Source organism: Gymnodraco acuticeps, unplaced genomic scaffold, assembly GCF_902827175.1.
Source record: "Gymnodraco acuticeps unplaced genomic scaffold, fGymAcu1.1, whole genome shotgun sequence".
Classification (NCBI taxonomy): domain Eukaryota; kingdom Metazoa; phylum Chordata; class Actinopteri; order Perciformes; family Bathydraconidae; genus Gymnodraco; species Gymnodraco acuticeps.
This window is the reverse complement of record NW_022990505.1, coordinates 120,612-264,790: the sequence shown is the minus strand read 5'-3', so window position 1 is coordinate 264,790 and position 144,179 is coordinate 120,612. Positions and strand designations below refer to the sequence as shown.

Below are 144,179 nucleotides of genomic sequence, written 5' to 3'. Positions count from 1 at the left end.
GACATCACATCATCAATCAGATCATCGATCATATAATATCACAATATTTCCTTATCAGTCAGCTTCTCGAGCCGTATCTGGCCGTGCAACACTTACATTGTCACACATACTGTATGCAGACTGTATTTTTATGTATACTGTATTTTAAGCAACACATTAGCTTTGACGAAACACTCAACTCAAATGTAATAAAGTCAGATCCCCTCGTGTTTTAGATGGGGCAGTATCATAAAACTGTTGTACTCTTTCAAACACTCGGTAGTTTATTTATTTTTTAACACGTTGTTCTGTATTCTCCTTGCAGGTGCAACTATGTGGCTTGTATCCTGGATTATATGTTTAAGTCATCATGGATGTTTAAAGTTCATATTTGTCTAATATTAGTTTACTTTTCATTAATGAAGTATGATGCTGCGCTGTCAGTACACTTGTCCCTGTTTGTGATTGGTCAAATGTTGCTAACCCCGCCCCTTTCACATGAATTGATTGATTGATTGAAAAGTGTATTAACAGCTTGTATATTGGGTACAGTACAGTACAGCTCAAAACATACAATTGTTAAGGGGATGCAGACCAGAGAAAGACTTTCGTCTTGTTTACATCAGGGTCCCCCATTTCCAATTCATCATGTCATTTAAGACATATAAGACATATTTGACATACAGATGGCAGATTTACAATTTTCATACAGGTGGTTTTTTACATACAGATTGCTTGTTTACAATTTTCATTTTAGATTTCGTTCTAATACATCCTAACCGGACATTTAAGACATACCAAGTCTACAGATATACAGTTAGTAACAGAGTCTAAAATGCGAGTATATACATAGATGGGGGGGGGGGGGAAGCTGTCCATTGAACGACAGGTTGAGATTTGTACCATTACCGGGGCCAGTTTTGCAATGCTCTCCCCCGAAGGTGCTCTTTAAGAGAGGTTTTGAAGGTAAGTATAGTTTTACTTTCCTTTACAGTTGTGGGAAGAGCGTTCCACCTTGATGTGGCATCATTGCGAAACGTGTATTCCCCCTTTTTTGTGCCAAATCTGGGTTTCACATGATTTGTGGAGCTCCCTCTGGTGTTATGATCATGGTATTCCTTGACCTTTGGGAAGAGTTTTGACATGTACATGGCAGGGTTTCCGCTAGGATTTTTTCTCGCCGGTCAAATGTCCGGGCAGAATTAATTTTATCGGACAAATTTGAAACTTACCGGTCATATTTCACTAATAATAATAAGAGTTGTGTAGCAGAGTTTCCGTTAGCAGGTAATTACCGGACTATGTGCGGATATGCTGATGTTTAAAACTCAGTTAATGGGGCTCGTTTTTATATTGCTTCAGTTTATAATCGTAACGGATCGAAAAATTCAGATTCATTTTTCAATAAATGATTCCACCAACAACAAACAACATAATTATTACATTCAAACAAACTACTTGTAGTAGATGAAGTACATTATTCAAAAGTTTACATTAACTTTGAATAATCACACGGGAGAAACGGAGCCTCTCTTTTCCCCTCTCCCTCTCCCTCTCTCTCCTGACAGCCCGTCAGTTTCTCATGCAGCTAAACAGAGGCGGGGCTTCAGGTGATCATGCAGAGCTGCATGTCTCTGTCTGACTCAGCAGCTGATCTGATCTCTCTCTCGCGTCCGGTTATACTTCACTCGCGTTTATGTCCATATCGATCAGATCCAGCTCTCCTGATCGTTCTTTATAGAGAGCACCGATCAAACTATTAAGAGTGAATATCGGCCGATAATGATCGGCGGCCGATCTATCGGAGCATCCCTAATTATTACCAGACATTTTGACCGGCAGGTTTTGAATTTACCGGTTTTTAATAAATGTTACCAGCTAAAAACCGGTAATTACCGGCTAACGGAAACCCTGGTACATGGGTACCATAGGGGTGTAGTGGATCTTGTAGACCAGGCCCATTGCAAGTAGCTGTACTCTGTCGTCTACTCTAAGCCATCCTAGGTTGTCAAAGTGGGCAGAGGTGAGGTGGGTTCTAGATGAAAGGTCAAGCAGTAGTCTGACCAGTTTATTTTGCGATGTTTTAAGTTTTATTTTTAGCGCCTTGGAGGTGCTATGGTACCATGACGTGCAAGCATAGTCATAGTACCCTTGAATGAGTGCTCCTGCCAGAGTTTTCAGGGTGTTCTTGTTTACCAGAGAGGAGAGCCGGTATAGGAATCTAGTTCTTTGATTGACTTTTTTTATTACATTGGATGCCATTTTGTCACAGGAGAGGTTTGCCTCAAGAATAGATCCTAGGTATGTAATTTCCTTCTTACTTGTGACAATAATGTCGCCCACTGCAACTGAGAAGTCGTCGGATTTGCTGAGATTATGTTTCGAACCGAAGAGAATGGACTCTGTTTTACCCAGGTGTAATGATAATTTATTATCGGCGAGCCAGGTGCAGATTCTGCCGAGCTCGGAGCTGAGGGTTTTTTCAACCTGCAACCTGTTCCTGTCAGAGACCAGCAGGGCTGAGTCGTCCGCGAACAGGAACAAGTTGCAGTCACATGCTGATGACATGTCATTTACATAAATTAGGAACAGTAACAGACCTAATATGCTTCCTTGTGGAACACCCAGTGGCGTTTCTAGGTGTACAAAACTGGGGGGGCAGAAAGAGGTCGGGGGAGAGAGAGAGAGAGAGAGGGGGGGACAGAGAGAGAGAGAGAGAGAGAGGGGGGGGGGGGAGAGAGAGAGAGGGAGGAGAGAGAGAGGGGGGGAGGGAGAGAGGGGGGAGGAGGAGAGAGAGAGGGGGAGTGTCAAATTACATACTGAAGACCACAGGAGCAACACTGTGAGCGCATACATTTATGTACACAGCGTGGGGATGTCATAGTAATGCACCTTCATACATGGAGTAAAGGTCACCATCACAAAGTAATTATTAACAATAACAACAACCGTAATGCTTTAGCATTAAAACACCATAGACTGTAAATATAAGGAAAACACAGACACTCATCATCGAGGTCACAATATCAATCGATCCAGCAGAGGCAAAACACAGAAGATCAACAAAATATATGACATAAATGAACTTACCAAAGCTGAAGGCTCACTTGAAAAGAAAAAGCGGCACGGCGGGTCCTTCCTCTGACAGAATGTTGTCTATCACTTTGGGGATGAAGTCCTGTAGTTGCTGGATCAACTGGCTTTCAATTGAAAGCATGGCCAATGCGTTAAGTCGCGGCTGTCCCATGGTGTTGCGAGTGAAAGTCTTTATCCTTTTGAGGGTGGAAAAGTTCCTCTCTGACTCGGATGTCGTCATCGGAGTTGTCACTATTATTTTGACCAAAATAACAGTCTCAGCAAACGTTTCCTCCAAGTTGTTCTCGTGAATGGATTTCAACAGAGACAGGGCAGTGTTTCCAGTGTGAAGCTCACTGTGGCGGTAGAGCGTGGTCAGCTCAGACTTCAACTTCTCCTTGTTTCCCAACGCAGGCCAGTTTCACGGCGCAGTCAAGCTCAGGTGTAGGAAATGACAGGACATGCTGTGGGAAGAATGAGCTGTCAACAAGCTTTGCAGCGATCAAATGGTCACTCTGTGAGAATCTCTGTTCCACCTGTGAGATGACTGTGTCACAAGCCTCCTTCATCACCGGCGCTGTGCTGCTGACTCGTCGGCCTGGCTCGTCTGTTCCATCATGAGCAGTGGCGGCCAATGCATCAGTTTTCTGCCTCATTTTCTGAACATGTTCCTTGAAACGGCAGAGCGCGCTGTTGATCCCAGGTGCATCGATGCTTCGTTTTTGCAGAGTGTTGTATAGAACATCCACTTCTGGCATAAGCAACGAAAAAAACTCCAGGAGCTGCATAAATGCTCGGTCTCGCAGTTTCTTTGACAGGCCGTATGCCTCACTTATGGTGACCGCATCCCATCCTGGTTGTGCGCGTATATGCTTCATACACTGAAGTAGTGCATCTCGGGTCTCCCAAACCGCGTTCACAGTTCTGCTTTTAAAGTTCCATCTCACAGCCGGTGGCCGTGGGATGCGTCTCTGTGTTGCCTCTGCAAGAGCTGCAACACGTTTTGGAGCACCGGAGAAAAAAGTGGAAAAAGCAGTTAGATCTGCAAAAACCACCTTCAGGATGCTCATCCTTGCTGAACACAGTTGCTGCAGGGTCAGGTTCAGTTGGTGGGCGTAGCAGTGAACAAACTGAGCGTTTGGGTACGTCTCCTTCATCACCGTCTGTACCCCGCGCACGTTACCGCTCATGACGGCCGCCCCGTCATAGGTCTGAGCGATTAGCTTTTCTTTCAGCTTCAGGGGTTCCAGAACAGCCTTGATGCTGTTAGAGAGACCTACACCAGTTTTGTCCTTTACTTCCACAAACTCCAAAAAACACTCTGTAACTGTGAGGTCAGGCATAATGTATCGCAGCACAATCACCATTTGCGATTTACAGGAGACATCGGTTGTCTCGTCGGCCTGAACGGCAACAAATGATGTGTTGTCCACTTGCTTGGCTATTTCCTCCCTGTACACATCATACATGCAGTCCAAGAGTTCATTCTGTATGGTGCTTGATGTCCCTTTGAAAACAAGCTGAGCTTCGTAGTGCCGTTGAAGCCTGGAATCGCCCTCACACATTGTCTCGAAAATTGACCTGAATATCCCTGGATTCAGAGAGTCCGCCGACTCGTTGTGGCCCCGCAGTGCTGTCTCACATTTCCCACACAGTTTAATACAGGTGATGATCCGACCAAGCACGTACCTGTTTTCTTCCACCTTCCTATTATGAGAATCAATGCCGCGTCTGTAGGCGCTGTCAATCTGAGCTGCAACATTCACCCTTCCAAGTAATCCCAATTTTACGGCATTTTCCAAATGACTGTTGCTGCTCTCATGCTTCATTGTCCTCTCCGAAAGATGCTTTAAGTCCTTGTAACCTGTCCTCGACCAAGTACCTTGATCTTCACCAAAAAGCAGGCAAGGAAAGCAAAAGAGGGAATTCTTCTGGATGCTCGCCGTTAGCCATTTCTTTTTAGCAAACCACTCAGCGTTAAACCCACGTTTAACTTTGCCCGCAGTCTGGACCATTTGGAAATCCGGTGGATGGTGGGCACCGAGGCGCTTTACCTCCAGTTTCTCTCCGAGACTAAGTGTCTCAAATGTGTGCTCCAGTAAATGGTCAACTTCATTCATTTTCTTTCAGTTTTTTTACTTCTTTTAATCGCTGGTGATGTTAGCTATATGCTGCTCTCTCGTCTCCTCTTCAAACTACACGTGACGTTTCGCAGCACTGCACACGTGAGTACTTACAGCCAATCAATTCTGAATTATGTGAGATCACGTATGGTGGGGATGGGAGCACTATGCCCCTACGGTCATTATTTTTTTGCCACACACATTAAATAGAAAAATACTCTGAGCATGCGCAGTGTAGTTTTTACAATCACCGTTCACTTAGACTGTGAGAGGGAGGGGCAGGATCGGGTTTTGTCCCACATGGCTCTAAACAGCTCAAAACGGCACTCTAGACACTAATTAGAAGAACACAGACTAAAACAGAAATGTACAGACGAATCAGATTATTAAACATGACCTTAAAATATATTTTATATGTTTTTTTATTTATTTTTTTGTATTTTTTTGTAATCATTATTTGTAATACTTTCTTCTGACACTAGGTGGGGCTGTGCCCCACCTGCCCCTAATGACCCGCCGCCACTGTGAACACCACAGCTCACTGGGAGGGGGGGGGGGGGACAGAGTACCGTTTACCTCCACCATCTGTGCTCTCCCCTCCAGGTAGGATTGCATCCAGCTCACCGATAGTTTATCAAAACGCGTTCTCAGCGTTCTCAGCTGTAGAGAGAAACCCTGGCTTGATTTACCGAGTTGATAACCAGCGCCGTAGGACCGTTTAGCGAGATCTCGTTTGTTAGGGTTAGTTAAGATAACTCAAGCATATCCAGGGTCTGTGGAACTGGCTTCGTGGTACAGGGCACAGGTGGCTGTATAGCAGCGCTAATGTCAAAGACACACACATTATACTTTATATTTTTATTTTACCAGGATGCAGTGACACAAATATTTGGGAAGGCTTAGCCTTCCCTAGCCTACAGCACCCGCCGCCCCTGCAGGCAAATCAGTACATAGGCAAAAATAGTCTTGAGGCACGATAAAATATAACTAAAAAACTAAGATAGAGAAAAGGGAAGGCAAAACATAGCAAACTAATCCTAAAATAAATGGAGAAAGGAGATTAGTAATTGTATAAACACTTCTATGAATGTCCTTCAATGTACATACAATTAATCTCGTACCTCTCGCCCCTATCCCTGATGCAAACACATGCACTCAAATATCACCTCACTGGACACCTCCGCAGCGGTGACTCTTGACACGTTTACAGGCCACATGTTAACATTTGAGTGGTACCAGACCAGTCCTACCAGCAGCTTCACATACCTCGTATAGGGGGAATAAACGCCTATCAGCCAGACAACGATGACCGGAACAAGAACACACTCGTAATAGTCACAGCTGATTTGGGTGAGGTGTCAGTGGGCAGTTAAAGTGCAGCGGGAGATGCTGAACTACGTACAGCTGTGGCGTTTTCCGAAGGGCCAGCTGACTAAAGAAGGGGGGTGTGTCGTAAAGGGGCAGTGGCTTCCCACTTCCCAGCCACCTACAAAAATGATCTGACAGCGAATTCATAAAACAGTAGCGCCAGCTACAATGACATTAAAACCTTTGAATCTTGAAATGTAAAAAGTGAAAAGGATGCGTTGGCCGGGAATCGAACCCGGGTCAACTGCTTGGAAGGCAGCTATGCTCACCACTATACCACCAACGCTGAGGGTCTCCTAAGGTTTGGTCGTTTTTCACAATTTTTACACGTATTTTTTCGGGTTATATTTCTAACACTTTTAATATTTGTTTTGGATATATTTCTGAAACTTTTCCCAAATAACATCTTTGTAGAAAATGTTACACACATTCCAGATATTTAGCAGATCTCTTTCATGTTTGGTTCATTCTATGGGATTAGTTTTGTTTCATAAAGAGAAACACTTTCTCAGAATCAAGCAAAAGTGATGCAAAGAAAAAGAAAGAAAAGAGTTTAAGAGAAAACAAATAAATGTAATTTAAATAATAACAATTCATTTGTGTAATCATGTAGTAGACTAAGTCTTTTTTCTTCGTTTTAAACTCTTTGTGTTTGCAGTTCTCTTCTTTCTCAATGACCAGACTCTTGCTCTCGCTGCAGGGTCCATTTGACACGTTATTCAAAACCGACAGCCTGTGTGTTGTTTGCAAAACACTGCCCCTGCCCCCACAATGCACATGTTCAAATGAGATCACTTAGAAACCTGAGCTTGAACAGCAATGGAGGCCACTTTTGGAGAGAGAGTTAGAGGAAGAGGTAAATGCAATATACTGTATTATGTCTTCAGTGCCATACAGTAACTTTATGTTCATGTCATCTTCACTCTCAGTAAAGTCATTGTGTCTGATACTGTTCTGAGTATTGAGAATAAACCTATGTGTGTGTTTCCACATTGCATGTGTTCATTCATAGTCCATATTTACAGCTACAAATGAAAATGCCTAAAACTTTGACTTGAATGTCTTGTTTATTCATCAGCTAATGGACAGTGTTTCAGTTCAGTTCATGTAAGCCTTACACACACGTTCCTCTTCAGAGCGTCTAGTGATTATGGCCTGCATGTCTTTCTGTTCTAACTCAGCTGTCAGCATGACGTTGTTCAATGGTTGTCACACAGCGACAAGCTGGACACTGGATTTGCCGACACAGTACAAACCGGAAGTCAGCGAAATAAAGTTATGCACAGAGCTTGCATACTTGTATTCATCTCTATAAACACATATCTGCATGTGAACGCAGAAATAAACGTATCCTCGTCAGCATGGGCGCCGGAAGCAGGGGGGCCAAGGGTCGTCAGACTTCTGGGTCTTTTACAGCATTGTCATTATATCCTCGTCTTTTATTTTGAAATATGTTCTTTAACTTCCGGTCCACTGCTTTTCTTCATTCTTCAAAACAAAACGGAAAATTGAATGAAGTTGTTATCAAAAACTAAAACCGGACCGTTTTTTTATTTAGGTCTTCTCGTTATCCGTCTTTGGATTCAGACGAGATGATGAGAGTAACAAATGCGTCACTTCCGGGCAAAAATAACGGCTCCACCCACTTTTGGGTGAAAACAAAGCTGTCAGTTGAACGGCGGTCAATACTAATTCTGAAGTTTTTGCCAATCCTATCAGAAATTTAAGAAAACCGGAGATTTTTGGATCTTCAAAGAGCCCGATTCCAATGGCCAGACAGGCAAACAACTGCATTAAGCCATTACTGGGTATCTGCAGGAATCCTGAAGTCAAATGTAATACTTTTGAAGACCTTTTTTCAGACCCTTTCCATACATTTTAAGACCTCATCGCCACTTGGAGTTTTAACCGGTTACATTGGCGACACACTTTACCTCACATTGACTACAGTATTGATCCTTGATTGGTCCTTCCTCCTTATCTTCCAACCATTTGGACGCAGACTTGCATTTCCTCATAACGATGTTGTTTAACAACCGGCGCTATCAAGCAGTGAGCGCGCGATGTCCTGTTCAGATGACGTCACATCCAACGGGATGCCATCAATAAACTCCACAGAATCACACTACACACCTACGCAATGATTACATTCAGGCAGACTGTAGAATACAACCTCTTTGGACCATTTATATACTTATTGAAAACAAGCTACAACATTTAATACCTTGGAAAATGCCCTTTAATACTTTTTAATAGCCAACATTTTCGCTAAATTGATTTATCAACTTTTAATACTTTTTAAGACCCCGCGGACCCCCTGCATTAGAAATCGACGATCGGACTCGATATAGCAGTAAGCTATCGATTTTCATAGATGAGAGTAACATCTATGTGACTTTACGGCCCGCCCACTTTTGGGGGAAACAACGCTGTCATTTGAATGGCGATTGAGCCTGAAGCCACAGAGCTCTTCTTTTCCCTTCCCAAACCGCCCCCTACACCCTACCCCTCCGTTTGCGCGTTCACGCGGAGGGTCCGCCATATTGAGGGCTGTTCCAAAGCAACGAGTGTGGAGCGGTGTGGAGGGGGAGTGGGCTATCAAGCCCTCTGTCACTACACTACCCGATCTGTACAGCGCATGTGCGAGATGGTCCGCCATATTGGACAACTCTGTACGGCAACCCAAGATGGACATTTGACACAGTGGCTTTTGGCAAAGCTCAAAAGGAAAACTGGAGAGAGATGAGTTATTGTTGTTACAACGTGACTTCACTATTATTTAACAACTCTTTTTATTGGGTTCTTTTATTTGGGGTTAAGTACATTGTCAGAATAAGTGAGGAATGAATTTAACTTCAGTTAGACAGCTATATGCCATACATGTTTGCATACATTCACAGTCAATATGTATTCAGTATGATGGCTGTCTAACAGAAGTTAAATCCATTGCACATGTTTGCTATAATTCATTATCATACTACATGGGCTGTATGATTACATCTTGTACCGTAAATGTTGTATTAAATAAAGTTAATATTACTTATTATTATAAGTATATATATATATATATATATATATATATATATATATATATATTAATGCTGTCAAAATTATTGCGTTAACGGCGGTAATTAATTTTTTGAATTAATTGCGTTAAAATATTTAACGCATTTAACGCATGTGCAGAATGGCTGTTAACGTCGGTCTGTACAACGGAATTGTGCCACAACTACGCCAACCGGCTGCGGAGGGAGACTCCCCCCCTTCACTGGAGAACTGCGCTAAAACAGCTGATCACAACGTTCACACTCTGTGGTCACGAAGTACTCCACTAGCCCCCCCCCGACTTTCCTGAAGTACTCCCCCGTTGATAGAAATCAACACGTAATGAATTAAGACCCCACGGTTTGATGATTGATAGGTGTAACACCAGCCAAGGTTTCCTTTTGCCACTATAGAGCGGGGTTGACGACACGCAATCCAAAGCAATAAGCAGCCGAAGGTTTTCAGTAAAAAAATGTAATTTATTAACAAAAAAGTATTGACTTAAATAGTCTCAAAATAACAAATCTAAATCAATATTTTGGCGATATGCTTTCCTATATAAACTATACTTTGCAGTCCAATTTGCAACACTAATCTCTGTTTACAATTTGCGGTCGAAAAACTGTTCCGCTCCCCGTCTCATCAGGTCTTCGAGCACGCCGGCTGTCCTCAATTACCTCACTTAAATACACACCGGAAGGTACAAGGAAACAGATCATATTTACGATATAAAATTAACAATCATTTCATCAAAACATATTCACCATGGCAACACAAATAATTTTCCATCATTAAATCATTTATCAAATTATGAATCGAATTAATAACTTTGTGGCTCTAACAATAGGTGTGTGGACTGTCTTTCATTTTGACACACAGAAAAATGTTATAATTCATACATACTGTATGTTAAATGGATATATCCGCCTTCTTTCATTTATCTTTCCATTCCCACAACAATATAAAGAAATGGCATATTTTGGAAATAGTTCGAATGGTGATTAATCATGATTAATAAATTTTTAAGCTGTGATTAATCTGATTAAATTGTAATCGTTTGACAGCCCTAATATATATATATATATATATATATATAAATTAGGGCTGTCAGTCGATTAAAATAGTTAATCGCGATTAATCGCAAATTAATCGCACATTTTTGATCTGTTCTAAATGTACCTTAGAGGAATATTTTTCAAGTTTTTAATACTCTTATCAACATATGAGTGGACAAATATGCTTTATGCTAATGTTTGTTTCATTTGAACAATGACAAATATTCTCATGAATATTAAACACAACAACCTGGAACCTCTCATACAATAATACAATACAAATGGTGTGTGTGTGTGTGTGTGTGTGTGTGTGTGTGTGTGTGTGTGTGTGTGATGGATCGTTGGAGCAATGTGCAACTCAAGGCATATGCTCGAATGGGAGCTGCCTGGACGCTGTGATCATGTTGCGCACTATCCGTGCTGAGTGTGCTGACTTCTCGTACAATGTCCCACTGTCTGGCTTCCTGCATAAAGTCAAGTGCTCGGCGCAGTTGTGGCGAAATGTCGCTCCTCTGTTTTCATTTAAACAGCTCCATATCCGTTAGCGCAGCTAGCTAGCACCAGATGCTAACAACAACAATGCACGTAAGGTCTCTCTCTCGCTCGCTCGGGCCTCCAGATGGCCAGTCGGTGCCTGCCGGTGAGCGTGGAAGTGTGGTCTGCCACAAGCGGGCGGCAGGAGCGGGGCTGTCAGCATCAGCTTGTAGATGGTATTTTAAACTCGATGCGCTCTGAAACTACGGGGCGGCCGAGGAAAAAAAATACACATGCGTTAATCGCGTTAAAATAATTAGTGGCGTTAATTTTTGTTTGCGTTAACGCATTATTAACGCGTTGATAGCCCTAATATATATATATATATATATATATACAGTGCAATCATTCTTTCATGCTAAATGAAGCTCTGTTGGATATCACTAGATCCTGTTACAGCGTAATATAAGTACATAACGATTGATGTGCAGCTAGCAGCTAGCAGCTAGCAGCTAGCTGAAATGGTGGAAATCCAAACACCGTGACGACCTCCTAACCTATCAGGCTCTCCTCTCCTCTTTCTCTGCTTCGATCTCTCAGGCAAAAATCACTTTCTTTCAAGATAAGATCCAATCTTCCTATTCCAATCCTGAAAAAACTATTTTCCATCTTCTCCTCCCTCTTGGACCCTCCAAAAGCTCCTCCCCCCTCCTCACTTCTGTCAAGCGACTTTGTTACCCACTTTGAAAAAAAGGTTGATGATATTCGCTCTTCTTTTTCTGACTCACCTATACTCACCGCTGGGTCACCAGACCCTCCTTCCACCAACACACTAACCTCCTTTTCCCCTCTCTCTCCAAGTGAGGTTCTTACCCTCATTACCTCTGCCCGCCCTACCACCTGTCCTCTGGACCCTATCCCTTCAAACCTCCTTCAGACTATCGCTCCTGATATTCTACCGTTTCTCTCCCATTTCATCAACACTTCTCTAACTTCTGGTCACTTTCCAAACAGTCTCAAGGAGGCAAGAGTAAACCCTCTCCTAAAGAAACCCACTCTCAACCCGTCTGATGTTATAAACTACAGGCCTGTCTCTCTCCTCCCGTTCCTGTCTAAATCACTTGAACGCGCTGTCTTTAAACAACTCTCCTGTTATCTCAATCAGAACAACCTTCTGGATCCGCACCAGTCTGGTTTCAAGGCAGGTCACTCCACAGAAACTGCTCTCATTGCTGTCACGGAGGAACTGCACACTGCCAAAACTGCATCCCTCTCCTCTGTCATCATCCTGTTGGACCTGTCTGCTGCATTCGACACGGTGAATCATCAGATCCTCCTTCGCACTCTCCAAAAACTTGGAGTTTCAGGCTCTGCACTTTCCCTCCTCACCTCATACCTGAAAGACCGTACCTACAGGGTGACTTGGAGAGGGTCTGAGTCCGACCCTTGTCAATTAACTACAGGGGTACCTCAGGGCTCTGTTCTTGGTCCCCTCCTCTTCTCCCTGTACACAAACTCGCTCGGATCAGTCATTAGCCCGCATGGTTTTTCTTACCACTGCTACGCTGACGACACCCAATTAATTCTGTCCTTTCCCCGCTCAGAGACCCAGGTCGTCGCACGCATCTCTGCTTGTCTAGCTGACATCTCTCAGTGGATGTCTGCTCACCACCTCAAGCTCAACCTTGACAAGACTGAGCTGCTCTTCCTCCCGGGAAAAGATTGTCCCACTCTTGACCTAACAATCAACATCGGCACCTCAGTTGTTTCCCCGACTCAGACTGCAAGGAATCTGGGTGTGACCCTAGATAACAACCTGTCCTTCACTGCAAACATCGCTGCTACAACCCGCTGCTGCAGATACACGCTTTACAACATCAGGAGGATACGTCCCCAGCTGACTCAGAAAGCGACTCAGGTTCTGGTCCAGGCTCTCGTCATCTCACGCCTAGACTACTGCAACTCCCTCCTGGCTGGTCTACCTGCATGTGCCATCCGACTTCTGCAGCTCACCCAGAATGCAGCGGCTCGTCTGGTCTTCAACCTTCCTAAATGTTCCCACACCACTCCGCTCCTCCGCTCCCTTCACTGGCTTCCGGTAACTGCTAGAATCCACTTCAAGACACTGGTACTTGCGTACCATGCTGCGAATGGATCTGGCCCTTCCTACATCCAGGACATGGTTAAACCGTACACCCCAGCGCGTGCACTACGCTCTGCATCAGCCAAACGACTCGTTGCGCCCTCGCTGCGAGGGGGACCCAAGTTCCCATCGGCGAAAACACGTGGGTTTGCTGTCCTGGCTCCAAGATGGTGGAATGAGCTCCCCATTGACATCAGGACGGCAGATAGCTTACACACCTTCCAGACTGAAAACTCATCTCTTTCGACTCCACTTCGAGCGATAGAACTATTAACAAAGCACTTTTATACTAATAAAGGACTGGCTTATCTTAAGCCAGTTGAGTAGCACTTGAAATGTTTGGCTCTATGAAACCTGATGTACTTTATGATTCTGTTTTCTTCAAGGTTGTATGTTGTTGGTCGAACGCACTTATTGTAAGTCGCTTTGGATAAAAGCGTCAGCTAAATGCAATGTAATGTAATGTAATGTGTGTGTGTGCTCCTGTGTGTGTGTGAGTGTGTGGGTGTGAGTGTGTGTGCTTGTGTGTGTGTGTGTGTGTGTGTGAGTGTGCTCCTGTGTGTGTGTGTGTGTGTGTGCTCCTGTGTGTGTGTGCTCCTGTGTGTGTGTGTGTGTGTGTGTGTGTGAGTGCTCCTGTGTGTGTGTGTGTGTGCTCCTGTGTGTGTGTGAGTGTGTGTGTGTGTGTGCTCCTGTGTGTGTAAGTGTGCTCCTGTGTGCTCCTGTGTGTGTGTGTGTGTGTGTGAGTGCGTGTGTGAGTGAGTGTGTGAGTGCGTGTGTGTGTGTGAGTGTGAGTGCGTGTGTGAGTGAGTGTGTGAGTGTGTGTGCTCCTGTGTGTGCTCCTGTGTGCTCCTGTGTGTGTGTGCTCCTGTGTGAGTGTGAGTGTGTGTGTGAGTGTGAGTGTGTGTGTGAGTGTGTGAGTGTGTGTGTGTGTGTGTGTGAGTGTGAGTGTGTGTGTGAGTGAGTGTGTGTGTGTGTGAGTGTGTGTGTGTGAGTGAGTGTGTGTGTGTGAGTGTGAGTGTGTGTGTGTGTGAGTGAGTGAGTGAGTGAGTGTGTGTGAGTGAGTGTGAGTGTGTGTGTGAGTGAGTGAGTGAGTGTGTGTGTGTGTGTGTGTGAGTGTGTGTGTGAGTGTGTGTGTGAGTATGTGTGTGAGTGAGTATGTGAGTGTGTGTGTGTCATGGCTCTCAGCCACAACAAACGCGCGACAGAACACGAGGGCGTGAATAGGAAACAAGAGTTTATTCACTGCTGCTGAAGGACACAAACAGGCGAAACAAACGACGAAACAAGAGGTCAGCTGGTCGTGGCTGCTCTTCGCGCTGCGTCCTGCCAGAGAGAGAGCGAGATCCGGCCCGGTCCTTTATCCGGCTAGCTCCAGCCGCCAGGTGTCCTCAATCCCAGCTGATAGACCAAAGGGAAAACCTTAAAGGAACATACACACACCAGAGATAACAAGGCTGGGGTCGTCACACCCCCCCCCCCTTAAAGTCGGTGTCCCCAGGACCACCGGCACACCAACCCTGACAAAACAAAAAAAACACCAGTAATGAACAACAAAACTACCAGACATACGGCACCCCACTTCCAACAAAACCAACAATTGCAACATACAACCCTCACACTGCCAGCCGCTCCTCCCACACCCAGCCACATCTTTAGCAACACAGGTAAGCAACCTGAGAAGCACACTTTAAAAAGGATGGGCAGAGCGAGAACGATTTATTAAACAGTACGACAGACAATACATTACCGTCACGGCCCATGCTTCCTCAGTTGTAGCAGTTAGTTTCACTGGCTTTACTGCAATGCACCGCCACGTGGCCAATGTCGCCACACCTGTAACATTTCACCCTACTGCAACGTCTCTGGATGTGACCAAGCCCACCGCAGGAATAGCACTTCCGGTCGTTGGCATGCCCACAGTCACGAGCCATGTGTCCTTGGTCTCCACACCGATAGCAGGACATTTCCTTGCCTCTTCCTCGACCCCTATTGCCGCCGCCACGACCACCATCAACACTGCCGCCACCACGACCACCATCAACGCCACCGCCGCCACGACCACTTTGACTAGTGGGACAATGCTTGGTCTTCTGTTTTCTAAACATGTTTTTGTCAATAGCACGAGTGATCACACCAGAGGGCGTGACGTCTGCCAACACTGTAGAGCTCTCCTCAGACCTTGACTCAATCGGACCGCCAGTCACTAAAAGCACAGGGGGAACATCAGTCCAGACTCTGCTACCTGCCAAACCGTTGCCCAGGATGAACTGTATCCCCTCGATTGGCAAAGCTGGACGTACACCAACAGCCACCTCACCCTTAACAAGACCACAGTCAATATACATCCTATGAACAGGAATAGGAAGAACTTTTAATCCCAGTCCCCAACTCAGAAGGGTGTCACCAGTGTCACTTTCATAAGACAGAGGCAAAACAGAGTCAACAATATAGGAGTCAAAAGCCCCTGTGTCTCGCAAGATTTTGATTGGAACTCTGACATTACTACCTACCAATGACACCAAGCCGTCTCGTATAAATGGAGCATAAGATGCCAAAACCTCAGATCCACCTAAGTGGGATGTAAGCACATCGGCAACACCGCTGCTTTCCACAGGAGCAGCCAACGCAACAGGCCCAACAAAATATCTTCCTCCCTCAGATTTTGCTCTAAGCGCAGGACAGTCTGCCTTCCAATGGCCTTTTTCGCGACAGTAGTGGCAAATATCATTATTATCCCCCCCAGATTTGACCAAACCCAAGTTCCTTGGCTCCATCCCAAATGAACCAACCTTTCTACTTCCCTCCAAAACAGCCAGGGCCCCAGAGCGCCCTCCGAACCTGCTCTTATGAAGCAACACAAACTCATCAGCTGCCACAGCAGCTTCAGCCGCAGAAGTGACCCTGTGTTCTGTTATGTAAGTAGCAATCTTGTCTGGAAGAATATTTTTGAACTGTTCCAAAGTCATGAGCTCACACAAATCGTCAAAAGTAGTGACGTCAAGAGCAGTTAACCAACGCTTAAAATGAACAGACAAATCCCTCGCCATCTCCACATATGTTTGATCTTGTTTTTGCTCAAAGGACCTAAAACGCTGTCGATAGGCCTCTGGCACCAGTTCATATGCTCTAAGCACCGCCGATTTTATTTTACTATAGCTAGAGCTATCCTCAAGACATAAGGAGGAATATGCTGACTGCGCTCTCCCTGTGAGCACACACTGAAGCATCAGAGCGCAGTCCGCATCAGGCCAATCTCTAGCCCTAGCGACACGATCAAAAAGCAAAAAAAAAGTGTCAGGATCACTTTCATTAAATTGCGGTAACAAGCGCAAGTTGTTAGCATCGAACCGATGAGGAGACCTGGGCACCTGTTCACCGTGCCGCTCACCCAACACCGCACCATCTCTGACCATAGAAAGACGTTGTCCTTCCATATCCAGTTTGGCTCTCTCAGTCTCCTGCCGCATCCGCTCCACTGCAATTTCAGTGAGCTAGCCTGAAAAAGAGGTTTTAACAAAACCCCCTCTTCCTTTGCAGCAAACACTCCTGTCTCACTTAATGTCGACACTATAGAGTCTTTTATGTTGTCTTTCACCCTTCCATCACCGACAATAGACACAGAGAAATGCTCAGCAATTAAGAGCAGCTGCTCTCTTGAGAAAGTGGCAAGAGACTCCTGAGACGGAGCTTCAATAAATGCCTCTACGTCAGCCATCTTAATTTACACCGAGCCCTCACCGGAACACAACACCGGACCTTTAAACCGAAAGAAGAGAACAAAAACAAAAACCAACCGGACAGATACCACCACGTTTATTATGCGTCCAAAGTGGAACACTAATTTTTTGATTGGAGTTTCCCCACTAACTCACCATCCCACTGACTAATCTCCTCCCTAGTCTTCATGCAGTTACTTGTGGTGGGTATTTATGCACTGGAGACCGCTAATCCAGCAAAGCGACTAGCAAGCTAGCAACACTACTGAGACCACGGCCATGCTCCCAAGCCAAGGCTTCAACCACTTTCTCCGCAACACTACACACCCCGCTCAACGATCCCAAGGGAACCGCCGCTTAACCTGCCAGGGGAAACTCCGCACCGTTCCGCACTGCTCCACATGCAACGCACCAACCAACCCACACAAAGCTCACCTATCCGTTGCTGTATCACAGATAAAAAGAAGTGGACGAGCCCCCAGCTGTCATGGCTTGGCTCTCAGCCACAACAAACGCGCGACAGAACACGAGGGCGTGAATAGGAAACAAGAGTTTATTCACTGCTGCTGAAGGACACAAACAGGCGAAACAAACGACGAAACAAGAGGTCAGCTGGTCGTGGCTGCTCTTCGCGCTGCGTCCTGCCAGAGAGAGAGCGAGATCCGGCCCGGTCCTTTATCCGGCTAGCTCCAGCCGCCAGGTGTCCTCAATCCCAGCTGATAGACAAAAGGGAAAACCTTAAAGGAACATACACACACCAGAGATAACAAGGCAGGGGTCGTCACAGTGTGTGTGAGTGAGTGTGTGTGTGTGTGAGTGTGTGTGTGTGTGTGAGTGTGAGTGTGTGTGTGAGTGTGAGAGTGTGTGAGTGTGAGAGTGTGTGAGTGTGTGTGTGCTCCTGTGTGTGTGTGTGCTCCTGTGTGTGTGTGAGTGAGTGTGAGTGAGAGTGTGTGTGTGTGTGTGTGAGTGTGTGTGTGTGTGTGAGTGTGTGAGTGTGTGTGTGTGTGTGTGTGTGTGTGTGTGTGTGTGAGTGTGTGTGTGTGTGTGAGTGAGTGTGTGTGAGTGAGTGTGTGTGTGTGTGAGTGTGAGTGAGTGTGAGTGAGTGTGAGTGTGTCAGTGTGAGTGAGTGAGAGTGTGTGTGAGTGAGTGAGTGTGAGTCTCTGTGTGTGTGTGTGTGTGTGTGTGTGAGTGTGTGTGTGTGAGTGTGTGAGTGGATGTAGAGATGAAGCTCTGATCCCAGAGGCCGAGGAGGAATCAGAACGAGTCACTAAAGAACAACAGATCGGACACAGCGGGTGAAAAAAGAGAAAATAAAGTTTATTGAGACTCCTGTGTGATGTCATCAGATCACATGACACGGACCGACCACTCCCGTCGTCCTGGGCTACAACAACAACAACAATAATAAAAAGGCGGGGCTTGTTGGGGTTGTTGGGTCAGTACTGGAAGCTCCTCTTGGTCTGAATGTCGTCCAGAATCTGCTGCAGCTCCTCGTCCTCAAACCGGCCCTCCAGACTGGAGACACAGGAGAGGGTCAGAGTGTGTGAGTGTGTGTGTCTGTGTGAGTGAGAGTGTGTGTGTGTCTGTGTGAGTGAGAGTGTGTGTGTGTGTGTCTCTCTGTGTGTGTGTGTCTCTGTGTGTCTCTGTATGTGTGTGTCTGTGTTGTGTCTCTGTGTGTGTGTGTCTCTCTGTGTGTGTGTGTCTCTGTGTGTGTGTGTCTCTCTGTGTGTGTGTCTCTCTGTGTGTGTGTGTGTGTGTGTGTCTCACCTGGGGATCAGGGCCTTCCCCTCCTCTGCAGCTTCAGGGCAGAGATTAGCTAAACTGGCCAACTCGAACTTGTGCAGCTTCTTCTGCAGCAGGAGGCTGGAACAGAGACGCATGACATCATTACATATAATACAACTTCCACACACAACGCTCTGCCGACCCGCACCTCAGCAGCCCCTCAGCAGCCGCCCCGCCCCTCAGCAGCCGCCCTGCCCCTCAGCAGCCGCCCCGCCCCCTCAGCAGCCGACCCGCCCCTCAGCAGCCCCTCAGCAGCCGACCCGCCCCCTCAGCAGCCCCTCAGCAGCCGCCCCGCCCCTCAGCAGCCCCTCAGCAGCCGCCCCGCCCCTCAGCAGCCGCCCCGCCCCTCAGCAGCCGCCCCGCCCCTCAGCAGCCCCTCAGCAGCCGACCCGCCCCCTCAGCAGCCCCTCAGCAGCCGCCCCGCCACTCAGCAGCCGCCCTGCCCCTCAGCAGCCGCCCCCGCCCCTCAGCAGCCGACCCGCCCCTCAGCAGCCGACCCGCCCCTCAGCAGCCCCTCAGCAGCCGACCCGCCCCTCAGCAGCCCCTCAGCAGCCGACCCGCCCCTCGGCAGCCGCCCCGCCCCTCGGCAGCCGCCCCGCCCCTCAGCAGCCGCCCCGCCCCTCAGCAACCCCTCAGCAGCCGACCCGCTCCTCAGCAGCCCCTCAGCAGCCGACCAGCCCCTCAGCAGCCGACCCCCCCCCTCAGCAGCCGCCCCGCCCCTCAGCAGCCCCTCAGCAGCCGACCCGCCCCCTCAGCAGCCCCTCAGCAGCCGCCCCGCCCCTCGGCAGCCGCCCCGCCCCTCGGCAGCCGCCCCGCCCCTCGGCAGCCGCCCCGCCCCTCAGCAGCCCCTCAGCAGCCGCCCCGCCCCTCGGCAGCCGACCCGCCCCTCAGCAGCCCCTCAGCAGCCGACCAGCCCCTCAGCAGCCGACCCCCCACTCAGCAGCCGCCCTCGCCCCTCAGCAGCACCCTCAGCAGCCGCCCCGCACATCAGCAGCCCCTCAGCAGCCGACCCGCCCCTCAGCAGCCCCTCAGCAGCCGACCCGCCCCTCAGCAGGCCCCTCAGCAGCCGACCCGCCCCCTCAGCAGCCCCTCAGCAGCCGCCCCGCCACTCAGCAGCCGCCCTGCCCCTCAGCAGCCGCCCCGCCCCTCAGCAGCCGACCCGCCCTCAGCAGCCGCCCCGCCCCTCAGCAGCCCCTCAGCAGCCGCCCCGCCCCTCGGCAGCCGACCCGCCCCTCAGCAGCCGCCCCTCGGCAGCCGACCCGCCCCTCAGCAGCCCCTCAGCAGCCGACCAGCCCCCTCAGCAGCCGACCCCCCCCCTCAGCAGCCGCCCCGCCCCTCAGCAGCCCCTCAGCAGCCGCCCCCGCCACTCAGCAGCCGCCCCCCCCCTCAGCAGCCGCCCCGCCCCTCAGCAGCCCCTCAGCAGCCGCCCGCCCCTCAGCAGCCCCTCAGCAGCCGACCCCTCAGCAGCCGCCTCCCGCCCCCTCAGCAGGCCCCCTCAGCAGCCGACCCGCCCCTCAGCAGCCCCTCAGCAGCCGACCCCGCCCCTCAGCAGCCTGCCCCGCCCCTCCAGCAGCACCCTCAGCAGCTGCCCCTCAGCAGCCGCCCCCGCCCCTCGGCAGCCGACCCGCCCCTCGCAGCCGACCCGCCCCTCGGCAGGCCGCCCCGCCACTCAGCAAGCCGCCCTGCCCCTCAGCAGCCGCCCCGCCCCTCAGCAGCCGCCCAGCAGCGCCCCGCCCTCAGCAGCCCCTCAGCAGCCGCCCCGCCCCCCTCAGCAGCCCCTCAGCAGCCGCCCCGCCCCTCAGCAGCCCCTCAGCAGCCGCCCCCCCGCCCCTCGGCAGCCGCCCCGCCCCTCAGCAGCCCCTCAGCAGCCGCCCCGCCCTCGGCAGCCGACCCGCCCCTCAGCAGCCCCTCAGCAGCCGACCAGCCCCTCAGCAGCCGACCCCCCCCCCTCAGCAGCCGCCCCTCAGCAGCCCCTCAGCAGCCGCCCCGCCCCTCAGCAGCCCCTCAGCAGCCGCCCCTCAGCAGCCGCCCCGCCACTCAGCAGCCGCCCTGCCCCTCAGCAGCCGCCCCGCCCCTCAGCAGCCGACCCGCCCCTCAGCAGCCCCTCAGCAGCCGACCCGCCCCCTCAGCAGCCCCTCAGCAGCCGCCCCGCCCCTCGGCAGCCGCCCCGCCCCTCGGCAGCCGACCCGCCCCTCGGCAGCCGCCCCGCCCCTCGGCAGCCGCCCCGCCCCTCAGCAACCCCTCAGCAGCCGACCAGCCCCTCAGCAGCCGCCCCGCCCCTCAGCAGCCCCTCAGCAGCCGCCCCGCCCCTCAGCAGCCGACCCGCCCCTCAGCAGCCCCTCAGCAGCCGCCCCGCCCCTCGGCAGCCGCCCCGCCCCTCGGCAGCCGCCCCGCCCCTCAGCAGCCGCCCCGCCCCTCGGCAGCCGACCCGCCCCTCAGCAGCCCCTCAGCAGCCGACCAGCCCCTCAGCAGCCGACCCCCCACTCAGCAGCCGCCCCGCCCCTCAGCAGCCCCTCAGCAGCCGCCCCGCCCCTCAGCAGCCGACCCGCCCCTCAGCAGCCCCTCAGCAGCCGACCCGCCCCTCAGCAGCCCCTCAGCAGCCGACCCGCCCCCCTCAGCAGCCCCTCAGCAGCCGACCCGCCCCTCAGCAGCCGCCCTGCCCCTCAGCAGCCGCCCCGCCCCTCAGCAGCCGCCCCGCCCCTCAGCAGCCTCTGTGTCTGTGTGTCTCTGTGTGTGTGTGCGTGTGTGTGTGTGTGTGTGTGTGTGTGTTACCTGCGCACAGCAGTGATGGTCTCTCTGTTCTTGAACCGGCTGAATCTAGCCGTGTAGTTCAGAGTCTTCATGAACACTTCAGAGAGCTCCTGCTCGTCCTCCGCGCTCTCGTTCTGCTGCTTCCTGTGTTCCAGCAGCATGTGCACCTCCGAGTTCAGGAGCGTCTCCGAGCTCTCAAACTCTGAGGACACATCACCATCATCATCATCACCACCACCATCATCATCATCATCATCATCATCATCAAACACACACTGATAGCTCCGAGTTCAGGAGCGTCTCCGAGCTCCGATGGCCCGGGGCCATCTAGTATTTAGCTCGGGCAATGAAGCCTCACCTGCTGGTTGCCCGACCGGGCAATCTATTATGCCAGTATCATGCAGCTCTCGGATCAGTAATGAGTGAGCCGACAGTAAAACTAAACATATCTATAACTAGTTACGGTAGTTTGAGAGGTCATTAAAATAGCTACGTGTGATATTCTAACCTGAAGTGTGTTTTGTCCGCTCACCACTGCATGTGATCATGCAGAGCTGCGTGTCGACTCGTCAGCTGATCTCTCTCTCCCGTCAGATTAGACTCGCGTTTATGTCCATATCGATCAGATCCAGCTAGTTCTAGCTAATGATATGACTACCTGCTTATTAAAAGACACCTAAACAATAAGCGTTGATATGCAACTGGGTGAGGCCACAAAGTATAGCGCAGCATTATGCATTTGTTTACATGCCCACCGGAACCCTGAGGCATTACCAACAGATCAACGCACAATCAACCCATCCAGGACATCTCTTTCTCCACATTAAGTGTTAGACATTATAATTGACTCTTCTTGTCTGTCACATACTCTTCTTGTCTGTCACATAAGTGGCGCAACTGAAGCGGTATTGCGCTAAAGGGAAATTATTTTGACCGAAGAGATTTAGATTTGCCGGCTAACGGAACTCTGACGTCGCCATTTTGTGTGGTTCGCGGATGCGCTCGGCTCCTCTCGACTGCTGCTCGGGTCTGCTCGGTCAGCTTCCGGATGAGGAGGCATTCGTTCGACCAACTCACAGTAGATAACATTACGAACATTTTTAACAGGGGGCATAATAGTGTAAATAATGTTTGTTTTGGCAGTTATAACTGAATGTAATGTTTTCTACTTGTTTCCATCTGGAAGGCATTTGCCTTCCAGATGGAAAGTGTCTTGACCAACAACTTAAGTGTTTCTTAAAGCTATGCAGGGCATGCAAGCGAGCAAACACAAACAAGAACAAACAAACAAGTGAAATTAAAAATAAAATTGAAATTGTACAATATAATATTGTTCATCTTATAATTCAGTCTAGAGAATGCACCAGACAGCATCTAAGACCTGCACAAATCTAAATGTTCTAGGGGGACGGAGGCCCCCCAAACCATTCGTGCGTCATTTTGTCCACGCGCATTTTTCAGGGCAATCTCTATTGGGCTCAGGGCCATCTGTAAATTAGCTTAGATGGCCCTGTTAGCTTAGATGGGCCACAGGCCCATCTAAGCTAACAGGGCCATCTAAGCTAATTTACAGATGGCCCTGTTAGCTTAGATGGCCCTGTTAGCTTAGATGGCCCACAGGCCCATCTAAGCTAACAGGGCCATCTAAGCTAACAGGGCCATCTAAGCTATCAGGGCCATCTAAGCTAACAGGGCCATCTAAGCTAACAGGGCCATCTAGCTACAGGCATCTAAGCTAACAGGGCCATCTAAGCTAACAGGGTTCTCAAGGCTCTCAAACTCTGAGGACACATCATCATCATCATCACCATCATCATCACCATCACCATCATATACTCATTTAAAACATATAGTCTTATACTCAGTTCAATTGCATTGTTAGTCCTGAATGTGTTCAGAGACATGTGTACTAATACTACACTGTACTAATACTACACTGTACTAATACTACACTGTAGGAATACTACACTGTAGGAATACTACACAGTACTAATACTACACTGTAGGAATACTACACAGTACTAATACTGCACAGTAGGAATACTACACAGTACTAATGTGACTAACATCTCAGGAAAGGTGCTCCGACAGTGCAGTACAAGTACTAATACTGCACTGTAGGAATACTGCACTGTAGGAATACTACACAGTAGGAATACTACACAGTAGGAATACTGCACTGTAGGAATACTGCACTGTAGGAATACTACACAGTAGGAATACTACACAGTAGGAATACTACACAGTAGGAATACTGCACTATAGGAATACTACACTGTAGGAATACTACACTGTAGGAATACTACACTGTAGGAATACTGCACTGTAGGAATACTACACTGTAGGAATACTACACAGTAGGAATACTGCACTGTAGGAATACTACACTGTAGGAATACTACACTGTAGGAATACTGCACTGTAGGAATACTACACGGTAGGAATACTACACGGTAGGAATACTGCACGGTAGGAATACTGCACGGTAGGAATACTACACGGTAGGAATACTGCACGGTAGGAATACTGCACGGTAGGAATACTGCACGGTAGGAATACTGCACGGTAGGAATACTACACGGTAGGAATACTACACGGTAGGAGTACTACACGGTAGGAGTACTACACGGTAGGAATACTACACTGTAGGAATACTACACTGTAGGAATACTACACGGTAGGAATACTACACAGTAGGAATACTGCACAGTAGGAATACTACACAGTAGGAATACTACACAGTAGGAATACTGCACTGTAGGAATACTACACTGTAGGAATACTGCACTGTAGGAATACTACACTGTAGGAATACTACACAGTAGGAATACTACACAGTAGGAATACTGCACTGTAGGAATACTGCACTGTAGGAATACTGCACTGTAGGAATACTACACAGTAGGAATACTGCACTGTAGGAATATTACACAGTAGGAATACTACACAGTAGGAATACTGCACTGTAGGAATACTACACTGTAGGAATACTGCACTGTAGGAATACTACACTGTAGGAATACTACACAGTAGGAATACTGCACTGTAGGAATACTACACTGTAGGAATACTACACTGTAGGAATACTGCACTGTAGGAATACTACACGGTAGGAATACTACACGGTAGGAATACTGCACGGTAGGAATACTGCACGGTAGGAATACTGCACGGTAGGAATACTGCACGGTAGGAATACTGCACGGTAGGAATACTGCACGGTAGGAATACTACACGGTAGGAATACTACACGGTAGGAGTACTACACAGTAGGAGTACTACACAGTAGGAATACTACACAGTAGGAATACTGCACAGTAGGAATACTACACAGTAGGAATACTACACAGTAGGAATACTGCACAGTAGGAATACTACACAGTAGGAATACTACACGGTAGGAATACTACACAGTAGGAGTACTACACGGTAGGAATACTACACGGTAGGAATATTACACTGTAGGAATACTACACGGTAGGAATACTGCACGACAGTAGGAATACTACACTGTAGGAATACTACACAGTAGGAATACTACACGGTAGGAATACTACACGACAGTAGGAATACTACACAGTAGGAATACTACACAGTAGGAATACTACACGGTAGGAATACTACACAGTAGGAGTACTACACAGTAGGAATACTACACAGTAGGAATACTACACGGTAGGAATACTACACAGTAGGAGTACTGCACAGTAGGAATACTACACGGTAGGAATACTACACAGTAGGAGTACTGCACAGTAGGAGTACTACACAGTAGGAGTACTACACAGTAGGAATACTACACGGTAGGAATACTACACAGTAGGAATACTACACAGTAGGAATACTACACAGTAGGAGTACTGCACGGTAGGAGTACTACACGGTAGGAATACTACACAGTAGGAGTACTACACAGTAGGAATACTACACAGTAGGAATACTGCACAGTAGGAATACTACACGGTAGGAATACTGCACGGTAGGAGTACTACACGGTAGGAGTACTACACAGTAGGAGTACTACACAGTAGGAATACTACACAGTAGGAATACTGCACAGTAGGAATACTACACAGTAGGAATACTACACAGTAGGAATACTGCACAGTAGGAATACTACACGGTAGGAATACTACACAGTAGGAGTACTACACGGTAGGAATACTACACGGTAGGAATATTACACTGTAGGAATACTACACGGTAGGAATACTACACGGTAGGAATACTACACGACAGTAGGAATACTACACAGTAGGAATACTGCACAGTAGGAGTACTACACAGTAGGAATACTACACGGTAGGAATACTACACAGTAGGAGTACTACACGGTAGGAATACTACACGGTAGGAATACTACACAGTAGGAATACTACACAGTAGGAATACTACACAGTAGGAGTACTACACGGTAGGAATACTACACGGTAGGAATACTGCACGGTAGGAGTACTACACGGTAGGAATACTACACGGTAGGAATACTACACAGTAGGAGTACTACACGGTAGGAATACTACACGGTAGGAATACTGCACGGTAGGAGTACTACACGGTAGGAATACTACACGGTAGGAATACTGCACGGTAGGAGTACTACACGGTAGGAATACTACACGGTAGGAATACTACACGGTAGGAATACTACACAGTAGGAGTACTACACAGTAGGAATACTACACGGTAGGAATACTACACTGTAGGAATACTACACAGTAGGAGTACTACACAGTAGGAATACTACACAGTAGGAGTACTACACGGTAGGAATACTACACGGTAGGAATACTACACGGTAGGAATACTGCACGGTAGGAGTACTACACGGTAGGAATACTACACGGTAGGAATACTGCACAGTAGGAATACTACACTGTAGGAATACTACACAGTAGGAGTACTACACAGTAGGAATACTACACAGTAGGAGTACTACACAGTAGGAATACTACACGGTAGGAATACTACACGGTAGGAATACTGCACGGTAGGAGTACTACACGGTAGGAATACTACACGGTAGGAATACTACACGGTAGGAGTACTACACGGTAGGAATACTACACGGTAGGAATACTACACGGTAGGAATACTACACAGTAGGAATACTACACAGTAGGAATACTACACAGTAGGAGTACTACACAGTAGGAATACTACACTGTAGGAATACTACACAGTAGGAATACTACACAGTAGGAGTACTACACAGTAGGAATACTACACAGTAGGAATACTACACAGTAGGAGTACTACACAGTAGGAATACTACACAGTAGGAGTACTACACAGTAGGAATACTACACGGTAGGAATATCCCGAATGGAACACAGAACGCTTCGAACCCGGGCTCACATATGAAGATGTTGGCTTTAGTGAACACACCTTTAGCTGGTATTAATATATACATTAATATGATTATAAAGATGAACAAACCTTTGGGAAACAGCAGCTGTGACGCGTCTTCTTCAACATCTCCAACACTAGTGTTAGTGGAGCAGGCTCCAGCCGCCATCACAACAACAAACAAACAACAAATAAACAACAACAACACGTGCTAACGGCTAGCGCTGCTCCCGCATCAGAGCTTCACAGAGTTAGATAAGAGCTAAGCTAACAGCTAACAGCTGACTGAGGTCGTTGGGGTCTTTGGATCTATATTCAGGTAAATATGAGGTACAGACAAATCTGATCTGATTCTCGGCGCGTTTTAGCCTCACAAACACAACACGATCACTTCCGCTGGTGACACAAATCACTTCCGGTCCGTAGTTTCCTTTTCCTTCAAAATAAGAGCTCGGTGCTGATATAATATTTGCATCGCTATTGTGAGCATTGGGGTGAGAGTTCATGTGTTGTGAGCATGCGCAGTCTGTCCTGAAGTTGTGAAAAGAGTGTGGTTGCCAGTAGAGGTTTCTCAATACTCAAATTTCCCCTCCTCGACTCCCCTCCTCGAGACTTGGGCCCTTTCTCATTTCATCAAATCCCCCTCCTCGACTCCTCGACTCCTCGGTCCTCCGGTAGTGACCCGGAAATGAATTTCAGCGCGCCATGTTGAAGGACATCTCATTTCTCTAAATCTCTGGAGGAGCTATTGATTGATTGATTGAAAAGTGTATTAACAGCTTGTATATTGGGTACAGTACAGTACAGCTCAAAACATACAATTGTTAAGGGGATGCAGACCAGAGAAAGACTTTCGTCTTGTTTACATCAGGGTCCCCCATTTCCAATTCATCATGTCATTTAAGACATATAAGACATATTTGACATACAGATGGCTTATTTACAATTTACATTTTAGATTTGGTTCTAATACATCCTAACCGGACATTTAAGACATACCAAGTCTACAGATATACAGTTAGTAATAGAGTCTAAAATGCGAGTATATACATAGATGGGGGGGGGGGGGGGGGAAGCTGTTCATTGAACGACAGGTTGAGCTCTAACCGAGGATACACTGATGGGTCCTCCACGGTCCTCCACGGCTCCTTCGCGGATGCATTTCCGGGAACAGAGATGTTTCAAAGAGTATCTCAGCCAATGACAGCTCTGCATGCATCCCCTGGATATTATTTTAGTAACTGCTCTCATGGTGACGCGATGTTTCCAGAGAGAACAGCTGAGAGGTCCGTGCAGAAAGCAGAGCAGTGTGTATCATAGATATCACTCAGTAGAACAGGCCGACTCTCTTTGCTTTAGTTTAGTAGATATCTACAAACAAAGAGTCCAGATGTTTCTAAGAGCATTTAGTGCTTCACAAAATAAAATACACAACGGCTGCAGCCTGAGGATGCTTTAGGAGCTGCAGGTGTGTGTGTGTGTGTGTGTGTGTGTGGTACAGTGTGTGTGTGTGTGTGTGGTACAGTGTGTAGGTGTCTGTGTGATACAGTGTGTTGGTGTGTGTGTGGTACAGTGTGTGTGTGTGGTACAGTGTGTAGGTGTGAATGGTGGAGGCGTGACGCACGGCCGGACTGATCTCAGCCAATCACAGCTCTGCATGCATCCCCTGGATATTATTGTAGTAACTGCTCTCATGGTGACGGATGTTTCCAGAGAGAACAGCTGAGAGGTCCGTGCAGAAAGCAGAGCAGTATGTATCATAGATATCACTCAGTAGAACAGCTGAGAGGTCCGTGCAGAAAGCAGAGCAGTGTGTATCATAGATATCACTCAGTAGAACAGCTGAGAGGTCCGTGCAGAAAGCAGAGCAGTGTGTATCATAGATATCACTCAGTAGAACAGGCCGACTCTCTTTGCTTTAGTTTAGTAGATATCTACAAACAAAGAGTCCAGATGTTTCTAAGAGCATTTAGTGCTTCACAATAAAATACACAACGGCTGCAGCCTGATGATATGCTTTAGGAACTGTATGTGCGTGTGTGTGATACAGTGTGTAGGTGTGTTTGTGGTCAACCCAGTCTCACGGCATTTAGTGTTCACCAACACGATTTTTAATCTATTGATTCGTGTTGCACAGCACAATTTTAAAAGCAATGTATTTCTACTGCCTGCAGCACGTCTTTTTCTCCGGTCGGGTCGAGGGAGACCGGAAGCTGTGTGGTTCATAAAAACATGTTCTTACTCAATATCAAGCCAGAGTTATTGCTTTTATTTTAAATCGTATAATGTCGGGCTTGTTTTGCCGTCTGTGAGGAAAATAAATGGCTCAGAGCCTCAGGATACTGAAATCTGTATTTTAAAAATATTTTTTTCCTTCTAATTTGTTATTCTTTTCTAAATAACACACCGTTATTTACTCACCAATAACACACAACTATCCTTGCTTTTATTTATTGGTTTAATTCCATAATCTCGGGCTTTTTTGGCGTCCGTCAGGAACTGAATTTCAAAATAAAAATAACCGGAAACAGACGTAGGCCTATAAGGGACATTTCGAGCATCATTGCGATTGTCAACATTTCTGAGTTTAGGATGGCCGAAGACACTACACTACCCATAATCCCCAGCTATCGTTTAGGACTACAGTCCCCGTAAGGTTACGCAGAGCGTCAAACAGCTGTGTGAAATGGAACGAAACCACGCCAGACTATCCAAAACTGAAATCGAACGCCCCCCCAGAACTACACATGCTGGCTATTGTGTTTCGCAAAATGTTCTATGGGACGTCTCTACTGAACGTTTTTCCCACAATAAGAAGTTGCCAGTATTAAACACATTGGTGTTATCAAATGTAAAACATGTAATTAATAAATGGGTGAAAATCGCTTGTGTCCATAATGCGCAGCATTAATACCCACATGACAGCTCATTGTTAGTTTGTAATTCTACTCCACTACAATTCAGAGGTTAACCCGGTATTTTTACTTATGTGAAAATATAAACAACCCTTAAATCAGACTTTAGTTACACCTGAGTAAAATTCAGGTAAGGTGATTGTCAAGTGCCAACAATCAGGAGAGATATTTGATAGTTGGTGCTTGAGAAGACTAAACATGTATCTGCAATTGACATGAATGGAAACGAGTAATAAAGTATATTCATTACTCGTTATTCTCTACTAATAGTTCATTAAAGACTGTATATTATGGCTATTTTGCACATCCCTTTCAAGATTTTCAAAGGTTTATTGACATATCATATACACAACTACGGTGTAGTTATGCAATGAATGAAACACTTGGGTCACAGGTTCCTCAACAGTGCATTACAAGACATCTATCAATATGTGTGTACCTCCACCATTAAACTGTCATATTCTGCACATTTCTTATTCTATCTACATAAGAGTATAATTCATATGTATAATATCAGTTAAAATAAGTGCTTCAACATAGTTAACATTGCAGGAAAGCAATATATTAGACGTTAAGTACTTTGTCAGGCTTAATATTTATCTGTAGATAGATACCCCCAAAGCTTTTTTCTTATTTAAAAGAAGACCTTAATCTGTTATTTAATGTTTAAATAAAGGTTAATTCGTTTTTCTGTTTTGCACCTCCTCCTATTAATATCTTTGTACATTCTGCACTAAACTGTTTTATTGTAGAGATAACTTATAGTAGCTTCTTGATTTTTTATATTCTATATTTATACTTTCCCCCTATGAAAGTATGTACTCTTAATATTTTTTTAATCAAATAAAACACAATAATTCAATAACGTGCTTTAACCACTAGGAGGTGCACACAAGGTACACACAGCCATAATGACTTTGTATTATTAATGTAGGACACTTGTGTTTTCGTACAACATCTGAAGATGTGTAGTTTTATTCATGCTTTCACATAATTTTACAGCATATTGCTATACTATTTCAGACTCAGTATTTACATTCTTACATTCAAAGAAAATCAGTAATATCTTTAAAAACTACAGTCCTTTTATATCAGCTGTGCACCGTTATGGTGTAAATATAACCTATCTGTGAATTAGATCAAATGTAAAAGTCAGCTGAATTAGTGTTGATACTGCAAGGAGACATATTGTGTGAAGAGAAATTGAAGATGTTGTTTAATTGTTGAATATATTTATGATCCACGTCAAGTATTCAGTTTCGGCGGCATTTTCTCAGTTTTTCCAAAGGTCTTCTCATCAGGGCTCTATAAATAAAGAACTACGGCAGATCTGTAATATGTAATGCAGCCGAACCGTGTATTACAATGCCGTTATGTGATGACTTTCAAAGAGAAAAGCAAGAGCGCTCGGAATTAAGTATTATTTTATTCTTTTAAAATGTTTTCCGGATTTCATATCATATAAACATCAAATCCCAGCATGCATTGCGGCTAAAACATCCAATAAACGAGCTTAAAACCATAGCTGAGGATCTTGGGTAATCGCTCGAAATGCCTACGTCTGTTTCCGGTTATTTTTATTTTGAAATTCAGTTCCTGACGGACGCCAAAAAAGCCTGAGATTATGGAATTAAACCAATAAATAAAAGCAAGGATAATTGTGTGTTATTGGTGAGTAAATAACAGTGTGTTATTTTGAAAAGAATAACAAATTAGAAGGAAAAAAAGATTTTAAAAATACAGATTTCAGTATCCTGAGGCTCTGAGCCATTTATTTTCCTCACAGCAACAAAAGTCCGAAATTATACGATTTAAAATAAAAGCAATAACTGTGGCTTGATATTGAGTAAGAACATGTTTTTATGAACCACACAGCTTCCGGTCTCCCTCGATCCGACCGGAGAAAAAGACGTGCTGCAGGCAGTAGAAATACATTGCTTTTAAAATCGTGCTGTGCAACACGAAATGCCGTGAGACTGGGTTGGTGTGGTACAGTGCGTAGATGCAGCGGACAGACAGGTCTCAGTTGGTTTGGTGTCCTCTGCTTACTTTCAATACTTGTAAATAAAACTTTTGGCCCGTAATTTATTTCCCTCATTGTAGCGACCAGAGAGGGGGGGGGGGGGGGGGGGGGGGGGTATCCAGTCTCTGATAGTGCTATGTTACTATGAGAGCGCTCTGTTTGATTCTGAAATTGTATATATTTATATAAATATATACATATATGTGTGTGTGTGTGTGTGTGTCCTCATCTGTAGCCTGTTATTGTCTCATTACACCGCACTGTGAATGAATCAAAGTAAATATAGAAGTGGTCATGAACACATCTGACATCAGACAGAGGGCTGCTGCCTCCTGTCATCATTAATGGACGTCTCTTTAAAATGACCGCTCAGAGGAGAGGAGTTCTCCTTTCTCTAACCGCCTGCTGCTTCCCCTCCTCTCTCCTCGGCTCCCCTCCTCTCTCCTCGATTATAGCTCCTCCAGAGAGCCTCCTCTCTCCTCTCTCCTCCCTCCTCTCTCCTCTCTCCTCGGTTAGAGCTCCTCCAGAGAGCCTCCTCTCTCCTCGTTAGAGCTCCTCCAGAGAGCCTCCTCTCTCCTCTCTCCTCGGTTATAGCTCCTCCAGAGAGCCTCCTCCCTCCTCGGTTAGAGCTCCTCCAGAGAGCCTCCTCTCTCCTCTCTCCTCTCCCCTCTCTCCTCTCTCCTCGTTAGAGCTCCTCCAGAGAGCCTCCTCTCCCCTCTCTCCTCTCTCCGCTCTCCTCTCTCCTCGTTAGAGCTCCTCCAGAGAGCCTCCTCTCTCCTCTCCCCTCTCTCCTCTCTCCGCTCTCCTCTCTCCTCGTTAGAGCTCCTCCAGAGAGCCTCCTCTCTCCTCTCCCCTCTCCTCTCTCCTCTCTCCTCCCTCCTCTCTCCTCTCTTCTCGATTAGAGCTCCTCCAGAGAGCCTCCTCGACGCTCGATCCTCGAAGTGCATTTAGAGAAATTAGATGTCCTTCAACATGGCGCGCTGAAATTCATTTCCGGGTCACTACCGGAGGACCGAGGAGTCGAGGAGGGGGAATTGAGTATTGAGAAACCTCTAGTGTCACTACCCGATGTGTCGCCCTGCCCGATCTGTACTGCGCATGTGCGAGATGGTCCGCCATATTGGACAACTCCGGACGGCAACCCAAGTAGGACACTTGACACAGTGGCTTTTAGCAAAGCTCAAATAGAAAACTGGAGAGAGATGAGTTATTGTTGTTACAACGTGACTTCACTATTATTTAACAACTCTTTTTATTGGGTTCTTTTATTTGGGGTTAAGTACATTGTTAGAATAAGTGAGGAATGAATTTAACTTCTGTTAGACAGCTATATGCCATACATGTTTGCACACATTCACAGTAAATATGTATTCAGTATGATGAATGTCTAACAGAAGTTAAATCCATTCCTCACTTATTCTGACAATGTACTCAACCCCAAATAAAAGGCTGTATTTTCTTTCTGTATTTACACCATAACGGTGCAGAGCTGATAGAAAGGGACACCTGGTGGTTGAAGCACGTTATTGAATTTTATTATTTTATTATTCAGCTCAGTGAAATGTTGACTTTATTTGATCATTTCAGTAAAAACTAACGTTCATATTTCTCTCTTTGATTATAATACTGATGAACGTTCAGAACAAAGCACTTTGGCAACTTACCACATACGTTTTAAAAAGCTTAATAAGCACCGTAACTTTTATGATATCATTTCTCCGTCATAATCGGTTGTTTCCGTGAACGGCCGACTGTTGAGTGACGGCAAATGCTGCGGCTGCAATGCATTGTGGGGCAGCATTTTCTCCTCTCCTTTCGGTTAGGGAGGTCCAGTGGTTCATAAGCTAAAGGAGGTTATAAAGGAAGTTTGAAACCTCCTTTCCTATCATCTAGAGCAGGGGTTCCCAAAGTGTGAGGCCTCCCCTGGGGGGCGCCAGAGAGCTTCAAGGGAGGCGCAGCCGCCAGAAAAAAATAAAGAGAAACAGTGAAATCTAGTGCTGATGGTTGCTTTTGTTTTCAAAGCACTAAATGGACTGGCTCCGGTGTCAGTACCATATTAGCCCTATATGTGTTCGCCCTACCATATGTGTTCGTGGTCCGTCGCTTACCAATGACGTCACGCATCGTGAATGGCTGTACGGTAATTGCACGCTGATTGGTGTAACTAGGGGCGCTGCCTGGTATACCGGGGGATAACGGGTCACAACCGTAAGTGACCTGTTATCACTCAGGAAACGACAGCGAAGCATCCAGGGAGTTTTCTGGCATTCTGAGAATGACTACAACATTCTCTTTACATCCGCGTTGCATGTCACATCTCCACATAACTGCTCACGTCACTGTCACTAGTATTTATTTATACATACTAGGGCTGTACCCGAATATCCGAATATTTGTTCGTTGGAGTACTATTCGGGTTTCAATGTCGTTATTCGGATATTCGTTTTGTTTGTTTTTTCCCCGTTTTTTTTCTTCAAATTGAATTTATTGAAAACTCCAATATCAACGTAAGAGCTTGTGCCTCTTCGGGGGCGCTAACACTTAACCATACACATTATTGTTTACGTTCTCCGTCTTTATATGTAGATATCCTGGCTCCTAAATGGTGGAATGAGCTCCCATTGACATCAGGACAGCAGAAAGCTTACACACCTTCCAGACTGAAAACTCATCTCTTTCGACTCCACTTCGAGCGTTAGAACTATTAACAAAGCACTTATATACTAATAAAGGACTGGCTTACCTAAAGCCAGTTGAGTAGCACTTGAAATGTTTGGCTCTATGAAACCTGATGTACTTTATGATTCTGTTTTCTTCAAGGTTGTATTTTGTTGATCGAATGTACTCATTGTAAGTCGCTTTGGATACAAGCGTCAGCTAAATGCAATGTAATGTAATGTAATATTGCTTTTCTCCGTTAATCTTGTCACGTTGTATCCAAAGCAACAACAACTTCCTGTCAGCTGACCAGCTGCTGCTGATAGTGCCCAAGACCAGGCTCAAAACCCGAGGGCACCGAGCCTTCACAGCAGCTGGCCCCAGGCTCTGGAACACTCTGACCCTCCACGTGAGGTCGGCCCAGACCCTGGGGTTTTTAAAATCTACACTTAAGACTCACTTCTTCTCCCTGGCCTTCAAGTCAGAGCAGAGCACGACTCCTGACTATTCCCTGTGTTTGATTTTTACATTTGCTGTTGTAATTTATTGTCTTCTGTTTGCGACTGTAGTAATGTGTTATTTATTATTTGCATGTACAGCACTTTGGCTCCACCAAAAATCGTTTTTAAAATGTGCTTTATAAATAAAACTTGATTTGATTTGAATTGGTGTGTCTCTAAACGGAGGCGCTGTCTGTGACGTTCCAAAAAGTGCATACGTTCCTGAGTTCTTGTTACACAGATATATCTTTGAAGCCTTAACACCTCGGACGTTAAACTATTATCATATGTTTATAAACTTTAATGAACAATGAACATTCAGGTCCGAAGAATTCATTGCCATTTTCTTGAAATGTAAAAAGTGAGAAGGATGCGTTGGCCGGGAATCGAACCCGGGTCAACTGCTTGGAAGGCAGCTATGCTCACCACTATACCACCAACGCTCACATGCATCACGGCGCACCATGTGGTTTATATATACAGACTGTTATGTAAAGTACCGTCTGGGGCCAGCAGGTAATAATCCATCAGTCTGAGGTATGATGTGAAGTATGTTGTTCCACATATAGATCAGTAAACCTTATAAATACAGGAGATTGTAGATTGTTATCGACAAAGGAGGACGGAACAGGATAGAGGTTGGTGTTGGGATCAGGGGGGCACAGGTTCAAACTCCACCTCAGTCAGCATGTCGTTGTGTCCCTGAGACCCTTCACCCCAAATTGCTCCTGTGGGGATTGCCCACAGTATTGAGTATGTAAGTCGCTTTCAGTAGCGTGGCGTGGGGAAAAAATGAGGGGAAGCCAATAATACGTCCTTTATTTTGGGTCGGGGGTGTGGTGGTCAATGCAATAACGTAACCAGATGAGTGATTACAGCACCCGGTATCATTTCACACACATTTGTATCAGATGCAGGACTTACTCACGCCTGTTATCTAACCGACAGGTCCGCACGCACTCTCCAGCCCAAACTCTAATAAGCATTCATTCACAAACTAAATCAGGAGACCTTTAACGTCTTACGTCCGACTCGCTCCTTTGTTCCTCGCTGTACACAGCTCCAGTTTGGGCATCGGCCTGTCATCAGATTGTATTTGTTGTTGCTGCTGTAGCGGAAGTTTAGTACAATTACTTTTGATGAAATACTCCAAATCTCCACCTTCCATGATTGCACTTGCTTCAGTTGCTTGCTACTTTCTAACGGCGGTGAGAGTGATGCAGTGACGCTATCTATCTTCTATCGATTAGATTTATGATTCGAAAATGATAAAAGTAGGGTAGACATGTGGATATTATCCGACTGAACAAAACGTGCATTTATCTAACAGGTTCGTTTTCCACTGACCTTATTTCCAGCTATTTTCCTAAATCCTATGGAGAAATCCCATTGCTTTCTGTGGAGGGAAACCGAGCGCAGCTTACTTCTGGGTTTTAGGATGCGTCACTGCAGCACTAAGTTGATGCGATTTGATTGGATTGTGAGGCAAGGGAAGCCAGCCGCCTCTGGCTTCCCTTGGCATGGCCCTGACCAATCACAGGTTGGCAGGGGCATCACGTGAGCCTCATCTGATTGGTCAATCCCTCCATTTTTTTTCACCAAAGGAAGCCAGATTCGGCTGGCCCAGTGCCATATAGATAGAAGAGTTACGACAACGGAAGTTCAAAAACGGTTATCGTCACGTGGTTCATGTAGACGAGGATCGTTCCCCGGAAGTTCATGGCGGGCAATGTGAATGCATTGATAACAGGAGATAGAACTACGATTTTTGGTAATTATTAGTGAATAAAGGTTTTGATTTGCAATATTTATACAACAAATCGATATGTGTATGTATTTACATCAATACGTTTTAAAAAATAAAATTGAATTTGCTAATATTAAGTGATAATATTAGGATTAGTGTGAACAGTTTACATGTTAGGCTAACAGTGCCTTGGTTAAAGAGCCTGTTGCTGTTTATTTATAGCTTTGAATTCTTTAAAACCAATATTATCTTCTTAAACCTGTATGGTAGTCAGGAGCATCACTTTCTAATGTTTATTGATATATTTAGAGGGAGGGGATCTAAAGTAATGCTTTAAAACTCAGATTAGATTAATGTCTACCATTTTCTTAAATTCATGGTAGTTTCAGTAACCATGGTAATTGAGGACACAAGTTATCTAAATGACTAATGTCATCTTTATGGCTTTCAGAAAGGACAGGAGACCGACAGGTGACTATCAAAGGACTAGCAGCAGCAGCATGATGATGATGATGTTAAATGTGTTGTTTTAGGAACATCCATTGCAAATACATGGAATTCAATAAACATTGAATAGCATATCATGCAGTTTGTCTGTGCCTTTTCCTCCGTGTTGTCCTGGTTTGCTGTGGTGCCTCCTAGTCGCCACCATGGTTTGCTGTGCAGCCTCCTAGTCTCCACCATGGTTTGCTGTGCTGCCTCCTAGTCTCCACCATGGTTTGCTGTGCTGCCTCCTAGTCTCCACCATGGTGTGCTGTGCTGCCTCCTAGTCGCCACCATGGTTTGCTGTGGTGCCTCCTAGTCTCCACCATGGTTTGCTGTGCTGCTTCCTAGTCGCCACCATGGTTTGCTGTGCTGCCTCCTAGTCGCCACCATGGTTTGCTGTGCTGCTTCCTAGTCTCCACCATGGTTTGCTGTGCTGCCTCCTAGTCTCCACCATGGTTTGCTGTGCTGCTTCCTAGTCTCCACCATGGTTTGCTGTGGTGCCTCCTAGTCGCCACCATGGTTTGCTGTGCTGCTTCCTAGTCGCCACCATGGTTTGCTGTGCTGCCTCCTAGTCGCCACCATGGTTTGCTGTGGTGCCTCCTAGTCTCCACCATGGTTTGCTGTGCTGCTTCCTAGTCGCCACCATGGTTTGCTGTGCTGCCTCCTAGTCGCCACCATGGTTTGCTGTGCTGCTTCCTAGTCTCCACCATGGTTTGCTGTGCTGCCTCCTAGTCTCCACCATGGTTTGCTGTGCTGCTTCCTAGTCTCCACCATGGTTTGCTGTGCTGCCTCCTAGTCTCCACCATGGTTTGCTGTGCTGCTTCCTAGTCTCCACCATGGTGTGCTGTGCTGCTTCCTAGTCTCCACCATGGTTTGCTGTGCTGCCTCCTAGTCTCCACCATGGTTTGCTGTGCTGCCTCCTAGTCTCCACCATGGTTTGCTGTGCTGCCTCCTAGTCGCCACCATGGGTTTGCTGTGCTGCTTCCTAGTCTCCACCATGGTTTGCTGTGCTGCCTCCTAGTCTCCACCATGGTTTGCTGTGCTGCCTCCTAGTCGCCACCATGGTTTGCTGTGCTGCCTGGGGATGCTCAAATCGCTCCGAGAAAGGAGTACGAATGTACGGCTTCCCCACTGACACAGAGTGGAGGAAACAATTGCTGGCTCAAGTCAGCAGGAGCAATTTCACAAAAATACTTTTTTTCATAAAACAGTAGTATTAAACTTACCTTGTGTTTTCACTCTCACTTAAGTCCCTCTCCCTTTGCCATCAATCCAAAATCAGCTGAGCTGCAACATAATACAGACAGGTAATAATCAACATAATCACAAGGACACAATATGGCTCTGCTAAAAACACTCACTCTTACACGCACCAAAGTTATATTTATCTAATATTTAACTCCCTCCACCCCCGCATACAATCCCGTTTAGAAGCCCCTCTTCTCTAATTCAACAACGTTGGACCAAATAGACATTAAGAGAACGGAATTTACAATTAAAAGGCTGTTCAACGTCTGTTGCTAACTTGCTTCGGTATCCTAGCTTAATCTGATTGATTGATTGATTGATTGATTGAAAAGTGTATTAACAGCTTGTATATTGGGTACAGTACAGTACAGCTCAAAACATACAATTGTTAAGGGGATGCAGACCAGAGAAAGACTTTCGTCTTGTTTACATCAGGGTCCCCCATTTCCAATTCATCATGTCATTTAAGACATATAAGACATATTTGACATACAGATGGCTTATTTACAATTTACATTTAAGACATACCAAGTCTACAGATATACAGTTAGTAACAGAGTCTAAAATGCGAGTATATACATAGATGGGGGGGGGGGGAAGCTGTCCATTGAACGACAGGTTGAGATGTGTACCATTACCGGGGCCAGTTTTGCAATGCTCTCCCCCGAAGGTGCTCTTTCAGAGAGGTTTTGAAGGTAAGTATAGTTTTACTTTCCTTTAGTTGTGGGAAGAGCGTTCCACCTTGATGTGGCATCATTGCGAAACGTGTATTCCCCCTTTTTTGTGCCAAATCTGGGTTTCACATGATTTGTGGAGCTCCCTCTGGTGTTATGATCGTGGTATTCCTTGACCTTTGGGAAGAATGTTGACATGTACATGGGTACCATAGAGGTGTAGTGGATCTTGTAGACCAGGCCCATTGCAAGTAGCTGTACTCTGTCGTCTACTCTAAGCCATCCTAGGTTGTCAAAGTGGGCAGAGGTGAGGTGGGTTCTAGATGAAAGGTCAAGCAGTAGTCTGACCAGTTTATTTTGCGATGTTTTAAGTTTTATTTTTAGCGCCTTGGAGGTGCTATGGTACCATGACGTGCAAGCATAGTCATAGTACCCTTGAATGAGTGCTCCTGCCAGAGTTTTCAGGGTGTTCTTGTTTACCAGAGAGGAGATCCGGTATAGGAATCTAGTTCTTTGATTGACTTTTTTTATTACATTGGATGCCATTTTGTCACAGGAGAGGTTTGCCTCAAGAATAGATCCTAGGTATGTAATTTCCTTCTTACTTGTGACAATAATGTCGCCCACTGCAACTGAGAAGTCGTCGGATTTGCTGAGATTATGTTTCGAACCGAAGAGAATGGACTCTGTTTTACCCAGGTGTAATGATAATTTATTATCGGCGAGCCAGGTGCAGATTCTGCCGAGCTCGGAGCTGAGGGTTTTTTCAACCTGCAACCTGTTCCTGTCAGAGACCAGCAGGGCTGAGTCGTCCGCGAACAGGAACAAGTTGCAGTCACATGCTGATGACATGTCATTTACATAAATTAGGAACAGTAACGGACCTGATATGCTTCCTTGTGGAACACCACAGCTCACTGGGAGGGGGGGGGGGACAGAGTACCGTTTACCTCCACCATCTGTTCTCTCCCCTCCAGGTAGGATTGCATCCAGCTCACCGATAGTTTATCAAAACCAATTGCTTTTAGCTTGTCAATCAGAATGGGGTGATTGACAGTGTCGAAAGCCTTTTGTAGGTCCAGCATCACCATGCCGCAGTACTTGCCCTCGTCCACCTCTTGTTTGATGTGGTCGCTCGAATAAAGAAGGCATGTGTCAGTGGAGTGGGATGTTCTGAAGCCAGATTGAAATTCATAGATTAGTTTCTTTTCCGCGAGGTACTTTTCGACCTGTTCATATACTATTTGTTCCATGACTTTCGAGATGGAGGTAAGTATAGAAACAGGGCGGTAGTTGCCTGGGTCCAATTTGCTGCCCTTTTTGTGCAGGGGGGTTACTCTTGCAATTTTGAAGTCTTTGGGTACTTTCCCCTGTTTTATGGAGAGGTTAATTATGTGAGCTATGACTGGTGAGATGGCGTTTGCTGTGTCTCTGAGGAATTTGGAGGGGATATTGTCGTGGCCAGTGGCCTTGTTAGGTTGGAGGGTGCTCAGTTTAATGAGTACCTCTGCTGTTGTTACCCTTGCTAGACTGAAATCATCTTTGCGTACCCCTAGGTTTTTGTAGTAGGTCATGATGTGATCTACTCCAAAAAGCCCTGAGTGGGAGGGTAATTTATTTACAAGAGTTGTGGCTATGTTTGTGAACAAAATGTTCAAGTACTTGGCCACATCCAGTTTGTCTGTGATGAGCCGGTTATCTGTCTTTATGTTTAAGTTAGAAAATCTCGTTTTGAGTTTTTTACTGCAGCCAAGCTGGTCATTGAGTCATTTCCAAAGTTCACGCGGTTTATTTTTGTTTTCCTCAGTTTTGATATTGATGAAATTCTTTTTGGCAGTTTTGATCATGGAGCTTACGTCATTTTTAGTCTGTTTCTTTCAATTTTGAGTTCAGTCACGTGGGCCTGGAGTTCACTGCTCGTGCTTTTGGAAAGCATTGACTGACTTTTATGAAACTCAGAGCATTTTTTGTCTCTGGTTTTCATGGCGGTCAGTATGCCGGAGTGCATCCACGGCTCAGCGCGATGTGTTACCCTGGTTGTTCTTAGGGGGGCCAAATCATTGAGTATTGCAGAGAATTTGTTTTTGAAACCAAGCCATGTTTCTTCAACTTGTGTACAACTGAGCTCATCTGACCAGTCCAGGCTCTCCAGCTCTAGGTTAAAGGCCTCGCTAGAGTAGTTTTTGAGGTCTCTAGATATGACTGTTTTGTGACAGCCGGCCATTTGTTTTAGCTTTTTGCGGGTACAGAATATCATATAATGATCACTTAACCCGCATGCTATAACCCCTTTACTGGAGATCCTGGACCTGTCAGAATGATATCAATGGTAGTTTGTGTTGTTTCACATACCCGGGTGGGTTGGGTGATTAGCTGGCTGAAACCGTGCAGATCACAAATCCTACTGAAGGACTTGAAGACGGACGTGTCTTTACGTTGCATATCCGTGTTCCAGTCTCCAATAATAATTGTCTCTACATCCCCCACATCAGCCAAACACCCATCTAATGTATCATAAAAGTCACTCTGTTCCGGTGGTCTATAGATTGTTTCTATTACAGATTTAGCATTGTCAAAAAGAGTTTCAACCCACACAGATTCAATATTTTCATGATGCAGGTCAGTTCGGTTTTTGAAATTGGTGTCTTTATGTATGTACATGCAGACACCACCTCCATTCACGTTCCTGTCCCTTCTCACTACAAGATCATCTTCAATTTCAATCTCTGAATCTGTAATGGAATTGTCCAGTTTGGTCTCAGAAAAGCATAATATGCTTGCCTTACCGTTCATGAATAGCTGCCTGAGTTCAGCCAGTTTGTGTCTCAGGCTGTTAGTGTTCAGATGAAACATATGTAGTCCATTTTTGTTGCTTAAATGCACAATGTCGTCAGCTTGCAGATATTTGTCTTTGTCCGTTACAGCAACCGGCTTGTCGTGGTGTTTGGAGAGGTGGGGTGGTTATCTGTAAACGTTCCCTAAATCTACTAATTTAGGGATAATCCACTGACATCCTTTAATACACATGTTCATTTGAATCAGATGTACTGATAATATTCGCAATATAAATCTTTAAACTTCTTCTTACCTTTAAAAGTCCGTCACGAACGGTCTATTATGCTGCAACTCTACAGCTCTGCTAGCCTTGGCGGCCAGGGGTGGACTGGGACAACAATTCAGCCCTGGCATTTTCTGTCCAGACCAGCCCACTACATTATCAGCGGACACTACATAAAAGTCCACTAATCTCGCAGCATCTTCTCTCATGCATACTACAAAGGAGAGTCATATTCCTTGATAGCAGTCAACAAATAAAGCACTTAACTATGAACTCAAGGACTAAAATTGACAGCTATAGCAATCAATCAATCAATCTTTATTCATTATAGTGTCAAATCACAACAGAAGTTATGTCATGACTAGGGGTGGGACGAGACTAACGGGAAGAACCCTTATGCTACCCTTTCAGTTTTTAGTCTGTGACTGTGAAAATCTTTTGGTGTAAGCCCAGTATTAGTTCAAACCAGACTCGGATAATAATAACAAAAAAATATCCTGACAAATAATCTAAATAGAAACATATTACAGACAGTAGCAGCATTAGAGCTGAAACTCACTCAACGGTGACTCAGTCATTATGAAACCATATATAGAGAATTGGAGAAAAATAAATAAATATGTATAGCTGTGTACAGGTAGGGTTACAGGTCTGAATAGATATGTATTCTCATATACGTGTATGTGCACAAGTATGTATTGCTCTACTTCCTGGTCCGCAGCCAGCCAGCTCCACTCCTCACCAAATTCGTGACCTGCAAGAAACAGCAAACATAACTTGTACTCAGTATCTGTGTACTGACAAGTATATGTAGCCATGTAGCCTTTTTGTGACGTGGTGACACTTAGTGAACACATGTATCTGTCATGAAGGATGACTTAAGTCTCAAAAGAGCCCTAAGGCCTACCTGCATAACTGTTCATTGAACTTAAAAGATATGCAGATGTTTGAAATTAAAACCATCAATATGAAAATCTTCAGCCAGGAAATAATCAAACCTTTTGTTTCAATCTGAGACAAAACAAGTTGCATAATAAACTCACAGTCAAGACGAAGCTCTCAGATATGATGGATGACTCAAGCATCATAGAAGAACTTCTAGCAGGTCAGGAAAACCTGTTTGCCAGGAGATAATGGTAGCAGAGAATATAAAGAGACATTTATGAATGACCAATTGTCATTTTATCACACACATAGTATGTTTCTTCACATAACCTTTAAACATACACATATTGCATTCCTCTCACCACATGAAATAAGTCCAGGAACCCAAAAGTGGCCCAGTGAATGATGGAGGAGACAAAGCAGGTCCTCAAAAGGGGACAGAGGGAAAACAACTCCTTAGGCTCTCATATATAGGGTGGTCAACCTAAAAGAGACATGGAAACATTATTAAGTCTCTCATCATCACAAATCAAGTATGAATTCATATAAGACACCTGACATACTCAACAAATCATAGACTTCTCAGTAGCCAAAAAGTGGTGAAGTGGAGGCAGTAAGGGAGCAAATCCTTGAAAATGGACGGAGGGGGAACAACTCCTCAAGCTCTCACATGTCAAGTGGTCAACCTGAGAGGGAATTGGATACATTATTAAGTCTGAAAAATAAATAAAATGTTTTCCTCTGTCCTGCACCTAGAGTTGAAAACTTTTGGGACGTGCGTTTCTTTCAAAACTTTTTTAAAATGATGAAGTATGAATTTATATAACATTAAAAAATACATGATAAACTTACCAAATTCTAACAGTGGTCCCAAATGAGAGAACAAGTCCACATATAGAACAGAGGGAGAACGACTCCTCAAATATATCAGAACAACCTGTAATGGAGAATAATTGATCATTTCGTGTACATGATCACACCATTAAGGACCAATTACATTACATTACATTACATTGCATTTAGCTGACGCTTTTATCCAAAGCGACTTACAATGAGTACATTCGACCAGGAAAACACAACCTTGAAGAAAACAGAATCATAAAGTACATCAGGTTTCATAGAGCCAAACATTTCAAGTGCTACTCAACTGGCTTTAGATAAGCCAGTCCTTTATTAGTATATAAGTGCTTCGTTAATCAACACATAAGCACAATAACACTTCTGAAAAGCATCATTCAAATGACAAATAATGAATTACTACATCCATAATGTGTGATGTGTGATAATAACAATAATATGAAATATTTCTCGCCTTATCAGTGGAGCAGCTTTTTAAGCAGCTCACTCTTCTCTGCAAGTCTGTCTATAGCAGAGTCAGAGTCCAAGGCCATGAGGATGTCTTTCTCTGTGGCCATCAACATAAATGCCTCCAATTTCTCAGATGAGAGGGTGCTTCTGAGTCTGTTTTTAATAAACTTCAAAATGGAAAATGTGCGCTCACAAGCCACCTGTGTGAGGGATAATGTAAGCAGGTATTTATAAGCAAGGCCTAGGACAGGGTATGCATCTGTTAGCATGTTGAAACGGCGAAGTATCTGGTAGCAGCACAGAGGGCATTCTTTGCAGGAGCAACAGCTTATGGGAGTTATCTCAACCTCTTCTGTTTCCTCCTCCTCACCACCTGATCCATCTTCTACTGTTCTTGCTTTGTACTCTGCCAATGGGGATGCCTTCAGCCTGTTCCACTGGAGTGCAAAGCTTTTCAACTCGCCCTGCATATTTTCCTTGGTTGCCCTACTGTCAAATCCTTGCAAGCACTTGCTTAAGTCTTGAAGGGCAGACTGGGGAAGAGCACTGGTGCAGAGCTGAGGGAAGAGCACTGGGATCCAGACATGCCAAGTCAGCATATAGATTGCCGTGTGTTAAAAAGCGCCTATGAATGGCTTCAATTGCTGTGTCCATGATCCGGTTATGCACATTCACCTCATAGGATTGTTCTGCATCATCCAGGGTCTCATTCTGAGCCATCTCTCCAGGCAAGACTTTCTTCATCCTCCTCCTCTTTTGTGGCAGTGTGGCCTCCACTTCAATGTCCATGTCATCTCTCTCTTGGATTTCTGTGTTTGTCCAGTTGACAAATGTGTCGTCTGCTTTTTTTACAGATTCAAAATCTCTTCCCAAGCTTTTCAGCGTATCCTGTGTCGAGGCCACCATTCTGTGAGCAGAGAGGATGTCCAATCCTGCCGTCTGAAGGTATTTAGACAATGGAGAGGTATGTTCAAATATGCGGAGGAAGATTTGAGCCGTCAAGATCGTCTCATACTTGAGCAATGACTCTGCATATCCTCTGGCCATGACACGGATACATGATTTCACTGTTGCCTGTTTCTGTATAGCTGATAATGTCAGCAGCACATCAACGTACAGACCATCTTCCGCTTTTCCAAAGGAGCCAAACACCTTCTTCAGGGCCTCATGCTTGGCCCACCAGCGTGTCTCTTCTTCAGGGCCTCATGCTTGGCCCACCAGCGTGTCTCTTCTTCAGGGCCTCATGCTTGGCCCACCAGCGTGTCTCTTCTTCAGGGCCTCATGCTTGGCCCACCAGCGTGTCTCTTCTTCAGGTCCTCATGCTTGGCCCACCAGCGTGTCTCTTCTTCAGGGCCTCATGCTTGGCCCACCAGCGTGTCTCTTCTTCAGGGCCTCATGCTTGGCCCACCAGCGTGTCTCTTCTTCAGGGCCTCATGCTTGGCCCACCAGCGTGTCTCTTCTTCAGGGCCTCATGCTTGGCCCACCAGCGCAAGGCGTCTACGTCTCTTGTTTCGGCCTGACTCTTCCCACACATTCATCCTTTTATATGACTCTTTGATGAATACCGCAATGCCATTGAGGAGCGCAAACAGGGACCCACTCTCAATAACAATCTGGGTTGTGTTTGCAAGCACCAGATTTAGTACATGTGCGTAGCACCACACATGCACCTGGTTTGGAAATTGTGCAGACAACAGTGAGGAGAATCCTTTGTATTGGCCTTGCATGTTTGATGCCCCATCAGTCACATTTCCAATGCACATGGTCTTGCTGAGGCCCATTTTGTCCAGAACTTCTGACAGCATGTTGACAACGGCCTGTCCAGTGGATGAACTGCACTTCAGCACTGCACCAACAAGCCTCTCATGAACAACATCAGTAACATACCTCATAATTATAGAGCATTGATCCTGAGAGGTGATGTCCTGCGTTGTGTCCAGCTGCACTGAAAACATTCCTGCTTTCTTGATATCACTGGAGATGTTTTCTTGAATCAGATGGTGAATTGCATCTATCACTGAGTTGACTGTGGTTTTGGAGAGTAAAGTTACAAGGGAGCCTCTGCCTCTCGTGCCACCAGACAAATGCAACTTTTTGCTGTTCTCAATGCAGCTGTCCAGGTGCTCTTTTAAACAGAAATCATACTTCCCCAGTAGAAGTATGAGTTCCAAGAAATTACCATGATCAACTGTGTGGTCTTCCAGAGTATATGCTGCCTCATTTTCTGACCTCCTGTATGCAAGCCCCCTCTTCCCAAGAACCTTGATGACATCTATGATGCGCTCCAAAACCTGCCGTCTCTTTCTGACCTGCTCTGACATCTGACTGCCACCAAACACACTGCTGATATCAGCACTGGCGGATTTCAAGAGGTAAGCTTCAGCACAGTTTCTGTGTGCACTGCTTCTCTCATGCTCCTCTGTGCGCTGGTGTATATGCCTCCAATCTGACATTCCACTGATGAACAGACTGCTATCAGTTCTCTTACCGGATGCCATGCAGATGAAACAATACAGCATGTGACGCTCTGGACAGTACGTCAGCCACCTTCTACTGGTGCCGTCTCTGCTACACTTTCTGCACCACTGGATTGCTACTTTTTTGCTGAGGATGGTAATTTAAAAATGACTGGAGATTTTTCTGATCAGGTTGTGAAAAAAAATCAGTTATTTGACTGGCACACTCATAGCTCTCAACAGCTGTTTCCCTCTCAGGTGATCCTGTCTTTGAGCTGACACACTCCTCACTCTCTACAGCCTTTTCCCTCTCAGGTGATCCTGTCTTGGGGCTGACACACTCCTCACTCTCTACAGCCTTTTCCCTCTCAGGTGATCCTGTCTTGGGCTGACACACTCCTCACTCTCTTACAGCCTCCTTATTCCCTCTCTCACTCTCTACAGCCTTTTCCCTCTCAGGTGATCCTGTCTTTGGGCTGACACACTCCTCACTCTCTACAGCCTTTTCCCTCTCAGGTGATCCTGTCTTTGGGCTGACACACTCCTCACTCTCTACAGCCTTTTCCCTCTCAGGTGATCATGTCTTTGGGCTGACACACTCCTCACTCTCTACAGGCCTTTTTCCCTCTCAGGTGATCCTGTCTTTGGGCTGACACACTCCTCACTCTCTACAGTCTTTTCCCTCTCAGGTGATCCAGTCTTGAGGCTGACACACCTCCTCACTCTCTACAGCCTTTTCCCCTCTCAGGGTGATCCTGGTCTTTGGGCTGAGACACACTCCTCACTCTCTACAGCCCCTTTCCCTCTCAGGTGATCCAGTCTTTGAGGCTGACACACTCCTCACTCTCTACAGCCTTTTTCCCTCTCAGGTGATCCTGTCTTTGGGCTGACACACTCCCTCACTCTCTACAGCCTTTTCCCTCTCAGGTGATCCTGTCTTTGGGCTGACACACTCCTCATCTCTCTACAGCCTTTTCCCTCTCAGGTGATCCTGTCTTTGGGCTGACACAACTCCTCACTCCTCTACAAGCCTTTTCCCTCTCAGGTGATCCAGTCTTTGGGCTGACACACTCCTCACTCTCTACAGCCTTTTCCCTCTCAGGTGATCCTGTCTTTGGGCTGACACACTCCTCACTCTCTACAGCCTTTTCCCTCTCAGGTGATCCTGTCTTTGGGCTGACACACTCCTCACTCTCTACAACAGCCTTTTCCCTCTCAGGTGATCCATGTCTTTGGGCTGACACACTCCTCACTCTCTACACAGCCTTTTCCCTCTCAGGTGATCCTGTCTTTGGGCTGACACACTCCTCACTCTCTACAAGCCTTTTCCCTCTCAGGTGATCCAGTCTTTGGGCTGACACACTCCTCACTCTCTACAGCCTTTTCCCTCTCAGGTGATCCAGTCTTTGGGCTGACACACTCCTCACTCTCTACAGCCTTTTCCCTCTCAGGTGATTCAGTCTTTGAGCTGACACACTCCTCACTCTCTACAGCCTTTTCCCTCTCAGGTGATCCAGTCTTTGGGCTGACACACTCCTCACTCTCTACAGCCTTTTCCCTCTCAGGTGATCCAGTCTTTGGGCTGACACACTCCTCACTCTCTACAGCCTTTTCCCTCTCAGGTGATCCAGTCTTTGGGCTGACACACTCCTCACTCTCTACAGCCTTTTCCCTCTCAGGTGATCCATGTCTTTGGGCTGACACACTCCTCACTCTCTACAGCCTTTTCCCTCTCAGGTGATCCTGTCTTTGGGCTGACACACTCCTCACTCTCTACAGCCTTTTCCCTCTCAGGTGATCCTGTCTTTGGAGCTGACACACTCCTCACTCTCTACAGCCTTTTCCCTCTCAGGTGATCCTGTCTTTGGGCTGACACACTCCTCACTCTCTACAGCCTTTTCCCTCTCAGGTGATCCTGTCTTTGGGCTGACAACACTCCTCACTCTCTACAGCCTTTTCCCTCTCAGGTGATCCTGTCTTTGAGCTGACACCACTCCTCACTCTCTACAGCCTTTTCCCTCTCAGGTGATCCTGTCTTTGGGCTGACACACTCCTCACTCTCTACAGCCCTTTCCCTCTCAGGTGATCCTGTCTTTGGGCTGACACACTCCTCACTCTCTACAGCCTTTTCCCTCTCAGGTGATCCTGTCTTTGAGCTGACACACTCCTCACTCTCTACAGCCTTTTCCCTCTCAGGTGATCCAGTCTTTGGGCTGACACACTCCTCACTCTCTACAGCCTTTTCCCTCTCAGGTGATCCAGTCTTTGGGCTGACACACTCCTCACTCTCTACAGCCTTTTCCCTCTCAGGTGATCCAGTCTTTGGGCTGACACACTCCTCACTCTCTACAGCCTTTTCCCTCTCAGGTGATCCAGTCTTGGGCTGACACACTCCTCACTCTCTACAGCCTTTTCCCTCTCAGGTGATCCTGTCTTTGGGCTGACACACTCCTCACTCTCTACAGCCTTTTCCCTCTCAGGTGATCCAGTCTTTGGGCTGACACACTCCTCACTCTCCACAGCCTTTTCCCTCTCAGGTGATCCTGTCTTTGAGCTGACACACTCCTCACTCTCTACAGCCTTTTCTCTCTCAGGTGATCCTGTCTTTGGGCTGACACACTCCTCACTCTCCACAGCCTTTTCCCTCTCAGGTGATCCTGTCTTTGAGCTGACACACTCCTCACTCTCTACAGCCTTTTCCCTCTCAGGTGATCCTGTCTTTGGGCTGACACACTCCTCACTCTCTACAGCCTTTTCCCTCTCAGGTGATCCAGTCTTTGGGCTGACACACTCCTCACTCTCTACAGCTGTTTCCCTCTCAAGTGATCCTGTCTTTGAGCTGACACACTCCTCACTCTCTACAGCCTTTTCTCTCTCAGGTGATCCAGTCTTTGGGCTGACACACTCCTCACTCTCTACAGCCTTTTCCCTCTCAGGTGATCCAGTCTTTGGGCTGACACACTCCTCACTCTCTACAGCCTTTTCCCCCTCAGGTGATCCTGTCTTTGAGCTGACACACTCCTCACTCTCTACAGCCTTTTCCCTCTCAGGTGATCCTGTCTTTGGGCTGACGCACTCCTCACTCTCTACAGCTGTTTCCCTCTCAGGTGATCCTGTCTTTGGGCTGACACACTCCTCACTCTCTACAGCTGTTTCCCTCTCAGGTGATCCTGTCTTTGGGCTGACACACTCCTCACTCTCTACAGCCTTTTCCCTCTCAGGTGATCCAGTCTTTGGGCTGACACACTCCTCACTCTCTACAGCCTTTTCCCTCTCAGGTGATCCAGTCTTTGGGCTGACACACTCCTCACTCTCTACAGCCTTTTCCCTCTCAGGTGATCCTGTCTTTGGGCTGACACACTCCTCACTCTCTACAGCCCTTTCCCTCTCAGGTGATCCTGTCTTTGGGCTGACACACTCCTCACTCTCTACAGCCCTTTCCCTCTCAGGTGATCCTGTCTTTGGGCTGACACACTCCTCACTCTCTACAGCCTTTTCCCCTCTCAGGTGATCCAGTCTTTGGCTGAACAACACTCCTCACTCTCTACAAGCCTTTTCCCTCTCAGGTGATCCCTGTCTTTGGGCTGACACACTCCTCACTCTCTACAGCCTTTTCCCTCTCAGGTGATCATGTCTTTGGGCTGACACCACTCCTCACCTCTACAGCCTTTTCCCTCTCAGGTGATCCTGTCTTTGGGCTGACACACATCATCACTCTCTACAGCCTTTTCTCTCTCAGGTGATCCTGTCTTTGGGCTGACACACTCCTCACTCTCTACAGCCTTTTCCCTCTCAGGTGATCCTGTCTTTGGGCTGACACACTCCTCACTCTCTACAGCCTTTTCCCTCTCAGGTGATCCCGTCTTTGGGCTGACACACCTCCTCACTCTCTACAGCCTTTTTCCCTCTCAGGTGATCCTGTCTTGGGCTGACACAACTCCTCACTCTCTACAAGCCTTTTCCCTCTCAGGTGATCCTGTCTTGGGCTGAACACAACTCCTCACTCTCTACAGCCTTTTCCCTCTCAGGTGATCCTGTCTTTGGGCTGACACACTCCTCACTCTCTACAGCCTTTTCCCTCTCAGGTGATCCTGTCTTTGGGCTGACACACTCCTCACTCTCTACAGCCTTTTCCCTCTCAGGTGATCCTGTCTTTGGGCTGACACACTCCTCACTCTCTACAAGCCTTTTCCCTCTCAGGTGATCCTGTCTTTTGGGCTGACACACTCCTCACTCTCTACAGCCTTTTCCCTCTCAGGTGATCCTGTCTTTGGGCTGACACACTCCTCACTCTCTACAAGCCTTTTCCCTCTCAGGTGATCCTGTCTTTGGAGCTGACACACTCCTCACTCTCTACAGCCTTTTCCCTCTCAGGTGATCCTGTCTTTGGGCTGACACACTCCTCACTCTCTACAAGCCTTTTCCCTCTCAGGTGATCCATGTCTTTGGGCTGACAACACTCCTCACTCTCTACAGCCTTTTCCCTCTCAGGTGATCCTGTCTTTGGAGCTGACACACTCCTCACTCTCTACAGCCTTTTCCCTCTCAGGTGATCCTGTCTTTGGGCTGACACACTCCTCACTCTCTACAGCCTTTTCCCTCTCAGGTGATCCTGTCTTTGAGCTGACACACTCCTCACTCTCTACAGCCTTTTCCCTCTCAGGTGATCCTGTCTTTGGGCTGACACACTCCTCACTCTCTACAGCAGCTTTTCCCTCTCAGGTGATCCTGTCTTTGGGCTGACCCACTCCTCACTCTCTACAGCCTTTTCCCTCTCAGGTGATCCTGTCTTTGGCTGACACACTCCTCACTCTCTACAGCCTTTCCCTCTCAGGTGATCCTGTCTTTGAGCTGACACACTCCTCACTCTCTACAGCCTTTTCTCTCTCAGGTGATCCTGTCTTTGGGCTGACACACTCCTCACTCTCTACAGCCTTTTCCCTCTCAGGTGATCCTGTCTTTGGGCTGACACACTCCTCACTCTCTACAGCCTTTTCCCTCTCAGGTGATCCTGTCTTTGGGCTGACACACTCCTCACTCTCTACAGCCTTTTCCCTCTCAGGTGATCCATGTCTTTGGGCTGACACACTCCTCACTCTCTACAGCCTTTTCCCTCTCAGGTGATCCAGTCTTTGGGCTGACACACTCCTCACTCTCTACAGCCTTTTCCCTCTCAGGTGATCCTGTCTTTGAGCTGACACACTCCTCACTCTCTACAGCCTTTTCCCTCTCAGGTGATCCTGTCTTTGGGCTGACACACTCCTCACTCTCTACAGCCTTTTCCCTCTCAGGTGATCCTGGCTTTGGGCTGGACACACTCCTCACTCTCTACAGCCTTTTCCCTCTCAGGTGATCCTGTCTTTGGGCTGACACACTCCTCACTCTCTACAGCCTTTTCCCTCTCAGGTGATCCTGTCTTTGGGCTGACACACTCCTCACTCTCTACAGCCTTTTCCCTCTCAGGTGATCCTGTCTTTGGGCTGACACACTCCTCACTCTCTACAGCCTTTTCTCTCTCAGGTGATCCATGTCTTTGAGGCTGACACACTCCTCACTCTCTACAGCCTTTTCCCTCTCAGGTGATCCTGTCTTTGGAGCTGACACACTCCTCACTCTCTACAGCCTTTTCCCTCAGGTGATCCTGTCTTTGAGCTGACACACTCCTCACTCTCTACAGCCTTTTCCCTCTCAGGTGATCCTGTCTTTGGGCTGACACACTCCTCACTCTCTACAGCCTTTTCCCTCTCAGGTGATCCTGTCTTTGAGCCACTCTCTACAGCCTTTTCCCTCTCAGGTGATCCTGTCTTTGAGCTGACACACTCCTCACTCTCTACAGCCTTTTCCCTCTCAGGTGATCCTGTCTTTGGGCTGACACACTCCTCACTCTCTACAGCCTTTTCCCTCTCAGGTGATCCTGTCTTTGAGGCTGACACACTCCTCACTCTCTACAAGCCTTTTCCCTCTCAGGTGATCCTGTCTTTGGGCTGACACACTCCTCACTCTCTACAGCCTTTTCCCTCTCAGGTGATCCTGTCTTTGGGCTGACACACTCCTCACTCTCTACAGCCTTTTTCCCTCTCAGGTGATCCTGTCTTTGGGCTGACACACTCCTCACTCTCTACAGCCTTTCCCTCTCAGGTGATCCTGTCCTTTGAGGCTGACACACTCCTCACTCCTACGTTCCCCTCTCAGGTGATCCTGTCTTTGAGCTGACACACTCCTCACTCTCTACAGCCTTTTCCCTCTCAGGTGTTCCTGTCTTGGGCTGACACACTCCTCACTCTCTCAGCCTTTTCCCTATCAGGTGATCCTGTCTTTGAGCTGACATCACTCCTCACTCTCTACAGCCTGTTCCCTCTCAGGTGATCCTGTCTTTGAGCTGACACACTCCTCACTCTCTACAGCCTTTTCCCTCTCAGGGCGATCCTGTCTTTGAGCTGACACACTCCTCACTCTCTACAGCCTTTTCCCTCTCAGGTGATCCTGTCTTTGGGCTGACACACTCCTCACTCTCTACAGCCTTTTCCCTCTCAGGTGATCCTGTCTTTGGGCTGACACACTCCTCACTCTCTACAGCCTTTCCCTCTCAGGTGATCCAGTCTTTGGGCTGACACACTCCCTCACTCTTACAGCCTTTTCCCTCTCAGGTGATCCTGTCTTTGAGTCTGACACACTCCTCACTCTCTACAGCCTTTTCCCTCTCAGGTGATCCATGTCTTTGGGCTGACACACTCCTCACTCTCTACAGCCTTTTCCCCTCTCAGGTGATCCTGTCTTTGGGCTGACACACTCCTCACTCTCTACAGCCTTTTCTCTCTCAGGTGATCCTGTCTTTGGGCTGACACACTCCTCACTCTCTACAGCCTTTTCCCTCTCCGGTGATCCTGTCTTTGGCTGACACACTCCTCACTCTCTACAGCCTTTTCCCTCTCATGTGATCCCTGTCTTGGCTGACACACTCCTCACTCTCTACAGCCTTTTCCCTCTCAGGTGATCCTGTCTTTGGGCTGACACACTCCTCACTCTCTACAGCCTTTTCCCTCTCAGGTGATCCTGTCTTTGGGCTGACACACTCCTCACTCTCTACAGCCTTTTCTCTCTCAGGTGATCCTGTCTTTGAGCTGACACACTCCTCACTCTCTACAGCCTTTTCCCTCTCAGGTGATCCTGTCTTTGGGCTGACACACTCCTCACTCTCTACAGCCTTTTCCCTCTCAGGTGATCCTGTCTTTGGGCTGACACACTCCTCACTCTCTACAGCCTTTCCCTCTCAGGTGATCCTGTCTTTGAGCTGACACACTCCTCACTCTCTACAGCCTTTTCTCTCTCAGGTGATCCAGTCTTTGAGCTGACACACTCCTCACTCTCTACAGCCTTTTCTCTCTCAGGTGATCCAGTCTTTGAGCTGACACACTCCTCACTCTCTACAGCCTTTTCCCTCTCAGGTGATCCTGTCTTTGAGCTGACACACTCCTCACTCTCTACAGCCTTTTCTCTCTCAGGTGATCCAGTCTTTGAGCTGACACACTCCTCACTCTCTACAGCCTTTTCCCTCTCAGGTGATCCTGTCTTTGAGCTGACACACTCCTCACTCTCTACAGCCTTTTCTCTCTCAGGTGATCCGTCTTTGAGCTGACACACTCCTCACTCTCTACAGCCTTTTCCCTCTCAGGTGATCCTGTCTTTGAGCTGACACACTCCTCACTCTCTACAGCCTTTTCTCCTCTCAGGTGATCCAGTCTTTGAGCTGACACACTCCTCACTCTCTACAGCCTTTTCCCTCTCAGGTGATCCAGTCTTTGGGCTGACACACTCCTCACTCTCTACAGCCTTTTCCCTCTCAGGTGATCCTGTCTTTGAGCTGACACACTCCTCACTCTCTACAGCCTTTTCCCTCTCAGGTGATCCTGTCTTTGAGCTGACACACTCCTCACTCTCTACAGCCTTTTCTCTCTCAGGTGATCCAGTCTTTGAGCTGACACACTCCTCACTCTCTACAGCCTTTTCCCTCTCAGGTGATCCTGTCTTTGGGCTGACACACTCCTCACTCTCTACAGCCTTTTCCCTCTCAGGTGATCCTGTCTTTGGGCTGACACACTCCTCACTCTCTACAGCCTTTTCCCTCTCAGGTGATCCTGTCTTTGGGCTGACACACTCCTCACTCTCTACAGCCTTTTCCCTCTCAGGTGATCCTGTCTTTGAGCTGACACACTCCTCACTCTCTACAGCCTTTTCCCTCTCAGGTGATCCTGTCTTTGGGCTGACACACTCCTCACTCTCTACAGCCTTTTCCCTCTCAGGTGATCCTGTCTTTGAGCTGACACACTCCTCACTCTCTACAGCCTTTTCCCTCTCAGGTGATCCTGTCTTTGGGCTGACACACTCCTCACTCTCTACAGCCTTTTCCCTCTCAGGTGATCCTGTCTTTGGGCTGACACACTCCTCACTCTCTACAGCCTTTTCCCTCTCAGGTGATCCTGTCTTTGGGCTGACACACTCCTCACTCTCTACAGCCTTTTCCCTCTCAGGTGATCCTGTCTTTGGGCTGACACACTCCTCACTCTCTACAGCCTTTTTCCCTCTCAGGTGATCCTGTCTTTGGGCTGACACACTCCTCACTCTCTACAGCCTTTTCCCTCTCAGGTGATCCTGTCTTTGAGCTGACACACTCCTCACTCTCTACAGCCTTTTCCCTCTCAGGTGATCCAGTCTTTGGGCTGACACACTCCTCACTCTCTACAGCCTTTTCCCTCTCAGGTGATCCTGTCTTTGGGCTGACACACTCCTCACTCTCTACAGCCTTTTCCCTCTCAGGTGATCCTGTCTTTGAGGCTGACACACTCCTCACTCTCTACAGCCTTTTCCCTCTCAGGTGATCCTGTCTTTGAGCTGACACACTCCTCACTCTCTACAGCTTTTCTCTCTCAGGTGATCCATGTCTTTGAGGCTGACACACTCCTCACTCTCTACAGCCTTTTCCCTCTCAGGTGATCCTGTCTTTGGGCTGACACACTCCTCACTCTCTACAGCCTTTTCTCTCTCAGGTGATCCTGTCTTTGGGCTGACACACTCCTCACTCTCTACAGCCTTTTCCCTCTCAGGTGATCCTGTCTTTGGAGCTGACACACTCCTCACTCTCTCACAGCCTTTTCCCTCTCAGGTGATCCTGTCTTTGAGCTGACACACTCCTCACTCTCTACAGCCTTTTCCCTCTCAGGTGATCCTGTCTTTGAGCTGACACACTCCTCACTCTCTACAGCCTTTTCCCTCTCAGGTGATCCTGTCTTTGAGCTGACACACTCCTCACTCTCTACAGCCTTTTCCCTCTCAGGTGATCCTGTCTTTGAGCTGACACACTCCTCACTCTCTACAGCCTTTTCCCTCTCAGGTGATCCTGTCTTTGGGCTGACACACTCCTCACTCTCTACAGCCTTTTCCCTCTCAGGTGATCCTGTCTTTTGGGCTGACACACTCCTCACTCTCTACAGCCTTTTCCCTCTCAGGTGATCCTGTCTTTGGGCTGACACACTCCTCACTCTCTACAGCCTTTTCCCTCTCAGGTGATCCAGTCTTTGGGCTGACACACTCCTCACTCTCTACAGCCTTTTCCCTCTCAGGTGATCCTGTCTTTGAGCTGACACACTCCTCACTCTCTACAGCCTTTTCCCTCTCAGGTGATCCTGTCTTTGGGCTGACACACTCCTCACTCTCTACAGCTGTTCCCTCTCAGGTGATCCTGTCTTTGGGCTGACACACTCCTCACTCTACTTCCCTCTCAGGTATCCAGTCTTTGGGCTAACTACAGCCTTTTCCCTCTCAGGTGATCCTGTCTTTGGGCTGACACACTCCTCACTCTCTACAGCCTTTTCCCTCTCAGGTGATCCTGTCTTTGGGCTGACACACTCCTCACTCTCTACAGCCTTTTCCCTCTCAGGTGATCCTGTCTTTGGGCTGACACACTCCTCACTCTCTACAGCCTTTTCCCTCTCAGGTGATCCTGTCTTTGGGCTGACACACTCCTCACTCTCTACAGCCTTTTCCCTCTCAGGTGATCCCTGTCTTTGGGCTGACACACTCCTCACTCTCTACAGCCTTTTCCCTCTCAGGTGATCCTGTCTTTGGGCTGACACACTCCTCACTCTCTACAGCCTTTTCCCTCTCAGGTGATCCTGTCTTTGGGCTGACACACTCCTCACTCTCTACAGCCTTTTCCCTCTCAGGTGATCCTGTCTTTGAGCTGACACACTCCTCACTCTCTACAGCCTTTTCCCTCTCAGGTGATCCTGTCTTTGGGCTGACACACTCCTCACTCTCTACAGCCTTTTCCCTCTCAGGTGATCCTGTCTTTGGGCTGACACACTCCTCACTCTCTACAGCCTTTTCCCTCTCAGGTGATCCTGTCTTTGGGCTGACACACTCCTCACTCTCTACAGCCTTTTCCCTCTCAGGTGATCCTGTCTTTGGGCTGACACACTCCTCACTCTCTACAGCCTTTTCCCTCTCAGGTGATCCTGTCTTTGGGCTGACACACTCCTCACTCTCTACAGCCTTTTCCCTCTCAGGTGATCCTGTCTTTGGGCTGACACACTCCTCACTCTCTACAGCCTTTTCCCTCTCAGGTGATCCTGTCTTTGGGCTGACACACTCCTCACTCTCTACAGCCTTTTCCCTCTCAGGTGATCCTGTCTTTGGGCTGACACACTCCTCACTCTCTACAGCCTTTTCCCTCTCAGGTGATCCTGTCTTTGGGCTGACACACTCCTCACTCTCTTCAGCCTTTTCCTCTCAGGTGATCCTGTCTTTGGGCTGACACACTCCTCACTCTCTACAGCCTTTTCCCTCTCAGTGATCCTGTCTTGGGCTGACACACTCCTCACTCTCTACAGCCTTTTCCCTCTCAGGTGATCCTGTCTTTGGGCTGACACACTCCTCACTCTCTACAGCCTTTTCCCTCTCAGGTGATCCTGTCCTTTGGGCTGACACACTCCTCACTCTCTACAGCCTTTTCCCTCTCAGGTGATCCTGTCTTTGGGCTGACACACTCCTCACTCTCTACAGCCTTTTTCCCTCTCAGGTGATCCTGTCTTTGGGCTGACACACTCCTCACTCTCTACAGCCTTTTCCCTCTCAGGTGATCCATGTCTTTGGGCTGACACACTCCCACTCTCTACAGTCTTTTCTCTCTCAGGTGATCCTGTCTTTGAGCTGACACACTCCTCACTCTCTACAGCCTTTTCCATCTCAGGTGATCCTGTCTTTGGGCTGACACACTCCTCACTCTCTACAGCCTTTTCCCTCTCAGGTGATCCCTGTCTTTGGGCTGACACACTCCTCACTCTCTACCAGCCTTTTCCCTCTCAGGTGATCCTAGTCTTTGAGCTGACACACTCCTCACTCTCTACAGCCTTTTCCTCTCAGGTGATCCTGTCTTTGAGCTGACACACTCCTCCACTCTCTACAGCCTTTTCCCTCTCAGGTGATCCTGTCTTTGGGCTGACACACTCCTCACTCTCTACAGCCTTTTCCCTCTCTCAGGTGATCCATGTCTTTGAGCTGACACACTCCTCACTCTCTACAGCCTTTTCCCTCTCAGGTGATCCTGTCTTTGAGCTGACACACTCCTCACTCTCTACAGCCTTTTCCCTCTCAGGTGATCCAGTCTTTGGGGCTGACACACTCCTCACTCTCTACAGCCTTTTCCCTCTCAGGTGATCCTGTCTTTGGGCTGACACACTCCTCACTCTCTACAGCCTTTTCCCTCTCAGGTGATCCTGTCTTTGGGCTGACACACTCCTCACTCTCTACAGCCTTTTCCCTCTCAGGTGATCCATGTCTTTGGGCTGACACACTCCTCACTCTCTACAGCCTTTTCCCTCTCAGGTGATCCTGTCTTTGGGCTGACACACTCCTCACTCTCTACAGCCTTTTCCCTCTCAGGTGATCCATGTCTTTGGCTGACACACTCCTCACTCTCTACAGCCTTTCCCCTCTCAGGTGATCCTGTCTTTGAGCTGACACACCTCCTCACTCTCGACAGCCTTTTCCCTCTCAGGTGATCCTGTCTTTGGCTGACACACTCCTCACTCTCTACAGCCTTTTCCCTCTCAGGTGATCCTGTCTTTGGGCTGACACACTCCTCACTCTCTACAGCTCTTTCCCTCTCAGGTGATCCTGTCTTTGAGGCTGACACACTCCTCACTCTCTACAGCCTTTTCCCTCTCAGGTGATTCCTGTCTTTGGGCTGACACCACTCCTCACTCTCTACAGCCTTTTTCCCTCTCAGGTGATCCTGTCTTTGGGCTGACACACTCTCACTCTCTACAGCCTTTTCCCTCTCAGGTGATCCTGTCTTGGGCTGACACACTCCTCATCTCTACAGCCTTTTCCCTCTCAGGTGATCTGTCTTTGGGCTGACACACTCCTCACTCTCTACAGCCTTTTCCCTCTCAGGTGATCCTGTCTTTGAGCTGACACACTCCTCACTCTCTACAGCCTTTTCCCTCTCAGGTGATCCTGTCTTTGGCTGACACACTCCTCACTCTCTACAGCCTTTTCCCTCTCAGGTGATCCTGTCTTTGGGCTGACACACTCCTCACTCTCTACAGCCTTTTCCCCTCTCAGGTGATCCTGTCTTTGGCTGACACACTCCTCACTCTCTACAGCCTTTTCCCTCTCAGGTGATCCTGTCTTTGAGCTGACACACTCCTCACTCTCTACAGCCTTTTCCCTCTCAGGTGATCCTGTCTTTGGGCTGACACACTCCTCACTCTCTACAGCCTTTTTCCCTCTCAGGTGATCCTGTCTTTGGCTGACACACTCCTCACTCTCTACAGCCTTTTCCCTCTCAGGTGATCCTGTCTTTGGGCTGACACACTCCTCACTCTCTACAGCCTTTTCCCTCTCAGGTGATCCTGTCTTTGGCTGACACACTCCTCACTCTCTACAGCCTTTTCCCTCTCAGGTGATCCTGTCTTTGGGCTGACACACTCCTCACTCTCTACAGCCTTTTCCCTCTATACAGGTGATCCAGTCTTCTGGGCTGACACACTCCTCACTCTCTACAGCCTTTTCCCTCTCAGGTGATCCTGTCTTTGGGCTGACACACTCCTCACTCTCTACAGCCTTTTCCTCTCTCAGGTGATCCAGTCTTTGGAGCTGACACACTCCTCACTCTCTACAGCCTTTTCCCTCTCAGGTGATCCCTGTCTTTGGGCTGACACACTCCTCACTCTCTACAGCCTTTTCCCTCTCAGGTGATACTGTCTTTGGGCTGACACACTCCTCACTCTCTAACAGCCTTTTCCCTCTCAGGTGATCCAGTCTTTGGGCTGACACCACTCCTCACTCTCTACAGCCTTTTCCCTCTCAGGTGATCCTGTCTTTGGGCTGACACACTCCTCACTCTCTACAGCCTTTTCCCTCTCAGGTGATCCCTGTCTTTGGGCTGACACACTCCTCACTCTCTACAGCCTTTTCCCTCTCAGGTGATCCTGTCTTTGAGCTGACCCAACTCCTCACTCTCTACAAGCCTTTCCCTCTCAGGTGATCCTGTCTTTGAGCTGACACACTCCTCACTCTCTACAGCCTTTTCCCTCTCAGGTGACCCTGTCTTTGGGCTGACACACTCCTCACTCTCTACAGCCTTTTCCCTCTCAGGTGATCCTGTCTTTGGGCTGACACACTCCTCACTCTCTACAGCCTTTTCTCCTCTCAGGTGATCCTGTCTTTGGGCTGACACACTCCTCACTCTCTACAGCCTTTTCCCTCTCAGGTGATCCTGTCTTTGGGCTGACACACTCCTCACTCTCTACAGCCTTTTCCCTCTCAGGTGATCCTGTCTTTGGGCTGACACACTCCTCACTCTCTACAGCCTTTTCCCTCTCAGGTGATCCTGTCTTTGAGCTGACACACTCCTCACTCTCTACAGCCTTTTCCCTCTCAGGTGATCCAGTCTTTGGGCTGACACACTCCTCACTCTCTACAGCCTTTTCCCTCTCAGGTGATCCTGTCTTTGAGCTGACACACTCCTCACTCTCTACAGCCTTTTCCCTCTCAGGTGATCCTGTCTTTGGGCTGACACACTCCTCACCTCTACAGCCTTTTCCCTCTCAGGTGATCAGCCTTTTCCCTCTCAGGTGATCCTGTCTTTGGGCTGACACACTCCTCACTCTCTACAGCCTTTTCCCTCTCAGGTGATCCTGTCTTTGAGCTGACACACTCCTCACTCTCTACAGCCTTTTCCCTCTCAGGTGATCCTGTCTTTGGGCTGACACACTCCTCACTCTCTACAGCCTTTTCCCTCTCAGGTGATCCTGTCTTTGGGCTGACACACTCCTCACTCTCTACAGCCTTTTCCCTCTCAGGTGATCCTGTCTTTGAGCTGACCACACTCCTCACTCTCTACAGCCTTTTCCCTCTCAGGTGATCCTGTCTTTGAGCTGACACACTCCTCACTCTCTACAGCCTTTTCCCTCTCAGGTGATCCTGTCTTTGGGCTGACACACTCCTCACTCTCTACAGCCTTTTCCCTCTCAGGTGATCCTGTCTTTGGGCTGACACACTCCTCACTCTCTACAGCCTTTTCCCTCTCAGGTGATCCTGTCTTTGGGCTGACACACTCCTCACTCTCTACAGCCTTTTCCCTCTCAGGTGATCCCTGTCTTTGGGCTGACACACTCCTCACTCTCTACAGCCTTTTCCCTCTCAGGTGATCCTGTCTTTGGGCTGACACACTCCTCACTCTCTACAGCCTTTCCCTCTCAGGTGATCCATGTCTTTGAGGCTGACACACTCCTCACTCTCTACAGCCTTTTCCCTCTCAGGTGATCCTGTCTTTGAGGCTGACACACTCCTCACTCTCTACAGCCTTTTCCCTCTCCGGTGATCCTGTCTTTGGGCTGACCCACTCCTCCCTCTCTACAGCCTTTTCCCTCTCAGGTGATCCTGTCTTTGGCTGACACACTCCTCACTCTCTACAGCCTTTTCCCTCTCAGGTGATCCTGTCTTTGGCTGCCACACTCCTCACTCTCTACAGCCTTTTCCCTCTCAGGGTGATCCTGTCTTTGGGCTGACACACTCCTCACTCTATACAGCCTTTTCCCTCTCAGGTGATCCTGTCTTTGAGCTGACACACTCCTCACTCTCTACAGCCTTTTCCCTCTCAGGTGATCCTGTCTTTGGGCTGACACACTCCTCACTCTCTACAGCCTTTTCCCTCTCAGGTGATCCTGTCTTTGGGCTGACACACTCCTCACTCTCTACAGCCTTTTCCTCTCAGGTGATCCTGTCTTTGGGCTGACACACTCCTCACTCTCTACAGCCTTTTCCCTCTCAGGTGATCCTGTCTTTGGGCTGACACACTCCTCACTCTCTACAGCCTTTTCCCTCTCAGGTGATCCTGTCTTTGGGCTGACACACTCCTCACTCTCTACAGCCTTTTCCCTCTCAGGTGATCCTGTCTTTGGGCTGACACACTCCTCACTCTCTACAGCCTTTTCCCTCTCAGGTGATCCTGTCTTTGGGCTGACACACTCCTCACTCTCTACAGCCTTTTCCCTCTCAGGTGATCCTGTCTTTGGGCTGACACACTCCTCACTCTCTACAGCCTTTTCCCTCTCAGGTGATCCTGTCTTTGGGCTGACACACTCCTCACTCTCTACAGCCTTTTCCCTCTCAGGTGATCCTGTCTTTGGGCTGACACACTCCTCACTCTCTACAGCCTTTTCCCTCTCAGGTGATCCTGTTCTTTGAGCTGACACACTCCTCACTCTCTACAGCCTTTTCCCTCTCAGGTGATCCTGTCTTTGGGCTGACACACTCCTCACTCTCTACAGCCTTTTCCCTCTCAGGTGATCCTGTCTTTGGGCTGACACACTCCTCACTCTCTACAGCCTTTTCCCTCTCAGGTGATCCTGTCTTTGGGCTGACACACTCCTCACTCTCTACAGCCCTTTTCCCTCTCAGGTGATCCTGTCTTTGGCTGACACACTCCTCACTCTCTACAGCCTTTTCCTCTCTCAGGTGATCCTGTCTTTGGGCTGACACACTCCTCACTCTCTACAGTCTTTTCTCTCTCAGGTGATCCTGTCTTTGAGCTGACACACTCCTCACTCTACAGCTTCCCTCTCAGGTGATCCTGTCTTTGAGCTACACATTCCTTCACTCTCTACAAGCCTTTTCTCTCTCAGGTGATCCTGTCTTTGGCTGACACACTCCTCACTCTCTACAGCCTTTTCCCTCTCAGGTGATCCATGTCTTTGGGCTGACACACTCCTCACTCTCTACAGCCTTTTCCCTCTCAGGTGATCCTGTCTTTGGGCTGACACACTCCTCACTCTCTACAGCCTTTTCCCTCTCAGGTGATCCAGTCTTTGGGCTGACACACTCCTCACTCTCTACAGCCTTTTCCCTCTCAGGTGATCCTGTCTTTGGGCTGACACACTCCTCACTCTCTACAGCCTTTTCCCTCTCAGGTGATCCTGTCTTTGGGCTGACACACTCCTCACTCTCTACAGCCTTTTCCCTCTCAGGTGATCCTGTCTTTGGGCTGACACACTCCTCACTCTCTACAGCCTTTTCCCTCTCAGGTGATCCTGTCTTTGGGCTGACACACTCCTCACTCTCTACAGCCTTTTCCCTCTCAGGTGATCCTGTCTTTGGGCTGACACACTCCTCACTCTCTACAGCCTTTTCCCTCTCAGGTTGATCCTGTCTTTGAGCTGACACACTCCTCACTCTCTACAGCCTTTTCTCCTCTCAGGTGATCCATGTCTTTGGGCTGACACACTCCTCACTCTCTACAGCCTTTTCCCTCTCAGGTGATCCTGTCTTTGGGCTGACACACTCCTCACTCTCTACAGCCTTTTCCCTCTCAGGTGATCCTGTCTTTGGGCTGACACACTCCTCACTCTCTACAGCCTTTTCCCTCTCAGGTGATCCAGTCTTTGGGCTGACACACTCCTCACTCTCTACAGCCTTTTCCCTCTCAGGTGATCCTGTCTTTGGGCTGACACACTCCTCACTCTCTACAGCCTTTTCCCTCTCAGGTGATCCTGTCTTGGGCTGACACACTCCTCACTCTCTACAGCCTTTTTCCCTCTCAGGTGATCCTGTCTTTGAGCTGACACACTCCTCACTCTCTACAGCCTTTTCCCTCTCAGGTGATCCTGTCTTTGGGCTGACACACTCCTCACTCTCTACAGCCTTTTCCCTCTCAGGTGATCCTGTCTTTGAGCTGACACACTCCTCACTCTCTACAGCCTTTTTCCCTCTCAGGTGATCCTGTCTTTGGGCTGACACACTCCTCACTCTCTACAGCCTTTTCCCTCTCAGGTGATCCTGTCTTTGAGCTGACACACTCCTCACTCTCTACAGCCTTTTCCCTCTCAGGTGATCCTGTCTTTGGGCTGACACACTCCTCACTCTCTACAGCCTTTTCCCTCTCAGGTGATCCTGTCTTTGGGCTGACACACTCCTCACTCTCTACAGTCTTTTCTCTCTCAGGTGATCCTGTCTTTGGGCTGACACACTCCTCACTCTCTACAGCCTTTTCTCTCTCAGGTGATCCTGTCTTTGAGCTGACACACTCCTCACTCTCTACAGCCTTTCCCCTCTCAGGTGATCCTGTCTTTGAGCTGACACACTCCTCACTCTCTACAGCCTTTTCCCTCTCAGGTGATCCTGTCTTTGGGCTGACACACTCCTCACTCTCTACAGCCTTTTCCTCTCAGGTGATCCTGTCTTTGAGCTGACACACTCCTCACTCTCTACAGCCTTTTCCCTCTCAGGTGATCCTGTCTTTGGGCTGACACACTCCTCACTCTCTACAGCCTTTTCCCGCTCAGGTGATCCTGTCTTTGGGCTGACACACTCCTCACTCTCTACAGCCTTTCCCTCTCAGGTGATCCTGTACTTTGGGCTGACACACTCCTCACTCTCTACAGCCTTTCTCTCTCAGGATTCCTAGTCTTTCTTGGGCCTGAACACTCACTCCTCACTCTCTACAGCACTTTTCCCTCTCAGGTTGATCCGTCTTTGGGCTGACACACTCCTCACTCTCTACAGCCTTTCCCTCTCAGGTGATCCTGTCTTTGGGCTGACACACTCCTCACTCTCTACAGCCTTTCCCTCTCAGGTGATCCTGTCTTTGGGCTGACACACTCCTCACTCTCTACAGCCTTTTCTCTCTCAGGTGATCCAGTCTTTGGGCTGACACACTCCTCACTCTCTACAGCCCTTTCCCTCTCAGGTGATCCTGTCTTTGGGCTGACACACTCCTCACTCTCTACAGCCTTTTCCCTCTCAGGTGATCCAGTCTTTGGGCTGACACACTCCTCACTCTCTACAGCCTTTTCCCTCTCAGGTGATCCTGTCTTGGGCTGACACACTCCTCACTCTCTACAGCCTTTTCCCTCTCAGGTGATCCTGTCTTTGGGCTGACACACTCCTCACTCTCTACAGCCTTTTCCCTCTCAGGTGATCCTGTCTTTGGGCTGACACACTCCTCACTCTCTACAGCCTTTCCCTCTCAGGTGGATCCTGTCTTGGCTGACACACTCCTCACTCTCTACAGCCTTTTCCCTCTCAGGTGATCCTGTCTTTGGGCTGACACACTCCTCACTCTCTACAGCCTTTTCCCTCTCAAGTGATCCTGTCTTTGGGCTGACACACTCCTCACTCTCTACAGCCTTTTCCCTCTCAGGTGATCCTGTCTTTGGGCTGACACACTCCTCACTCTCTACAGCCTTTTCCCTCTCAGGTGATCCTGTCTTTGGGCTGACACACTCCTCACTCTCTACAGCCTTTTCCCTCTCAGGTGATCCTGTCTTTGGGCTGACACACTCCTCACTCTCTACAGCCTTTTCCCTCTCAGGTGATCCTGTCTTTGGGCTGACACACTCCTCACTCTCTACAGCCTTTTCCCTCTCAGGTGGTCCTGTCTTTGGGCTGACACACTCCTCACTCTCTACAGCCTTTTCCCTCTCAGGTGGTCCTGTCTTTGGGCTGACACACTCCTCACTCTCTACAGCCTTTTCCCTCTCAGGTGGTCCTGTCTTTGGGCTGCCTGAATTGGTCTGGCTCTCTCCCTGAACTGACCAGCTGGACTTGCCCTGAACCTGTCTGGGCTGGACATAGGGAAAGCATTAATCATTGGATGGGGAAATAACTCAAAACCACAGAATAATGTACAAGATAAAAGATTAGTTAATATTGAACGAAACGTTCGCGAGCGTAACAACACTAGTGGCTTTGCCATGTTTTCCAATGCAAAAAAGTCAGATCTTTGTGACAATACCTGAAAATGCTCAAGACAGCACTATACACAGCCATTTGAAAACTACAGTAAAAGTAACACATTTACACAGAAATTAAAGTTACACACAAATTATGAAATAGTTATCACCTCAGTAAACAATAAATGAATTGAAAGATTACAATAAATTCAATGGCAAATATTGCAAATTAAACTAATTATTTCCTACAGGTTTACTTGTATTTTGTGCTAAAATTCAAAGTATCTCATCTGTATTTACAATACAGCTTGATTCTGCATCTCTACTTACAGCTCGTTGGTCCATGTGAACGTTTACTGGCAACAAGAGACCGCTCACGTTAGCAGCTCTTAGCTAGCCTAGCTAAATCATTTGAACAATAATAACCCATAATATCACAATTCGGCATATTTAAACAAAATCAACCACAACTACCAACATTCACAGCCCTTCAACTCTGGGCTAATATGCAGTGCTTGAATTGGAATGAAAAAGGTGCCAGTACTCTAAAATCAGCAACTTTTTCAAGTCAATTTTATATATACAGCCCACAAACAAGAATTTGGCTACTATAATGCTGGTGGGTTTGTCTCTTTACTACTGTATATTTTAGAAAGGTTCACTGTACTTAACATTTGTTATGATAGGCAGCGGATATGGCTAAAGCTCAGTAAGGTCAATATTAACTGAAAATATAGCAATCAAAGTCTAGATCTTCTGCTGAAGACACATGAAGCAGAGACCTTTCAGGTGAGAGCCCCTCTGGTGGTGTTCAACATTAATGACAAGGAAACAAAGCTCTGGTCAGAAGCATTTTTTATAAAAAGCTTTAACAAAATTAAGTATTTCTGTACATTTTGAATGCAATCTAACTTTCCAACTCAGAAAACGAAAAACGAAAAAGTGCCAAAAGTCTTCTCACATGGCTGAGCTGCTTTGCAATATACTTCACCACTGAAGAATACAAATATGTATAAAGTAAACTATGATGCAATCTAACTTTCCAACTCAGAAAAATGATGAAGAGCATGAACAAAGAACATGTAAAAACAAATGCAAAATTTGCACAATCTAAATTGAGAAACTGTAACTGCAAGTAACAAAGTCTGAGCCATGGTAAAGGGTTACATTGAACACCAAGCTGATCAGATAACTCCCTGGTTGGTCTGAAGTCCTTCTATCTCCAGGATCTGTACAAATCGGCACATTATGCCAAAAGTCTTCTCACTGGGTGAGCTGCTTTGCAATATACTTCACATTGTTAGAAAAGGCTCCAGAAGGCCTTGGGGACATCAGTATCAGGGGCTGGAGCTGGACAGGCTCTTTCATCAGCACTTCTCCTTCCCTTTGCCAGCCAGGACCTCACATACTGTTCCGGATTGAACTGTCCTAGTGATGGTCCATTACATTTAATGAAAACCAGGCTGGACAGTCGGCTGACAGAGAGAGCATTCCTTTTTGCAGTAAGGATATCGTTCATGCAGCTGAATGCCCGCTCACACTCACTAGTGGAGACAGCGATGGTTCGGACTGCTTTCAGTAGAGGCTCCATGGCAGCAGGTGTACGGGATGCCCTGGTTTCCTTGTATTCGCGAAAGCCCTGAACAGTCTCTCTTCTGTCCACTTTCAGCACTTCGCACAAACGTAGCACCTCTACGTCCCCATACTGTACGTCTAACTCCTCTTCAGGCCAACTTCCAGGATGGATAACTTTCATGTCCTGGATTAGCTGATTGTCCCGGGCCTCCCGGCCATGTAATGGGATTTCTCTTGTGCTGACATGAGAGGAGGTTGTGGAAGTCATTCTGTGTCTCAGATTCTCTACCATACTGCGGAAAAACTGACCTGCATGAATCTGTACAAGCCTGCCATTCTCACGCAGAGCAACACCCTTGAAGGACTTCTCAGTAAGAGCTGTATGAACTGTAGTCATGTGTGGGCCAGGCATGGTGACCATTAGGGGTGTAACGGTACACGTACCCGTACCGAAATTATTCGGTACGGGCCCTTCGGTTCGGTACAGGTGTGTACCGAAGTGTACCGAACGAATATAACGTTAAACGTAAAAAATTGAGAACGTGAACAACTTTTTGGAAGTAATCTCAGGTGCTGCGTCGCAGCATTCAGAGTAATTTGGTCACATTGGGTTCAACGCGTCATAGAGCGAGCAAGTCATTTCATTGGATGAGAGGCATACTATGAGAGCTGGTCAGAGGGATGCGTTCAAATGTAGTCAGTAATTTGAGGAACTGTCGAAAATTAATGGCGAACGCAGATAAAGTTGAGCTCGAAAATCCTCCAGCATCATTGAAGTCTCCGGTTTGGGAACATTTTGGTTTCGCAGTTACGTACAAGGATGAAGGACAAAGACAGGTGGACCGAACCAAAGCTGTTTGTCGGCATTGTTCAACTAAAATTGGTTACGCGGCTGGCAATACATCAAACTTGCACACTCTTGAAAAGGCATCACCCGAACGTGAATATCACCGGTACCAAAAGAAAAAAGACTGAAGTGCAAATCCAACTCCCGCTAGCATTTAAGCCTCCACCACTCGCAAAAAGATCAGACCGAGCCAAAGCTATTACAAACGCCAAATATCCTTATGTTGCCATGTTAGCAAAGCGCTACCTGGCTGTATCTGCTACCTCTGTCCCTAGCGAGGAGGGTGTTCTCCACAGCAGGAGACATTGTTAGTGCCAGCAGATCTGCCCTTTCGGCAACCAATGTGGACAAGTTAATTTTTCTTTAAAAAAAACATGAAAATACAATGACAAGCAAGTCATAATGTCAAACTGGCTGCTTAGGTACTAGTACAGTACAGTTCAAATACAGATTATTTCAGTTCATCGAAAAGCTGCACCTTAATGTTTATTTTATTATATTTTGTATTTATTTGAGTGAATATTCACAGTTTAATAATAATTAAAAACCAAAAACTAATAGTTTATGTTTTGTGAGTACTAGTAGCCTACAGTAAAGTTCAAATACAGATTATTTCAGTTCATCGAAATGCTGCACCTTAATGTTTATTTTATTATATTTTGTATTTATTTGAGTGAATACATTATTCACAGTTTAATAATAATAAAAAAAATATATATATATATGTTTTGTTCTGTGAAAAAAAATTCTGCTGTACCGAAAACGTACCGAACCGAACCGTGACCAAAAAACCGAGGTACGTACCGAACCGAAATGTTTGTGAACCGTTACACCCCTAGTGACCATGGATTCAAAAACTCGTATTTCTCGAGTTAAGAGCCTATCTGCTGTAGGCAGTGTCATCTCTCTTTTTTGGAGTTGCCGAGAGAGGTCGCTGAGCTCTGTGAGCGCATCGTACATCAGTCCCAGATTGCTGACAAACGTTGCAGATGTGAGCACATCATCCAGGCCCTTGTACTTTGCTCTGTCTCTGGAATCCCTGCTCGTGTCGTTTGCAGCATTTGTGAAGTGATCATGAAGCACTCGGTAGTTTTCCCAGACTGCTCTGACGCTCCTTTCACTTGAAGCCACCCAGCGGATGGACAAAACACGCCCTATCACCAGGAGACGCTGTCCGACTGCTTGCGCACACTGCGCTAACTGCCTCTGATTTTTGGGGGAGGCATGGAACAAGGAATAGAGTTTGTCAAAAAAGATCTGGAAATGATTGAGCCCTGAGACCTCCTTGACCACATCCCCAACTGCCAGCTCTAGACGATGATTGGAGCAGTGCCACACAAACAGGCTTGGGAATTTACTACACAACTGGGTAGCAACGCCTGTTCTCTTCCCTAGCATGACTGAAGCCCCATCACATGCAAAAGAAACGAAACACTGACCTAAAAAGTCCTCGTTAAAATCTCTTCCAAGACACTCCATTAACGCCTTTGTGATGTCATCAGCCGTTGTTCCATCCAACTCGATCAGCTCCCAAAAAAACGTTTCGGGCTCAGCATCAGCTAATGCTGAGCGTAGACACACAACAAGCACCGTTTTACCACTAATAGTGGTAGATTCATCGACCAAAACACAGAGTTTTCTTTGGTTTTCTGTAATGTCTTTTGCCATTTTTTTCTTCAGCTCATGAGCTATGTGGTCGATGATTTCGCCACAGGTTTTATTGGAGTGCAAAACCCTGCCCACGTTCAGCCCATTCAGTTTCTGTACATTCAAATCAATTGGCATGTCTGTGAATGGCCGGCTATGTTTGCCAATTTGATATGCCGTTCGAAAAAACTCTGATAGTGGTGTCTAATTCAGATTTATGCATAGACTGCACTTGATGTTGAATAGTTTCACGTGAAGCAGATGTAAGGATGTCATCAGCTTTTACATGGGCTTGTGATTCTTTATGTTCTTTGATTTTTTTTCTCAGGCTAGCTTGTTGTTTGCCCTTGTCAACACCGAAATGAGACACTGCACACTCACCCCATTCAGTTGACAGTTTCAGTCCTTGTCCAGTGTGTATTCCCAAAGATTTGACATCTCTGCATATCCGACATCCTAGCTTCTTATCTTTAAGAAGGAGCCATGCATTGGTCTTGCAAAAATATTGCACCTGGTCCGTTGTCCAGCAGTCAGGTGCATCGCTTTGCCCGGTGTTGGTGGTGGCAGTTGAGCCAGCAGCAGCAAACGTTAGAGGCTCTGGAGGAGGCGGCGGAGCTAGTGCTAATGCTAATGCACTAGAACTTGGAGCAGGAGGATCAACCAAAGAAAGCTCCCCATCAGACACAATTTTCAACACAGGCACAGCATTCTCTGTATTTGAAGTTTCTTCCGGCGACAACCGCTGTCTTTTTGCACTTTTATTAATCCACGCTAACATTTTAGAAATGCTAATTTGTGACGTGACTTGCTTTCCTTCTCTCGGGGGCGTGCCTGCTCTGTTCTATCACTCTACATAGCCACCCACTGGGTGGGAGTTGCACTGCATAAACACAACACACGTGCATCTAGGTATGTACATTGTAAAGCATTAAAACATGGTTTTACTAACAGTTTTCAGTATGTTGTTACTTCGGCATTATTATTATTATTATTATTATTTTGAAACGTGTATTACTATTAAATCACGGTCAAATAGGTTAATTTTGACATAGTCGTTTCCACCACAGTATTTACATGGAGAAGATAAGCCCCGCCCCCTTTCCAGCACGTTCTGTTTGAATGACAGGAGTAAACAGCTGACAGCCGCTGTGAAACTCCAGCGGTTAGAGCGATGAGAATGTCCGTTCGGCACCTCATGACGCATCTACTGAGTACCGGGCGGCTGTATATATATATATATGGATGTATAATAAGAACGGCGGGAGAGTGTTGAGTACTGGCACGGTGCATGAGTACCGGAGTACCGCCAGCATGCCGGTACTGAGCAAGAAGTGCCGGTACTCCATGGGTCAGAACCAGAAGTGCCGGTACTGCGTACCGGTGAGTACCGGCCCAATTCCAGCACTGCTAATATGTTGTCACAAGTAGGACTATGCAGTTAATTAGGTCACATCACATTCAATGTAAAAACGTTTTCTACTTTTTTTTTGGACATGTCTCAAAAAGGTAGCCTCGCCAGCCCCAGGCTAACGTTACTTACCATGTATGCCTCCACTCGCTCGTCTCCCGGCGCAGCAGCACCTGCTGGGGTGGTGACCCCGGCACCAAATAGGTCCGTCAATTTAGAATATTTAGCAGCCTCCACCTCCAGAGACTTCAGCTTTTTAAGTCGCAGTTTTTCAGCGCCACCCGGGCGTTTCTTCCGCTTATCCATTTTCAGCTCAGCAGCAGCCCGTCCCGCGACTCCCGCCCATGCCATAAGGTCCCGCCCCACCCTGGTTTGTGTTGTGATTGACAGCACTGTCAGGGCTCTCTGAGCCTGTCAGCCCATGATTGATTGACAATGACAAACAATAGACCAATAATATGTGTTGATGCTTGCAACACCTTGCTAGCCCCCTGTAGCCAATTGGCCGGCCCAATTGGAGGGAATTTAGAGAAAAAAAAGAAAAGAAAAAAAAACATAGCGGACCGGCCCACATTGGGTCAACGGCCCACCGGGACGATGCCCGGTATGCCAGATGGCCAGTCCACCCCTGCTTGGCGCTAACTTCCGTGGAACGATTGAGAGGCTCCACGATCCGCCATTGCTGTAAAAAAGTGGTCCATTGGAGTGAACGGAGATGACGTAACTCTCAGTCTAAATGGCGCTTGGCTGGCCTCCTCTCGCAACAGTGAGTGCAATCTACTGTTTCACCATAACATCTAGAGGGGCGCTGTTTCACTCTTTGTAAAATACTCAATGAGAATGGGGGAGAGACGGGCCGGCAGCGACACACAGCAAAGGAGAATTATTGAAACAAAACAAAGGGTTTTTATTTATTTATTAAAATTATAACTACAATCCGAAAAAACAGGGGAAGCCTGGCTTCCCTTGGCCTCTGTGAGAAAACGCCACTGGTCGCTTTGGATAAAAGCGTATATCAAGTAACAAGTCATGTAATGTAAATAAATAAAAGACTACTTGTGGGCTATCTGTGGGCACTTTCAGACTCTCTAAATAACCCAAACCCCTAGGATTAATGTTTGCTATTTTCAGAAATGAAAAGTTCATGTGGTGGAGCCAGCTACCCGCTATTAAAAAGGGCAGATAACCCACAAGTACCAATACAAGTTTAGAATATAACAGAACACACTTTAATGTATTTCTAAATGTATTTATTTATGGGCAGTAGTTTTAAAGGTATATCGTCTACACAGCCACAGGATGGCGGTCATGTACAGCTAATAGTTTCTCACTTCCTCTTCTCTCTGGGGTGTGGTGTCCTCTGGTGTCACATTGTATTCCGTCTCCTGGTTTATTTTCTTCCTCCCGGTTGGTAAGAGACAGTTTTCAGAGTGAGAGAATCTCAGCTGATCTCTCTAACAGCTGCTACATCTAACTATGCTAACAGCTTGCTAACTATGCTAACAGTATGCTAACTATGCTAACCAAAACAAATACTTGAGGTAGGAGATGAGACTGGTCGAATGTACTTACGTAAGTCACTTTGGATAAAAGCGTCAGCTAAATGCAATGTAATGGAATGTAACAAACTGAAGGGAATCTGTTAGTGTGAGGACCAGAGGGGGTAGAAGTACTCAGATCTGGTACTTGAGTAAAAGTAGAAGTACTCAGATCTGGTACTTTAGTAAAAGTAGAAGTACTCAGATCTGGTACTTTAGTAAAAGTAGAAGTACTCAGATCTGGTACTTGAGTAAAAGTAGAAGTACTCAGATCTGTTACTTTAGTAAAAGTAGAAGTAGTCGAATGTTATACTTTAGTAAAAGTAGAAGTACTCGGATGTTATACTTTAGTAAAAGTAGAAGTACTCAGATCTGGTACTTGAGTAAAAGTAGAAATACTCAGATGTTATACTTTAGTAAAAGTAGAAATACTCAGATCTGTTACTTTAGTAAAAGTAGAAGTAGTCGAATGTTATACTTTAGTAAAAGTAGAAGTACTCGGATGTTATACTTTACTAAAAGTAGAAGTACTCAGATCTGGTACTTGAGTAAAAGTAGAAATACTCAGATCTGGTACTTTAATAAAAGTAGAAGTACTCAGATCTTGTACTTTAGTAAAAGTAGAAGTACTCAGATCTGGTACTTGAGTAAAAGTAGAAGTACTCAGATCTGTTACTTTAGTAAAAGTAGAAGTAGTCGAATGTTATACTTTAGTAAAAGTAGAAGTACTCAGATGTTATACTTTAGTAAAAGTAGAAGTACTCAGATCTGGTACTTGAGTAAAAGTAGAAATACTCGGATGTTATACTTTAGTAAAAGTAGAAGTACTCAGATCTGGTACTTTAATAAAAGTAGAAGTACTCAGATCTTGTACTTTAGTAAAAGTAGAAGTACTCAGATCTGGTACTTGAGTAAAAGTAGAAGTACTCAGATCTGTTACTTTAGTCAAAGTATAAGTAGTCGAATGTTATACTTTAGTAAAAGTAGAAATACTCGGATGTTATACTTTAGTAAAAGTAGAAGTACTCAGATCTGTTACTTTAGTCAAAGTAGAAGTAGTCGAATGTTATACTTTAGTAAAAGTAGAAATACTCGGATGTTATACTTTAGTAAAAGTAGAAGTACTCAGACCTTGTACGTGAGTAAGAGTAGAAGTACTCAGATCTGGTACTTGAGTAAAAGTAGAAGTACTCAGATCTGTTACTTTAGTAAAAGTAGAAGTAGTCGAATGTTATACTTTAGTAAAAGTAGAAATACTCGGATGTTATACTTTAGTAAAAGTAGAAGTACTCGGATGTTATACTTGAGTAATAGTAGAAGTACTCAGATCTTGTACTTGAGTAATAGTAGAAGTACTCAGATCTGGTACTTGAGTAAAAGTAGAAGTACTCAGATCTGGTACTTTAGTAAAAGTAGAAGTACTCAGATCTGGTACTTTAGTAAAAGTAGAAGTAGTCGAATGTTATACTTTAGTAAAAGTAGAAATACTCGGATGTTATACTTTAGTGTAAGTAGAAGTACTCAGACCTTGTACTTGAATAAGAGTAGAAGTACTCAGATCTGGTACTTGAGTAAAAGTAGAAGTACTCAGATCTGTTACTTTAGTAAAAGTAGAAGTAGTCGAATGTTATACTTTAGTAAAAGTAGAAATACTCGGATGTTATACTTTATTAAAAGTAGAAGTACTCGGATGTTATACTTGAGTAATAGTAGAAGTACTCAGATCTTGTACTTGAGTAATAGTAGAAGTACTCAGATGTTATACTTGAGTAGAAGTACTCAGATCTGTTACTTGATGAATTGCCCTTTGAGTTGAAGCACTCAGACTCTATCAGGACATTATCGTCTTTACATTTATAAACTAAATCATTTTTTCAATCATTAAATCATTAATAGCTTTACATTTATTCCATTTTTTTTTAGCATGAATACATTAAAAAAAATCTATAAAGTAATATTAATTAGTCATTAAAACAATGTTAACATCAATGAAGTATTTCTTAAATAAAGGATATTTATTAATGTTATAATTGTTTTAAATCAATATAATTACTTTTACACAAATGAGTTTATTTCTTCCCATTTTTAACATATTATTATTTATTTATTTTATTCAGCGAAAGCATTTTAAATTAATACAATCATACAATAATTTTTTATTTATGCAACGGCAGGGACCTGGACCCTAACCTGGACCTGGACCTGGACCCAGCTGTGTGTCCATGAAGACGGACCGGTGCTATGGATCATCCTGTTACCTTTAAAGCTGGACTTCCTGCAGATGAAGGGTAAGAATTGAAAACTAAATGGAGAGAGGAGATATGAAGTACTGATCAGAGACGTGAAGCGGGGTTACAGAGAGGCCAGAGCAGTTTATGGTGAATACTAGATCAAGGAGGCTGCCAGATGTGTGAGTAGGTGGAGAAAGAGACACTGAGAGAGAGAGAGAAGGAGTTTAGCAGGAGTAATAGGTCTGAGGACTTTTCTGTCGGGGTGTTGAAGTCACCGAGAAGTACCATTGGAGGACCAGTGAAGTACCATTGGAAGACCAGAGAAGTACCATTGGAGGACCAGTGAAGTACCATTGGAGGACCAGTGAAGTACCATTGGAGGACCAGAGAAGTACCATTGGAGGACCAGAGAAGTACCATTGGAGGACCAGAGAAGTACCATTGGAGGACCAGTGAAGTACCATTGGAGGACCAGTGAAGTACTATTGGAGGACCAGTGAAGTACTATTGGAGGACCAGAGAAGTACCATTGGAGGACCAGTGAAGTACCATTGGAGGACCAGAGAAGTACCATTGGAGGACCAGTGAAGTACCATTGGAGGACCAGAGAAGTACCATTGGAGGACCAGAGAAGTACCATTGGAGGACCAGTGAATTACCATTGGAGGACCAGTGAAGTACCATTGGAGGACCAGAGAAGTACCATTGGAGGACCAGTGAAGTATCATTGGAGGACCAGTGAAGTACCATTGGAGGACCAGTGAAGTACCATTGGAGGACCAGAGAAGTACCATTGGAGGACCAGTGAAGTACCATTGGAGGACCAGAGAAGTACCATTGGAGGACCAGAGAAGTACCATTGGAGGACCAGTGAAGTACCATTGGAGGACCAGAGAAGTACCATTGGAGGACCAGTGAAGTACCATTGGAGGACCAGTGAAGTACCATTGGAGGACCAGAGAAGTACCATTGGAGGACCAGTGAAGTACCATTGGAGGACCAGTGAGGTACCATTGGAGGACCATTGGAGGACCAGTGAAGTACCATTGGAGGACCATTGGAGGACCAGTGAAGTACCATTGGAGGACCATTGGAGGACCAGTGAAGTACCATTGGAGGACCAGTGAGGTACCATTGGAGGACCATTGGAGGACCAGTGAAGTACCATTGGAGGACCAGTGGAGGACCATTGGAGGACCAGTGAAGTACTATTGGAGGACCAGTGGAGGACCATTGGAGGACCAGTGAAGTACCATTGGAGGACCATTGGAGGACCAGTGGAGGACCAGTGAAGTACCATTGGAGGACCATTGGAGGACCAGTGAAGTACCATTGGAGGACCAGTGGAGGACCAGTCTCAGGGATGTTAGAAAGGAGGGCATATCATTCCTCCAGGAATCCCCCTAGTGGACTTGGTGAGCGGTAGAGAATAACCATGATCAACTGAATAGGGTGAATTATTGTATCGTAAGAAGGAGTAGGTGACAACTCCATTTAGGGAAGATAAGAAGTGCCTCCCAGTTGGTCTGGGTGTTTGGATGAAGCAATAGCCTGAGTTCAGATCTGCAGGGGTGGAGGTGTTGAAGGTGTGACCCATGTCTCGGTGAGAGCAGGGAAACCCAGGGGTTGTTGGGAGGCGTAGCCCGAAATGAGTGTCAGACTGGCAGTTCCCCAGGCTCCAGGGACCAGGTGTTAGAGGAGCGAGGTGGATAGGTTAGAGCCGGCAGAGTGCGGTGATATGAATCAGTGCAAGGCCTATAATATCTACGAGAAGACACATGGACAGGAATAGAGCCTGTTGTGTCTGTAAGACTGCACACAAAGATCTTTCCAAAGCTCCTGGCTGGTTTCTAAGAAATAGATGGATGCTAGGAAGCAGGATGTAACCACCACTCTGCCTTTATGCAGTACTAGGGTCCTGGATCATCCACATTATTTGTTATTAAAAACTCTGTTGGATCGGTCTGCTCTCTTAGCTGGGACGTCTGTCATGGTGCCACCAGGTATTTCTTCCTCCAGCTGGTCTCAGTCTGAGGACATTGTCCCAGAAGTGACTCTCTGGCTGATGTTGCACAAGTTGTCAGGATGAAGTCCTGCTCTAAGTCCTAAATCACAGCTGCAGGCCTTACTGCAGATGCATGTCCCACTACTAGTTATCAGTTATTTAGTCTGAGGAGCTCATCCTCCCCTTCTCTGTATCTTCTTGAGTTGAGTTGTCAACAAGTCTGTCCCTCAGCATCTCTGAACCAGACTTGTTGGTTGTGAGGTATTCCCTCAGAGACTCTCATTTGTGATGTGGTCTGACCTTTCAACATTGGACACCCTCTTCTTAGTCAGCCCCCCCCCCTCCACCCGCTGAGCCACAGTTATCCTGTTATTCTGTCTTCATCTCAGGACACCTTCAGTCAGCTGTGTGCAGATTAGAGTCTCTAAATGTTCTTGATGTTTTCTCCACAGAGTTCTGCAGGAGTTCTCAGAAGTTCCCAGTGATCAGTCCGCCCCGAAGCATCACACAGACCTGGACTCCATATTTATGGTGTGTACAAATATACATTTACTGTGAACTACAGATGATGGTAATGCGGTCAAAAAACATTTGCCATTCCGGGATCGGACACACCCGATCAGGTGACAAAACAAACCTTAAATACCTGTGGAACCGGACAGTGACACCCTATGGCACACACAGCGATTGTGACAGCCCAAAACCCAAACATGAAACTACATCAAAAGGGCTCTTACAGTACTAATTCAGTTGAAGCGATCCTGTAGGGTTCTGGTATCTGTAATGAGTGAATGTGGCAGTCATGCAATCTTGACTTGAGAGGAGTGCGTAGTTGCTTTGCGTTTTCCCAGTCCAAGTGAGTGGGATGGTATCATTTTGAGAAAAGGTCCACACTCTTGACAGGGTTTTTACCTTCTCTCGCGACATTGGGACAGTTATTTCCTTCCAGTGTAAACTTCAAAGATATAATCAACCGTTTTTTTTTTAACCCCCCGGCCGATCTTTAAGTTAATTTCCTTATGTCACCGGTTAAAACTACTTTAGTCCAAAACATGTCCAGACGAGCCTCAGATTGAACAGTCAGAGCCCCCTTGCTGTTATAGTTCATTACCTAAAGTGATAAACTAAAACAGAGCTTAAACTCTTAAAGTTAGTTCACACTTTTTTTTAATATATATTTTTATTGAAGACACATAAAAAAGACATTTGGTACATTGACAGGGACCACAGTTCAAAGTTACTAGTAACCATTTAGTCTCTACTATTGTGCATCAATTGACAAGCCATGGTTAATTTTCTCTTGAAGGCATACAGTATTTAAGCCACCTTCATAACTCAAACAGACCAGATAGCCAAATATAAGGGAGTAGTGTACCGACTGAACTAAACAAGATAATATTAGCAATAATAATAATAAAATCAAAAATGATAATACTAAAACAATACAAAGACAAACAATTAACATAAATACATAAGAAGGGGGGGGGGGGGGGGGGGGGGGGGGGTGTCCATCAATCAGTAGCCAAAAATGCGAGAGATTGGAAGAAGGTTAAGAAGGGTTGCCACTTAGTGTAAAACATAGAGGTTCTGCCTCTTAAGGAATACTTAATTTTCTCCAATTTTAGAAAATACATGACTTCGCTGCGCCACTTAGCATTGGAAGGAGCTTTTTTGGATTTCCAGTGAAGAAGAAGAAGTCGTCTTGCCAATAACAAAGTAAATGCCAGAATATCTAATTGCCCCGAGTTGCATCTGCAAATATGGCAATATGGGGACAGACTTTCACAGTGAGTGAGAGTATTTTTGAGATATCCTCAAAAAACTTCTGCCAAAAGGAAAACACTAATGGGCAGGAGAAGAACATATGGGATAGGTTGCAGGGAGAGGCTTGACATTTGTCACAGATGTCAATAACAGTGGGATATATTTGTGACAATCGTGCCTTTGAGAAATGAACCCTGTACAGCACCTTGAACTGTATGAGAGTGAGACGAGCACAGGATGAACTCGTATGAATCCTGTTAAGAGCAGTGTCCCACCAGTGATCACCCAAGTTCACACCTAGCTCAGCCTCCCAGGCAGCCTTGATTTTAGTGGTGTGTGAGCTGTCATCGGTCAGGAGTTTGTTATATATTTTTGAAATAAGTGACTTTTGAAGGGGATCGGAACAAAGAAACTCATCCCATATTTGATTAGGGGGTAGAGAGGGAAAGGATGGAAACAGGGATTTGGTGCAATGTCTAATTTGGAAATAACGAAAAAGGTGAGATGTTGGGAGTTCAAATTCCCTTGATATATCAGTAAAACTACGAAAGGTATTATCCTTATAAAGCTCTCTAAAAGTCCTCAGGCCCTTCTCATGCCATACAGAGAAAGTGGGGTCAGATAAGGCAGGTCGGAATAAATGGTTTCCCCAATAAGGAGCTAAAGTGGATGCAGAAGTAAACTTAAAATGCCTCCTAAATTGGTACCAGATTTTAAGAGTAGAACTCACAACAGGATTATTTGTATGTCCAGAGAGGTTGGTGTGAATGGAAGAGGTAAGTAGTGCCATAGCGGAGGATGAGCCACAAGACTGCCTCAAATCTAGACCATGGAGGATGCACTGATTTGGACCAAAATGAAATGTTGTGTATGTGTGAAGCCCAATAATATAATTGGAATTTCGGGAGAGACAGTCCAGCGTTAAGTCTACATCTTTGAAGAATAGATTTACCTTATTCTGGTGCCTTTCCATTCCATAAAAAGCCAGAAATACCTGATCAAGAGTCTTAAAAATTGTTTAGGTTGGAATAGAGGGAGACATTGGAAAATAAATAGGTACTTAGGAAGAATGTTCATTTTAACTGTGTTAATTTTACCTATAAGCGACAGAGGTAAACTCTTCCATCTTTGAAGGTCTGACTTGATTTTAGACATTAAAGGGGAGATATTGGCAGCGAAAAGGGAACTTAGTGTTCTTGTTATATTGATTCCTAGATACTTAAAGCCAGAGGGGCTCAATCTGAAGGGGACATCGGACTGGTTCAATTGTGATGCCAGAGCGTTAACAGGATAACATTCGCTTTTGGAAATATTCACTTTTGTCACGGTGTGTGTGAAGCAGGTAGGACCCAAATGCAGAATAAACGTATCACTAGGCCACCAGGGTGGGTGGAGGGGGGTCAGGAGGACGGGACTGAGCTGACCGCCCAGAGGCACAGCAGAGGACCAGGAAGGGATCTCGGGCGGACGGCCCGGGGGCAAGGCAGCGTTCAAAAGGGGGATTCGGGCGGACGACCCGGGGGCAAGGCAGAGTCTAAGGTGGGGGACTCGGGCGGCCGAGCATGAGGGCGAAGGCAGCGGCAGGAAGAGTCAGGGGGCCGGGCTCGAGGACGAGGGCAGCGGCAGGAAGAGTCAGGGCGCTGGGATCGCGGGCGAAGACCACGGCTCACAGAGGGCCGGGATCGAGGGCGAAGACCGGCGGCTCTCAGGGGGCCGGGCTCGAGGGCGAAGACCACGGCTCACAGAGGGCCGGGCTCGAGGGCGAAGACCAGAGAGCTCCGGAGGCCGGGCAGGAAGGCGCTGACGGGCCAGCGCCGGAGGCCGGGCAGGACCCGGTGTCGGCCGGACAGGAACCGGAGCTGGTGGAACAGGCCTCGGCAGGATTCCCCCACGGAAGAGGACCAGGACACGGGATTGGCAGGACCCCCGGCGAGACAGAGGATGGTGGGGCCTCCACGGAACAGGACAAGGGGTTAGCAGGACCCCCGGCAGGAGAGTAGACGGCGGGACCTCAACGAGACAGGACAAAGGGTTGGCAGGACCCCGGCAGGAGAGTAGACGGCGGGGACCTCCAACGGGACAGGACAAAGGGTTGGCAGGGCCCCCGGCAGGAGAGTACACGGCGGGATCTCCACGGGACAGACATACGATTGGTAGGACCCCCGGCAGAGGAGTAGTCGACGGGGCCTCCAACGGGACAGGACCATGGAGTTGGCAGGACCCCCAGCGGAACCTCCAATGGACCCAGGACATTGGGTAGGGACTTGAGACGTGACTCGAGAGGAGACTCGAGAGGAGACTCGAGAGGGGAACCAAGGGGGAACTCGAGAGGGGACTCGAGAGGAGACTCGAGAGGGGGAACTAGAGAGGGGACTCGAGAGGGGACTAGAGGAGGGACTAGAGGAGGAACTAGAGGAGGAACTAGAGAAGGGAACTCGAGAGGGGAACTAGAGGAGGGACTAGAGAGGGGACTAAAGGAGGGACTAGAGAGGGGACTAAAGGAGGGACTAAAGGAGGGAACTCGAGAGGGAACTGGAGAGGGGACTCGGGTAGGAACTTGAGAGGTGACTAGAGAGGGGACTCGAGAAGGGACTCGAGAGGGGACCTGAGAGGGAACTGGAGAGGGAATTGGAGAGGAGACTTGAGAGGGGACTCGAGAAGGGACTTGAGAGGAGACTCGAGAGGGGACTCGAGAGGGGACTGGAGAGGGAACTCGAGAGGGGACTGGAGAGGGAACTCGAGAGGGGACTGGAGAGGGGACTCGAGAGGGGACCCGAGAGGGAACTCGGGTAGGAACTTGAGAGGGGACTCGGGTAGGAACTTGAGAGGGGACTTGAGAGGGGACTTGAGAGGGGACTTGTGTCGGTCGGTACGCCGACAGGACATGGGGAGCTGGCGTCGTCTGGGGAGCCAGCAGGAGACGAGGTGCTGGAGTCGGCCGGTACGCCGACAAGACTCGGGGAGCTGGCGTCGGCTGGGGAGCCAGCAGGAGACGAGGTGCTGGAGTCGGGACCATGACTGCTGGAGCCGGTACTTGAGCCGGAACCATGGCTGGAACTGGGGCCGGAACCATGGCTGCTGGGCCCGGTACTTGAGCCAGAATCATGGCTGGAACTGGGGCCGGAACCATGGCTGTATGGGCCAGCTCTGGTGCAGGGACCACGGTTGTAAGATCCAGTTCTGGAGCCGGAAACATGGCTGTAAGGTCCGGAGCTGAAGCCTGGATCATGGCTGTGTGGGCCGGTTTTGGAGCCGGAAACATGGCTGCTGGGGCCGGCACTGGAGCCGGAACAATGGCTGCTGGGCAAGGAACCGGAACACGGATCCATGGCTATGTGGGATGGTACTGGAGCACGGTACCATGGCTGCTGGGTCTCGGGCTGCTAGCCTGGCCTTGCGACGACTCCTCTTAGCAGCCTCCTGAATACTCCGTGGACCTCCATAAGCCTGACGAGTTCCGGAATACGACTCCTGGACAGGAGCAGGAACTGGGGCAGAAGCACGGGTTGACTTCAGGCGGAACCCACCAAGGCGTATGGTGCCAGGTTGGGAATTGGGAGACAGGGAGCTAGCATGCCTGGAATCACATGCTTGAAGGAAGTCCAAAATCCAGTCAGGTAAAAACTCAACAAAACATGGCTTCTCTGCTGCCAACCGGAGCGCCTCTACCAGAGCGGCCCTCTTCTGCCGAACACTGGACGCTCCCTTCCACCAATCGAAGCAGCAAGCCAGATAGAAGGTTAAATGCTGTAATTCTACCTCCCATGAATCATCTGCTGGGTCCATTTTGTGGTTGGTTCGTTCTGTCACGGTGTGTGAAGCAGGTAGGACCCAAATGCAGAATAAAGTGACAATTCCTTTATTTCAAGGCTAGGTGCTAAACAACGACAAAACAGAACACTCACCGACGAACAAGTCATGACAAAAGACGAACCGACAAAGACAGACAGAAAAACCAGAACTTAAATACACACAAGACTAATCACAGAAACAAGACACAGGTGAGGAGGGAGGAGAAAACACAGGGACACCAGGTGAACACAATCGGGTAAATTAGACACACCAGGGAAACTAACGACCGGGAACCACAGACAGATTTAAACAAGACACAACGCAGACAGAAACAGGCAAGACAGGAAGTGAAGACCTTTCAACATAAAACATGAAACAAGACAAGACAAAACACCATAAAGACAGATCGTGACAACTTTGTAACCTGAGAATGAACCAAATTTCGTAAGAAAAGATAAAATTGCTGGTATAGAGTTACTGGGGCTTGAGACATACAACAATAAATCATCCGAGTACAGGGACAATTTAAATTCCATCCCCAGCCGCGATATCCCAGTGAAAGTGGTTGAGGTCCTCAGATATATTGACAAAGGCTCTATGGCTAACGCAAAAAGCAAAGGAGATAGTGGACATCCCTGACGGGTTCCTCTGGATAAAGTAATATAAGAAGATTGAACGCCATTAGTGGAAATACTAGCTTGTGGGGATGTATAAAGAAGGCGTATCCATGAAATAAATATATCACCCAGCCCAAATGTACTCAGTACAGTAAGTAAATAGTCCCACTCAACCCTATCGAATGCTTTTTCTGCATCAAGTGAGATCACTACTTCAGGGGTCGTAGCGGTGTTTTTGGAGTAGATCATATTTAAAAAGGTGCGGACATTGTAAAATAGTTGACGTCCCTTTATAAATCCAGTTTGTTCTTCAGAAACTATGGTTGGGAGAATATTTTCTAATCGACGTGCCAAAGCCTTAGCAAGTATTTTCGCATCCACATTTATTATTGCACTTAGCTGAGGCTTTTATCCAAAGCGACTTACAATAAGTACATTCGACCAGGAAGACACAACCTTGAAGAAAACAGAATCATAAAGTACATCAGGTTTCATAGAGCCAAACATTTCAAGTGCTACTCAACTGGCTTTAGATAAGCCAGTCCTTTATTAGTATATAAGTGCTTCGTTAATAGTTCTATCGCTCGAAGTGGAGCCGAAAGAGATGAGTTTTCAGTTTGCGCCGGAAGATGTGCAAGCTATCTGCCGTCCTGATGTCAATGGGGAGCTCATTCCACCATCTTGGAGCCAGGATAGCAAACCCACGTGTTTCTGCCGATGGTAACTTGGGTCCCCCTCGCAGCGAGGGCGCAACGAGTCGTTTGGCTGATGCAGAGCGTAGTGCACGCGCTGGGGTGTACGGTTTAACCAAGTCCTGGATATACGAAGGGCCAGATCCATTCACAGCATGGTAAGCAAGTACCAGTGTCTTGAAGTGGATTCTAGCAGTTACCGGAAGCCAGTGAAGGGAGCGGAGGAGCGGAGTGGTGTGGGAACATTTAGGAAGGTTGAAGACCAGACGAGCCGCTGCATTCTGGATGAGCTGCAGAGGTCGGATGGCACATGCAGGTAGACCAGCCAGGAGGGAGTTGCAGTAGTCTAGGCGTGAGATGACGAGAGCCTGGACCAGAACCTGAGTCGCTTTCTGGGTCAGCTGGGGACGCATCCTCCTGATGTTGTAAAGCGTGTATCTGCAGCAGCGGGTTGTAGCAGCGATGTTTGCAGTGAAGGACAGGTTGTTATCTAGGGTCACACCCAGATTCCTTGCAGTCTGAGTCGGGGAAACAACTGAGGTGCCGATGTTGATTGTTAGGTCAAGAGTGGGACAATCTTTTCCCGGAAGGAAGAGCAGCTCAGTCTTGTCAAGGTTGAGCTTGAGGTGATGAGCAGACATCCACTGAGAGATGTCAGCTAGACAAGCAGAGATGCGTGCGACGACCTGGGTCTCTGAGCGGGGAAAGGACAGAATTAATTGGGTGTCGTCAGCGTAGCAGTGGTAGGAAAAACCATGCGGGCTAATGACTGATCCGAGCGAGTTTGTGTACAGGGAGAAGAGGAGGGGACCAAGAACAGAGCCCTGAGGGACCCCTGTAGTTAATTGACAAGGGTCGGACTCAGACCCTCTCCAAGTAACCCTGTAGGTGCGGTCTTTGAGGTATGAGGTGAGGAGGGAAAGTGCAGAGCCTGAAACTCCAAGTTTTTGGAGAGTGTGAAAGAGGATCTGATGATTCACCGTGTCGAATGCATCAGACAGGTCCAACAGGATGATGACAGAGGAGAGGGATGCAGTTTTGGCAGTGTGCAGTTCCTCAGAGACAGCAATGAGAGCAGTTTCTGTGGAGTGACCTGCCTTGAAACCAGACTGGTGCGGATCCAGAAGGTTGTTCTGATGGAGATAACAGGAGAGTTGTTTAAAGACAGCGCGTTCAAGTGATTTAGACAGGAACGGGAGGAGAGAGACAGGCCTGTAGTTTATAACATCAGACGGGTTGAGAGTGGGTTTCTTTAGGAGAGGGTTTACTCTTGCCTCCTTGAGACTGTTTGGAAAGTGACCAGAAGTTAGAGAAGTGTTGATGAAATGGGAGAGAAACGGTAGAATATCAGGAGCGATAGTCTGAAGGAGGTTTGAAGGGATAGGGTCCAGAGGACAGGTGGTAGGGCGGGCAGAGGTAATGAGGGTAAGAACCTCACTTGGAGAGAGAGGGGAAAAGGAGGTTAGTGTGTTGGTGGAAGGAGGGTCTGGTGACCCAGCGGTGAGTAAAGGTGAGTCAGAAAAAGAAGAGCGAATATCATTAACCTTTTTTCAAAGTGGGTAACAAAGTCGCTTGACAGAAGTGAGGAGGGGGGAGGAGCTTTTGGAGGGTCCAAGAGGGAGGAGAAGATGGAAAATAGTTTTTTGGGATTGGAATAGGAAGATTGGATCTTATCTTGAAAGAAAGTGCTTTTTGCCTGAGAGATCGAAGCAGAGAAAGAGGAGAGGAGAGCTTGATAGGTTAGGAGGTCGTCACGGTGTTTGGATTTCCACCGTTTCCGCTCTGCTGCCCTAAGGACGGTTCTATTAGCACGCAGTGCATCATTTAGCCAGGGAGCAGGAGGGGACTGACGAGCCTGCAGAGATGTGAGAGGACAGAGCGAGTCCAGAGTGGATGAGAGAGTAGAGAGGAGAGATTCTGCAGCAGAGTTTGGAGGTAGTAGTTGGAACGAGTCCGAGGAAGGGAGGGCTGAGAGCACCGATGAGACAAAGGTAGAGGGGGAGAGGGAACGAAGGTTACGGCGGACAGGTGCAGGATGAGAAGAGATTAGTTTGTTATGTTTGGAAAGGGGTAGAGAGAATGAAATGAAGAAGTGATCGGATGTGTGGAGCGGGTTTACAGAGAGGTTAGAAGTAGCGCAGTTCCTTGAGAATATGAGATCAAGGACATTGCCAGCTTTATGAGTTTGTGGGGAAGGAGACAGTGAGAAAGCAAAGGCGGTTAACAGAGATGTTAGTTTGTCTATCTTCCCCGTCTGGAGGTTGAAGTCTCCGAGAAGTACAGCGGGAGGGCCAGTTTCAGGGATGTGTGAGAGGAGATGATCTAATTCCTCCAAGAAGTCCCCCAAGGCGCCTGGTGGACGGTAGAGAACAACAATGGTTAACTGTATAGGATGGGTTACTGTGACGGCATGGAATTCAAAGGTGGAAGGAGTGAAGTTAGGTAGCTTGAAGAGGGAAAAGCTCCATTTGGGAGAGAGCAGGAGACCAGTGCCACCTCCTCTGCCAGTGGGTCTGGGTGTATGGGAGAAGGAATATGCTGTGGGAGATCTCATCTGAGGTTAATGGAGAATCAAGTTCTTTTGAAACACCAGGACCTATAGTAGGGAAATTGAGATTGTCAAAGAAAGCGCCCATCTCAGAAGTGTCGGATGGCGATTCAGACTTGTATAGAGAAGAATAGAATGAGCCAAAGACTGAGTTAATGGTACTAGGATCGGTAAGCACCGTGCCTGATGAATCTTTTATCTGGAGGATTATACGTGAGGCTGCCTGACGACGCAATTGGTGGCTCGCCTTATCACCATGCTCATAATACGTTGAACGTGAGCGTAAAAGAAGGCGCTCTGCATCAGTAGTTGTTATGAGATCAAATTCCGTCTGTAATTCAACTCGATCTTTGTGTAAATTGGGAGAGAGACAAATGGCTAATTGCTGATCTATTTTTTTTATCTTGCATGATATATCTTTAATTTTGGCAGAACGAGTTTTATTTAACTGCGCAGAATAAGAGATGATTTGGCCCCGTAGGCTTTTAACGATTCCCACAGCAGAGAACAAGACATGGGTTCATTGTCGTTTTGATTGTTTGTAATAAAATCATCAATTGAAGTTGCAATCAATTTATTAAATGTGTCATCTGACAACAGCAAAGTATTAAACCTCCACGGCGTTGAGTATCGTGGTTGCGGTGAAATCCAAATATCCAGAGAAAGAGGAGCGTGGTCGGAAATTACAATAGGGTGTTATTTAACTGACGACACTTTGGTAATAAGTTTGGCATCGATGAAGAAATAATCAATTCGAGAAAAGGATTTGTGCATATGAGAAAAGAAGGAATATTCCTTAATGAATCTCCAGGGGTCAACCGGGGTCAACGCAGCCGTTCTTGGACATGAAGTCAGAAAGAGTTTTTGACATGAGTGATGCGGTCAGTGTTTTAGGAGAAGAACGATCTAGACTGGGATCGACAACGAGGTTCATATCCCCTCCAAATATAAGCAGGTTATTATGCAGTGACGGAAGACATTCAAAAAGCTTGTTCATGAAGTGTGGGTTATCAAAATTTGGGGCATACATATTGACTAACAATACAGGAACATGAAACAGCGTGCCTGAGATCATTAAATATCTGCCATTGTCATCCGCTATACACTTGGAAGATGTGAAATTAACAGACTTACCAATTCAAATGGCAACCCCTCTGTACTTAGAGTTGAAGTTTGAATGGAACACCTCAGAAACCCATGGACACTTAAGCCTGACCTGGTCTGTGGAGCGCATATGGGTTTCTTGTAGAAACATTATGTCTGCATTAAGTCGTTTCAGAAGAGCAAATACCCTGGATCTCTTCAAGGGGCTCCCCATACAGGGCTCGACATCAAGGACTGCCCGATGGCCCGGGGCCATCTAGTATTTAGCTCGGGCAATGAAGCCTCACCTGCTGGTTGCCCGATCGTGTAATCTATTATGCCAGTATCATGCAGCTCTCGGATCCAGTAATGAGTGACCCGACAGTAAAACTAAACATATCTATAACTAGTTACGGTAGTTTGAGAGGTCATTAAAATAGCTACGTGTGATATTCTAACCTGAAGTGTGTTTTGTCCGCTCACCGCTGCATGTGATCATGCAGAGCTGCGTGTCGACTCGTCAGCTGATCTCTCTCTCCCGTCAGATTAGACTCTCGTTTATGTCCATATCGATCAGATCCAGCTAGTTCTAGCTAATGATATGACTACCTGCTTATTAAAAGACACCTAAACAATAAGCGTTGCTATGCAACCGGGTGAGGCCACAAAGTATAGCGCAGCATTATGCATTTGTTTACATGCCCACCGGAACCCCGAGGCATTACCAACAGATCAACGCACAATCAACCCATCCAGGACATCTCTTTCTCCACATTAAGTGTTAGACATTAGAATTGACTCTTCATGTCTGTCACATACTCTTCTTGTCTGTCACATAAGTGGCCCAACTGAAGCGGTATTGCGCTAAAGGGAAATGATTTTGACCGAAGAGATTTAGATTTGCCGGCTAACGGGAACTCTGTGCTGCGCGGATGCGCTCGGCTCCTCTCGACTGCTGCTCGGGTCTGCTCGGTCAGCTTCCGGATGAGGAGGCATTCGTTCGACCAACTCACAGTAGATAACATTACGAACATTTTTAACAGGGGGCATAATAGTGTAAATAATGTTTGTTTTGGCAGTTATAACTGAATGTAATGTTTTCTACTTGTTTCCATCTGGAAGGCATTTGCCTTCATCAGATGGAAAGTGTCTTGACCAACAACTTAAGTGTTTCTTAAAGCTATGCAGGGCATGCAAGTGAGCAAACACAAACAAGAACAAACAAACAAGTGAAATGAAGAATACAATTGAAATTGTACAATATAATATTGTGGTGGTTCATCTTATAATTCAGTCTAGAGAATGCACCAGACAGCATCTAAGACCTGCACAAATCTAATGTCCCAAACCCTTCGTGCGTCATTTCGTCCGCGCGCATTTTTTCAGGGCAATCTCTATTGGGCTCAGGGCCATCTGTAAATTAGCTTAGATGGCCCACAGGGCCCACAGGGCCATCTAAGCTAACAGGGCCATCTCCCAAAATCCTTAATGTCATGTTAATGTCTCTGTCCATACCTTTAATGTTCCAGCTTACAAACTTCACTGGTGAGCCAGTAGGAGCCATTCCTAAATTGCTAGTATTGGTGGACATTTACTGAGGACTTTCTATAAAGAGAGAACTGACTATGAAGCACCACCCCGAAAGAGACATAGAGGGAAACAAAGCAATAGAAAAAATAAATTAAATAAAATATAAAAACACACAGTAAACAATCCCAGCCCCTCCCACCCATCCCATAGCACTTACATCGACCCCATCCCCAAACGATGGAGAACCCAGTGCTAACTCCACGAGGAGTCAAATTCCTATGGCTAACAGCTTGTGACCTAATAGTGAAAGCTAAACTTAGGTACACTTAGGTTAAGCTCCTGCAAACTTGAGATTGATATAGAGCAAGGCACTTATAACCAGATCAACTTCCACATACAGAGAACTTGGTGTATGGATTTAAGTAAAATAAAGAGTAAATAATTGTTCCAGAGGTGTTCATCATGGTGTGTTAAGAGATCCCTTACTTGACCAGTGTCTTAATGAATGTCTCGGCGTCATCCGGTGAATTAAACTGCCTCTCGGTACCGCCATGGGTAATGTGGAGTCGCGCTGGGTAAAGCAGACCAAAACGTATCCCCGGTATCTCACGGAGCTGACGGCGGACGTCATTGAAGGCAGCACGGGCACGGGCACGGGCACGGGCTGTCCTCGAGGTGTGGTCAGGGAATATGGAGATGACAAAGTCCCCGATCTTGATCCGTTTTTGTGCTCTGGCTCTCCGCAAGATATCAACACAGTCCGCATGGTAGTGAAGTCGGGCATTTATGGTGCGGGGGCGCTCGCCAGGTCTCGGCTTCGGCTGGAGGGTGCGGTGGGCGCGGTCCAGAAGTGGCTCTTTCTCCAGCTTAAAAGCCTCTTTAAGCAGAGTGGAAATAGCGGCAGTTGTGTTAGTGATGGTTGTTTCTTCCGGTACACCCACGATCCTTACGTTGTTACGCCGTGATCTGGCCTCGAGATCTTTGCACTTATTATCCACTCTCTCCAGTTCAGCGGACAGGTGCTCCACTTTAGCCTGCAGTGTAGAGATGTCATCAGTGCAGGTCGAGAGCGAAGTTTCCATTTCCTCTACGGTAGATTTCAAGAAACTCACATCAGACTTGATATTCGTAATACTGACACTTAAATCCGCCATCACTGTTTGTAGCTCTGCCTTGATGGATGATAAGTTGTCCTTCGGGGCCATGGAGCTCAGCCGCCATCTCAGTACGGAGTGAAGCGAGCATCTCCTCCTTGAAATCGGGGGGGACAGCGGGCCCCACAGCTACGCTGCGAAGGGAGGAGGGATCACTCGGAGGCGAGGATGCAGCGTGGGGAGCAGGCCTCTGAGACGGGGCGGACAAATTATTCGTACTTTTGGCTTTAAAAGGCATGTTGGTCATCAAAAAGTCGAGATTAAACTTTTAAATACTCTTACACCAAGAACTATCTCATAAATAATGTGCCTGTAATCACATTTCAGAGCATGTTGCAGGAGCTCCTAAAAGTTGCGTCTTACTCCATCGATCACTCCTAGTTTACACTTTCTAAACATAGACCAACATATAATATAATGCATTTTACATTGTGGATTATACAATATTATATTTGATTATAATAACTTTGTTTTAACGATATTAATCTGATCAATGTTTATCAACCTGTTCCAGCTGCTGGAGGACCACATCGTCACTTTTGTGAAGAACGAGCTGAAGAAGATCCAGAAGGCTCTGAGTTCAGATTACCCAGAAGGCTTAGAGACTCAGAGTGAGGATGAGGAGGTGTTGGAGGCTGAGGATGAAGAGCAGAGGAAGAGCAGAGAGGCATTTCTGAACATCACACTGCACTTCCTGAGGAGCATGAAGCAGGAGGAGCTGGCTGAGCGTCTGCAGAGCAGTAAGAGGATTTCTATAGAGCAGGGGTGCCCAACCAGTCGATCTGGGAATCTCCCCGCGATCGACCGGTCGATCGCGGGGAGATTCCCAGTCGATCGCGAGATGTGTCTAAAAATAGAACAACAATATTCTGTTTTATCGTTAATGTCCAATAACATAATCTTCCCGTGCCAGAATAATGCACTTGAACGCACCAAAGCTTTGTGATTGGCCGGCGTGACCCCATGTGTGGGGGCGTGGCTGGTGGGCAGTGGGCACTATTTTGCTGACGTTATCCGTGTCAACAGGAGTGACAGTCCACACACACACAAGACCACATTTATGGCAGAAGCAAAAAAGCCCAAAATATATACACACTCCGAGTGGGAGGATGATTATTTTGTATCTATTCCAATTCAAAGTCCATCTGTCTCATCTGCAATGCGAGCGTGGCTTTATCGAAGAAGGGTCATTTAGGAGCGGCATTTCAAAACAGTGCACAAACGCTACGAGACGGAACTCTCTCCTAAATCTGCCCTACGCTCCAAAAGGGGAGGGGCCTGAAAGGACAGCTAAATGCACAGCAGTCCATTTTCACCAGGCCCAACAACAAGAGCAAGGCTGCGACCAGAGCATCTTATCGTGTCAGTCACGTTCTTGAGAAACACATGAAGTCTTTCAAAGACGGCGAAGTTGTGAAAGAAGCATTCCTGGAGGCTGCCGACGCGCTTTTTGGGGACAGTAAAAATAACAGAAGCATTTCAACAGGTTTTTGATATAATAAAAACTCAAGTTAGATACCGTTATTAATCTGCTGTAAGTTTTAGTTTGTTTGAACTTATTCATTATAATTATTGTACAAAATGGTATAAGAATGCAAACTTAAATTGATTATAGTCTATTATCAATTCAGGTTAAGAAGCTAGTGTTGCTTGCATCCTATTTAAAAGGCATTTATTTTTATATTCTACTAAAATGCAACAAAAAAAGGGTTTGATTAATTTAGTCTTTTTTATTGCACGTTGGCAGCAGATTCCTGAGTAGCTTCAGATCTGAGTTGTCTTATTAGGAAGCCTCATTTATACTTTTGTAGCAACACTATTTTTATATAATGGCAAAGAAAGGGTTCAGAGTCTTTTGTTCCTGAGTCATATGAGGCAGCACTGTTCAATGCTTCTTGAAAACATTACTCACTGTAGTGACGTGTGAATAAACTCCAACTCTGTATCAACAACACTGTTGTGTAACTTCAGTTAAATACTTGTGTAGATTAGAAAGAGGTAAGATAAAGGATCTGCAGTATTTTATGAAGTATTAATCGTACAAAGGTCAGTTTTATACAAGTAGAAGTGTGTATTTACCTGGTAGGAGGCTGTCAGTAATGGCTACGTCTTTCTATTTGGACTGGTAGATCTCGGCAGACTGGCAACTTTAAAAGTAGCTCTTGGTTCAAAAAAGGTTGGGCACCCCTGCTATAGAGATTTAACACTCTGGATAAATGTCTCATCTACTCTCAATGGATGGGTTGGAATTCATTCATATTTTATTCAGAGAGCGAGGGTTACGGTGTGACCTAATGATCTTTTGATTGTGTGTTCTTTCAGAAACCTTTGCTGCAGAGTGTCAGCGTAAACTCAAATCCACCCTGAAGGAGAGGTTCCAGTGTGTGTTTGAGGGCATCGCTAAAGCAGGAAACCAAACCCTTCTGAACCAGATCTACACAGAGCTCTACATCACAGAGGGGGGGTCTGCAGAGGTCAACAAGGAACATGAGGTCAGACAGATTGAAACAGCATCCAGGAAACCAGACGGACCAGAAACAACCATCAGACAAGAAGACCTCTTTAAAGCCTCACCTGGAAGAGATGCACCAATCAGGGCAGTGCTGACAAAGGGCGTGGCTGGCATTGGGAAAACAGTCTTAACACAGAAGTTCACTCTGGACTGGGCTGAAGGCAAAGCCAACCAGGACATCCAGTTCATATTTCCATTCACCTTCAGAGAGCTGAACGTGGTGAGAGAGAACAAGTACAGCTTGGTGGAACTTGTTCATCACTTCTTCCCTGAAACCAGAGACGCAGGAATCTGCAGGTTCGATCAGTTCCCGGTCGTGTTCATCTTTGACGGTCTGGATGAGTGTCGACTTCCTCTGGACTTCCTCAACACTCAGATCCTGACTGATGTCACAGAGTCCACCTCAGTGGATGTGCTGCTGACAAACCTCATCAGGGGGAAGCTGCTTCCCTCTGCTCGCCTCTGGATAACCACACGACCTGCAGCAGCCAATCAGATCCCTCCTGAGTGTGTGGACATGGTGACAGAGGTCCGAGGGTTCACTGACCCACAGAAGGAGGTTTACTTCAGGAAGAGATTCAGAGATCAGAAGCAGGCCGGCACCATCATCTCCCACATCAAGAGCTCACGAAGCCTCCACATCATGTGCCACATCCCAGTCTTCTGCTGGATCTCTGCTTCAGTTCTGGAGGACATGTTGAAAACCAGAGGGAGAGGAGAGCTGCCCAAGACCCTGACTGAGATGTACATCCACTTCCTGGTGGTCCAGTCCAAAGTCAAGAACGTCAAGTATCATGGAAAAAGTGAGAGACATTCCCACTGGAGTCCAGAGAGCAGGAAGATGATGGAGTCTCTGGGGAAACTGGCTTTTGAGCAGCTGCAGAAAGGCAACCTGATCTTCTATGATCACGACCTGACAGAGTGTGGCATCGATATCAGAGCAGCCTCAGTGTACTCAGGAGTGTTCACACAGGTCTTTAGAGAGGAGAGAGGACTGTACCAGGACAAGGTGTTCTGCTTCGTCCATCTGAGCGTTCAGGAGTTTCTGGCTGCTCTTCATGTTCATCTGACCTTCATCACCTCTGGAGTCAACCTGCTGAAAGAAGAACCATCAACCCTCCAACATTCTGGTGTGAAACCTAAACTAACAAATCTCTACCAGAATGCTGTGAACAAGGCCTTACAGAGTCCAAACGGACACCTGGACTTGTTCCTCCGCTTCCTCCTGGGTCTTTCACTGCAGACCAATCAGAAACTCCTACGAGGCCTGCTGACATGGACAAGAAATGGCTTGAATACCATTCAGAAACTCCTAAGAGGCCTGGTGACACAGACAGGAAGTAGCTCAGAGATCACACAGAAAACAGTCCAGTACATAAAGAAGAATATGGACAAGGATCTCTCTGCAGAGCAAAGCATCAACCTGTTCCACTGTCTGAATGAACTGAATGATCGTTCTCTAGTGAAGCAGATCCAACAGTACCTGAGCTCAGGAAGTCTCTCCACAGATAATCTGTCTCCTGCTCAGTGGTCAGCTCTGGTCTTCATCTTACTGACATCAGGAGAAGATCTGGACGTGTTTGACCTGAAGAAATACTCTGCTTCAGAGGAGGCTCTTCTGAGGCTGCTGCCAGTGGTCAAAGCCTCCAGGAAAGCTCTGTAAGTACAGAGATCATTGATTTAGTGAATCAGTTATTAACACATTGCTGTCTTCTGAATAACTGTTGTCCTCATCGTCTCCTCAGACTGAGTGGCTGCAAGCTGTCAGAGAGAAGCTGTGCAGCTCTGTCCTCAGTCCTCAGCTCCCAGTCCTCTAGTCTGAGAGAGCTGGACCTGAGTAACAACGACCTGCAGGATTCAGGAGTGAAGCTGCTGTCTGCTGGACTGGAGAGTCCACACTGTGAACTGGAGACTCTCAGGTCAGTGAAAAGCTATTTAAAAACTTTCATTTCGTTCATATATAAACTATTGGATTTGATAGACTGAGAGAGCTTAGAAGACCGGATACTTTAACGCGCTGTGTGTGTGTGTGTGTGTGTGTGTGTGTGTGTGTGTGTGTGTGTGTGTGTGTGTGTGTGTGTGTGTGTGTGTGTGTGTGTGTGTGTGTGTGTGTGTGTGTGTGTGTGTGTGTGTGTGTGTGTGTGTGTGTGTGTGTGTGTGTGTGTGTGTGTGTGTGTGTGTGTGTGTGTGTGTGTGTGTGTGTGTGTGTGTGTGTGTGTGTGTGTTGTGTGTGTGTGTGTGTGTGTGTGTGTGTGTGTGTGTGTGTGTGTGTGTTCAGTCTGTCAGGCTGTCTGGTCACAGGGGAAGGCTGTGTTTCTCTGGCTTCAGCTCTGAGCTCCAACCCCTCCCATCTCAGAGAGCTGGACCTGAGATACAATCATCCAGGAGACTCAGGAGAGAAGCTGCTGTCTGCTGGACGTGAGGATCCACTCTGGAGACTGGAGACACTCAGGTACAGACAGACAGACAGACAGACGGACAGACGGACAGACGGACAGACGGACAGACGGACAGACGGACAGACTGAGTCTCTGTCACTGACTGAGGGACTCTGCTTCCTGTCTAATGGTGGATATGAGTGAAGGTGTATGAAGTTGATCCTGACTGTGTTTCTTCCTGCAGGATGGACCATGGTGGACTGCAGTGGTTGAAACCTGGTCTGAGGAAGTGTGAGTGTTTTCAGTTTGATTCCTCAGAGCTGCACAGGGGAGATCCACAAACACAACACAGTGAACACAGTGTGATCCGTCAGAACTAATAAATACTGTTTAGAGTATTGAGAGGTCCTGATAATTTATTCCGGTAAATGACTCTGACCTACTAATTGACCTTTCCGAAGTTATTGAGTCTATGTAAGGTTGCTGCTTGGCTCAGATCCACCAACGTCAGCAAGATCTCACCTCTACTAACTTCCCGAAGAACCAAGGTTTCAATTAACTGCTGTTTCAATTCAGACAACTCTTTTTTAATCTGTTTAAGCGATCCCGAAGGATTTTGATATCAGTAAATGGAGTGTGCTCCTACCTAAGTGTGTGTGGCAGGGTGCAATCTTACCTTTGAAGCAGGAGAGGAGGGCACAGGTGTCTTTTAAATTATCCCAGTCCAAAAGGTGGGATCAGTTTATTTGAAGAAAAATAGGTCCAAACTAATACAGGGTTTTTACCTTCTCTCTTTACAACATTATAATCATACTAAAAAAAAACCGTGCTGTGATCATGTTCAAATATGAAACTTTAATTCACAGTCTTACATTTATTACCAAAATGTTTAATTTCAACTGCCCATTTCAGTTGTGACATTTTAAAATTCTCCCGATAGAATTTAGAGGTATTTCCTCGTAAAAAGACCGGTGACAATAAAATGCGCATTCAACTTTTTCATTTTACCAACTCAATTCACATCAGTTTCATACCTTTTTTCCGACACAGACGGCGGATTAACCTGTCAAAAACACATTCCTATCCGCCAAGAGTTCGAAGGAAGGTCCTTACAGGTCGCGGGTTATAATATTCAAACACTTTTTTTCCGACACAGACGGCGGATTAACCTGTCAAAAAACACATTCCCATCCGCCAAGAGTTCGAAGGAAGGTCCTCACAGGTCGCGGGTTATAATATCCACCAACACATCTCTCATCAAATCATTCCACTCAGCCAACAACCAAGAAAATCGAGAGATATTTACCCCGTCTGACAGAACCAATACCGAGAGCTAGTTACCCAGCTCTGAAGCACACAGCCTACCGGGAGAGAGTCTACCAGGGGTCAACCCCCCTCTCTCTCGCTCTCTCAAAAAAACCAGTCTCTTTATGCTAAAAAACTAGATCGAAAACCCAAAAAAACAAACTCCTCCTCTTCACCCAATTCAGTTGAAAACTGCGCATGTGCACTAATGTACAAGGCTAAACATGTCCCGACATGTTCCACAGCTGTTATAGGGATAAGACACCCTTTCATATGAGGTAAAAAAGGACATGACCTCTTTTTGGCCTTTAATGTGTTTCTCTAGTGTGAAGCCCCCCCTCCCTGTGGACTGCTGCCAGAGGAGAGGAAGAAAACTCAACCTAAACAAACCACTTTGTTTTGTTTATACTGTAACTATAGAAAAACCTAAAATATGAAGCATTTTCCTTGTGGGTTATACAAGAATATAATTGATTATATTTGATTATAACTAACTTTCGTTTTGAAGTATTAAACATACTATGAAAACTCACAACACCCTCTTTTCAAAACGCAAAGTTCTCAAATAGCAACAGAAACAATTGTAAGCATAGATACATATTCAAAAACCGTCAAGAAGCATTCTCCTTATGGGTTTATACAAGAATATGATTGATCATGTATGATTTATAATTAACTTTCGTTTTTAAGTATTCACTTCATACCATGATCTCAATTAACTTTCGTTTTAAGTATTCACTTCATATGAAGATCTCAACACCCTCTTTTCAAACGCAAAGTTATCAAATATCAACAGATAAAATCGTAAAAACACATACATATTACATCCGTAAAACTCCACGCATCAATATCATGAAAAGTTCTTCAGTATGTGTAATCAGGACGACCTTTTGATGAACCTGGTGTGAAAAAACACCGAAAACATAGTACCGTACAGGAATGTCCTTGGGCGAGGGGCCCATCTGTTGTAGACTCCTAAATCCATGTTGCTATCTGATGTAAATCCTTGACCCTGACCATGGAGGGGTTGCAGTTTTTCGCTGGACGACATCTCCAAACGAAAACCAGATAACTCGGTCGACAGTTGTTATGGATTTTTTAGACCTCGTCAATAATCGCTCATGACTTTGTGACAAGGTCAATGAGTCCCCACACAATGATAGCACAAACGAGGAACCAGAGGCATATGAAACAGCTTAGCTGTGCTCATGACATCCTGTGTGTGCAGTGTGAGATTAGGTGTATGTGGTGCCAGTGTGGTGTTGGTGGTACTTGTTGTCGTCTTTCGTTGGTGACTAGGACACATCACTTGTTGTCGTCTGTTTCTACCGTCTCTCCTGGCCTGTGACTACGACCTTGCAGTGGCTGGCGTGGACCCACGTGGCTCTCTCGGTGACCTTGACCGCTGTCTGGGTGATGAGAAGCACCTGGTAGGGACCTTGCCAATGGTTGGATTTCCAGCTCTTTCTCCGGAAGTCCTTGACCAGCACGAAGTCACCGGGTTGGAGATGGTGAAGTGGACCAGTGGCAGGGGGTAGGTAGGGCTGCTGCTACCTGGCGTCTGATATCTGACCATGCAGTTATCAGGTAGTCGTCATCCTTTTCTGGGAAATCCACTGCGATCTGAGTGGCTCAGCGGGTAGAGATGCAGCCTGTCCCACAGAGCTGGAAGAATCGTCCTCCTCCTCTGGCGGGGTCATAGGTGACTCAGCCGCTGATCCATTCTGCACCGGTTTTCTGGTTTCAGGAATTGGCTTTACTGGAAACCCTGTGCCTGAAGTAGTTTCGCTGATTTGGTTCAATTCCTCTTGGTAGATTCCAGAGGTACTAATATCATCCATATAGTTATGATCATACACGTATGCGACCTCTGATCCATTAATAATTGTTTCATTTGAAACAATTTCCCCCAGGAATCCTTCCAAGGGGTCTGGTACTCCATGTTCCTCTAGAATTTCTATTGACAGCAAGGACATCTTTTTGGCTTGGGCACCCGGGGAGACCTCTGAATCAGATCGCTCTTTTCTCTTACGAGTCTCCTCCTTTTCACCGCTTGCCCCTTCCGGTCCTTCTGCACAGGTTTCCTGGGTCCAGGAGTTTACTTGGCCTCACTTGAGGCACTGTGACTGAAGTTTCCCCGCTAGGCAGGTTCAAATCCTCTTGGTAGATTGCTGAGGTATTAATCTCAAAAATATAGCTAAAATCAAGTTTAAATCATTTCTCTGATTCATAAAAAGTTGTTTCAGTTAAAATAAAAACTTCCCCAAGGGTTTTCTCAAGGGGGTCGTGTATTCCATATTGCTCTGTAATTTCTATATACAGCAAGGTGATTGTTTCTCCTCTTACTCAGTTGGCCTCTAATGGCAGAAAGCACTGGGCCATAATCTACTCTTATCAGTTTAACGACCTGACAGCCCTACACCTTCATGCTGTGTGAGAACCAGCAAAAAAGAAGGAGAGATGTGCTCAAAAAATCTAATTTAAATGAATACTCTTTTTAGGGTGTAAGCGTATATCAATTAAAAATAACTGAAAAGAAAACTAATAGTGTAAAGTTAAAAAACAATGAGAAAAATAATATAAAGGTTATTTTCCATTTCCTCTTTGATACTGAGGTATTCTCCATTCAAGCTCTAATGATCCATATGCTAATAGACAGAGTTTCGTCTTGCCATCTTTCTGCATAATTCACTATAGATTCTAACAGTTCTACTGCTAAATCCTTTGCATTGGAGCTATTGCTTGTTACTCAGATTTAAATTCCCTCTTTTGCTCTATCAAATATCCCTTGGCACAGAATTTACCAAGACAAATTCTAACTTATTGCGGGAAGATCCCACAAAAAGCCATCCTCTCCTGTGGAAGAAAACACATTAACTGCCACGTGTGTGTGCAAAACATGTCATGTGATGTGAGACTGATAGCATCAACAGTGGATGGGTAGGCCGCAGTCATATTCCTATCTGGATTCTAAACTCAGTTGGCTCGGGTGAACCGGTCCTCTCCTCTGGAGTGAAACTACTTTCCCAGAAATTGACTTCACTGCATCCAAACCTTCTGATTTAGTTTGAAGCTAACCCTTCTCTGGACTTCGCCCCTTTCTGGTCACCCATACACGATTTCTGAATTTAAATGGAAAAGGTGTGATAGTTAGATATGACCTGACCTTTGCCCTATAGGTAGCTTTTCCATACTTATAGGAATATATTCAGCCTTGTCAAATTGATTGGAATGTCCCAATTTGTTTTACAGTTTTTTATACTCCACTCTTTGGCTGCTCTAACTTCTGATACTTATACGGTAAAGACCAGATAGGTGTGATTTCTTTATCCTGCAAGGGTGACAAAAACTTTCTCATTTTTAAAGTGAGTGACATTATCCATTCCTATTTTCTCCGTTTTTAGGAAAAATACTTATATGTTCCGCCATTTTAGCAGACACTGTGTTCCAGTTGCTCTGGTCAGAGGATAAACATGTTTATGACTCCCTCCATTTATCAAAGGTCACAAGGAAATACTTATTCCCACTGGGAGTGCGGGTCAGAAAAAGACCTGCTATGTCAGCACTAAAAATGGTTAGTGGTCCTTCCTCTATTATTTGAAGATGCTCAGGGTGAACTTTCTTAAACCCATCCACCTCTACACATTGAAGACATGTTGACCATGTGTGTTGTAAGTGCAATCGCAGTTTTGGTAAGAGGATTTTATTGTGGAGACAATATTTCCTCATCTGAAATAGGCCCACATGGCCTAAACTGCTATGTAATTCACGCACAACCTAAGGAGCTTCTTCAGGTGGTACGTGAATGCTTCCACCCTTTTTCCATATTCTAGGGAATATGGCAGTCCGGTGGTTAACTCGTCCCGTGCTTTAAGCAAGGTAAAACTTCTCTATTACCCTGATAGTTAAATTATATCTTATCTGTATGGCTACGGACATGATTCCATTCTACATGCCTGCCTTTAACTCTGCAATAAGACCCTCAATAGATGGGCATGTGTCAGCGTTTCACCTTTCACATTTTTGAACTGCCTTTGTTCCCAATTATTAAGCTCTTCTTTACCCACTTTTTAACAATAATCACTATCAGTAATAATACGGATGTGTGCTATTTTTCCTTTTTTAGCAAAAGGAAGTCCCTCAACAAATGGCCTTTTCCTCAGCAGGCTGTACCTGGTATTGCACCCTTTTGCTTGCAAAGTACTTCACCTGAATTAGTTTTCATTATAAAGGCCCAAGTGGCTGCTTGGTCACCTTTCCGCAAACTCCCCTCTGTAAACAGTGTTATCTGTGGAGCAGCGGTTTTCTGTAAGGGTTTCAATGTTTCCCTTTGTGGCTTACTTCCTGAGGTCCTCTGCACCCCACATCTGGATCAGACATTATCATCTTCTATTTTCTTCATCTACTCATCATTGTTTTTGCTCCCTGAACAGTTTGTTTAGTAGCTTCAGATATTGAAAAATAAAGAGTGTATATGCACATTTTGGTACCTTGAGACATTTCCCTCAGGGCTGGATAGAATCTGAATGCAAGTGCAAGATGCTTCTCTTCAGGTGATAATTCTTCCTCTGTTCCTGATCAAGTCATGGACATGAATAACACAGATTTTCTATCACCCTGGTTCCTTATCTCCACATTGTTAGTTTCTGAGAATGGGTCTCAACATACTCTTTTGGTTTTTGATATTTGATATTATTGTTCTGGTGTTAAGATAATTTTTTGAATCTCCCTCTTTTCTTAACAACTGGAGCTATGTCTATTTTAGATCCGACTTGGTTAAGAGTTGATTTATTCATTGGTGAGAGGAACACTATTTCCCTTGTGCTGGGGTGGGGGTGGGTAGCCTGGTAGAGTTCCTTAAAATCTCCAGATCTTCCTCTGTGCTGAGGCCATAAAACTTTTAATGGTCTTTCGTGGTCTGCTCAAATGTTCTTCCCCTCCAGAGGTCACGCCTGTCTTTGACCCCGTGTCCTGCGTGTTTCTGCAGCACCTCGGGAGCAGAGAAAAGAGGAGACCTTTTTTCCAAAAGTGCATTCTCCTTCATGAGCAAAATAGCACCACATTTAACTCTCATTGACTTGTCCTTAAAGCGTTCTTTAAGGCTTGAATTGAGTTTTCCGTTGTGTAACGGAAAATCCCATTCCCAAACAGGGGTCAAAAGTAAATACTTTAGTTGATTTTGGTAAAGTATTTGAGCTTTAGCTTCGCAAAAACTTTCTCATATTAGTTTTGAAGATATTTTTGGGGCTTGATTATCTGCTGATAGTTCCCACATAGGTTTTTTCTTAAAAGTACATTCAAAACAACCGTTATTTGTGGGTCATCTGATCACCACATCGCCTTCTGACAGTTTAATAGTCCTTATCATATTATCACACTGTGCTTGCATGCTAGGACCTATTCTCTTTGCCAGAGCTACTGCTATTTCTCCTGCATGTTTTAGCTTCCTATTAGCAGGGTTTATTAACATGGTTTGTTGATCCAGTTTTAGGATTTTCAATATTTGACATTATTTATTTCCAACATTCCTTTTTCCTGAATATCATGTCTAACAATGTGTTTTTTCTTTTCTTTCTAGGAGTAGTAGATGGGATACTCCTAAATGGCATTTTTTGAGCTTTTATCCCTGTATGGTGGAGATAGGTTCTCAAACATTATACCACCTGCTTGTTGCTCTCTGTCAAACGGTAGTCTGACAGGAAAGTATTTTGGTCGCGGTACGCCCGTGGGTCTGGGCTAAGCTGACCAGGGCGGGCAGAAGCTCCGGATTTTGCTTCTGTGTATCCCCCCTGTGTGGTTGGCTCCGAGTCATTAAAAACTGCGTTCTAACCTCGTCCGCCATTTATCTTTGTTTGTTTGTTTTAAAAAACAACACAAAAATGTTTTAAAGGGTTCAAGTTCACTCTTTTATACACATGCAAGTTCCTAGGCTTTACTCTCGACGGGTGTACAGTCCGACTATACCGTCACTTGGTTCTAAGTTCTCTTTCTGGATTCAGCTAGTACATGCGGGTACCTCAGCTAAGAGTTGTATGTACCGAGCTTCGCATTTTTTAAACAGCATAGGTACCTTTAGACCTATGTTTATCTTTATTAAATCTCCCATTAACTCTTCCCCACGTTATGTTTTAACGCAAAAGTTCAAACCGCAGCTCTTGGTCAAGTCCTACCTATAAGTTTCAAAGTAATTGGACAAGTACTGAGCAGTGCTCCTACGGCTGACTTCACTTTAGCCACCTAAACCTGTGTTAAAGGGACCACAGGCTTCTCAATTTGGCTAGGGGAAAATGAACCTTCTTTAGCTTCTTTAATCAGACAGCTATATCCGATATAATATAACCCTCAGTCCGGTGCAATAGTATCAACTTAAATTACTACACTTTCAGGTTTAATTATATATATTCTAGGATTTGGGGTAGGTATTTTAACAAGACTTTCAGCCTGTATTTCGCTGATTTGTATTCATCGACTTTTTTCACTAGGTGGTTTTGGTTCTTGTATTTTGACTCTGTAAAAGTATTATTTTTCACAGAGCCCCACGTTGGGCGCCATGTTTAGAGTATTGAGAGGTCCTGATAATTTATTCCGGTAAATTACTCTGACCTACTAATTGACCTTTCCGAAGTTATTGAGTCTATGTAAGGTTGCTGCTTGGCTCAGATCCACCAACGTCAGCAAGATCTCACCTCTTCCTAACCCCCCCGAAGAACCAAGGTTTCAATTAACTGCTGTTTCAATTCAGACAACTCTTTTTTAATCTGTTTAAGCGATCCCGAAGGATTTTGATATCAGTAAATGGAGTGTGCTCCTACCTAAGTGTGTGTGGCAGGGTGCAATCTTACCTTTGAAGCAGGAGAGGAGGGCACAGGTGTCTTTTAAATTATCCCAGTCCAAAAGGTGGGATCAGTTTATTTGAAGAAAAATAGGTCCAAACTAATACAGGGTTTTTACCTTCTCTCTTTACAACATTATAATCATACTAAAAAAAAACCGTGCTGTGATCATGTTCAAATGAAACTTTAATTCACAGTCTTACATTTATTACCAAAATGTTTTAATTTCAACTGCCCATTTCAGTTGTGACATTTTAAAATTCTCCCGATAGAATTTAGAGGTATTTCCTCGTAAAAAGACCGGTGACAATAAAAAGCGCATTCAACTTTTCATTTTACCAACTCAATTCACATCAGTTTCATACCGTTTTTCCGACACAGACGGCGGATTAACCTGTCAAAAACACATTCCTATCCGCCAAGAGTTCGAAGGAAGGTCCTTACAGGTCGCGGGTTATAATATTCAAACACTTTTTTTCCGACACAGACGGTGGATTAACCTGTCAAAAAACACATTCCCATCCGCCAAGAGTTCGAAGGAAGGTCCTCACAGGTCGCGGGTTATAATATCCACCAACACATCTCTCATCAAATCATTCCACTCAGCCAACAACCAAGAAAATCGAGAGATATTTACCCCGTCTGACAGAACCAATACCGAGAGCTAGTTACCCAGCTCTGAAGCACACAGCCTACCGGGAGAGAGTCTACCAGGTGTCAACCCCCCTCTCTCTCGCTCTCTCAAAAAAACCAGTCTCTTTATGCTAAAAAACTGGATCGAAAACCCAAAAAAACAAACTCCTCCTCTTCACCCAATTCAGTTGAAAACTGCGCATGCGCACTAATGTACAAGGCTAAACATGTTCCGACATGTTCCACAGCTGTTATGGGATAAGACACCCTTTCATATGAGGTAAAAAGGACATGACCTCTTTTTGGCCTTTAATGTGTTTCTCTAGTGTGAAGCCCCCCCTCCCTGTGGACTGCTGCCAGAGGAGAGGAAGAAAACTCAACATAAACAAACCACTTTGTTTTGTTTATACTGTAACTATAGAAAACCTAAAATATGAAGCATTTTCATTGTGGGTTATACAAGAATATAATTGATTATATTTGATTATAACTAACTTTCGTTTTTAAGTATTAAACATACTCTGAAAACTCACAACAATACACTTCTTCACTTCTTCACTTCTTCTCATAGAAATATTTGTCTATATTATAGAAGAGCTTTGTTGCCTTAAGAAGCTTTCTTCTCTAGACGTCCTCAGATAATCCTTGTTGAAAAACCTACAATTCATAATCACAGCCTGTCCTAATTTCTGTCAGAGAGGGTTTTCTGACAGAAATGTTTTAGTAGCAGACGTCAGTCGGCGGTTTCATGATAGATGTGAACATGGTGCTAAATGTGAGCTCTTTGGTGGTATTAGGTACCTGTGTTAACTTAATTGGAGCATCAGCTGTCACCCTCGGGTCCACATGAGGACAAAAAGCTGAATATTACCGTCAGTAATGTAGTTAATAAATGAACAGATGATAACCTGCAGCTGTTCTCTCCATCAGACGCCTGTGAACTGGAGCTGGACACAAACACAGTTAACAGATACCTCAAACTGTCTGAAGACAACAGGACGGTGACACATGTGGAGAAGGAGCAGCCATATCCTGATCATCCAGAGAGGTTTAGGTACTGGCTTCAGCTGATGTGTAGAGAAGCTCTGACTGGTCGCTGCTACTGGGAGGTCGAGTGGAGCGGAGATGTTTTTATAGCAGTGGCTTACAGAGGAATCAGCAGGTGGGGGGGCAGAGATAAGGTTAAGTTTGGAAGGAATGATCAGTCCTGGAGGCTTCAGAGGCATGATGGTTATTACTTTGTCATGCACAATAAGAAAATAACAGACCTCCCTTCCTCCTCCCCCTCTGGTAGAGTAGCAGTGTATCTGGATCATCCTGCTGGCTCTCTCTCCTTCTACAGAGTCTCCTCTGACACACTGATCCACCTCCACACCTTCAGAACCACATTCACTGAACCTCTCTATGCTGGGTTGACAGTCTGGTCTGATTCCTCAGCGTCTCTGCGTCCTCTGCCGGTCTGAGAGTCTCTCCTGTTCAGTTCAGTCATGGCTTAAATGTAGTTGAGTCGTTTCTATCATGGTAACTGCTGCCATCAGAGCGTACCTCAGCGCTGCCTGCCACAAGCAGCCATAAACACACTAACAGAAAGCAATGATCCGTGTTGTGTCAAATTATCATATAATCATTTATATATAAACATATATTGTGTCTTGTACTCTGATTGCCTATTACTCTGTGAAATTGTATTTTTATAGTTATTCGTGTTTAACAGAGACATATGTTTAGGATTGAGATTCCAGAAGGGTAAAGGAGGATTTGTAAATGGATAAGGACTGGGGTTTATGGTGGGGATGTTTAGATGAGGTCTGAGACCTAGGGCCAGTAGACTGTTCCCTTTCTTCCACATGGTGGGACGTTCGCTGTTCCTGGACCTCTTTATCCTCTGAGGAAGAAGTGGCTCTGTTCCTAACATTTGAGATGGATCTCAATTGTATTTGGACTTTTTTCATTATTTTATTAAATATAACAAAATACATACTTGTTTATGAATCATTTATTTGTTCTGTCTCAAGGGAATTCAAATGTCCGCAATAATCCGCTGAATCATCTTCCTTTCTTGTTTTTATTGAGGAAATGACATATTGTACATGAGATGATGATCATCAACAAATTCAAAACTATGATTTATTTGGTATTTTAATCATACTGTAATATAATCAGAGTTGTACTGTCCTATATGGTCTATGTTTCTAAAGACTTCGAATATCTTGATGGCGATCTTTTGTTGATTTGGTCACTTTGGTGTTTCGTAAGTTACGTAAAGTTTATTCCGGGCGAGTCCTTACCTGGGAGAGTCCTCACCTCTGCTGACACTGGTTCCCTCAATATCCCCATCCTCCTCGACCTGAGTGCAGCCTTCGATACCGTGAGCCACAACATCCTGCTCACCCGACTCAGGGACATTGGTAGTAAAGGTGCTGCACTCAGGTGGCTCTAGTGCTGCCTCTCCAACCGATCACTCTTCATCTCCCTCAACAACCACTCCTCTGCCACAGCCTCAGTCACCCAAGGCGTTCCTCAAGCACTCACCATCAATAGCACCATTGTTTCCCCCTCCACCCAAGCACGCAGGGCCGTCCCTGGCCTCACATCCGCCAAACAGTCCAAACCTAATTTTACCACCTCCGCAATATTGCAAAAATCCTACCCTCACTCACCCGCCCCGCAGCCGAACAACTAATCCACGCCTTCATTTCCTCCCGCATTGACTACTGCAACTCACTTCTTTACGGCATCAGCACTACATCCCTCAACAGACTCCAACGGGTTCAAAATGCAGCTGCACGTCTCCAGCATACCAAATCATGACATCACCCCAGTCCTCAAAGACCTCCACTGGCTTCCTGTCTCCCACCGCATCAACTATACAATTCTGGTCCTCACCTACAAAGCACTCCACCATCTTGCCCCCCCCCCCCCCCTATCTCACTAACCCTCTCACCCCCTATCAACCCCCACGGTCCCTCAGATCCACCACAGCCGGACTCCTATCCATTCCCACATCCAGACTCTGCAGCTTTGGGGACAGAGCCTTCTCAGTGGCAGCTCCTCTGAACTCCCTCCCCTAAGGTCTTCGTGACTCTGAGTCCCTCACAGTCTTTCAGTCCCGCCTCAAAACCCATCTCTTCAACTCTGTATATCCATAAGCCCCCCCCCCCCCCCCCCCCAATCAACTTTCTCTTGTCTGCCTTTTCTGTTTATTAGGGCCTGAGCAGGAAGTGTGCGAAGACCTATTGTAATTAGTATAATTCTTATTAGGGCCTGAGCAGGAAGTGTGCGAAGACCTATTGTAATTAGTAGAATTCTTATTCTTATTCTCCATGCTCTGCAGTTTCGACCTGTTTTTGAGGGGGTTACGACACTATTCATGTAGCGACATTTGGCAAGGCTGCCAGGACGGGTGAAACGTTTTACATTCCGGAGTTGATGGGTGCAACATTTCCAACATGCTCGCTAGCGCCAACTGTGAAAATTCTGTTTTCGAATAATGTACATAGTCGCAGCGTAACTCTGATGGACCTGGAATATGGCAGACTTATCCGGGTGGAGCGGCTCTACATATTATCCTCTCGTATCCCTAAGCTCCGCGTACTTTAAATTAGCATAATGTGAAAAACAGTGAAATATAATTTTTTGGATTTTCCACACCAAACTCAGCATCAGTGCGGGGTCAGACACATTACCGTAGAAAATGAGCACGAGGTGTGGAAAAATGTGGCCGACATCAATCAAAACGTATTAGCAAAAAGGTGTGGCCTAGACATAACTGCTCACAATTCATCCGAAATGTATCCAAATATCAAAGATTTCGGTGGATAGGTTCAGTCTACCTTGAGAAATAGGCATGTTCATTTTGGAGAATAGGGGGCGCCAAAAACCCAACAAATGTATACCTCAAGAACGGATTGACGAAATAAATATATTTTGTCATAGATATACTGGCAGGATGAGTATAAACTCAGATTTAAAGTGTCGCAATCAATGATGAATGTGGGCGTGTCCTATTCAGTTTTTTCTCAAAATCGAAGAGTTAAAAACACTTGCGGACACATAACTTTGTGTTGAAATGAGTTACGGCCTTTAAATGCGCGGACTAAGCAGCTAAGCAGCTCCAGCATCGCTCCCTGACATGAGCAAACAGGCTATTTCACACTACCAGGAGACAGAGCGCGAAAACCACCTCTCTGTGGCCGCTCCAAGACCCCCAAAGGACGGACTAAGCAGCTCCAGCATCTCTCCCTGACATGCGTACTTCCATAACCTCGCGCACCTTGGGTCCCCGGGCCCCCGAACTTAAGCACTCCCCCACGGACTAAACCCAGATGTTCACAACCTCAAGAACCTCGTGCCCCTGGTAACACTTAAAGGTGGTGGATTTTGCGATGCTTTATCAACCACCCATCGGCATTCATATTCGGCCTTATTCACAGCAGCACCACCCACCCTCCTGTGGAGGATGTGCTCATCGCCCTGGTAACCCTTTAAATACTCTGATACTACCTCTGCACTTTACAAGCCAGAAATAATGTTTAAATTGTCGGGGGAAGTGTTTTTAAACGTTTGGAAGAGATTTTTAGCCTGTCATTTTGCAAGATATCATTTAACATTGAAGCTCTCCTGGAGATGGACAGAATATGTCAATTTCCAGGAGAGCTTCAATGTTAAATAATATCTTGCAAAATGACAGGCTAAAAACCAGGAATAAGTGTTTGAAAGGCGGGAAAAGTTGTTTAAAATAGTCTGATACCTCCAGGGCGCATCACCACATTTTACAAGCCAGGGAAGGTGTAAGGTAAATAGTCTGATACCTGGCACTGTATCAACCCCTGGGAACCTTAAACGTTATTAAATTGTTTTTTTATTTATTTGATTATCACATTATTTTTACAAAAACAGTATACACAATATGCATAATATACATAATAAACATGATAAACACATGATAAAAACATGATTAGCGGGGGGCCATATTAGCCGTCTAACTTGTACGGTGCACCGAGGGAAACAGGCTGAGTCCACGGCCTCTACCCCCACATCAGGAGTATCAACCGGCCCTGAAGAAGAGGTATCGCTGCTATCCGCCCCTGAGTCCTCTTCGGAGGTATCTGACGGCGGTAGAACTCCTTCCGATGATGCTGCTGCAGCTGCTGCCGCCCTGAACATGGAGCGGATCTTCAATCCCTCCTTTATTCCAGGCGTATTCGCGTAGAACCGGTCTGCAGTGCTTACGTCGTGACACATAAACCTGGCGAGAATCGACCTGCTTTCTGGATCTTGGTGATGCTTGATATTGTCTGCCAGGGCAGTGCGCAGGATTGTGAAGGTGACGGCTGTTTCTAGCCCAGCATCAGCCCAAGCCCTCTTCAAGTGAGCGTTCAGGTTCCTGGAGGCGTGCTTCCCCGTTGTGAAAAGGAAGAATTCATTCTGAGGACCCGACAAGCCCTCTTTTATCCCCATCCACCGCATGACCCAGCTAAACTCCTTTACTGTAAGCACCAGCTGTGCTTCGCCAAATGTCTTGTGATCCTGCACATGGATGATCTAGCCCTCAGCAGTGCCCCTTCTGTCCGCCTCTAACACCTCAGTGTTGGTCATGTTTGCGTACACACCCGGACGGTGGCCATACAGGAGGCTCCAATGGAGGGTTAGATAGCCATATAGCAGGTACTGGGTGATTGAGGTTGGGTTGCAAGCCATCAGGTCAAGTAAATCAGGGATGCGCTTCTCAGCGGCCGCCATGGCGGCGAGAAGCTCCGCCTGGCTCGGCAGACGATCCAGCTTGTTCCTCTTCATCTTGAACTGGTGGACAGTGACAGACTTTTTCAAGTCTTTCATGTTGGCTTTCACCTCTCTGATGATGTGGGTCATATCAGACTGGGTGAGCCTGCACCCCCGGAGCTTTGACTCAGACAAGTACCTCAGGAAATGGTTCACATTCTTCAGGAACAACAGCGATGTTGTGACTGCCCGGCCCGACTTTACAATATACTCGCTCCAGCCACGGACCCTCTTTGTGTCTTTTAGGAACAGCCAATCGGACAGCCGGTTAACACCATGGGCCATGAATACGAGGAAGTTCTTTATCTTTATCTATTTTCTTTCCGTTTTACTGTCGGTGCGACACCCTCACAATGATGCCTGTATGTCTGAATGTACGTCTCCATGCTTTGAGGCAACGTGATTTCACGCATGGTATTCCCCCGTCCCTTCCCAGTGGACCAGTGAGGAGAGGGCCAGTCCTCATTACAGGAGGCTGCTGGGGGCCGCATGACAGTCTTGACCGGGGTCTTGAGAGGGGTCTGACTACCGGAGGCTGCTGGAGACCGCATGACAGTCTTGACCGGGGTCTTGAGAGGGGTCTGACTACCGGAGGCTGCTGGAGACCGCATGACAGTTTTGACCGGGGTCTTGAGAGGGGTCTGACTACCGGAGGCTGCTGGAGACCGCATGATAGTCTTGACCGGGGTCTTGAGAGGGGTCTGACTACCGGAGGCTGCTGGAGACCGCATGACAGTCTTGACCGGGGTCTTGAGAGGGGTCTGACTACCGGAGGCTGCTGGAGACCGCATGACAGTCTTGACCGGGGTCTTGAGAGGGGTCTGACTACCGGAGGCTGCTGGAGACCGCATGACAGTTTTGACCGGGGTCTTGAGAGGGGTCTGACTACCGGAGGCTGCTGGAGACCGCATGACAGTCTTGACCGGGGTCTTGAGAGGGGTCTGACTACCGGAGGCTGCTGGAGACCGCATGACAGTCTTGACCGGGGTCTTGAGAGGGGTCTGACTACCGGAGGCTGCTGGAGACCGCATGACAGTCTTGACCGGGGTCTTGAGAGGGGTCTGACTACCGGAGGCTGCTGGAGACCGCATGACAGTCTTGACCGGGGTCTTGAGAGGGGTCTGACTACCGGAGGCTGCTGGAGACCGCATGACAGTCTTGACCGGGGTCTTGAGAGGGGTCTGACTACCGGAGGCTGCTGTGTTTATGCTGGAGGTACTTGAGATTGCCAGGCCCTTAAATCGTATACTTTCTTCCTCTTCCTCAAGCACAGCAGCAGTGGCACTCTGCTGCCTGGGTTTTAGCCCCTTTTTCAGCCTGGAGCGCAGGGTCTTCACCTCATCAATGAGGGCATCCTTCTGAGCCCTCAATGCCACATTTTCCAGCATCACCTGCCTGCAGTCCTCTTCGTCACACTCAGTATGTGGGGAGAAGGGTGGAGGGTGCACCGGGTATTCCTCCTCATTGTCTATATCCAATGATGTAGCCATTCCAATGATGGGATTAGTCTGTCTGAGGTCATGGAGCAACTGCAGGGCCACACTATGCTTCAGCCTTGCCAGGACCTGATGTGCCTCATCTCGGGATAACTCAGGGTGGCCATGAGTTACATGACGGTCTAGTTTCTTCCCAGCATACGAACACCCTGTGATGGGACAGGGTTTGGTCCGAACATTTATTCTGCCACTAGCCATTTTAAGAATGATGCCTCTTTCCTCCAAGTTCCGCACTGCATGTTTGTGCTTAAGGTGCTTGTTCAAAGCCAGATAGAAGAGTCTGCACACCGGGCATTCGGACGACATCCTTACTGAAACAGAGAATTGTATTTCAATTCTTTCAAAGTCTTTTGTGTTTCTCCGTGTATATGCGTTAGCGTAACCGGTGATTGCAACAATGGGTCCGATGCTTCAATGCCTGGTACACGGACCAAGAGAGGACTTGGGTTACCACTTGGCTAAATGGTCCCACCTCCGCACCAACGCGGGGCTGGTGATGGCAACATTGGGTCCAATGCATAAATTCATGGTGGCCCGACCATGAGAGGGTTTGGGGTGCCCCGGAACCAGGCAGTACCCCAGCAGGAAACACGTTTTATGGTCAAAGGAGGAAAGAGTGATAGATCAGGGGTAAAGCAAAGAAAGGGTCCGAAAATAGTGACTTGTAACCCGGGTAGAGAGTATGTCATCTCTCGGTCCTATCCTCCAGACAACATGGTAATGTGGGGACAACAGTACCTCCGGGCGCTCCATCCCGCTCCGGCATTCGCCGCAGCGGGGGGAGGAGGCATTGAACCCCTCACACCTGCCCCGGAGGAGGCAGGGGAGTCAGGTACCCGGAGGGCGCACGGTGGACGGCCAGGGTGAGGCCGCCACACCGCGCTGGAGTCAGAGTGCCCCGAAGTACCAGGCCGACACTCATATCCGAGGTTTCAATTAATGTTTCTCACCCAGCAAATTAGTCACAAACTGACCCGTAACCGGGCGTCAGTAGGGAGAACCGGGGGGCTGGGAAAGAAGATTGAGTTGAGGAGAGTTGATCCATACCGGGGGTAAATCAAAGAAAGGGTCAGAAAATAGTGACTTGTAACCCGGGTAGAGAGTATATCATCTCTCGGTCCTATCCTCCAGACAACATGGTAACGTGGGGACACCAGTACCTCCGGGCGCTCCGGCATTCGCCGCAGCAGGGGGAGGAGGCATTGAACCCCTCACACCTGCCCCCGGAGGAGGCAGGGGAGTCAGGCACCCTGAGGGCGCACGGTGGACGGCCAGGGCGAGGCCGCCACACCGCGCTGGAGTCAGAGTTCCGAGTGTTGGAGCCGGGTCCCGGTGAAACGCAGGACGGAGCACCCGGCAGGAGCCTCCAGCAGACCCCCCCCCGCGCGGTTCCCTCGTCCCTTGGAAGAGGCGGAGAGGTGGGTGTTTTTCATCTGCTGGCGGACTGCCGGGGAGAACGCGCTGCTCGGGAGCCAGGCTCAGAGTGAGTGGCAGTGGGTGCCCGCGCACCTGCCTTTTACAGCGGGAGCGCAAGCTGGTCTCGGGGAGGGAGAGAAGAGAGGAGCGGAGGCTGCCGAAACAGCCAGGGCCCTCCCCTCAAACACACCCCTCAATTTTTACAAGACAAACAGCCAGAAGAGTCCCCTTTCGACTCCCCTTGCATTCCTCCAGAGACCAGTTTGGACTTAAAGTTAAGAACCAGGCTGGGGGGGGTCTCCAGGCATCAGAGAATCAGAGAAAAGGGGTGAAAATGGAGAAATTGTATCCCAAAATAGTGTCTCTTAATACAGGTATAGTCCCCTGACAACTGCCCTTACATTCCTCCAGAGTCAGGAAATACTCTGTTATATTTTGGGAGAATCAGAGAAAAGGGGTGAAAATGGAGAAATTGTAACCCAAAATAGTGTCTCTTAAGGCGGATAGAGTCCCCTGACAACTCTTCTTACATTCCTCCAGAGTCAGAAAAACTCCAAGTTATCTTTTGGGAGAACCAGAGGAAGGGGTGAAAATGGAGAAATTGTATCCCAAAATAGTGTCTCATTATTCCGTGCCAACTCCCCTTGAATTCCTCCAGAGACCAGTTCAAAAACTTAAAGTTTGGTAAGAACCATGATTGGGGTCCTCCAGGCAACAATTGTATCCGAGCCAAAGCACTCATGTAGCGGACACATTCCTCCATGATGTGAAACAGCCGTTTTTTTTCTAAGTGCTCTCAAAAACCGGGTTTCCGATTTCGTGCAGATGGTAGCTTGGAAAAGATGAATGAATTTTTTTGACGGAGAAAGAGAGGTCTCGATTCCCCTCTCCGTTGTAAAATGCAACGGGGTAGTGCAAATGTCTCCGGGGCTTCCGCCGGAAGCGCCGAAGACTTGAGCTTTTTGTAGCCCCTCCTCCGTTGGCACTTAGCCGTTTTTTCGAGAATTTCGAAAATCATACATACTTCCATAACCTTGCACACCGTGAGACCCCGGACTTAAGTACTCCCCCACGGACTAAACCCAGATGTTCACACCCTCCAGAACCTCATGGCCCTGGTAACACTTAAAGGAGGTGGATTTTGTGGTGCTTTACTGTCCGCACACCAGCATCAATATTCGGCCTTATTCATAGAAGCACCTGCCCTGCTGGAGGTTCACACTTTAACTTTTTTTTTTACCTTCCTCTGCCTTACACATCCTCCCACACTTGAGCACTCCTCACTCGGACTAAACCCCTCCATGCACACCCAGACTGCACCCAGAGAACAGGCTGCTTCACAGCACTTTGCAAGCCAGGAAAAGTGATTGAATCCTGGGTATACATGTTTTAAATAGTCTGATACCTCCAGAGCGCATCACCACATTTTACAAGCCAGGGAAGGTGCCTGAATCCTGGGTGAACATTGTTTAATTGTTTAAGTGTTTTTAAATGTGTGGAACAGTGTTTTGTCACTTTCAAAACTCTCCCGTCATTGCCCGGAGAAATTGGGTCGATGTTGTATTCAATCTGACCGTTAATATTCCAGTGAGACGAAGTACGTACAATGACCGGAGTGATCCCTACCCCTTACTATAAGCATATATTGTGCCTTTTACTCTGATTGCCTTTTAGTCTGTGAAATTGTATTTTTATTAGGGCCGGGACTTTAACGCGTTAATTAAGATTAATTAATTACACAAAAATTAACGCGTTAAAAAAATTAACGCATTTTAATCGCACTTATTTTTGCACCGCGGAACGTTTCTCACTGGATGAGTTTCAGGCGTACCGATTATACTGGAGCACCAACTAACGTTCATGACTTCAGACAACAACAAACCACAGTGAACAACTGTGGGAAATGTTGTTTTAAAAAACGGACGGATGGAAGCGTCGATAAGAGCACGGTTGTGTGCAAATTATGCAAAAAGGAATTCGCATATCACCGCAGCACATCAAGCCTCAAGTATCACCTCAATGCAAAACATATAGCAGCTAGCGTGGAAGCTAGCGTGGACGTTAGCCTCTTTTATCGCGTTCACACCAAAAAGAGCCGGTACTAAAATTAGTTCATGAGAACCTTTTTACCCCCACGAAAGTCCCTGCTAGAGAGCAGAGAGTTGCTAGAGAGCAGGGACTTTCGTACGGCTCTCTTGTGAGAAAATAGCTATATTTCTGATTGGCTGGGCGGATTGCAAACCACGCCCAGTAAAACTCCCAAAAAGTTTGGTGAAGCCGCCATTTTATTATCCTCGCATTAGCATTATTAGCATTAGCCCAGCGCAGAAACGCAGAGAGACTAACTTATGGCAACACAGAATAAAACATGATAGCGGTGGAGATGAGGAGGTGTCGGCGTTCTGGCGATTTACTCGGAAGGCTGCTGGGACTCCCAGCAGCTTCTACTGAAGCCAGTCCCCAACTCCGGGGACTTCCGGCCGGGGACTTTGGGCGGCAGTATACGACGTGAAGTGGTTTGCGGCCTGCCAGTAAACCCAAAGCAGAAGAAGAAGAAGTGACGTCAGCGGCTTAATTTGTTCTCATGAACTAAGTTCTCATGAACCTTTGTGGGAAAAGTACTGCGGTGTGAATGCGCCTAATGGTATACTAAAATCCATGTGAAAAAAATTGCTTCTCACTGTTCTTAGGTCAAATATTTATATGCGATTAAAAATGCGATTAATTTCGATTAATTAATTACAAAGCCTCTAATTAATTAGATTAATTTTTTTAATCGAGTCCCGGCCCTAATTTTTATACTTATTCGTGTTTAACAGAGACATATGTTTAGGATTGAGATTCCAGAAGGGTAAAGGAGGATTTGTAAATGGATAAGGACTGGGGTTTATGGTGGGGATGTTTAGATGAGGTAGGAGACCTAGGGCCAGTAGACTGTTCCCTTTCTTCCACATGGTGGGACGTTCGCTGTTCCTGGTCAGAACCTCCAAGCTATGATTTATTTGGTATTATAAATTATATATAATCAGAGTTATACTCTCCTATATTGTATATGTTTCTAAAAACTATAAAGAAAGAAATATTTTGTATCTTGAGGGGGATCTTTTGTTAATTTGGTCACCATATTCAGGTGGTTTATTTGTGGACATGTGCACTCCGAGGCCACGTGGTCCGCGCTTTGATTTGACTTTTTTGCAATTACACTCGAACCTCTTGCCGGCGTACACTTTGACCTTTGTTGGGTGCCAATCAATTAAGGCCACTATATATTTTCCTCAAGAGATCGTTGTTCCAAAATCACAACACGTATCCTCTGAGACCTCACAAACAGGTTGCAGTTGTTTCCGAGTTGCTACAATGCTGATGGAAAAAGTTGGCTTCTTTATGTAATGTCATTTTACATTGCATTTCACCATTTGTAATCATGGTGAGCTGGAGTTTGTGCAACCTGCACAAACTCCAGCCTGTCAGCACATCGAGCCCACAGTTTCCCTCACAGGAAAAGGACCGGAGCTAACTTTCGTTCCTGGGTGCGAGGTGCATCCACCTCTCTGCAGCACATACTCTCCACAGCTGAAGCCATGGGCTGGCATTTCCCACACAAGCACCTATCAAACAAAACGATTATCAGGAAACCGTATTACATCTCTCTCCCCCCTTCACTCCTCTCTCTCTCCCCCCTTCACTCCTCTCTCCCCCCCCCCCTTCGCTCCTCTCTCTCTCTCTCTTCCCTCCGGTACACAGCACCGTAAGACGTATTGTGGAGTTGCATTAGGTAACGCGAGATACGGCTGATACTTGCGCATTAGTTTCTGTTATGGATCAGTATCAACAGTCAGCCAGTAACGTTACTATATTATCAATGCTACTTTAGTTATAGCCTGATATATGATAGCTAACTTTACAATGTAGTGATGTGACCGACGTTAGCTAACAGCTGTCTGTAGCTAACGCCGGTCACTCACCAAGACAGCTGCCCTGTTCTCCACTGGTTCTCCTCACACCACAGCTCCATTTCTCGCTGATGGCCGTTATTTCTTCTAATCCTTGGCTGCTCCTGGTCTCTTGGACGCCTAACAGGCTCATCATTATAAGGTTGTGGTCCGTCATATGCCTTCGAATATACATTTTCAACCTCTTCTGTGTCAAAACTAGCATTGTGATCCATGTTTATTAATTTAATACGTGAGATTACTTGGTCTTTTTTTATGTGGAAGTAAAATGTCTTATAAAAACGACGCCAGATGTCACTGTAGTGTATATTTATGTTTTTTCTTTTTAAATCTAGTGTTTATCATTTTCCCACACATTTATTCACTGGGGTCTCTAACCTGCAAGTTGCTCTGTAACAATGGGATTACCCTTCCTTTTCGCCACCATTTATTTGTAAGGTTTCAAGGCTTTTAATGGTCATACGTGCGTACCTACAGAGTCGTTATGACGATGAAAATCTTAGGTCACAGGCTCCTCCAACAGTGCAACACAATAAAACAGATAAACACAAACAAATAGTGCAAGTAATAAGTAAATACAAAAAAGTGTATTTACTTATTACTTGCACAATTTTTTTGTAAAAAAGTGCAAGTAATAAGTAAATACTTATTACTTGCATAAGTAATAGTAAAAAAGTGAAAAAGTGAAAAAGTGAAAAAGTGAAATAGTGCAAGTGATGGAAGTAGCAGCCAGATAAATGTTTTGATGTTGTTTCAAGTTCAGGTGTTGTAACTCCAAGTGTACGAGATACCGCAGACTTCCGGAGCACGCGGAGACCCAAAACCAGCGTCAGATCGCTCGGCATCAAGTGCTGACAAACATATGTAAGCTTCAGCACCGCAGGCCCTCCAGAATTTTTTTTCTCCGAGATGCCCTAAGCATCTCAGCATCCTCTCCGACTTGACATCCGCAAGAGGCTTCTGAAGTTGGATATTGAGCCTAGCGCGGCTGTTCAAACTGGACGTCGGGGGGAGTCTCTGCCCGGAGTCCCAGGGCCCTCACTGCTCTGGGGCCAAAACCGCGGCTGAAAGATGCGCAATCCAAAAAGTGTTCTGCTTCTATGGCCTCGAGAGCTTCCAAATTGCAGGTGGTCTTTTCACACACCACGAGGAGTGGGTGTACCAACATGGAGGTCTCTGGGTGGTCAGGGAATAGAACCGCAGCAAAAAGAAGAAATGTGCTTTATTTTGAATGGCCGGTGAATTCAAAGTGTACAGATTGTCCATCTTGGGACACTTATGCATTGCTACATAAATCGAGGAGGTTAACATTCTGGCCCTCAAGCAATCTCTTTCATATTTCCAACACTTATTCACGAGTGGGATGGGGTGTAGGGCACATAATTGCAGCCTCCTAGGCGAGAGGACGCAGGACTTGTGACCTTGTACATTTCAAAACCCTGTGTGTTTGAAATGTACAAGGTCATATCTCCACGATGCCCGGGCCGGTGCTACGTGCATGTGACAAGGGATTAGTCATAAAGCGTGCTCGATCTCTTGCTGCAGCGAGTTTGAGGCCGATCCGAGCAAGACTTTAGCATTTATTTGAAACAAAGTGTTTTTAAAAAGGGCGGGAAAAATGTGACATTGCCCAAATGTCTCAATATTCACACCACTCTAATCCGTGAGTTGGATGCATGACAGAGTTCAAGTATCAGCTCCCAGTACCTTTGCATTTTGGAGATATGACCTTGTACACCTCATATACCCAAGATCCTACAGTTAAGTATTTTAATTGGACATAAAATAAACACAATGCAAAATCAGCTGTTTGTCCGTCTGTCTCTAAAGGCACAAACTACAACTCCCATGATGCAACGCTGTGTCGTCTTTTCTTATAGTTTGGTTTAAAAAATGACAGATTGTATATTTAATGTTATTCAACCGCTGGAGGTCAGCGGGGTCACAGAGGGGGGTTCGTCATGTTTCCTGTCTCCTCCGACACTAACGAGCCCCGGTGGACCCCCTGGGTCTGTGTGGACACTCGGACACTAACGAGCTTCTCTAATGAGCTAATTAGCACAAACTGCATCTTGGGAGGACAACTTGTCACCATGGTTACTGCTGTAAACAGCTGTGAGTGAACTCCTGGAGGCCAGTTGAATTTCAGCCAAATGACCAAGGACCTGATGGGGGGGCTAATTAGGTCTCAGTAATGAGCAGCAGGTAAACAACTCTAATATTAAATAATAATTTAACTTAGTGTTTTTTTAGTCATATTTAGTATACTGGTTGCATGTCAGAGTTTTAAACAGAAAAAATAATACAAATTAACAATAATAAGGATTTGATGTGACAGTTGTAAGATACAATGACATTGATAATGTATGTTATTGTTTGCATATTAAATTATTATTGTGGGTAAAAGTAATACATACTATATGTGAAGTGAAATCAGTCAGATGTTGCAACGGCGCAATTTGAGAAAATCGTGGATTATTCGAAAAACTTGTGTTTTGGTCATTTTGGGATTTTGGTTGATTTTAGAATATCACACTTTTATCGCCATATTCAGACAATAAATACATTTTTGAAGCTTGTAAAGACCGGGTGACAACTACCTCCCTACGTCTCCCTGAATGAATCAATGACAGGCTGACCATAACAAGGCGAGGTCAGAGATTGGGGGTTACGTCTGATCTCAAATAAAAAAATGTCTTGGCTTTAAGAACATCGGCAAATTCAGATGAATAATACGGTGGAAGCTTGTAAAGTTATGGTGCAACACGGCGAACGGAGCCACTGAACGACAGAGGCACTACAACAGGTGGTGTGTTCCCTTGAAAAATAGGTACTTTGCCCCCAGAATATAAGCCTTGACCCCAGAACAAGTAACCATCACAACGGCAGACTTCCAGGAGCGAGTCCCACACATGAAGAGCTGGGCGGCACCAGGTTCTGATCCGATCCACACCTACTGGATAAAGAAGCTGGCTGCACTCCATGGACGCCTGGCAGCACGACTGAACCAGCTGCTGAGAGATGGGACCCACCCAGAGAGACAGTTCTGATCATGAAGACCACCAGAAGAAGAACCACCGGACAAAAACCTGCCTCTGCACAACATGGAAGCTCCTGCTAGCCATCTTTTCAGATAAGATGAGTAGCCGAACACCAGCAGGTTGACAGAGCAGTCACTGAGTTAGACCAGACACAGTAACTATGGATACTGGAATGCTAGGAGCTGTAAGAGGTCAACAGGACACAAAGAGCCTTCATCCAGAACGCAATGTGACTGAGGAAGACGACCCTAGAGGCCAACTCAAAGCCAACTGCACTAGTCACCACAAAGTGTGACATGTACCAAGGAGATGTTCTGTCCCCGCTGCTGTTCTGCAGAGGGCTGAACCCCCTCAGTCAGATCATCAATAAGAGAGGCTACAGATACCGGTTCCAAAGAGGATCGACCATCAGACACCTCCTCTACGTGATGACATCAAGCTGTACGACAGGAATGAACCAGACATCGACTCACTGATCCACATCACTAGGCTCTACAGCAACGTCATCTGAATGTCATTGGGACTAGATAAGTGTGGTCAGACGGTAGCTAAGAGAGGCAAGATGTACAAAATAAAAACTGCAATATGGCATACTGTATGTATTTAGTCTTCTATCATATACTGTGACATATTAAATTGAATCCTAGTGAATTTTTAATGCTGATGAAGGTATAACCTTGTATGATAAAATGTAAATAACTTTTATATTTGTGATCAATAAGTAGATTTTCAAAAATATTTATTGTCTTATCACATAAGCTACAGAGTAGAAATGGCAATGCAATTCTTATGACACGAACTCCTCCAACAATGCAACGTAATATGATCAAAAGGGTGGAATGTAATGGGAAACGTCATCATGCTGAGTGAGCCTTCAAAGTTCACCATGTGTTCTTCTTCAGCAGTTAATATATCTTCTTTCTATTGTGAGAGGTTGATGGCCTTTAACCTCTAAGGCATGCAGACATTAAAGAGCCTGTGACAGCATCCCAACAACTGTTGTGCAATGAAATATTGGGCTACTAGTAATCTCGAACCGTCAGTTTAAAAAAGAAAAAGCGATACCGTTCCGATAAATATCAATAATTTCGAACATCGCGGGAAATTCCTTCGACTCATTTTGAAGTTTTGGGGGAAGCCGGAAGTGACGTCAATGCGGGAACGCTTCACTGTGCGGCGAGAGAGCCAAAGACGGACAAAGTGTGTTGTCATGCGTAGAAATGGTGAATTACTGAGTTTAGGCACGTTAATAACGTTTTAATGAAGTTGACTACAGTATATTCATATTTGTCAGTGCTTTCATGTCAATTCGGCGAACATAAACATAAATGATGGTGGTGAAGATGAGGATTACATTAGGATTAAAAATCGGTAGTGAGAGCTACTGAATTTCCTCCCGTAGGATGTGATATAAAAACAAATCGATTATTTTTGTAGTTGTAAACTCAAGTGGATGAAACTACATGTATTAGTGCTTTCATGTCAATTCGGCGAACATATGATACATTAAATGATCGTGAGAATGATGATTAAAAATCGTTTGTTTGAGCCGGTCTGCATTTCCTGATGAGAAAACAAACCGATGCTTTTTGTAGTTGTAGTACACCAACATGGATTAAACGTGTGGTTTTTTTACCACAATGTTGGGGAAATTAATGGATAAAATGCACGGATTATTATTATTATTATTCCCACTCCGATCGGGACACCAGGTCCACCGTTTCCCCGCAGCGAGGCTCCCCCCGTTGACAGTTTACGTGGGCTGGGTGCAGTGGCGGACTGGCCATCGGGACGAATCCCGATGGGCCGGTACCGAAGTGGGCCGGTCGGATAAGTCACTAGCACATCCCCCATAGGTGGCGCGTGAGGCTCAGGTTTGGGAAGGCTAAATAACTTGTTTTACCTGACGCTGCCCGCCTCCGGCGTCTATAGAAAAGAGATCAACTCAGTGTGCGGAGTTTAAATCTCTCAAGTCATATTACAGGATAAAGGGAATACAGTTTAAACTGCCGTATGCAGAGAAGACGCCGACGTGTCGCACTTATCATTCATATCACATCATCAATCAGATCATCGATCATATAATATCATAATATATCATATATCTCCTGATCTGAGTCAGCTGAGCCGTATCTGGCCGTGCAACACTCACAGCGTCACAGACTGGATGCAGAAGTATTATTTTAAGCAACACATTATGTTGAGAAAACACTGGAGTCAAATGTAATTAAAGTCAGATCCACTCGTGTCTTAGGGCAGTGATATCATAAAACGATACTCTTTCAAACACTCTGTAGGCCTAGTTATTTTGTAACCAGTTGTTCTGTATTCTCCTTGCAGCAGCTTGTGGCTTGTATCCTGGATTATATGTTTAAGTCATCATGGATGTTTAAAGTTCATATTTGTCTAATATTAGTTTACTTTTCATTAATGAAGTATGACGCTGCGCTGTCGGTACACTTGTCCCTGTTTGTGATTGGTCAAATGTAGCTAGCCCCGCCCCCGTGAACGCGCTCTCAGCTGGAGAGAGAAACCCTAGCTTGATTTACCGAGTTGATAACCAGCGTCGTAGGACCGCTTAGCGAGATCTCGTTTGTTAGTTTGTTTGTTACTCAAACATATCCAGGGTCTGTTGAACTGGCTTCGTAGTACAGGGCACAGGTGGCTGGCAGCGCTAATGTCAAAGACACAGACATTATACATTATATTTGTATTTTACCAGGATGCAGTGACACAAATATTTGGGACTGCTTAGCCTTCCCTAGCCTACAGCACCCGCCGCCCCTGACATCCCCCACTCCCCCCGTTGACAACTTACTAGCGGTACCGAAGTGGGCCGGTCGAGAGTCCCGGGATGATTTTTAGTCCCATTCCACCACTGGCTACATGACCGTATGATCGCCCATATTGACGCACCTAATTCCTAAACTTCTAACAGATACAACATAAACCGATCCTTCAGCCTCATATGAGCTCTCAGACACGTTCAACATTAAACTGTCCTCGCTGTCTGAGCTTGCTGCTGTGTGCGCCATCGTGCGTTTACATGCAGATGCTGGGATCCTGAACGGTGCAGCTGGAGCGCTGTGCCCGCAATGACGTCACACATCATTTGGCGGGACTTGAAGAATCCCCGAGAAGATCCAGGAAATGGTCAACATTGAAGGGCAGATTAATGGTTATCAAAGTACAAATATCCAAAATCAGTTCAGTAACGGTTTTCAAGGGGACAATATTTACTCAAATTGATGGGTTTGGATGATGGGGGAAACTCGTGTCACAGGCTCTTTAAGGATCTCCATGCAGCAAGCAGATGATTCCTTTACTTCTTGACCACACCTCTTCTTCCTTTACCTGTCTGATTTTCTGAATATAAGACCTTCTCCAAATCTCCTGACTTTTGTACTTCGCTGCAGACGGCTTGACAATCTGTAACGTTTTACCTTCTTGTGAGAATAAACTCTAAAAGACTCTTATTTCAAGAAATTCCACCTCACCATTTTATTATAATTTGTTAGTTTGTCTCGGTTTATTTCCCCCACAGAGGTCAGTCTGAACCAGCCCTCACTACAAGAGGAGAGTCTTCAGTCTATAGCAGCAGAACTAGCAGCTGGTCCCAGGTCAGCCTGAACCAGCCCTCACTACAAGAGGAGAGTCTTCAGTCTATAGCAGCAGAACTAGCAGTTGGTCCCAGGTCAGTCTGAACCAGCCCTCACTACAAGAGGAGAGTCTTCAGTCTATAGCAGCAGAACTAGCAGCTGGTCCCAGGTCAGTCTGAACCAGCCCTCACTACAAGAGGAGAGTCTTCAGTCTATAGCAGCAGAACTAGCAGCTGGTCCCAGGTCAGTCTGAACCAGCCCTCACTACAAGAGGAGAGTCTTCAGTCTATAGCAGCAGAACTAGCAGCTGGTCCCAGGTCAGTCTGAACCAGCCCTCACTACAAGAGGAGAGTCTTCAGTCTATAGCAGCAGAACTAGCAGCTGGTCCCAGGTCAGTCTGAACCAGCCCTCACTATAAGAGGAGAGTCTTCAGTCTATAGCAGCAGAACTAGCAGCTGGTCCCAGGTCAGTCTGAACCAGCCCTCACTACAAGAGGAGAGTCTTCAGTCTATAGCAGCAGAACTAGCAGCTGGTCCCAGGTCAGTCTGAACCAGCCCTCACTACAAGAGGAGAGTCTTCAGTCTATAGCAGCAGAACTAGCAGCTGGTCCCAGGTCAGTCTGAACCAGCCCTCACTATAAGAGGAGAGTCTTCAGTCTATAGCAGCAGAACTAGCAGCTGGTCCCAGGTCAGTCTGAACCAGCCCTCACTGTAAGAGGAGAGTCTTCAGTCTATAGCAGCAGAACTAGCAGCTGGTCCCAGGTCAGTCTGAACCAGCCCTCACTACAAGAGGAGAGTCTTCAGTCTATAGCAGCAGAACTAGCAGCTGGTCCCAGGTCAGTCTGAACCAGCCCTCACTACAAGAGGAGAGTCTTCAGTCTATAGCAGCAGAACTAGCAGCTGGTCCCAGGTCAGTCTGAACCAGCCCTCACTACAAGAGGAGAGTCTTCAGTCTATAGCAGCAGAACTAGCAGCTGGTCCCAGGTCAGTCTGAACCAGCCCTCACTACAAGAGGAGAGTCTTCAGTCTATAGCAGCAGAACTAGCAGCTGGTCCCAGGTCAGTCTGAACCAGCCCTCACTACAAGGGGAGAGTCTTCAGTCTATAGCAGCAGAACTAGCAGCTGGTCCCAGGTCAGCCTGAACCAGCCCTCACTACAAGAGGAGAGTCTTCAGTCTATAGCAGCAGAACTAGCAGCTGGTCCCAGGTCAGCCTGAACCAGCCCTCACTACAAGAGGAGAGTCTTTCAGTCTATAGAAGCAGAACTAGCAGCTGGTCCCAGGTCAGTCTGAACCAGCCCTCACTGTAAGAGGAGAGTCTTCAGTCTATAGCAGCAGAACTAGCAGTTGGTCCCAGGTCAGTCTGAACCAGCCCTCACTACAAGAGGAGAGTCTTCAGTCTATAGCAGCAGAACTAGCAGCTGGTCCCAGGTCAGTCTGAACCAGCCCTCACTATAAGAGGAGAGTCTTCAGTCTATAGCAGCAGAACTAGCAGTTGGTCACAGGTCAGTCTGAACCAGCCCTCACTACAAGAGGAGAGTCTTCAGTCTATAGCAGCAGAACTAGCAGCTGGTCCCAGGTCAGCCTGAACCAGCCCTCACTACAAGAGGAGAGTCTTCAGTCTATAGCAGCAGAACTAGCAGCTGGTCCCAGGTCAGCCTGAACCAGCCCTCACTACAAGAGGAGAGTCTTCAGTCTATAGCAGCAGAACTAGCAGCTGGTCCCAGGTCAGCCTGAACCAGCCCTCACTACAAGAGGAGAGTCTTCAGTCTATAGCAGCAGAACTAGCAGTTGGTCACAGGTCAGTCTGAACCAGCCCTCACTACAAGAGGAGAGTCTTCAGTCTATAGCAGCAGAACTAGCAGCTGGTCCCAGGTCAGTCTGAACCAGCCCTCACTATAAGAGGAGTGTCTTCAGTCTATAGCAGCAGAACTAGCAGCTGGTCCCAGGTCAGTCTGAACCAGCCCTCACTACAAGCGGAGAGTCTTCAGTCTATAGCAGCAGAACTAGCAGTTGGTCCCAGGTCAGCCTGAACCAGCCCTCACTATAAGATGAGAGTCTTCAGTCTATAGCAGCAGAACTAGCAGCTGGTCCCAGGTCAGTCTGAACCAGCCCTCACTATAAGAGGAGAGTCTTCAGTCTATAGCAGCAGAACTAGCAGCTGGTCCCAGGTCAGTCTGAACCAGCCCTCACTATAAGAGGAGAGTCTTCAGTCTATAGCAGCAGAACTAGCAGCTGGTCCCAGGTCAGTCTGAACCAGCCCTCACTACAAGAGGAGAGTCTTCAGTCTATAGCAGCAGAACTAGCAGCTGGTCCCAGGTCAGTCTGAACCAGCCCTCACTACAAGAGGAGAGTCTTCAGTCTATAGCAGCAGAACTATCAGCTGGTCCCAGGTCAGTCTGAACCAGCCCTCACTACAAGAGGAGAGTCTTCAGTCTATAGCAGCAGAACTAGCAGCTGGTCCCAGGTCAGTCTGAACCAGCCCTCACTACAAGAGGAGAGTCTTCAGTCTATAGCAGCAGAACTAGCAGCTGGTCCCAGGTCAGTCTGAACCAGCCCTCACTATAAGAGGAGAGTCTTCAGTCTATAGCAGCAGAACTAGCAGCTGGTCACAGGTCAGCCTGAACCAGCCCTCACTACAAGAGGAGAGTCTTAAGTCTATAGCAGCAGAACTAGCAGCTGGTCCCAGGTCAGTCTGAACCAGCCCTCACTTCAAGAGGAGAGTCTTCAGTCTATAGCAGCAGAACTAGCAGCTGGTCCCAGGTCAGTCTGAACCAGCCCTCACTACAAGAGGAGAGTCTTCAGTCTATAGCAGCAGAACTAGCAGCTGGTCCCAGGTCAGTCTGAACCAGCCCTCACTACAAGAGGAGAGTCTTCAGTCTATAGCAGCAGAACTAGCAGCTGGTCCCAGGTCAGCCTGAACCAGCCCTCACTACAAGAGGAGAGTCTTCAGTCTATAGCAGCAGAACTAGCAGCTGGTCCCAGGTCAGCCTGAACCAGCCCTCACTACAAGAGGAGAGTCTTCAGTCTATAGCAGCAGAACTAGCAGCTGGTCCCAGGTCAGCCTGAACCAGCCCTCACTACAAGAGGAGAGTCTTCAGTCTATAGCAGCAGAACTAGCAGCTGGTCCCAGGTCAGTCTGAACCAGCCCTCACTGTAAGAGGAGAGTCTTCAGTCTATAGCAGCAGAACTAGCAGTTGGTCCCAGGTCAGTCTGAACCAGCCCTCACTACAAGAGGAGAGTCTTCAGTCTATAGCAGCAGAACTAGCAGCTGGTCCCAGGTCAGTCTGAACCAGCCCTCACTACAAGAGGAGAGTCTTCAGTCTATAGCAGCAGAACTAGCAGCTGGTCCCAGGTCAGCCTGAACCAGCCCTCACTATAAGAGGAGAGTCTTCAGTCTATAGCAGCAGAACTAGCAGTTGGTCCCAGGTCAGTCTGAACCAGCCCTCACTATAAGAGGAGAGTCTTCAGTCTATAGCAGCAGAACTAGCAGCTGGTCCCAGGTCAGTCTGAACCAGCCCTCACTATAAGAGGAGAGTCTTCAGTCTATAGCAGCAGAACTAGCAGCTGGTCCCAGGTCAGTCTGAACCAGCCCTCACTATAAGAGGAGAGTCTTCAGTCTATAGCAGCAGAACTAGCAGCTGGTCCCAGGTCAGCCTGAACCAGCCCTCACTACAAGAGGAGAGTCTTCAGTCTATAGCAGCAGAACTAGCAGCTGGTCCCAGGTCAGCCTGAACCAGCCCTCACTACAAGAGGAGAGTCTTCAGTCTATAGCAGCAGAACTAGCAGCTGTTCCCAGGTCAGCCTGAACCAGCCCTCACTATAAGAGGAGTGTCTTCAGTCTATAGCAGCAGAACTAGCAGCTGGTCCCAGGTCAGTCTGAACCAGCCCTCACTACAAGCGGAGAGTCTTCAGTCTATAGCAGCAGAACTAGCAGCTGGTCCCAGGTCAGCCTGAACCAGCCCTCACTACAAGAGGAGAGTCTTCAGTCTATAGCAGCAGAACTAGCAGCTGGTCCCAGGTCAGCCTGAACCAGCCCTCACTATAAGATGAGAGTCTTCAGTCTATAGCAGCAGAACTAGGAGCTGGTCCCAGGTCAGTCTGAACCAGCCCTCACTATAAGAGGAGAGTCTTCAGTCTATAGCAGCAGAACTAGGAGCTGGTCCCAGGTCAGCCTGAACCAGCCCTCACTATAAGAGGAGAGTCTTCAGTCTATAGCAGCAGAACTAGGAGCTGGTCCCAGGTCAGTCTGAACCAGCCCTCACTATAAGATGAGAGTCTTCAGTCTATAGCAGCAGAACTAGGAGCTGGTCCCAGGTCAGTCTGAACCAGCCCTCACTGTAAGAGGAGAGTCTTCAGTCTATAGCAGCAGAACTAGCAGCTGGTCCCAGGTCAGCCTGAAACAGCCCTCACTACAAGAGGAGAGTCTTCAGTCTATAGCAGCAGAACTAGCAGCTGTTCCCAGGTCAGTCTGAACCAGCCCTCACTACAAGAGGAGAGTCTTCAGTCTATAGCAGCAGAACTAGGAGCTGGTCCCAGGTCAGCCTGAACCAGCCCTCACTACAAGAGGAGAGTCTTCAGTCTATAGCAGCAGAACTAGCAGCTGTTCCCAGGTCAGCCTGAACCAGCCCTCACTACAAGAGGAGAGTCTTCAGTCTATAGCAGCAGAACTAGGAGCTGGTCCCAGGTCAGTCTGAACCAGCCCTCACTATAAGAGGAGAGTCTTCAGTCTATAGCAGCAGAACTAGCAGCTGGTCCCAGGTCAGTCTGAACCAGCCCTCACTATAAGAGGAGAGTCTTCAGTCTATAGCAGCAGAACTAGCAGCTGGTCCCAGGTCAGCCTGAACCAGCCCTCACTATAAGAGGAGAGTCTTCAGTCTATAGCAGCAGAACTAGCAGCTGGTCCCAGGTCAGTCTGAACCAGCCCTCACTATAAGAGGAGAGTCTTCAGTCTATAGCAGCAGAACTAGCAGCTGGTCCCAGGTCAGTCTGAACCAGCCCTCACTGTAAGAGGAGAGTCTTCGGTCTATAGCAGCAGAACTAGCAGCTGGTCCCAGGTCAGCCTGAACCAGCCCTCACTGTAAGAGGAGAGTCTTCAGTCTATAGCAGCAGAACTAGCAGCTGGTCCCAGGTCAGTCTGAACCAGCCCTCACTGTAAGAGGAGAGTCTTCAGTCTATAGCAGCAGAACTAGCAGCTGGTCCCAGGTCAGTCTGAACCAGCCCTCACTATAAGATGAGAGTCTTCAGTCTATAGCAGAAGAACTAGCAGCTGGTCCCAAGTCAGCCTGAACCAGCCCTCACTACAAGAGGAGAGTCTTCACTCTATAGCAGCAGAACTAGCAGCTGGTCCCAGGTCAGCCTGAACCAGCCCTCACTATAAGAGGAGAGTCTTCAGTCTATAGCAGCAGAACTAGCAGCTGGTCCCAGGTCAGCCTGAACCAGCCCTCACTATAAGAGGAGAGTCTTCAGTCTATAGCAGCAGAACTAGCAGCTGGTCCCAGGTCAGTCTGAACCAGCCCTCACTATAAGAGGAGAGTCTTCAGTCTATAGCAGCAGAACTAGCAGCTGGTCCCAGGTCAGTCTGAACCAGCCCTCACTATAAGAGGAGAGTCTTCAGTCTATAGCAGCAGAACTAGCAGTTGGTCCCAGGTCAGTCTGAACCAGCCCTCACTACAAGAGGAGAGTCTTCAGTCTATAGCAGCAGAACTAGCAGCTGGTCCCAGGTCAGCCTGAACCAGCCCTCACTATAAGAGGAGAGTCTTCAGTCTATAGCAGCAGAACTAGCAGCTGGTCCCAGGTCAGTCTGAACCAGCCCTCACTGTAAGAGGAGAGTCTTCAGTCTATAGCAGCAGAACTAGCAGCTGGTTCCAGGTCAGTCTGAACCCTCACTGTAAGAGGAGAGTCTTCAGTCTATAGCAGCAGAACTAGCAGCTGGTCCCAGGTCAGCCTGAACCAGCCCTCACTGTAAGAGGAGAGTCTTCAGTCTATAGCAGCAGAACTAGCAGCTGGTCCCAGGTCAGCCTGAACCAGCCCTCACTATAAGAGGAGAGTCTTCAGTCTATAGCAGCAGAACTAGCAGCTGGTCCCAGGTCAGCCCTGAACCAGCCCTCACTGTAAGAGGAGAGTCTTCAGTCTATAGCAGCAGAACTAGCAGCTGGTCCCAGGTCAGCCTGAACCAGCCCTCACTACAAGAGGAGAGTCTTCAGTCTATAGCAGCAGAACTAGCAGCTGGTCCCAGGTCAGTCTGAACCAGCCCTCACTACAAGAGGAGAGTCTTCAGTCTATAGCAGCAGAACTAGCAGCTGGTCCCAGGTCAGTCTGAACCAGCCCTCACTACAAGAGGAGAGTCTTCAGTCTATAGCAGCAGAACTAGCAGCTGGTCCCAGGTCAGCCTGAACCAGCCCTCACTATAAGAGGAGAGTCTTCAGTCTATAGCAGCAGAACTAGCAGTTGGTCACAGGTCAGCCTGAACCAGCCCTCACTGTAAGAGGAGAGTCTTCAGTCTATAGCAGCAGAACTAGCAGCTGGTCCCAGGTCAGTCTGAACCAGCCCTCACTACAAGAGGAGAGTCTTCAGTCTATAGCAGCAGAACTAGCAGCTGGTCCCAGGTCAGTCTGAACCAGCCCTCACTGTAAGAGGAGAGTCTTCAGTCTATAGCAGTAGAACTAGCAGCTGGTTCCAGGTCAGTCTGAACCCTCACTGTAAGAGGAGAGTCTTCAGTCTATAGCAGCAGAACTAGCAGCTGGTCCCAGGTCAGCCTGAACCAGCCCTCACTGTAAGAGGAGAGTCTTCAGTCTATAGCAGCAGAACTAGCAGCTGGTCCCAGGTCAGCCTGAACCAGCCCTCACTATAAGAGGAGAGTCTTCAGTCTATAGCAGCAGAACTAGCAGCTGGTCCCAGGTCAGCCTGAACCAGCCCTCACTGTAAGAGGAGAGTCTTCAGTCTATAGCAGCAGAACTAGCAGCTGGTCCCAGGTCAGCCTGAACCAGCCCTCACTATAAGCGGAGAGTCTTCAGTCTATAGCAGCAGAACTAGCAGCTGGTCCCAGGTCAGCCTGAACCAGCCCTCACTACAAGAGGAGAGTCTTCAGTCTATAGCAGCAGAACTAGCAGCTGGTCCCAGGTCAGTCTGAACCAGCCCTCACTACAAGAGGAGAGTCTTCAGTCTATAGCAGCAGAACTAGCAGCTGGTCCCAGGTCAGTCTGAACCAGCCCTCACTACAAGAGGAGAGTCTTCAGTCTATAGCAGCAGAACTAGCAGCTGGTCCCAGGTCAGCCTGAACCAGCCCTCACTATAAGAGGAGAGTCTTCAGTCTATAGCAGCAGAACTAGCAGTTGGTCACAGGTCAGCCTGAACCAGCCCTCACTACAAGAGGAGAGTCTTCAGTCTATAGCAGCAGAACTAGCAGTTGGTCCCAGGTCAGCCTGAACCAGCCCTCACTGTAAGAGGAGAGTCTTCAGTCTATAGCAGCAGAACTAGCAGCTGGTCACAGGTCAGCCTGAACCAGCCCTGACTATAACAGGAGAGTCTTCAGTCTATAGCAGCAGAACTAGCAGCTGGTCCCAGGTCAGTCTGAACCAGCCCTCACTACAAGAGGAGAGTCTTCAGTCTATAGCAGCAGAACTAGCAGCTGGTCCCAGGTCAGCCTGAACCAGCCCTCACTACAAGAGGAGAGTCTTCAGTCTATAGCAGCAGAACTAGCAGCTGGTCCCAGGTCAGCCTGAACCAGCCCTCACTATAAGAGGAGTGTCTTCAGTCTATAGCAGCAGAACTAGGAGCTGGTCCCAGGTCAGTCTGAACCAGCCCTCACTACAAGCGGAGAGTCTTCAGTCTTTAGCAGCAGAACTAGCAGCTGGTCCCAGGTCAGCCTGAACCAGCCCTCACTATAAGATGAGAGTCTTCAGTCTATAGCAGCAGAACTAGCAGCTGGTCACAGGTCAGCCTGAAACAGCCCTGACTATAACAGGAGAGTCTTCAGTCTATAGCAGCAGAACTAGGAGCTGGTCCCAGGTCAGCCTGAACCAGCCCTCACTATAAGAGGAGAGTCTTCAGTCTATAGCAGCAGAACTAGGAGCTGGTCCCAGGTCAGTCTGAACCAGCCCTCACTATAAGATGAGAGTCTTCAGTCTATAGCAGCAGAACTAGGAGCTGGTCCCAGGTCAGTCTGAACACAGCCCCTCACTGTAAGAGGAGAGTCTTCAGTCTATAGCAGCAGAACTAGCAGCTGGGCCCAGGTCAGCCTGAAACAGCCCTCACTACAAGAGGAGAGTCTTCAGTCTATAGCAGCAGAAACTAGCAGCTGTCCCAGGTCAGGCCTGAACCAGCCCTCACTACAGAGGAGAGTCTTCAGTCTATAGCAGCAGAAACTAGGAGCTGGTCCCAGGTCAGCCTGAACCAGCCCTCACTACAAGAGGAGAGTCTTCAGTAGCAGCAGAACTATCAGCTGGTTCCCAGGTCAGCCTGAACCAGCCCTCACTATAAGAGGAGAGTCTTCAGTCTATAGCAGCAGAACTAGCAGCTGGTCCCAGGTCAGTCTGAACCAGCCCTCACTGTAAGAGGAGAGTCTTCAGTCTATAGCAGCAGAACTAGCAGCTGGTTCCAGTCAGTCTGAACCCTCACTGTAAGAGGAGAGTCTTCAGTCTATAGCAGCAGAACTAGCAGCTGGTCCCAGGTCAGCCTGAACCAGCCCTCACTGTAAGAGGAGAGTCTTCAGTCTATAGCAGCAGAACTAGCAGCTGGTCCCAGGTCAGCCTGAACCAGCCCTCACTATAAGAGGAGAGTCTTCAGTCTATAGCAGCAGAACTAGCAGCTGGTCCCAGGTCAGCCTGAACCAGCCCTCACTGTAAGAGGAGAGTCTTCAGTCTATAGCAGCAGAACTAGCAGCTGGTCCCAGGTCAGCCTGAACCAGCCCTCACTACAAGAGGAGAGTCTTCAGTCTATAGCAGCAGAACTAGCAGCTGGTCCCAGGTCAGTCTGAACCAGCCCTCACTATAGAGAGAGTCTTCAGTCTATAGCAGCAGAACTACTAGCTGGGTCCAGGTCAGTCTGAACAGCCCTCACTACAAGAGGAGAGTCTTCAGTCTTAGCAGCAGAACTAGCAGCTGGGTCCCAGGTCAGTCCTGAAAACCAGCCCTCACTATAAGCGGAGAGGTCTTCAGTCTATAGCAGCAGAACTAGCAGCTGGTCCCAGGTCAGTCTGAACCAGCCCTCACTATAAGGAGAAGGTCTTCAGTCTATAGCAGCAGCACTAGCAGCTGGTCCCAGGTCATCTGAATCAGCCCTCAACTGTAAGAGGAGAGTCTTCAGTCCTATAGCAGGCAGAACTAGCACCTGGTCCCAGGTCAGCCTGAACCAGCCCTCACTACAAGCGGAGAGTCTTCAGTCTATAGCAGCAGAACTAGCAGCTGGTCCCAGGTCAGTCTGAACCAGCCCTCACTATAAGAGGAGAGTCTTCAGTATATAGCAGCAGCACTAGCAGCTGGTCCCAGGTCAGTCTGAATCAGCCCTCACTGTAAGAGGAGAGTCTTCAGTCTATAGCAGCAGAACAAGCAGCTGGTCCCAGGTCAGCCTGAACCAGCCCTCACTATAAGAGGAGAGTCTTCAGTCTATAGCAGCAGAACTAGCAGCTGGTCCCAGGTCAGTCTGAACCAGCCCTCACTATAAGAGGAGAGTCTTCAGTCTATAGCAGCACGAACTAGCAGCTGGTCCCAGGTCAGCCTGAACTCAGCCCATCACTATAAGAGGAGAGTCTTCAGTCTATAGCAGCAGGAACTAGCAGCTGTTCCCAGGTCAGTCATGAACCAGCCCTCACTATAAGAGGAGAGTCTTCAGTCTATAGCAGCAGAACTAGGCAGCTGGTCCCAGGTCAGCCTGAACCAGCCCTCACTATAAGAGGAGAGTCTTCAGTCTATAGCAGCAGCACTAGCAGCTGGTCCCAGGTCAGTCTGAATCAGCCCTCACTGTAAGAGGAGAGTCTTCAGTATAGCAGCAGAACTAGCAGCTGGTCCCAGGTCAGTCTGAACCAGCCCTCACTACAAGCGGAGAGTCTTCAGTCTATAGCAGAACTAGCAGCTGGTCCCAGTCAGCTGAACCAGCCCTCACTATAAGAGGAGAGTCTTCAGTCTATAGCAGTCAGAACTAGCAGTTGGTCCAGGTCAGCCTGAACCAGCCCTCACTACAAGAGGAGAGTCTTCAGTCTATAGCAGCAGAACTAGCAGCTGGTCCCAGGTCAGCCTGAACCAGCCCTCACTACAAGAGGAGCGTCTTCAGTCTATAGCAGCAGAACTAGCAGTTGGTCCCAGGTCAGCCTGAAACCCCCTCACTGTAAGAGGAGAGTCTTCAGTATAGCAGCAGAACTAGCAGCTGGTCCCAGGTCAGTCTGAACCAGCCCTCACTACAAGCGGAGAGTCTTCAGTCTATAGCAGCAGAACTAGCAGCTGGTCCCAGGTCAGTCTGAACCAGCCCTCACTATAAGAGGAGAGTCTTCAGTATATAGCAGCAGCACTAGCAGCTGGTCCCAGGTCAGTCTGAACCAGCCCTCACTATAAGAGGAGAGTCTTCATTCTATAGCAGCAGAACTAGCAGCTGGTCCCAGGTCAGTCTGAACCAGCCCTCACTACAAGCGGAGAGTCTTCAGTCTATAGCAGCAGAACTAGCAGCTGGTCCCAGGTCAGTCTGAACCAGCCCTCACTATAAGAGGAGAGTCTTCAGTCTATATTAGCAGCACTAGCAGCTGGTCCCAGGTCAGTCTGAATCAGCCCTCACTATAAGAGGAGAGTCTTCAGTCTATAGCAGCAGAACAAGCAGCTGGTCCCAGGTCAGTCTGAACCCTCACTATAAGAGGAGAGTCTTCAGTCTATAGCAGCAGAACTAGCAGCTGGTCCCAGGTCAGCCTGAACCAGCCCTCACTATAAGAGGAGAGTCTTCAGTCTATAGCAGCAGAACTAGCAGCTGGTCCCAGGTCAGTCTGAACCAGCCCTCACTATAAGAGGAGAGTCTTCATTCTATAGCAGCAGAACTAGCAGCTGGTCCCAGGTCAGTCTGAACCAGCCCTCACTATACGCTCTATGGGAGAGTCTTGGGTCAATTGGTTTGCGGACATTAACATAGACCCTCGCTCTGAGGACAGTTCGCCGGCCCTTAGAAGCAGCGAGGTTGGTGACCTGCAGCTCCCAGAAATAAAGTCATAAGATCTCTAATGCATCTGTTTGGGTGTAACTTTAGTTTGATCTTGATTTGATGGGATGGTAAGGGGGCCTGATGGTAAGGGGATCTGGCCTGTTGGGTTCTGGTGTTCTGGAAGCTTTAAAGCAGCAGAAGTCTCTGCAGCTGACAGAAGGGACTGCAGCAGTCTGAAGCACAGCAGGTGAGAGACACTGCACTGTGTGTGATGTGCTCATGTTGCATTCATTTACAGTTCCTGACGCACTCCGGGGGGGGTGGTAAGTTAAGACTGTGAAGTTCACATGTGCTCAGATATACTAACGTTTAACCTCTAAGAATGATGTCCAATTCAACTTCACTGACTGTATCCTATTTCATTCTTGGAGCTTATTTGAATATTGGATATTTGAGGTACTTGTGTTTCATGATAACTGCCATGTTGTACATTGTGATTGTTGTTGCCAACACGTCTCTGATTGTGGTTATCTGTGTGAACAGGAGCTTACATGAACCTATGTACCTTTTTCTGTGCAGCCTGTTTGTAAATGAACTGTATGGTAGTTCAGGGTTGTTTCCATTCCTTCTGGTTCAGATCCTCTCTGACATTCACACTGTCTCTGCTCCGCTCTGCTTCCTGCAGGTTTATTCTGTGTATACATATGTGTGTGTGGAATTTTTTAATTTAGCCGTCATGTCTTATGACAGATATCTTGCTATCTGTTGTCCTCTGCAATATAACACACGTATGACTTCTAACAAGGTGCTTATCCTCATTATTCTGGTTTGGTTGTACTGCTTTGTGAAATCATTGATGACTTTATCTTTGAGCATCCGTTTGACACTGTGTGGAAACATCGTTAACAGTCTGTATTGTAACAACTACCTTGTTGTGAAGCTGGCATGTTCTGACACTCAGGTGAACAACATTTATGGATATTTTACCATTGCTTTAACTCTTTTTGTCCCTTTGTTTCCAATCCTCTTCTCGTACATGAGGATCCTCAGAGCGTGTTTCTCTGGCTCCAAACAGACCAGACAGAAAGCTGTCAGTAGCTGCGGCTTTGAAGTACTTCAGAGTAGATTTGATAAGAGCGGTGTTCCCAGGGCGCTGCGTATTATTCTGTCACTGTATTTTCTCATCATACAGCCACTAATGAACCCTGTCATGTACGGACTGCAAATGTCCAAGCTACGAAACATGTGTAAACATGTGCTCCGTTATAAACTGTTGGCTGGTAGGTCTAATAACTAAAGTGTGAATGATTCCTAAAACCATGTGCTGATTCAAAATGTAATACATGTGACTGTGTTCATAGTGTTGATTATAATGTGTTATATATCCACATGACTTACAGATGTCACCTTAATGTTTACACTGGGAAATATAAACCTATATTTATGGAGAGATGGAGATGAAAAAAATGCTTAAAAAGAAAACAAAATGTATTAATTGTAGAATGTTTCTAAAAATGAACTTTATGAAGTTAAAGTGGGTTAGGGTTAGGGTTAGGGTTAGGGCTAACCCTAACCCTAACCCTAACACCTCTCCAGCAGCAACCAAAGCCTTAAAGGAGAAATGTGCACATTTTGTTATCTAGCTGCTGTTCATTTGCATTCATATTTGAATGCAATGTATTCATGTAAAGTAGTACAGAGTATATGTTGAAGGTATATCTTATGGCATGTTTTTTATGTGAAATAAACTCACTGGAAAAGGAAACTGAGTGAAGTGTGTGAGCAGGGCCAGGTTGCATGTTAATAAAACACTTAATGATATCTTTATGATGATTCATGTTGAAAGTCATCTGTAGGTTCACGAATAAATCATTAACAGATAAGTATACTGTCTATAAACTGTATATATACTTATATACAGTTTATAGACACTTTAACAGGAAACGCACACACACCGAGATCTCTGTCCTGAGCCTGAGGAAAGGAGTGTTGATATACTCGCCCAAATATATATATATATATATCAAAGTCAAAGTCAACTTTATTGTCAATCTCAAAATATGTTTGTACACACAGAAAGATCAAAATACTGTTTCTCACAGTCCTGAGGTATAAAAAAAACACACATTAAAATACAACAACACTCAATAATTACAAAAAAACACAAAATAACCGTTTACTTTAAGTAAGAAGGATATATATATAAAAAAAACTAGGGCTGTCACATTAACGCGTTAATAACGCGTTAACGCAAAAAATATTTGACGCCACTAATTATTTTAACGCGATTAACGCATGTGTATTTTTTGTCCTCGGCCGCCCCGTAGTTTCAGAGCGCATCGAGTTTAAAATACCATCTACAAGCTGATGCTGACAGCCCCGCTCCTGCCGTCCGCTTGAGAAGAAGAATCTTCTCTACGTTCCTGTGTAGATCAGGAAGTACTGCCCAGAGACCGGGACTCAGATAAACAGCAGATTGACTCCAATGGCCACTACTGAGCACCCATGGGTTTCCTGACCTCTTTAACGGCATGGAGACTGCCGCGTATGGCTTCGGGACCACCAAAAAAACAGGCTAAAGATTTGCTGTCGTGGGGAAGCGGCTACTGCAGCGGCAACTATAATGTCAGTAAGTTACGCCCGGGATGGAAACAGTGCCTTGTAGGGGTGTAACGGTATCCGTATTCGTCCCGTACCGTCACGGTTCGGACGTCACGGTTCGGCACATGCTGTCACACGGCGAATACGCCTTTTTTTACGAGTGGGAAAAAAGTCTGTCACTCAGGGCAGTATTACACTATAATCCAGGGGGCGGTATTGCACCTAAAAGCCAGCCGCCCGTAAATAACAAATGAAGAACAAGAACAAAACACAACAAAACGAACACAATATATGAAGAAGTAGTTGATCTGACTGAAATTGTGATTTTAAATCAGACAGGCTAAGACTGACAAAGACATTAGAGTCCTGCGGAAGTAAGACTGACAAAGACATTAGAGTCCTGCGGGAGTCAAAGACTGACATAGACATTAGAGTCCTGCAGGAGTAAGACTGACAAATACATTGGAGTCCTGCGGGAGTAAGACTGACAAAGACATTGGAGTCCTGCGGGAGTCAAAGACTGACAAGGACATTAGAGTCCTGCAGGAGTAAGACTGACAAAGACATTGGAGTCCTGCGGGAGTAAGACTGACAAAGACATTGGTGTCCTGCGGGAGTAAGACTGACAAAGACATTGGTGTCCTGCAGGAGTAAGACTGACAAAGACATTGGAGTCCTGCGGGAGTAAGACTGACAAAGACATTGGAGTCCTGCGGGAGTAAGACTGACAAAGACATTGGAGTCCTGCGGGAGTCAAAGACTGACAAGGACATTAGAGTCCTGCAGGAGTAAGACTGACAAAGACATTGGAGTCCTGCGGGAGTAAGACTGACAAAGACATTGGTGTCCTGCGGGAGTAAGACTGACAAAGATATTAGAGTCCTGCGGGAGTCAAAGACTGACAAAGACATTAGAGTCCTGCGGGAGTCAAAGACTGACAAAGACATTAGAGTCCTGCAGGAGTAAGACTGACAAAGACATTGGAGTCCTGCGGGAGTAAGACTGACAAAGACATTAGAGTCCTGCGGGAGTCAAAGACTGACAAAGACATTAGAGTCCTGCTGGAGTCAAAGACTGACAAAGACATTAGAGTCCTGCGGGAGTCAAAGACTGACAAAGACATTAGAGTCCTGCAGGAGTAAGACTGACAAAGACATTGGAGTCCTGCGGGAGTAAGACTGACAAAGACATTAGAGTCCTGCGGGAGTCAAAGACTGACAAAGACATTAGAGTCCTGCTGGAGTCAAAGACTGACAAAGACATTAGAGTCCTGCTGGAGTCAAAGACTGACAAAGACATTAGAGTCCTACAGGAGTCACGAGGGAGGCAAAGAGGAGGCAACTCCTACTTTGATTGAGCTAAGTATCGCTGGTGTTTTATTTTATTTGGTTGTTTAGCCCCTCATGCTATAATCATGTGTATTTTCTCCATTCCTGTTCATGTGTCTTCTCGCAATTATCCCTGGCCCCGTGTATCTCGTAATCGATATAACCGGCCTGCTCTCGTCTATCCCACATGCTCCACTGAGATCCAACATCTAGTTTCAGGTGGCCTGTGGAATTGCCAGTCAGCTGTTCCTAAGGCTGACTTCATCTCTGGCTACGCCTCCCTGCAGTCTCTGGATTTCCTTGCTCTCACTGAGACCTGGATTACTCCATCCAACACATCCACCCCAGCAGCTCTCTCCACAGCATATTCCTTCTCCCATACACCCAGACCCACTGGCAAAGGAGGTGGCACTGGTCTCCTGCTCTCTCCCAAATGGAGCTTTTCCCTCTTCAAGCTACCTAACTTCACTCCTTCCACCTTTGAATTCCATGCCGTCACAGTAACCCATCCTATACAGTTAACCATTGTTGTTCTCTACCGTCCACCAGGCGCCTTGGGGGACTTCTTGGAGGAATTAGATCATCTCCTCTCACTCGTCCCTGAAACTGGCCCTCCCGCTGTACTTCTCGGAGACTTCAACCTCCAGACGGGGAAGATAGACGAACTAACATCTCTGTTAACCGCCTTTGCTTTCTCACTGTCTCCGTCCCCACCGACTCATAAAGCTGGCAATGTCCTTGATCTCATATTCTCAAGGAACTGCGCTACTTCTAACCTCTCTGTAAACCCGCTCCACACATCCGATCACTTCTTCATTTCATTCTCTCTACCCCTTTCCAAACATAACAAACTAATCTCTTCTCATCCTGCACCTGTCCGCCGTAACCTTCGTTCCCTCTCCCCCTCTACCTTTGCCTCATCGGTGCTCTCAGCCCTCCCTTCCTCTGACTCGTTCCAACTCCTGCCTCCAAACTCTGCTGCAGAAACTCTCCTCTCTACTCTCTCTTCCTCTCTGGACTCTCTCTGTCCTCTCACATCTCTTCAGACTCGTCAGTCCCCTCCTGCTCCCTGGCTAAATGATGCACTGCGTGCTAATAGAACCGTCCTTTGGGCAGCAGAGCGGAAACGGTGGAAATCCAAACACCGTGACGACCTCCTAACCTATCAGGCTCTCCTCTCCTCTTTCTCTACTTCGATCACTCAGGCACTTTCTTTCAAGATAAGATCCAATCTTCCTATTCCAATCCCAAAAAACTATTTTCCATCTTCTCCACCCTCTTGGACCCCCCCAAAGCCCCTCCCCCCTCTTCACTTCTGTCAAGCGACTTTGTTACCCACTTTGAAAAAAAGGTTGATGATATTCGCTCTTCTTTTTCTGACTCACCTCTACTCACCGCTGGGTCACCAGACCCTCCTTCCACCAACACACTAACCTCCTTTTCCCCTCTCTCTCCAAGTGAGGTTCTTACCCTCATTACCTCTGCCCGCCCTACCACCTGTCCTCTGGACCCTATCCCTTCAAACCTCCTTCAGACTATCGCTCCTGATATTCTACCGTTTCTCACCCATTTCATCAACACTTCTCTAACTTCTGGTCACTTTCCAAACAGTCTCAAGGAGGCAAGAGTAAACCCTCTCCTAAAGAAACCCACTCTCAACCCGTCTGATGTTATAAACTACAGGCCTGTCTCTCTACTCCCGTGCCTGTCTAAATCACTTGAACGCGCTGTCTTTAAACAACTCTCCTGCTATCTCCATCAGAACAACCTTCTGGATCCGCACCAGTCTGGTTTCAAGGCAGGTCACTCCACAGAAACTGCTCTCATTGCTGTCACGGAGGAACTGCACACTGCCAAAACTGCATCCCTCTCCTCTGTCATCATCCTTTTGGACCTGTCTGCTGCATTCGACACAGTGAATCATCAGATCCTCCTTCGCACTCTCCAAAAACTTGGAGTTTCAGGCTCTGCACTTTCCCTCCTCACCTCATACCTGAAAGACCGTACCTACAGGGTGACTTGGAGAGGGTCTGAGTCCGACCCTTGTCAATTAACTACAGGGGTCCCTCAGGGCTCTGTTCTTGGTCCCCTCCTCTTCTCCCTGTACACAAACTCGCTCGGATCAGTCATTAGCCCGCATGGTTTTTCATACCACTGCTACGCTGATGACACCCAATTAATTCTGTCCTTTCCCCGCTCAGAGACCCAGGTCGTCGCACGCATCTCTGCTTGTCTAGCTGACATCTCTCAGTGGATGTCTGCTCACCACCTCAAGCTCAACCTTGACAAGACTGAGCTGCTTTTCCTTCCGGGAAAAGATTGTCCCACTCTTGACCTAACAATCAACATCGGCACCTCAGTTGTTTCCCCGACTCAGACTGCAAGGAATCTGGGTGTGACCCTAGATAACAACCTGTCCTTCACTGCAAACATCGCTGCTACAACCCGTTGCTGCAGATACACGCTTTACAACATCAGGAGGATACGTCCCCAGCTGACTCAGAAAGCCACGCAGGTTCTGGTCCAGGCTCTCGTCATCTCACGCCTAGACTACTGCAACTCCCTCCTGGCTGGTCTACCTGCATGTGCCATCCGACCTCTGCAGCTCATCCAGAATGCAGCGGCTCGTCTGGTCTTCAACCTTCCTAAATGTTCCCACACCACTCCGCTCCTCCGCTCCCTTCACTGGCTTCCGGTAACTGCTAGAATCCACTTCAAGACACTGGTACTTACGTACCATGCTGCGAATGGATCTGGCGCTTCCTACATCCAGGACATGGTTAAACCGTACACCCCAGCACGTGCACTCCGCTCTGCATCTACCAAACGGCTCGCTGCACCCTCGCTGCGAAGGGGACCCAAGTTCCCATCAGCAAAAACACGTGGGTTTGCTATCCTGGCTCCAAAATGGTGGAATGAGCATCCATTGACATCAGGACAGCAGATAGCTTACACATCTTCCGGCGCAGACTGAAAACTCATCTCTTTCGACTCCACTTCGAGCGTTAGAACTATTAACGAAGCACTTTTATACTAATAAAGGACTGGCTTACCTAAAGCCAGTTGAGTAGCACTTGAAATGTTTGGCTCTATGAAACCTGATGTACTTTATGATTCTGTTTTCTTCAAGTTTGTATTTTGTTGGTCGAACGCACTTATTGTAAGTCGCTTTGGATAAAAGCGTCAGCTAAATGCAATGTAATGTAATGTAAAGAAGAAAAGTTAGTAGCTACGGCGAGTTCACACAACACACAGGAGCTAGAAGACCCACCTGCTTCTTTTAAATCAGCTGTGTGGGAACATTTCGGGTTCCCTGTGGACTACAACAATGATGGGGTGCGAGTTGTGGATCGGACGAGGACGGTGTGTCGGCGTTGTTTGACAGCGGTGCGGTATGCTAGTGGTAACACGTCAAACATGCTCAAGGCAAGGCAAGGCAAGGCAAGGCAAGGCAAGGCAAGGCAAGGCAAGGCAAGGCAAGGCAAGGCAAGGCAAGGCAAGGCAAGGCAAGGCAAGGCAAGGCAAGGCAAGGCAAGGCAAGGCAAGGCAAGGCAAGGCAAGGCAAGGCAAGTTTATTTATATAGCACTTTTCAACACAAGGCAATTCAAAGTGCTTTACAAAAAATGAAAGAGATTAAGAAAATGGCATTTAAAATCAGTCATTAAAAAGAAAAGCTAATAAAATAAACATTAAAAGAAAAAAATACATGGCAGTCAATTAAACATTAAAAGAAAAAAAGTACATGGATAAAAGTTACAGTGCAGTCTAAGATATGAATAGTTCAATTAAAAGCAGCGACAAAAAGAAAAGTCTTCTTGCTGGATTTGAAAGTAGTCAGAGTTGCAGCGGACCTGCAGGTTTCTGGGAGTTTGTTCCAGATATTTGGAGCATAATAACTGAACGCTGCTTCTCCATGTTTAGTTCTGACTCTGGGGACAGAAAGCTGACCAGTCCCTGAAGACCTGAGAGATCTGGATGGTTCATCATTTAGCAGGAGGTCAGAAATGTATTTTGGGCCTAAACCATTCAGTGCTTTATAAACCAGCAGCAGTATTTTGAAATCTATTCTTTGACACACAGGAAGCCAGTGTAAAGACTTCAGAACAGGAGTGATCCACTTTCTTAGTGTCAGTGAGGACTCGAGCAGCAGCGTTCTGAATCAGCTGCAGCTTCCTAATAGATGTTTTAGTGAGACCTGTGAAGACACCATTGCAGTAGTCGAGTCTACTGAAGATAAAAGCATGGACAAGTTTTTCCAAATCCTGCTGTGACATTAGTCTTTTAATCCTAGATATATTCTTTAGGTGATAGTAGGCTGATTTAGTAACAGTTTTAATGTGACTGTTGAAACTCAGGTCAGAGTCCATGACTACACCTAGATTTCTGGCTTTATCTGTTGTTTTGAACATTGCAGACTGAAGCTCAGCGCTAACTTTTATACGTTCTGCCTTGGCTCCAAAAACCATTACCTCAGTTTTATCTTTGTTTAATTGGAGAAAGTTCTGACACATCCAGTCATTGATTTGTTCAATGCACTTACTCAGTGTTTGAATGGGAGCATAGTCTCCTGGTGAAATTGTTACGTAAATGTGTGTGTCATCTGCATAGCTATGGTAACTTATTTTGTTGTTCTTCATTATCTGAGCCAGTGGTAGCATGTAGATGTTAAAGAGAAGAGGCCCCAAGATGGAGCCTTGAGGAACCCCACATGTCATATTTGTCAACTCAGATGTGTATTTACCTATAGAAACAAAGTTGTTTCTGTCCTTTAAGTAGGATTCAAACCAATTTAGAACTGTTTCCGAAAGTCCCACCCAGTTTTCCAGTCGGTCTAGTAATATGCTGTGGTCAACAGTGTCAAACGCAGCTCTGAGATCTAATAATACTAACACTGAAGTTCTGCCACTGTTTAAGTGGATGTCATTAAAGACCTTTACAAGAGCAGTCTCAGTGCTGTGGTTTGGACGAAAGCCTGACTGGAACACATCGAAACAGTTATTTAAATGCAGGAAATTACTCAACTGTTGAAAAACAACTTTTTCAATGATTTTACCTAGAAATGGGAGGTTTGATCAATCACATCCGAGTCAGTCTCAGTCCCCAGCGAGAGGGTTTTCTCGACGGCAGGTGACATAGTTACTGCCAACAGATCTGCCCTCACTGCTGACAATGTAGACTAACTCATCTTTCTGAAGACAAACTTGAAAATAGAGTAAAGCTTGAGTACCTTTATTTAGGCATAATGGCCTCACACACTCACAAGTTAATTACACATGTTAGACATTGCTCCTAAGGTACAGATTGTATTTTGTTTTATATTTATCATTGTATTTATTTTATATTTTGACATCAGGAGATGTTATACAGTTCTGTATTGCCTTTTATTGAAACACTTATTTATTTATTTTAATATGTTCAAGACATTCTTTTTAGTTGTACAGCTTATTTAACCTTTTTGTTTGACATCAGCCATTATAGATAATATGGCCACCTGAGTGTGTGTGTTACTGTTTGTGGTTTGTTTTTAACTGTGTAATACAGTTAATGATTCCAAATGTTAGAGTTCCTTATTTTCATACCAAAACTTGCACTACTGTTAAAAATAAATAATAGCAACAAAATTATTCATTTGGGACTTTTTTTTGCTTTTCCTTGTTGTACCGAACCCGTACCGAACCGTGACCCCCAAACCGAGGTATGAAC

At 46.7% G+C, this 144,179-nt stretch overlaps 3 protein-coding genes, 1 long non-coding RNA gene and 2 other non-coding genes across 15 annotated transcripts in view; 2 read left to right on the top strand and 4 right to left on the bottom strand.

Annotated features, from left to right (window-relative positions):
* Nucleotides 1-6,759: 6,759 nt before the first annotated feature.
* trnag-ucc lies at nt 6,760-6,831 on the bottom strand. Its single transcript has one exon. It is a non-coding gene; the product is annotated as a tRNA-Gly (tRNA).
* Nucleotides 6,832-14,476: 7,645 nt separating this feature from the next.
* polr2d (polymerase (RNA) II (DNA directed) polypeptide D) lies at nt 14,477-27,285 on the bottom strand. Of its 3 annotated transcripts, none has more exons than XM_034226884.1 (4): nt 26,954-27,285; nt 21,536-21,716; nt 18,746-18,841; nt 14,477-14,681 (listed from the first exon to the last, which is right to left on the bottom strand). In XM_034226884.1, exons 1-4 carry the CDS (start codon nt 27,030-27,032, stop codon nt 14,651-14,653), a joined length of 387 nt encoding a protein of 128 aa, XP_034082775.1. In that variant the 5' UTR covers nt 27,033-27,285; the 3' UTR covers nt 14,477-14,650. The 3 variants fall into 3 exon arrangements, with proteins under 3 accessions (XP_034082775.1, XP_034082776.1, XP_034082774.1); XM_034226885.1 differs by lacking the exon at nt 14,477-14,681 and adding an exon at nt 17,511-17,694 and having other exon boundaries at nt 26,954-27,284; XM_034226883.1 differs by lacking the exon at nt 14,477-14,681 and adding an exon at nt 18,275-18,493 and having other exon boundaries at nt 26,954-27,275.
* Nucleotides 27,286-35,330: 8,045 nt separating this feature from the next.
* Nucleotides 35,331-35,402, bottom strand: trnag-ucc. The gene has a single exon. It is a non-coding gene; the product is annotated as a tRNA-Gly (tRNA).
* Nucleotides 35,403-43,455: 8,053 nt separating this feature from the next.
* LOC117553102 lies at nt 43,456-71,849 on the bottom strand. The gene is made up of 3 exons (XR_004570077.1): nt 71,663-71,849; nt 43,910-43,994; nt 43,456-43,743 (listed from the first exon to the last, which is right to left on the bottom strand). It is a non-coding gene; the product is annotated as an uncharacterized LOC117553102 (long non-coding RNA).
* Nucleotides 71,850-72,880: 1,031 nt separating this feature from the next.
* On the top strand, nt 72,881-106,123 carry LOC117553095 (NLR family CARD domain-containing protein 3-like). 8 transcript variants are annotated; one of them, XM_034226881.1, is made up of 10 exons: nt 72,928-73,102; nt 75,243-75,356; nt 77,757-77,875; nt 90,999-91,224; nt 92,807-94,655; nt 94,742-94,915; nt 95,275-95,448; nt 95,619-95,665; nt 105,076-105,307; nt 105,445-106,123. In XM_034226881.1, the coding sequence occupies exons 1-10, from the start codon at nt 73,093-73,095 to the stop codon at nt 105,497-105,499; spliced, it is 3,000 nt and encodes a 999-aa protein (XP_034082772.1). In that variant the 5' UTR covers nt 72,928-73,092; the 3' UTR covers nt 105,500-106,123. The 8 variants fall into 8 exon arrangements, with proteins under 8 accessions (XP_034082767.1, XP_034082770.1, XP_034082771.1 ...); XM_034226876.1 differs by having other exon boundaries at nt 72,881-72,941; nt 77,757-77,835; nt 105,076-106,123; XM_034226879.1 differs by having other exon boundaries at nt 72,919-72,937; nt 77,757-77,835; nt 105,076-106,123.
* Nucleotides 106,124-134,931: 28,808 nt separating this feature from the next.
* The window catches only part of LOC117553093 (olfactory receptor 1030-like), a 22,657-nt gene continuing 13,409 nt past the window's right edge, over nt 134,932-144,179 (top strand). The window contains exon 1 of the mRNA XM_034226873.1: nt 134,932-135,826. Within this exon, the coding sequence (XP_034082764.1) occupies nt 134,932-135,826 (895 nt within the window). The remainder of the gene's footprint in view (nt 135,827-144,179) is intronic.

Bases quoted from the DNA above. Each gene is read 5' to 3' on its own strand.
- polr2d (XM_034226883.1), bottom strand. From the start codon at position 27,032: ATGGCGGCTGGAGCCTGCTCCACTAACACTAGTGTTGGAGATGTTGAA. The intron at 18,842-21,535 runs GTAACACACACA...TCTCTGTTCCAG, and splicing joins ACCATCACTGCTGTGCGCAG to CCTCCTGCTGCAGAAGAAGC. The intron at 18,494-18,745 runs GTGAGACACACA...CTGTGTCTCCAG, and splicing joins GGGAAGGCCCTGATCCCCAG to TCTGGAGGGCCGGTTTGAGG.
- LOC117553095 (XM_034226874.1), top strand. The intron at 77,876-90,998 runs GTAATGCGGTCA...AACCTGTTCCAG, and splicing joins ACTGTGAACTACAGATGATG to CTGCTGGAGGACCACATCGT. The intron at 94,656-94,741 runs GTAAGTACAGAG...TCGTCTCCTCAG, and splicing joins AAAGCCTCCAGGAAAGCTCT to ACTGAGTGGCTGCAAGCTGT.